The 144,179-nt window shown below is 38.2% G+C and overlaps 2 pseudogenes; both read right to left on the bottom strand.

Moving 5' to 3' along the window:
* Window positions 1-56,238: 56,238 nt before the first annotated feature.
* LOC149154956 (uncharacterized) lies at window positions 56,239-61,610 on the bottom strand (annotated as a pseudogene).
* Window positions 61,611-62,057: 447 nt separating this feature from the next.
* On the bottom strand, window positions 62,058-133,526 carry LOC149154955 (N-(5'-phosphoribosyl)anthranilate isomerase 3, chloroplastic-like; annotated as a pseudogene).
* Between the last annotated feature and the right edge of the window lie 10,653 nt (window positions 133,527-144,179).

The raw sequence follows: 144,179 nt of genomic DNA, 5'->3' as shown, positions 1-144,179 counted from the left end.
TTCTTGGAGATTTAGACCTCCCTCTAGATTTAGATCTCCCACTCGAGGAATTATTTTTGTTTCTATTCTAGGACCTTCCTCATACAGAAAAGGAATCACCATTCTGGCCCTCCATATTTTTTCATCTCATCTCCTCCGACAGCAAGAATGAGACTATTTCATAAAACTACAAGGCAGCTGTTAGCCTCCTGTTGCAACAGGTTTCATATTTCATGATTGACAGTGGAAGTGCCAAAAATGTTCATCTTTTTCATGCTGCAAAAGTTCCATTTTTGAATATTTCTCAGTCAAAGGAAAGCCAAACAGTCTAAGCTTGGTTTCCCTAGGTTTAAATTTCTTGCTTTAGAATATAGAGAATCTATTTGTCCAAACAGTTTAAACTTGGCAGCGTACTAGCTAGGTAGAGAACGAAGGAGCCCAACAGCTTAATCTGGGCCCTTGGAAGAAATAAGGATAGTTTTAGATAGGAAAGCAGTTGAAAAGAAAAAAGGCAATTAGGGTTTGCAAGTCTAAGTGCACCCTTCCTGAAGTAACAAAAAATGCTAGGTATATTAGGCTGGGTAGGTAGCCCAGGGTTGCAGAAGCAAGATCATCTTCAGTTGGGCATTGTCAAAGAAGGCTCACCTCATCAGTGGCAGAGGTATCAAAGCAGTGTTTTTCTGGCAGAATGTTGAAAAGCAGGTCTAACTTCCCCTCACCTCCCTCTCAAAGTTCCTTACTAACATCCCCCTAAAGGACCTTGGGATCTGCCCAACAAGTCCTAGTCTTACTTCATTTTTGTATAACATTAAGTCAAGGTTTTGGCTTTCTTCATGAAAAGAAGCCACACTTCTTGTGTAAAAATCATGTTTTCATCTTCCACATAATCTCTATGTCTATCTTCACTTCATAGACTTACCATTGTTCCCCTTTCATTTCCACCCCAAAAGCCATATTAACTCCTAATTATACTATATAGTTCCCTAACTAGCCCCCCCCATTCCCATTCACTATTAAAAATCATATAAAATTCCCAAAAATAATAATATTCCCACCCCTTGGCAATATAGCCATATGTTGTTAGTCTGAGAAATGGTAGTCTATCTGGGACTACTGTTAACTCTTCGGCGTTCTAAACCCGGGATTGCTTTAACCTCTGGTTAAAACAATAACCATGGTCTTCCCCTTTTGCGTACACATTTAAACCTTCAGGCGCTCATTATTAACGTTTGGCGTTTAAACGTTTATTTAAAACATTGCCCGCACGCATTAAACCCATATAACCCAAAGTCTAAGCCCACAACGTTGTATAAAGATTTAATATTCGGGGGGGCCACGTACGTTAACCCCCCGTCTAATCGTTGTCCCGTCCACCGTCGGATCGGGCCCTCCCCATCCGACGGCTCTCGACAATTTTGGAGGTGCCCCGCTGCTCGGCCGTTAGCTTCTGATGGCGAGGCGGTTTCTCCGTTGTAAAAATGACACCTGTCCGCTTTCTATTGCATCGGAAGGGCTCTGACGGATACCGCTCCCATACAAAAAGCGGTCTGATGAAACCGCTTTCCGCCTTTTTTACACGCGCCGCATCTTCCCCTATGACATCATCTCCTTGCCTCCATTGCTGTGCCACATTGCCGCCACCTCAACCCCTTTGTGACCGCGCCCTGCCACCGTGTCATCACCACGTCATCAGCCCAGTCGACTGCCACGTCACCCTTTGTACCTAGCCCGTCGATGACATCATGTTGATTTCATAGTAAAAAAGCGCCAAAAATGCCAAATTTTCATAAAAACGCGCAAGTCGACCGTTTTATGTCATTTTCACTGCTCAGTTGTGGGAGCTCTCTGCATGCCATTTTTACGTTGTTTTCACCCGAGTGCAAAATTCAGTTAAACGAGGCGCTGCCACCTGCAAATTTGTCGCCATTACACCTGCTCATCCGCTGCCGGCGCCTTAAATCCAGGTATTTACCCAAAGAAATGCCCGTAACCCTGTTTTTTATACTTTCTCTACAAAAATTGCCATTACAGCTAAAAACTCACTTGAAACCCATTGGCATTCACCACACTTTCCTATTTGCTCTACTGTATAACCTGTTTTACGACCAAATCCTAGAAACTCGGTTGTCCACTGATAAAGTTCCATTTAACTCAAAATCCAGCTCCAATTTGTCCGCAGAACCACTGAAGACAGTCTGCTAAAGCCCTCTGTTTGTCTCCCTTTCAGTGTACTGTTGCACAACCTTGCACAGTCTTCGTTTCATGAAGTTTTGCTCATCAAAAGCATCTTTGCAGAAAGCCTAAAACTCTGAATTCTTGGCCCAGAGTAGCATTATCAGAATTCCTTTTTTTTTTTTGCTGAAGCACTGGCCTAATCCAACTGTAGTCATTGTCGAAACATGGAGACCCCAGTTGCCTTGAATATTACACCATTGAATGCTCCACATAGGGACTTGGATTGGCTGCCCCTAGCTGACAGGGATTATCAAATGAAGGAAACGGTTGAAATAATCAACAAATATCACATAGAAATCGTTTGTGAGCTAAAGAGGGAACACAGAAGCGGTACTGATGACATGGGTATCTGGGAGTCCAATTTGCCCATCTATTATCTTCCACAAGTGAATGTATTCCCAGACCTCATCCATCAGTGTTGTGAACACTATGAACCCACTCAAAGAGCAGTTTTGGCTCCATCTGGGACTGTTTTGTTTCACATCACTCCTCAATCCATAAATGAGATGCTAAGCTTTGAGCCAACTAGGCTTCTGGTACCCCTTTCTATGAATCTTCTGCTTAACCAGAGTACCAAACTACACAGCTCAGAGGTCACAAGGATTGGCCAATTGTTCATGCTCCCAGATTACTAGCCCCGGCAACCTCCTCCTTATCTACATGTCTGGTTCAATGAAACAGGGAGACTGCTAGTAGACATGATATCCTGCATCTTAGGATTCAATACCAGTGAGTTTGTTGATGAGGTAATCTTGGTAATGCTATCCATGTTTACTCCAGGGCAGCCCCCTGCTGTCCAGTATGATTATGCTACCTTCATAGCTGACAAGATTCATGAGCAATTCATGAACCTGGAGAGAGAAAGAGTGTTCAAGTATACCTCCTATATATATCATTTGCTGTTGTACTATCAGCCTGATAGTTTCCCAGTCTTCCTTAGGAAATTGGATGCTAAAGGGAAACAAAGGTCTGTAATATTTTGGTCATCAGTCTGCCACCATATTCATTACTCTCCATACACCTACTGTGAGTTTATAGACCTATTTATATACCCAGCTTCCTCCTTACTGGTGAGCACTCCTCTCCCTAGACTCACTGATGAAATGCAAAAGATCCTGCAACTTTCCAAGGCCTACAGTATTGGAGACTGGTATTTTTATCAACACCACACAGTAATCAGGATTTATGGGTGTGAGTTGGCCCCTTACAGACTACCCAAATATGTCCCCATGAGACTCTTTGCCTTGGAATACTTTCGACAATTTGGTAATGCAGATATGATTCATTTCTATGGCAAAAGCAAAAAGGCACAACTGAAAATCAGACATCAATTGGGCCCATTTATTTTTAATAAAAGAGAAGAAGCCTGGAAGGAGGCGGACAAGATGTTGAAAGAATTTTTGTTATTGAAAACAAGCTTTTATTGGGCACCATATGACCCCAATCACTTTATAAGCCTTAGAAGAGTCAAGTATAGACTTGCATCATATGAACACTGTGATATCCCCCAAATTGAACAATTTGCCAACCAGCAAGAATGGGTAAAGGGCACACTAGTTGAAGAACTGTCTGAGGAAGAAATAGCAGAAAAAGCAATGAAAAACCTTGAAAAAGCAGTTGACTTGGAATCTTTTGGACAGGTGTTCTTTACAGCTCCTCGGCACCTTGGAGAAGACACCTCATCTGCCACGGCCCCCCAACAACCAGCCCAAGAAACTGTCCCACCAGTAGTGATAGCCAAAGGTAAAGAGGTGCAGCATTCAGAAGAGCAAGTTCACACTTTGGGACAACAGGAGACAATGGCAGATCAACCGGCTTCTACTGATGAACAAAATCAAGGGCAAGACTCTTCTACACAAACAAAGGTAACATAAATTCCTGTGTTGCAGACACCTCTCAATGAGGAGAGATCAAAGAAAAGGGACAGACAGCAAGAAAAACCTCCAGGCACATCCACAGAGCAGCAAGGAGAGAAGAGACAAAGGTTAAATCCTTTTTCAGAAGAAGAAATGCTAGAGACAACCACAGAACAACAGGCTCCTCCTAGCATGGAGACATCGGCCAGCTCATTTCAGCAGGAGCATGAGAGACAGCGTGGCATGGAAGTATGATCCACAATACAACATGGCCGACAGCCCTCTGACATCAAAAAATCATTTACTAACATCAAGGCTAGGAATGAGCCAGTGAGAATCCAACTGTATAATCAGTTAATAAGGATGGCTCCCACCAATCAGCAAAGACTAATGGCTGCCTATGACATCCAAGAAGGGAAAATGACCCTTGGTCACTTCAAGCCTACAACTCAGCAACCCCAATCAACTGCTGATTACATTAGAACCAATCTGGAGGTGTTTGCCAAGGATATACATCCGATGGACCAGATTGAATTGCACAAGCAGACAGGGGAAATGCTATATTCCACTCTAGCAGATAAGACCTTGTTAGACCACAAATTGCAAAATTCTTTGCATAACACTGCTGCCCAACTTGAGTTGGAAAAGGCTTCTTCACAGGCCAAGGACAATAAAATCAAGTCCTTGGAAGAGATTATCATAGAGATGGGACATCATCCCTCAAATCCCAAGTGCATGCAAGCTCTATTAAAAAAGAGGGATGAAGACATAGCTGCTCGTAGGAAACATATCAAGCTGTCATCTACGTTGCATCCTCAGACTTCGAAGGTAGCTCAACAGAAGGAAGAAAAGGATGTAGTGGCTTTACTCATGACCTTGCATAAAAGGTTGGTATAAACAGAGACTGCCTTGGAGACAGCATTACAGGGAAGACAGGGAGAGTTGGCCTCTCAGCAATTCAAAACAGCTCAAATTCTTACAGCCATTCCTCCCACGGCCAGCACAACAGTCCCCCCTATTACTCCATCAGCAGAAGCAGGTACCACAAGTTCAACACCAACTACAACAACTACCTCAACACCTATAGATAAAGATACCAGCTTAAAAATGGACAATATGATGAAGGAAATAGAAGCTCTGGAATTGCAAATGACAGAGTTGAGACAAATCAAGGAAAAGCTGGCTACAATTGAGACAAAATATGACAAATCAAAGCAGGAGGTAGCTGAGAAGACAAGAGAGGTCAAGGCTTTAGAAAAAAGAATAAAGGAGCTAGAGAAAGAGCTCACTTTTGATAGAACTCTAGCTGATATAAAGAAAATTCTATGGGCCAAAATCGGCCAATCCATTACAGATCAATGGCAATCCATTGAAACCATTCACGAGCAAATGGAGTTGATAAATTTGGCTCAGTTTGAAAACCAAAAGGCCAGAGCATCTTTGAGAAATATGCCTAAGGAAGCAAATAGAATGATCCAATTCTTGAATACTTGCACCAAGGGGCAGCTGGCAACATTAGGAATCAATAACAGGACTGAAACTATATTGTTAATTAAAAAGGTGTTAACCCTTAGGAACTTTGTGCAGGCATTGGACAGAAAATGCCAAGAAATGCAAGCAGAGGTGGATGAGTTCAAGACAAAGATCATGGCATTACATAGCAGAGGACTGCCAAGTTTGTTAACTAGTGCCGGAAGACTGCTGTCACATGACCTTTATGCCAACAGAGTCAATAATTTTGCTGCCAATCAAATCACAGCCTCCTCCAGCACTTCAGAAGGAACAGGGCCTCCATCAGGACAGAGTTTTTGATAAACTAGAAAATCTATTCTACATTTCACACGAGATAAATCACCTGTTCGAATTCCAACCCACCTTCCATAGGTACACAGAAGCCGAGGAAACATTGATAAAGATATAAAGGAATCAGTTGCCTACGGAGGAGTGGTGGAGATGGATAAAAGAGTTATTGCTCAGATGATTTTGTTTATCAATTATTTTTTATCAAGTTACAGTTCAGCATATGCAAATGGCACGATGCACCTGTCAAAGATAAATCAGCACAAGGCAAAATGGAAATGATAAATACAGCTCATCAAATGCTAAGAAAATGAGCATGTAGGTTGAAGACACAGACAGCAGCAGGTAGCACACCAACATCAAGGCGACACACGCTAAATAAATGCACATCAGGCAGCCCACTCACTCAGCCCACAAAGTCAAAAGTTTTCTGACAAAAATAGACAGCCAGCAAGCCAATATTAACTGCAGCTTTAAATGTTTCATTTACTCCCTGGCAGGAGGGTGATGTAATTTATTACTTGAAGACTCATCACCTAGATATTTTGTAACTTCTTTTTGTATATATACGACCTCCTGCATTGTTAAAGGGGTTGGTCGGTTAATGTATCCAAGAGAGACTCGCACTGTATCTCTGATATTTTTCTATAATCAAAGACTGCATACAAGCTTGGAGAATGGACTGTTGATGTGTTATTAATGTTTCTGAAGAGTTAAATGAGGAATTCTTGTGCTGCAATATGATACAATAAGTGTTCCCTATCTCTGTTATTTCATTTTCATACATGCTTAAGTCACATAACAAAGGATTGGTATAGAATTTGCTTTGTTGCACTCTATGCCCAGTTTCTATGGCTTCTTAATGTTTTTCTTCTTGATCTAGACATAAATATGAATTCTGTTATGGCTCATGTTTGATCTATTTCACAGATGAATGACTATCATCTAGGAATTCTTAGCTGCTCCTAGATAGAGTTTATTCATCTTCTTTCTGCTAACCTGTTTGAGAGATTCTTTGCTGCCTCTCATTCCTTAGCCCTTTTTCATCCTTTAAAGCTCAAAAGTTGTTTCATAAGCAGCTACCTTGCTCCTCATCTTTCTTGTGACCAAGAAAACACACCAACAGTCTTACCCCATGACTCCATGCCCAATGGTTTGAAACATACCACAATATGCCTTGCCTCTCTACTTGAAGCATCATCCTTCCCACCAAAAAACAAACATAACACAAACAAAAACCCATGAGCTCAATAGCTAGCCTAAAATCATCATCAACAAAGCTAAATCAGAAAGAGAGAGCCCTCTCTGACTGCAGGTGGGCTAGAACCTGTAGTCCAAAGTTGGTTTGTGGTTACCTCGGCCCTATCCTTTCTAGAGCTTAAGGACAACCTGAGTGATAACAACAGTTACATTTCTACCTATTGCAACAACTAGACTATCCCATGAATCTGGTAGAGAACACAACAAATTGATGCACTTATATTCATCTGAAATTTTAATATCAACAGATAATAACTAACTTACCACATTATTAAATGCGTTCAGATGCTCTGTCACCGAGTCTCCATATTTCATCTTCATGTTATACAGCTTTTTCCATAGGAACAGTTTATTCACCAGAGACTTAGATTGGTACAAAGTCCCTAACTTGTCCCATAAAGCCTTCATCGAAGCTTCCCCTGATACATTCAACAATATTGAATCTGAGACACACAATCGTATTGTGCTCTTTTCGTTCTGATCCAACTTTGCCCAGTCTTCAGTTGACATTGTTCTTGGTTTAGTGCTTGGATCTACTGTGATCCACTGATATTTATCCACCAGAAGATCCTCCATCTTGAGTTTCCACAACTCCAAACTATGACCATTAAATTTCTCGATCTTTATCTTTCCATTGCTCGCCATCTTCTTTCACCACTAGAATCGATCCCGCAGATCTCCCACTAAAGAGGGTCTACCACAGGCCTGAGAAAAAACCCCTCAGTAGAAAAGGCGTCCCCTTGAAGCCAAAACAACTCTGATACCAAATGTTGATTTTAACCTCATAAAACATAAAACAGATATACACAGAGATTTCCCCTAGATCTCAAAACTGGGACTACCAGATTGATTTTTCATTATGTTCCCTTCAATATTACAATACATATATATTCATGCCGAAGCATCCATAAATTCCAATCCATTAACCCTGGATTAGAACATAACTGTAGTCATGATATTTGATCTTTAATGACATGATTGAAAAATGTTTAAATTTGAACCCTACACATTTTTTTTATACAAAAAGGTGATGTTGCATCTTTTCTTTTGCATTTTAGTATGAACTTTAGTATTTTTCATAATCTCGATATTCATTTTTAATTACCATCATTAAAAAATATTGAAATTTTAACCTTGAAATGAAAAAAGTGTGATGTTGCATTACCAGTTTTCAAAACCAACATGAAAATCATGATTTGATGCAATGTCCAAAAAACGTGAATTTTACTAAGTTCTTGTAAAGTTGGTAACATGGTTATTGTTGCACCATTACATCTCCATACACATGAAAAAATACAACGTTTTCAATGAATGGATACCTTGTCCAAAGCTTAATTTGTTTTTTTGGTTTTAAGTTCCAATCTCCCTATCACTATTACATCCTTGCATCTCGGTATATTGGAAAATGGAGTGGCATTATAATGATGTGGGAATCTTGTTGAACACAATAGTTTGGGGTTTTTGTTAAATACTTGTATCCACATGAAAAATGGTTTTGAATTCCAATTCCCCATTGTTGTTGCTTCATTACATCTCCTTATAAAAAAAAGACGAATGAGATTATAATGACATGGGTATCTTGTCGAACACCCTAGTTTTATATTATTTTGGTTAAATATCCATTCTCTATGTAAAAACCTCTAAGTTCCAATCTACATCTCCATATACATAAAATAAGGATAAGATCCTGATTACATTTGTACATTTTCGAGAACCATCATTTAGAGATTTAATTAAAGATATATATCCATATATAAAATATTTTGAGTTCCAATCTCATTTAAAGGAAAAGGTTGTCACATTTTGAGTTCAAGTCCCTTCAATTTTATGAGGGAAAATATTATATGTAAAGGTTCTTTGTATCAAGAAAAATGAACACGTGGTTCCCTATAGAGAACTCAAATTTAATGTATAAAGGTTTTAACCCTGTACATAAATTACCTGCAAACGAATTCTTAAAAAACATAAAATATACAATGGCGAGAAACACAAAAAAATACACAGATTTTACCGTGGATCCCAAAACTAAGACTACCAAATTTATCTTTGATGATGTTCCTTTCAATGTTACAATACATATATGTACATGTCGAAGCATTCATAAACCCTAATCCATTAACCCTGGATTAGAATATAATCGGAGTTCCCTTGACTAGACCTACAAAATACCATGGGCAAAAAACCATCATGCCCAAAACCATGTGCGAAACCCATGCAAAAAACCATAGGTAGGTTTACCCACCTAATATAGGGTCCCCAAAAGAAATTCATGGGGTGCTACCCCTGACCCTGTACAAGAGGTGTTATAGAAATTTTTGGGCACTGCAACCCCAAGCATAAATGTCCATAAACCAAGGGCTCCTAAGTCCCTAAAGGTGTTGTTCCAACCCCTAAAAGAACAAGGTCAACTGATTATAGCATCTCCCAGAAGTTCTCCATGAAAAACTACTCAGAACTAGTCAAAACTGGACCATTTCACCTGCTCCATAGGCAAAGTGCGTTGCATCCCACCTAAATACACACAGTAGGTATGTTGCATTTCAAAAAGCCCTTCTATGGGGTGCGATGGGTGAGAAGGGACAAATGGCAGGGTCAATCCGCAAGGTGGAGAAGCATGGAATCTTCTAGAAACTTCACCTGTGACACTTGCCTCTCTGAATTCGACCAGGGATGAGTAAGAGATCATCAATCTCCAAGTGGAATCAAGAACTATCAGAGGGAAGACACTAATCAAATCTCAAGCTGACTCACCTCCCTTGCAAACATCTATATATGGATCCCTCATCCCAGAGATCCAGAGGCTGGAATTTTGCATCTAGTAAGGAGTTGTTGTTGGTTTCTTGAGACAACATCATAGTGTTGGGTGATTTAAGCTTTTCATGAGGTGAAGAAGGGCTTACTTGCTGAGAGGATGATGCTGGGTCAGAACAATCAGTTGTAATTCTCTTGGCTCTTTCTTGATTATCAATAAAGCTATTCAAGTTTTCCTCCATACACTTGTGTGATTGATATTTTATGCATTTGTGTGGTTAATATACATCTGATCCTATATTGCTTATGATAATAGATCCATGTTCTCGTATAGTGTTATGATGCTTTGATTCTACAGGCATTCTGTGAAGCTGGGTATGAAAACAAGTAGCAAAGGACTATCAGAAGAGAGAGGAATCGAGCAAGGAACCAAGCGCAAGACAGAGGTTGGTCTCCTTTATTCTTCTCTCATCTATCTTTCATAAAGGAAAATGAAAGTAGTTTTAGTTTGTTTGTTTCTAAGGTAGCTACCAGCCTTAGTGGGATTAGCAGTTCTGCATAGACACTATTCCCGGTAACAAAATGGCGACTCCGTTGGGAGCGAGTAGATTGTTTGTTCATCTACATTTGTTTACTTTATAAACTTACAAACGGAGCCTGAAGTCAAGCCAGCTAGCCTTCGAATTGCATTTGCTATGCAAGTGCAAAGTAGATCAACGCTGCTTCAGTCAATCTCCGGTTTTTGTTTATGAATTAAAAAATTGATTTACAAGATTTCTAATTGCCCTCGTGGTGGCTCTAGTAACCTCGTTAGATCTACCCCTGTGATTGATTTACTGATTACCACTTGCTTGGCCTAAATCCCTGAACTAAACTGCAAACTATGACCTGGAATCCAATCAAAGTCTTGTCCCTGGTCCGGCGCATTGTCTATTCTGTGAACTTCAAATGCAGTGCACTTCCCGAGTGTAGTAGGTGCGTTGCATTTCAGTTTCACTGTGTTACAGGTGTGTTGATCAGACAAGGCCTTGTTCCTAAAATTTTGGTTTCTGTGTTCACTATTTTCAGCTCTATCCAGGAGTTTTGCTGCCTATAGTCAATACACCTCTGTTTGAAACCCCTTTCCTTGCTGTTATTCCACCTCCATTGTGCAAAGAACTGTAAATGTTTTTATGTATTTTTTGAGTCATTTTCAGTTCTCCTTTACAAAGAAGTAGCGTAATTGTACTGTCGTTTCTTGATTTGAAAGTGTCGCAAGTGTCGTTTTCAGCCATAGAAGAGAATTTGATTATTCTTGATAGTCGGTTACACAGTTACTATTGTATTTGATCTGAATTAGTAGTTTTTCTAGTGTCGAAAGCGAGTTTTCAATTCCAAATCGCAAAGTGTTGTCATTGTCCTCATTTTGTTTTGAAAAGAAACTTGTTAGTAATTGTCACTTTGAAAAATAATTCAGAATTGGGCATTATCTTTCTTTTTATCATTTACACATTAAGAAGGCTGAAAACAAATACATGCACGTGCATTTGCATTTAGACTGTTTGTTGGTTTGATTTAGGACAGTGCATATAGTGTGTGCTCTTTTCTCTTTGTTGAAAGAACGCCATCTCTCTTTCCTTAGTAGCTAGGATTTTCATTTTCAAAAAGAAGACTAAACGACTGTTTATCATCTTAGATTGCATTTTAGGAATTGTACATCTACATCACACGGTGAACCTGAAAGGAAAATTTATTAAGCAAGATCAACTATAAAATAAATTTAATGAATCTAAAAACGCTTTGGAACCTAACACACAACATCTAGAAGTCTAGGCTAGAGACGTATTCCGGCGTCGTAAAGCTTGGTAATTGTTGTTTTCAATGTTGGTTGGGTGATTCCTCCACTTTGAGACAATAAGTGCCAGTACAGACTTGTGCTGCCACGTACCGTCGAGTATATTTTGGGAGACCACAATAGGCTTTATCCTTTATCCATAGGAAGCCGTGTCTGCCACCCTATCGATCGCAATGCACTGAACACAGCATTCAGGAAGATTGATTGCCATACTGTAAAAAGTATTCTACAATTTTGCGATTGGTTTGGTAATCCCTCTATCTAGATTTCCAGAGCAGTCCCTTTCGTTCCTTTTCAGACTCCTTAATGGAAAAGGTCCATCTGAGCACTTGTCACTTCAGGCTCATTAAAAATCGAAGGCGACTAGAGTCATCTTTTATTTTTTCTCGACTCTTAAAAATTGAAAAAGCAAGTTGTGTCAAAGCATCTAAAAGTTATTTTAAACAGAATAATTATCACCTTTCCTACGTTGGTCTTAGGTTGAGGAAAATGGAGTCCACCAACCAAGGAGTTCCCCTTGGAGGAAATCCTAGTCCCTTCTCCTCTCGGAGAGATGTTGGTGCACCCCATATGGCCACATTTTCGCTTCTAGGATTGACAATTGGCTTGCCCGTATGGCTCTTCTCAACCTCCGTCGTTCAGAACACCACGATTCCTGAACAATTGAGTCAGCAACTAAACGATACCAGAGTTACCCCTCGACCCTCTACTTCGTCCAATTCTTCCTCTCCTCCTTCCTCTTCACTTGATGAAGCTGGTAAAGCCAAAAATCAAGTACCTGAGAAGAAGAAGGAAAAGAAGAAGAAAGAGAAGAAGAAGAAGGAGCCAAAGGCGAAAAGGGGCAACCAAGCGTCGTCTAGCGAAAATCCACACACTGCAGCAACCAGGCCTCAATCGCCATGTGTCATTTGCAAAGGAGACCACTATCATCGAGATTGTCCTTGCATCCCTAAGATCTTAAGGGACTGGTCTCCTCGTTTGCACAACCCGGTGTCGTCAAACTCTAACGATCATGTTGAAAGTACACCGTCAACTAGTGAAAGCGAAGCCCCTGGACAAAAAGGAAAATGTAAATTTCCTTGTAAACTGTGTGAAGGCGATCATGCCGTCCACTGTTGTCCCTTCTTAGATGAGGCTAAAAGAGTTTTGGACGACTGTTCGGTTTCACCGTTACGGCTCCTTCCTGGATATAAGAAACTCTTGCCGTGTCCGTCACTAGTTGAAAATCCGGCGGACATGCCCTTGTGGTCGGCTGAAGCATTTATCATTGAAGATAAACCATCTGAATCCATACCCGACAAAATTCAAAAGGTCGAGGTGGCAGTTGACCCGGTCATGCCTTCAGAGGATCAATCTTCAGATGATACAGTCACCGAAGAGAACAAGAATGACACCGTTCAAATTCTCTTCGTAAACACAGACTTTGATGAACATGGGGGAAGTCTACCCATTCCTTTATCGCAGGAAGGAAGTTCTTCAGAGTCATATCCGGCCGTCTATTCGGTCCCACCTCCAAGCAACCTAGTTGTTTCCTTTGACTGGAATCTACTAGGCAGACCCCATTTAACGCCTAGTATACCATTCTGAATCATCGCTCAAGTATACAGAATGGTTATGGTCAGTACCATCATAGATGAGGGATCTTCTGTGAGTATCCTTTCCTCAACTGCTTGGAAAGCGCTTGGTTTGCCATCACTTTCGCCTGAAATGAGAAATCTAACAGGCTTTGACAGAGGAACCAGTTAACCGTTAGGGATCCTTCCCGATGTGCCCATAACATTGAGAGGGAAAACTGTTCACATGAACGTAATGGTAGTCTAAGGACCCCTGGATTATAATCTACTCCTTGGACGAGACTATATTTATTGCATGGGAGCCATTGTCTCCTCACTCTTTAGAATAATGTGTTTTCCGCACGAAGGAAGAGTGGTCAAGCTCGTAGACCAACTTTAGTTCCCCGGTTCACCCATAGCAAATAGTCATACACCATCCCTAAATGGTCTTTTTACGCAAGGAATGTCTCATCAATCCCCAGTCCGTCCTCCTGATGAGCGCGAGTGATTCGGAGGGCATGACTGAAACCCAGGGGGCATGCACCCTGGCCTGTTTCGACAGGAAAACTTTAGGTATAGGGTAGGTTTCTGCGAAGGATATCTGACTAGTCTAACACTCCCGTCTGTTTAGGAAAAGGGGATTATACTAGAATAAGATTCCCTCGTAAAAGTTATGTGAGTGGAGGCATCTGTGCCACTCACCTTTGTCTATTTTGGTAGACATCGCTGAAGAAATGTTTTGTTTGTGACACAAATAGAACAATCTTTGGTAACCTGAAAAAGGTAGGCCTTTTGTTGGTCAGGTAAATCCCCTCTGAGGACAGAGGTGATCCCACTAGCCTATAACAGAACTAGCCACAAACAAACCACGCTGCTACGCAAGTTCCTAGTTATGCATCAAAGGTGAATCAAGAAGACTAACCTGGAGTCCAACGCTATGATTGAAGCAGAGTTGATATCCTCGCTCCCTTGCTCCAACAGATCACAAACGAACACCTGCACATGTAAAGGAAGAGACAGATACCAACATAAAAACTACCAAGGCACAACTATATTTCAGTCAGAAAGGAAATAAATCAACACATCACCATGATAGATAATGAGATTGGAACTATAATAGCAGTCGCTTATCAATTAATAAACAGGAAAAGTTACAACCATTGTTCTGACGTTGACCCTTCTCCTGGCTGGGCGAGTAACTATATGTGTCTTGCCATGCATCTCCTCTCCGGCAGCATAACCTCTCTAGCACTCACTAGCACTCCTCCAAGAACTCAAGAACTCAACATCTAACACTCCATGACCAATAATCATCACTACTATCACTCAATCACTAAATCACTAGCACTAACACTCTCCAACACTAGCCAACACTTGCCAACACTAGCCAACACTTATCTTGTCCAATGCATAATGACAAGCTTATATAGATGAAGAAGGGAGGAGGATACGATGAACCGGGACACCTTTTGCGGATTAGCATTATCCTCAAAAGCCATAAAGATGGATAAAGCTCGACAAAAGACTGATTTTTTATCCTCAGAAAAGCTCCATGTAATGAAGGAAAAAACAGTCGGACGTGCGTTAAGGAAAAAAGCACGACTAAATTTGGTTGGCGCGACTGTTGCTCTAAGACAGAGCGCCAATGGTCGCGCCCTCTTTTGAGGATCCCCATGATTGGCGCGGGTAAGATACTGTGGACTTGCGCCAATGGAAAAAGAGCACTTTTCAGGGATAATCTGCAGAAGGTGTCTTCAGGGAACATGGAGTACTTACTCAGGGGAACATAATGCAAGTGTTTTTAGCCTTTGTCACTTCTTATAACTCCCGAGATGGGTCCTCCAAGGTACGACAAGAGGAGTAACAGGGATGGTGACAAATTACTGTGTAACAGATGCCCCCTAAAGCATGAAGTCCGAGAGGTGGAGAGGGGTGAAATGCTTTACAAGAACACACAAGAACACATAAGAGCACATATAGTTACTGCCGCCGAGGAGCTGTATTAAGAGACATGACTGATAGTTCAATTACATGATGTACTTGGTATGGTCGCAGCCATCCATAAGAGAGTACATAAATAATCTGGATCCATAGTATGGACGCAGCCATCTGGTTAGGATCAATGAATTGACTCAGGTATGGTCGCAGCCATCCAGTGAATGAGTCAAGTATCAAGAATCACGCCTGGATTACAACAGACACAATCCAGGGTCTTGCGCTCCATCTCGCCCCGAACAAGAGTACAAGTTCAAGCATGTGAATATATGAGCTGAAGTCGAACATGCATGAACATCGTCTGATTACCAGTCAATAATGGAAACTGTTAACAGACGCGAGAGGTACCACCAATAATGACAATGGCCCTCAAGGTACTATAGGTACAATCTACGCCGTGTGAATCAATGATCTGAAGTCGAACACCCGTAGAATCATTCAATCGGAGGCCAATGATGAAAACCTCACGTCGAACACGAAGAACCTGCCATTGAGGCATGCAGGCTCCAAGGCACCGGAAAGGAGTCTCTAGATCAACTTCCTGGATAATGAGTTGAAGTCGACAGGAAGTGACCTTGATCGAAGGTGGGCCATAATGTTTCCCACATCATCGACACGAGACAGAGAGATAATGTTGTGAATCAAGATTGTGCGAACTATCAGAGGGAGGTTGTTTCTTTGCAGAGGTCAACTTCTCTTGAACATACCGGTGGCACATTAACGGAATTGGCAGTATTTGACATCAATGTATCAAAGGTCATGATGACGAGGCAATGAGTGGATGAGAGGTCAAATAGGGTACCCAAGTCCATGGAAGGAAGTGAAAGATATGAGATGAAATATCCCCACCCCGGACATGAAAACAAAAAGTGCCATGTTCAAGAGCGACATACTGCCGTTATGGTAATAATTATGGTTCAAAAATTTTCTTTTCCCCCCCACCATTTCTGGCGAGTACCCCAGTTATTTTTAACAAGCTTGATGGGGATAGCATATGCTTGTGTTGTGACAAAATCCGATGTCATTAAGTTTTAACGAGTCTGACAAAGGAAGAACTCGGCGTCTTTTCATGTTTAGAGAGTTTGAAAAGACAGCAGAAAAGGAAACTCCAGGGATGACCTTTTTCGTAAAGTTGTGTCTCTCGGGCCCGAAAAAGTATAAAATAATACCCGAAAGAACCGCCCGATCATTACGATCGAGGAGTACTTTTCATAATTAGTGATTTCGACCCGAAAAAGTAAAAAAATGGTCAAAACCACGTCGTTTCGTAACCATTAACGAGTTTGAAACAACAAAAACCCGGTAATCTTTTTTATGTTTTAATGGTCGACAAAAAGAACTTAAAACGACCGCCCCTTATTACCATTTAACGAGTCGAGAGGAGTGACTCGGCAATCTTTTCCTCTTTAAATGGTCAGAAAAGAGCTGAAAGCGGACCTTCATTTTTATTTTCTTTAACGAGTCAAAAAGGAAAAATACTCGGCAATCTTTTCATATTTTACGAGTCAGAAAAGAGCGTAAAGGCGACTCGTCCTGAAGGAACGAGTGGTATAAGGGATAGCAACTGGTTCCGGTAATGGTGGAACTTACTCGAAACATGTAAAGGTTAAGAGGCTGGCTAATAAAACCACTCATCGCTGCGGTTCCTCAGGAAAGGAAAAACAACCAAGTGAAAGCATATGATCGGCTAAAAAGATGGTGGCGATGGAATGAAACAACCAAGGCTCATCTAGCAGAATTTAGCGGATAAAAGGCAATCACAGGATGTAAATGGGTTCATTTTTACACAAGCTTGAACCATGGAGAACTTTGCTTGTAAATTTTTTTTTTTGTTGCATGCCCCCAGCATAATCATACAAATCGAGGTACATGCCCCCCAAGCTTCATGGCATTCACGAAGTGGATGGTATGAAGGTTCACTCTCGAGATCTGTGAAAGACTCGACTTGTATTTTACGAGATCTTAATCAAAAGACTCGATTTGGAAAGGGAGTTGTTTCATTTTTTTAATGAGGTTGACACAGTAAAAGAACTATCCTCATAACCCTTGTTTCAGTTTTTAACGAGCTTGACACAAGACAAGGAACTATGCTCCAACAGACCTAGTTTCATTTTTTAAGGAGCTTGACATAGGAAAACGAACTATGCTCCGGTAGACCTAGTTTCATTTTTTAAGGAGCTTGACATAGGAAAATGAACTATGCTCCAACAGACCTAGTTTCATTTTTTAAGGAGCTTGACATAGGACAATGAACTATGCTCCAACAGACCTAGTTTCATTTTTTAAGGAGCTTGACATAGGACAATGAACTATGCTCCACCCGACCTTCATCATAATGAACAGGAAGTAGGGGCTTCCAAGAGTGCCTCTCCCGGTGGGAGGTCAACATCTCGGAAGTCAGAACCCAATGCCCCCGGGACACTATGCACGACGGCGGCATCGCTGGATACAGGCATGAGATAGGTGGCCACGTAGTTGACCTGCGGTGGGGCAGATGCAACTGGTGGATGACAACCAGGAGGGGATGACGACTGCGTAGGAGGGACCCGTGGACGAATGAACGATAATTGATCGATAGTCACAATTGTTCCATCGTGTGGAAAGCAAACCACATGGAAAAGTGAAGAGACAAGGGCCCCCATGGCATAAACATAGTCACGGCCAAGGAGAAGATTGAAGTCTAAAGCACCTTGGGTAACCCATACGTCTAGATAGACGGTCTTGCCTCCCAAAGTAATAGGGAACTTTGGAAGGAGCCCTAATGGTTGGCTAGTTCTTCCGTTAAAAGCAGTCAGATTCGATGCTACGGGCACAAGCTGTGGGGAACCCAAAGCTTGCCAAATAGTGGTAGACAAAAGACTAACATATGTGCCCTCATCCAAGACAGTGCCAGGTATTGCCTTGTCATAGGCGTGTACCGTGACCCAAAAAGGCACATGAGATGGGAGGCGGAAGGTAGTCAAACGTCTCCAGTCGAAGGAAGTGACTGAACTACTTGGTGGGGGAATCATATGATTGCCCCCCTGCTCGGGAGAGAGTGCAGTAGGACTCTCAGATGTAGGGGTATTTCCAGATGTAGGAGAATCTGAGGAGACGAGAAGAACACGAGAATGATGCTCTTCTGAAATAGAGTGGTCGATAGGTGGTGAACTCGAGTCGACACTCTTTCTGACCAATGGTTGGTCTAGAACAGGCTTGGCAGAGCCAGATTCAGGAAGAGGAGGCTGGACAAGAGAGGAATCTTGGTTGATTTATTTGTCAGCAGGGGAACGTTCTGCAATTGCAGAAAGACGTTGATAACCAGTAGGAAGTTGGGTTGAGGGAGCTGTAAGACTTTCCAATACAATAGAGGCTCTATCCATGAATGGACAAAGGTGAAGGGGATGATTGCCTTCACAAAGTTTACAAGGGATTCGAATCTTCTCTTTTCCCTTACCATTTCCATGTCATAAGGTAACATCACCATGATCTATAGAGGAAAATGCAGGGCGGTCCGGATCATGAGACCATACTTCTAAAACCCTGGGAATGCCAGGACAATCACGGAGAAGGTGGTCTTCCTTGCACAACTTACAAGGAAATTTGACCTTCCACGGAGGAGCACAAGGTGGCTCGACTTGGGTTATACCTTTAACCTCTGGTTTAGGAGTTTTGTTCTTCTTTGTCTTCTTCTTCTTTTTCTTCTTAGCCACCTGGTTACTTGAATCCAAAGTTTCGCCAGGCGAGGTAGAAGACGAGGACGCAGCAATAGGCGAAGAAGGGGAAGGGTCCACCTTGGAATCAGCATGACGTTGTTCGGGTGGAGGAGATGGTGGTGGAGCAGAACTGAACGGAGGAGCACTAGAGGGTATCTCAGGCTCCTTCCCGGTAGATGGCGGGTAATCTTTTGTTCGAGTACTGATATTGATGGGTATCGTTCCAGCCATAAACACTTGAGAACCAAAGGAAGAGGGAGGCTGAGATGGGTCAGCCACCATTTGAGTTTTTTGAGTTTGCTGTGAGGGAAAGGGTTCTTTAAACACCGCAAGAGTCCTGGGAGTGCCTTTCAACAAACGACTAACTTCGGACCGCCTGGGGCAGTCCTTTGTATAGTGATCCTCATCACAGATAAGACAAGGATACTTGGGTTTGCGTTTGGCACCATCCTCGGGCGGAGGGTTAGGGGTTTCCTGCTTGGGTTGATCTGGCTTATTCTTCGGTTTCCCTTTCTTCTTTGCTTTCGAGGCTTTGTTTGCCGTGGTGGTTTGGATGGAATTGACCTCGGATTTAACATTCAAAATGGGTATTACCTGGGAGGTGGGTTCATTCGGAGCAGAAGTTATCACACTCGAGACCACCGAGTTTGAAAACAACCATACGGGCAAATCGATGGTTAACCCAGGCAAAGACAAAGTTGCTATATACTGAGCATCGAAATTTCGAAAAGAAGGAAATGGAATAGGGTTTCCATCCGGGGGAACACCTTGGTTGGTGGACTCAGGGAAGGATGCCATTGAACGAGAAAGAACCCTACTCAAGCTAACGCAAGCAAAATTTAACCGGGTTATATGTGATCGTGGTCAAATAAATTTTAAGACACTGAACTTAACCTTTTCATTTTTTAAGAGTCGAGAAAAGGATAAAAGATGACTCTAGTCTCCTTCGAATATTTAATGAGCACGAAGTGACAAGACGCTCACAGGCACCTTTTCGTTTAGGGAGTCCGAAAAGGATCAAAAGTGACTGCTCTGGAATTCTAGGTAGAGGGTATGCCAAACTTTTTGCAAAACCACAGAATACTTTTTAGGGTACGGGTGGTCGATCTTTGTGAATGCTGTGTTCACTGCATTGCGAATCGTAGAGCGGCTGACATAGCTTCCTATGGATAAAGGCTTTATTCCTATAGGGGTCTCCCAATATATACTCGACGGTACGTGGGAGCACAGTCCATATTGGCACCTATCGTTTCACCGTGGAGGAATCACCCAACCACTTGACGATAAACTACCAGGTTTAAAGACGCCGGAACACGTCTCTAACCTAGACCTCTAGAGTGTTTGCGTTATGTTCCAATGCATTGTTATGTTCATTGAGTTCATTTTAAGGTTTATCTTTGATTATGTTTCATTTTTTTGGTCCTACCGTATGTGATATCTCAAAAACTTTTTACATGCAAACTATATGCCAAAATTAAATCATTTGATTCGATGAATTCTATCTACAGGAGGGATGAGATCTTTTCACAAACGAAACGATCACTTCAACAAACAACAAAGACCCTAATGCAGCTAATAACAAGAAACGAAATTTTGTCTTTTTCTTTTTAATAGCAACAAATAACAATAAATGCTAACTACTATGATGCAAGAGATTTTTTATTTTTCTTTCCTTTAAGATGGCATGATGCATGTAAACAAATTCTAAGAGATATGCACAATCCAAGTTCAGTTAATGAAATAGAACCAATTCTGAAACACTAAAATGAACCATGCAAGCAAGGAAAAACACAAAGACTAGTGAACTTCAAAGAGGCTAGAAGTGAAGTATTCAGAGTATAGAAGATCAAGCTTTAACAAAGCAGTGGATAGGTGCAGAACACAACCAACAAGTTGACTGGATAATCAAGAGATCGAAACTTCCCACAGAAGGCTAGTCATGCAAAGCCCCTAGATATCCTAGGGCTGAGACGAAAATCAATAGAAATGAGCAAACAGCTGAGGGATACAGGCTAAGACCAGTCAAGCAGAGGTTCAACATAGTTCCAGAGGCTGAAAGAGATATATAAAGAGAATGAATGAGCTTTCCACCCACACACAGGCAAAATTTACAGAGCTGACGCGACTGTCAGCCTGAAACTTGCGCTACCACAGGATTGGCCCGAGCTGCTTTTGAGAAACATGCTCCAACTGGCGCGACTGTCAAAGAAATAACTGCGCCAATTAAGCTTGCCAACTAGAAAAATAAATGATACGACCTCAGGTCGGGTTGACAGTGCTCAGATGGGTCAAACAGTAAAGAATAATCTCAAAACTGACTCAGGAAGCTCATTCACTCAAGCAAGCAGAAGAAAATTAACATGCAAGACAGAAATCAAATAGTTCCTCCCCAGCGGAGTCGCCAATTTGTTGGTCAGGTAAATCCCCTCTGCGGACAGAGGCGATCCCACTAGCCTATAACAGAACTAGCCACAAACAAACCACGCTGCTACGCAAGTTCCTAGTTATGCATCAAAGGTGAATAAAGAAGACTAACCTGGAGTCCAACGCTATGATTGAAGCAGAGTTGATATCCTCACTCCCTTGCTCCAACAGATCACAAACGAACACCTGCACATGCAAAGGAAGAGACAGATACCAACATAAAAACTACCAAGGCACAACTATATTTCAGTCAGAAAGGAAATAAATCAACACATCACCATGATAGATAATGAGATTGGAACTATAATAGCAGTCGCTTATCAATTAATAAACAGGAAAAGTTACAACCATTGTTCTGACGTTGACCCTTCTCCTGGCTGGGCGAGTAACTATATGTGTCTTGCCATGCATCTCCTCTCCGGCAGCATAACCTCTCTAGCACTCACTAGCACTCCTCCAAGAACTCAAGAACTCAACATCTAACACTCCATGACCAATAATCATCACTACTATCACTCAATCACTAAATCACTAGCACTAACACTCTCCAACACTAGCCAACACTTGCCAACACTAGCCAACACTTAGCTTGTCCAATGCATAATGACAAGCTTATATAGATGAAGAAGGGAGGAGGATACGATGAACCGGGACACCTTTTGCGAATTAGCATTATCCTCAAAAGCCATAAAGATGGATAAAGCTCGACAAAAGACTGATTTTTTATCCTCAGAAAAGCTCCATGTAATGAAGGAAAAAACAGTCGGACGTGCGTTAAGGCAAAAAGCACGACTAAATTTGGTTGGCGCGACTGTTGCTCTAAGACAGAGTGCCAATGGTCGCGCCCTCTTTTGAGGATCCCCATGATTGGCGCGGGTAAGATACTGTGGACTTGCGCCAATGGAAAAAGAGCACTTTTCAGGGATAATCTGCAGAAGGTGTCTTCAGGGAACATGGAGTACTTACTCAGGGGAACATAATGCAAGTGTTTTTAGCCTTTGTCACTTCTTATAACTCCCGAGATGGGTCCTCCAAGGTACGACAAGAGGAGTAACAGTGATGGTGACAAATTACTATGTAACACCTTTCCCGATAAAACAAATGTTTTGTCTGCAAATTGAGGGGTAACCTGAAAAGGTAGGCCTTTCTCGATAAAAAAAATGTTTTGTCTGCAAATTGAGGGGTAACCTTGAAACTCTATTTCACTATACCTAGGGGCATGCGAACCTTTTGGCATGCAAGCGAAGAGCGACCATTTATTTTTTTAAATTTGTAGGTCCTCTAACCCTCTAAACTCGTAGGATTGGTCGTTTCCTAACTTGCATAAAGAAAGGATGTGGGGCAAAGCTTTGAAATAATGTCGTTTTTATATATGAGACATCCTTATTATGCGACTGGATTGATCGAGCAGTTTTAACGCGGACTTCATGCTCGTTAAAAAATAAACATAAGCAATGAGCAAGTGTTTCCCCCAGCGTTTAAGCTCATTTTAAAATAAAAAATGAACCAATTTCCGGTAAATAACCATCGTGAATGTAGTACTTCAGCCTTTGAAGCCTTGGTCGTGTTCTCATCATCACCTCCACTCTGTATTGGTCGATCATTCACCTCCACTTGATTGTTTACCCCTTTTGAGGAACAACTGCGAAGAGTGATCCTGTTGGCCATCCTTGTAACACTGCTGTGATTGGAAAATTCCAAACCTTACCTGGAATCAGCTGCTACCCGAATTTATCACTCGTTCCTCAAAGACGAGTCTCCTTTAAGCTCTTTTCAACCGACTCGTAAAAAATGAAAAGATTGCCGAGCCATTGGCCTCTCCAGCTCGTTAAAGTGACCGGAAGTGCTATCCCTCCTTTAGATTTTAATCTTTTTGGACCTGAGGGATTATTACACAAAAATATCGAGCACTTGTTTTGTTCAGCTCGTTAAAAGTACCGAAAATTCATTCCTTCTGTATTATTTTATACTTTTTCGGACTTAAGGGATTAGATGACGAAAAAGGATTTTTGGAGTTTCCTTTACGTTCCTTTTCAGAATCTCTAAAATTGAAAAGGACGGAGTTATCTTTGTCGTTAAACTCGTTAAAACCTAATAGCAACAAACTTGTCCATAACAGACAAGAACGAGTTTCACTATCACTAGGCTCGTTAAAACATAGTGATGGGTTTGCCCAAAGGGAAAATTATAGAACAAGCATATGTTATCCTCCTCAAGCTTGAAAAAAATAAAGAGGTATTGGTCAGCAATGACTTGGGAAAAATTGGGAAGAAAACTTGAAGAAACTTTGTTGGTAGCAAGTCGCTCTTGAACATGACACTTTCACTCCGCATCCTAGTCGAGTTGGGTTGTTCCATTCACTGGTCATATCATCATGGTTCCATCACACCATTCACATTTGGGGTTAATGCTACCAATCCATCATGTCAGTGTCGCCGATATGTTCAAGAGAAGTCGCTCAGAGAATTCACCTATGCCTCATCCACTACAATACATTTTCGCTCCATCCTTTCATGACCACCACCCTGAATCATATATCACCAGATTGTTTTCACCTCCATTAAAATCATTTGCTCTGTTCCATGTCATTGATGTGGGATTCACTAAGGCCCTCCTATGACAGATCGCTTCTTGTCGACATCAGCTCATTATCCAAGAAGTCGATCTAGGAACAACCCTTTCAGTACTTTGAAGCTTGCATGCCTCAATGGCAAGTTTCTCACTTCCGGCGACAGGTTTACATCAATGGCCTTCGACCGAAAGATTTTACGTGGTGTTTGACGCCAAGTCCCTTATTCACACCACGTGAATTGTACTATAGTACCTTAAGTATCATTATCATTATCGGTGATTCCTCTCGTGCCTGTTAACAACTTACATCATTGGTTGGTAATCAGGCGATGTCTTTCCATGTTTGACTCCAGAACATCTCTCACATGGATCGACTTGTACTTTGAGTGAAGATCGAACGAGATTGAAGACCCCGGATCTAGTTTCATCCATCCGGGCTGCGATATATATTCAGGAAAATAAAGACATCAAATGTACATCATTTCTGCACAAATAATCATCCAATCTAAGGGATGATGGCTCTACCAGAATCATCAGTCTACACTCAGACGATTGTCTGTCTCATGTACATGAAAAATGAATTTATAAAGCTGAGCATGGGAATGCCCGCCTGAGCTAGATCATGAAAATATTATGAAGATAATGTATTGTATTGTATCTTATTACAGGTCTCCTTCCAGCTCGAAAGAACTTCAGATCCTCATGATAAAGCATTTCACCCGACATCAAAAGATTAACGACCTCATGCTTTAATGGGCAACTGTTATAGACATTTTTGGGCACTGCAACCCCAAGCATAAATGTCCATAAACCAAGGGCTCCTAATTCCCTAAAGGTGTTGTTCCAACCCCTAAAAGAACAAGGTCAACTGATTACAGCATCTCCTAGAAGTTCTCCATGAAAAACTACTCATAACTGGTCAAAACTGGACCATTTCACCTGCTTCATAGGCAAAGTGCGTTGCATCCCACCTGAATACACACAGTAGGTGCATTTCATTTCAAAAATCCCTTCTATGGGGTGCGATGGGCGAGAAGGGACAAATGGCAGGGTCAATCCGCAAGGTGGAGAAGCATGGAATCTTCTAGAAACTTCTCCTGTGACACTTGCCTCTTTGAATTCGACCAGGGATGAGTAAGAGATCATAAATCTCCAAGTGGAATCAAGAACTATCAGAGGGAAGACACTAATCAAATCTCAAGTTGACTCACCTCCCTTGTAGACATCTATATGTGGATCCCTCATCCCAGAGATCCAGAGGCTGGAATTTTGCATCTAGTAAGGAGGTGCTGTTGGTTTCTTGAGACAACATCATAGTGTTGGGTTGTTGGGTCCCTATAATACTAGTAATTACCCCATTACTATTGTAGTTATACCCCTTATTTATATTTTTGTGCTCCTATTACCCCCATATTGTTATTTCTGTGCCCCATAGAATCCATCTATTGTTATTTTTGTGGCTTTATATTATTATTGTTAGGTCGGCAGGATTATATTGTGACTCCTTAGACTCCTATAAATAGAAAGGAGGTTTTGTCATTTGTATCATCCAAGAATTGTTCATTATGTAATGTAAAGGAGGTTTCCCCTTCAAAGAGGCTGAATTCTAAGGCGTGGATCTCTCTTTTCTATCTTTTTGTGAGCTGGTTTCATAACATTTGGTATCAGAGCTTTGGATTCTAGGGTTTCGCTGCTCCAAACAGGTCATCGTGGCATTTTCGCTATAATTTTTTTTTTGTGACGTTTCAGAAGTTGAAAAAAAAACCCATTTGAGAAGCATTGGCGCTGAACCTTGGTTCCAAATTTCAGAGCTTTTCGCGTGATATTTTCGGAGATATGATCTGAGGAAGTTGGCCTTTTTGCAGACTCCTGAATTACATTCAAAACAGGTGACCTGGGGAAAATCGTCATAACTCTCTCTCTGAGGATCGGATTGAAATTTCGTAAAAAGGTACAGAAAGAGGACGAACTGTAGTTTCTTGTATGTGTGTTTCAGATTCAAAGGTTGAAACAGTGACTCGTGGCACGTCGTACAAGTTCGCTCTACTGAACCAGTCTAAAAGCAAGTCACTGTGGGAGATTTCACATAACTCTTCCTTGGAGAATCCAATTTGGCTCAGACTTGTGGCATTGGAAAGAGGACACAGAAGGCTACTACAGGTAGAAATTTCAAAACTGGATGATCCGAAATTACAGAGATACATCAGATTCAATATCAGGCTTCTATAAAGTGAAAAAAGGTGTGTAGTTTTTTTTTTTTAAATTTTTATGTAAGCTTGGTTTAACGGAATTCAAAGGGCATAGTAAAGCATTATTATCGGTAACTGATGCCCCGAGGAAAGAAAATGCAAACACCTAGTAAGGAACCTGAAAGCTCTAGCATGACTCATGAAGAAGAAGAAGAAATGCTACATGATATATCAAAATTACAAGAACAAGTGCAACAAATGTCACGCTCACAAAAGCTAACAGAAGCTAAGATAAGTGGCGTGGAATCTAAGATAAAGGGCATGGAAGCTAAGATGGATGATTCGAAGATAGATTTGAAGAGAGACATGGCAGATTTGAAGACAGATTTGAAGACAAACATGGCAGATTTGAAGACAGATTTGACAAATTTTCTACAAGAAATACTTACTAATGGTGAAAAGGTTGTAAAGGAAACTCATGATGTGAACAAAAGAAATGTTAATCATGATTCCATAGACGCTAATGTTGGATCGAAGACCCACCATATTCCAAAAATCGATATGAGGAAGTTTGATGGCAAGGATCCCGCCACATGGATATTACAGATGGAGCAATTCTTCGATCTCAATAATGTGCAAAACACACAAAAGGTACGTATGGCAACTGTATATTTGGAACCAAATCAGTTTGTATGGTATCAATGGCTTTTCTCTCGTAAAAAATTTATCACTTGGGCAATTTTTACGGAAGAATTGATAGCACATTATGAAGATACAAAAAGCAACACTTTTTTTAGCCAATTGATAAGTCTCAAACAAAAGGGTTCAGTAATGGAGCACATTGAGGAGTTCCAAAAATTGAACATAAGGGTAAAAGATATTCCAGAGGAGCATAGGATTGATGTGTTCATAGGGTCTTTAAAGGATAATATCCAACATGATGTTCGCCTTTGGGAACCTGATTCATTAGAGAAGGCATTCAGGTTAGCAAGAAAAATGGAAAGCAAAATTATGGCAACTAGGAAGCATACCATTCACAACTATAAAGACGGAAGTGTTGTTGCCCATAGTCTTCCACAACCTACAAGGTTGACACCACAACAATTGGAAGAAAAAAGAGCAAAAGGGCTTTGTTACAATTGTGATAGCAAATACACAAAAGGTCATAAGTGTGCTGAGAAGAAATTATTCTACATAGATTGTGAAGAGGAAGAAGAAAAGGAGCAAGAAAGGTCAAAAGAAGAGGATATACTCCAGGAACAAAGCCTAGATGAAGAACAAATAAATCCGACCATATCTTGTAATGCATTGGCGGGAATTACCACTCCTCAAACCATCAAGATAGAAGGACAAATCAAGAAGAAAAAGGTAATAGTGTTGATTGATTCAGGAAGCACCCACAATTTTATTCATTGTAGGGTAGCAAAAGAATTGAATTGCTTCCTATATCCAGCACCAGAGTGTCAAGTGATGATTGCAAATGGAGGAACAATAAATTGCTCTGGAAAGTGCCATAATATCAAGCTATCCATGGGAGAATATGTATTGACTAGCCCAATGCTTTCCATTCCAATGGGAGGTGCTGATGTTGTACTAGGAGTCCAATGGCTACAATCCTTGGGTACAATAGCTTTTAATTTTCAAGAACTTTTCATGAAATTTTCTATGGAAGGAAAGGAAGTTGAATTAAGGGGTATTGCAGGGAAACCAGGAAAGATAATCAGCTCTAATGGCATGACAAAGCTTCTAAAAAAGGAGCAAAGAGGTGTAATTGCACAATTATGTTCGCTAGATGTTTCCACATTGGAATCATCTATTTCTCCAGATCTCCAAAAAGTCCTGGACAATCATTCCAAGGTATTTGAGACTCCCAAAGGTCTCCCACCTATGCGTGATCATGATCATGCTATTCATCTGATTCCAGGAAGTGTTCCTCCAAACATCAGGCCGTACAGATATCCCTATGTCCAAAAAAGTGAAATTGAACGTATGGTTGCAGAAATGCTAGAGGCTGGTATAATTCAACCGAGTCAAAGTTCTTTCTCAGCTCCAGTAGTATTGGTGCACAAGAAGGATGGATCATGGCGCATGTGTCCAGATTATAGGGAGCTCAACAAGCTCACTATTAAAGATAAGTTCCCCATTCCTGTCATTGATGAATTACTGGATGAATTGCATGGATCAATTTACTTCACCAAGTTGGATCTTCGTTCGGGATATCATCAAATCAGAATGAAGATTGAAGACATTCCGAAAATGGCATTTAGAACTCATGAGGGTCATTATGAATTTTTGGTCATGCCTTTTGGCCTTACCAATGCACCTTCAACATTTCAAGGTTTGATGAATTCAATTTTCAAACCATTCCTTAGAAAATTTGTGTTAGTATTTTTTGATGATATACTAATCTACAACAAGTCTTGGAAGGATCATGTTGAACATGTTGACAGGGTGCTACAACTATTGGAGGAGAAACAATTATATGCAAAAAGATCCAAATGTTTCTTTGGAGTCCAGGAGGTGGAATATTTGGGTCATATTGTATCTCATGAAGGAGTTAAGGTAGACCCTAGCAAAATTAAAGCCATTAAGGAATGGAAAATCCCCACATCCATAAAGCATCTGCGAGGATTTCTTGGGTTGACAGGGTATTATCGCAAGTTTGTTAAGAATTATGGGAGAATAGCAGCACCTCTAACAACATTATTGAAGAAAGATTCATTTTCATGGACTCCGGAAGCAACAAAGGCCTTTGAACATCTTAAAGAGGCAATGTGCCAAGCACCGGTCTTAGCTACACCGGACTTCACAAAAACCTTTATTGTGGAATGTGATGCTTCAGGAAATGGAATTGGTGCTGTTCTAATGCAAGATGAAAGACCCATTGCTTTTGAAAGTCGTCCAATCAAGGGAAAGTTTTTAAGCAAAGCTATTTATGAGAAGGAAATGTTGGCAATACTCCATGCACTTAAGAAATGGCGACCCTACCTAATGGGAAGACACTTCAAGGTAAAAACGGATCATGATAGCCTTAAATACTTTTTAGAACAAAGATTATCCTCTGAAGAGCAACAAAAGTGGGTCACAAAGATGTTGGGTTATGACTTTGAAATCATCTACAAAAAAGGGAAGCAAAATGTGGTGGCAGATGCACTCTCAAGAAAGGATGAGGATGTGGAAGCATTGTTGTGTGCCATTTCTATTATCCAACCAGATTGGATAAACGAAGCAAGGGAGGAATGGAAGAATGACGAAGAAGTGTGGGCACTTATTCGAAAGCTACAACAAGATTCCAGTACTTCTGATACATTTAGCTGGCAAAATGATTCGTTATGGTACAAAGATCGCTTATACCTCTGTAAGAATTCCCAGCTAAAACAAAAGATTCTTATGGAATTGCACACTTCTCCCTTAGGAGGGCACTCAGGATTTTTAAAAACTTACCACAGGGTTAAGAAGGAATTTTTTTGGGATGGCCTTAAATCAGATATTCAAAAGTTTGTGGCGGAATGTTTGGTTTGCCAACAAAATAAAGTTGAAACAATTAAGACACCAGGTCTATTACAACCTTTATCCATTCCAAGCCAACGTTGGGAGGAGGTTTCAATGGATTTTATCACAGGTTTACCCAAGTCTGAGGGAAAGAGTGTCATCATGGTGGTAGTTGACAGACTTACCAAGTATGCACACTTTTGTGCATTATCACATCCATTTAAAGCCAGTACAGTTTCTACTGCATTTATGGAAACAGTTCAAAAGCTACATGGAAACCCAAAGATTATTGTAAGTGACAGAGATCCCATTTTCACTGGAAATTTTTGGACAGAATTATTTTCTTGTCTTGGTACTCAGTTAGCTCATAGCTCATCTTATCATCCTCAATCTGATGGGAAAACTGAGATAGTAAACAAATGTTTGGAAGGATATCTTCGTTGCTTTGTATCTGATAAACAGACACAATGGGTCAAATGGTTGCCTCTGGCTGAATGGTGGTATAACACTTCCTTCCATACAGCAACAAAAATGACCCCATTTATGGCACTTTATGGGTATCAACCACCATCCATCACATCATATTTAAGAGAAAATTCTAAGGTTCAGGCAGTGGAACATCACATCGAACATCAACAACAAGTCCTCCAACTCTTAAAGGATAACCTCGTGTTGGCACAAAATAGAATGAAACAACAGGCAGATCAACATCGCAGTGAAAGAAGTTTTGATGTAGGTGATTGGGTATTCCTACGGCTACAACCATATAAGCAAATGTCCCTAAAGCAAGCTAAGAAGGATAATAAATTATCACCAAAGTATTATGGTCCGTACAAGGTGTTGCAAAAGATTGGTACTATGGCATACAAATTGGAGCTTCCTGCAGCTTCTCGATTGCACCCAGTTTTCCATGTTTCATGTTTAAAGAAGGTTATAGGTGACAAGCTCCCAGTTCAAACAATATTGCCAGAACTTGACGAGGAAGGAAAAATTATATTGGAACCGGAAGCAGTCACAGAAACAAGAACTCGACAGCTACGAAATCGATCAATTTCAGAGTATCTTATCAAGTGGAAGAACTTATCCGCTGAAGATTCCACATGGGAGGATGAGAATTTTATGCAGAAGTATCCAGAACTACTCAAGCGTTGAGGACAACACTTTTTTGAAGGAGAGGGGCATGTTGGGTCCCTATAATACTAGTGATTACCCCATTACTATTGTAGTTATACCCCTTATTTATATTGTTGTGCCCCTATTACCCCCATATTGTTATTTCTGTGCCCCATAGAATCCCTCTATTGTTATTTTTGTGGCTTTATATTATTATTGTTAGGTCGGCTGAATTATATTGTGACTCCTTAGACTCCTATATATAGAAAGGAGGTTTTTTCATTTGTATCATCCAAGAATTGTTCATTTATGTAATGTAAAGGAGGTTGCCCCCTCGAAGAGGCTGAATTCTAAGGCGTGGATCTCTCTTTTCTATCTTTTTGTGAGCTGGTTTCATAACATGGGTGATCTAAGCTTTTCATGAGGTGAAGAAGGGCTTACTTGCTGAGAGGATGATGGTGGGTCAGAACAATCGGTTGTAATTCTCTTGGCTCTTTCTTGATTATCAATAAAGCTATTCAAGTTTTCCTCCATACACTTGTGTGATTGATATTTTATGCATTTGTGTGGTTAATATACATCTGATCCTATATTGCTTATGATAATAAATCCATGTTCTCGTATAGTGGTATGCTGCTTTGATTCTATAGGTATTTTGTGAAGCTAGGTACGAAAACAAGTAGCAAAGGACTATCAGAAGAGAGAGGAATCGAGCAAGGAACCAAGCGCAAGACAGAGGTTGGTCTCCTTTATTCTTCTCTCATATATCTTTCATAAAGGAAAACGAAAGTAGTTTTAGTTTGTTTGTTTCTAAGGTAGCTACCAGCCTTAGTGGGATTAGCAGTTCTGAGTAAACACTATTCCCGTAACAAGGGGGCGTGTGACTAGTCATGGAAAGAATATAACACACACCCAACATTCTCCCACTTGTTTTCTTTTTCCACACAGGGGGTCACAAGAAAGTTTAGTCATTGGTTCAACCCTGCAATGCCCATTGTTTCTCTACACCAAGAAAACTTCTTAGTGCTTACAGACTTCGTCAATGCATCTGCATCATTCTTCAAAGTGCCCACCTTTACCAGCAACACCTTTTTATCCTTAACCATATCCCTCACAAATTTGATATTGAACATCAATGTTCTTTTTCTTTGAATGATAAGCAGGGTTCTTTGCCAAGAAAAATGCACTTTGGCTGTCACAGTCTATCATTATAGCTTTTTGTACTAACCCCATACTTGAACACAATCCCTACAACCAAAATTCTTCCTTTCTTGCATGAGTGGTTGCCATGTATTCTTCCTCTATAGTTGAAAGTGCCACTACAGACTATCTCTTGCTCATCCAATAGGTTGCACCTCCAAATAGGTTAAACACATACCCACTTGTAGATCTTCTCTAATTCAAATCTCTTGCCTAGTCTGTATTAAGAAATCCATAGATGTCCAAATCTCTGTCCAATCCTCGTGTTCCATGGTATCACAAACCATAATCACTAGTGCCACACAAATACCTGAAAATGCGCTTCATTGTTATCCAATGTTCCTTCCCTTGTTTTGACATAAACCTGCTCAGTAGTCCCACTACATGTGCAATGTATGGTCTAGTATAGACCATTGCATAAATCAGGCTACCAACTGCACTTACATATGGAATACGAGACATGTCCTATTCCTCTTCTTGTGTCTTGGGACACTGTTCAACAGATAACTTTTCACTTATAGGAATAGGAACCTTCACCGGTTTACTATCCTGCATATTAAACCTTTGAAATATTGTCTCGAAATACTTCCTCTAGTTTAACCAGAGCTTCCTCTTTACCCGTTCTCATTTAATTTCCATGCCAAAAATATAGTTTGCAGCACCAAGATCAGTCATATCGAATTTGGGGTACATTTGGATCTTCAAATCGTGGTTAATTTCTTTGTCATTTCCAATCAGCAACATATCATCTACATACAAGACCAAATAAATAACAAAGACACCAATTAATTTAAAATACACAAATTGGTCCACTTTGCTTCTGGTGAAGCCAAGTCCCTGTATATATGTATCAAATTTCTGATACCACATCCTTGGTGATTTTTTTAACCCATACATAGACATTTTTAACCTGCATACCAGTTATTTCTTACCCTTCCCCGCAAAGCCTTCAGGTTTCTTCATGTAGATCTCTTCTTCCAAATCCACATGAAGAAATGTGGTCTTTGCATCCATTTGTTCTACCTTAAAATCAAAAGTAGCAATAATAGATAAAAGTAATCTAATAGAATCTACCTTGGCAACAGGGGAAACAATATCACGAAAGTCAATTCCTGGCACTTGGGAATAACCTTTTTCTACCAACCGAGCTTTATATTTATCCACCTTTCCTTCAGCATTCATCTTCTTCTTAAACATCCATTTGCTTCCAATGGGTTTCTTTCAAGCCAGCAACTCCACTAGATCCCAAGCCTCATTTTTATCCAAAGATGTCATCTCATCAACCATGGCCTCTTTTAAGAGTTTCCATCCTCTGAATCTATTTCCTTCTTGACAGTTTTTGGATCATCATCAATAATAGATAAAGAAAAGTTTGAACAGAAAGCAGATGGACTATACCTTTATCATTTGCTTCTTTCTCGAATTGATCTTCTCACAGCTGGAGTTTGTGGCTCTTCATATTCTGATTCATGTTTTGTTGTAAAGTCTAATTCTTCATCCTTTATCTCAAACTCTATCTTCTCAGTTTCCTTTGGTAGGACTTCATGTTTAATAACATCTTTCCTCTCTCTAAACACCACATATCGGTTTTACACAACCTTCCTTGTTTCTGGATTCCAAATATTATAACCTTTTAAACGATCCTTATACCCGATAAAGATGCACCTTTCAGATTTACTATACAACTTTGTTCTTTTTTCCTTTGGAACATGTACATATGCATCACATCTAAATACCCTCAGATGTGAAAGAGAGGTTTTCTTACCAGTCCATACATCATGTGGAGTCATATCCTCCAATGCTGATGAAGGTGATCTGTTGACCAGGTAACATGAAGTATCCACTTCCTCTGTCCAGAATTCTTTTCCTAACCCGACACCACTGAGCATGCTTATTGCCTTTTCCATAAACGTCTTGTTTATTCTTTCTGCAACTCCATTTTGATGCGATGTGTATGGAGTAGTCTTATGTTGTGCTATACCACACTTATTACAGAACTCTTGAAATTCCTTCTTACATAACTTTCCACCATTATCTTTCCTCAATGCCTTTATCTTCTTCTCAGTCTGTTTTCCATCAGAGCCTTAAATTATTTAAACCTGTCAAAGGCTTCAAATTTCTTCATGAGGAAATATATCCATGTATTCCTTGAGAAGTCATCTATAAATGATACATAGTACACAAAATTACCCAGTGATGGAACCGACACAGGTATAAACACATCACTATGCACAAGATCTAATATCCATTTCACCCTCTTAGCACCAGAGGGGAAGCTCACCCAATTATGCTTCCCATATAAAAAATGTTTAAAAAAATTTAAATCTGGAGATAAATTAGACATACCTTCTACCATACCATTACCATGAAGTATTTGAAGGCCCTTCTCTCCAATATGTCCAAGCCTTTGATTCCATAGCATGGTCTTTTCTCCAAAGACCACTAGATATTTTTCTCCACTTTCAAGAATCACAAAACTGTTGCACCCATCAATAACAATACTACCTAGAAGCTTATAAATAGTTCCAATCCGAACTCCTCGTATAAATACCAGTGCTCCCCGAACCATCTTGTCAGTATCTTTTTTGAACACAATTTTTACACATGCATCATCCATCTTGCTTACAAAAATTAGATTTCTGTACAATGCAGGAATATTCAGAACACACGGAAGTGTTATAATCCTTCTACCTTGCAAATTCATCTTGACTTTCCACTTTTGACGATTCTAGCCTTCTACTCATCCCTTGAAAAGACACCACCAACAACATATTTCTCATACTCGCAGAACCACTCCCTATGGGGAGTGAAGTGAAAGGATGCACTTGAGCCAATCAACCATGCCTCATGATCTACATGTGTACTTAAAGAAGAAGCCAAGTACACATCCCCACCTTCATCTGAGGTGGTTTTTGCCTCTACAGAAGGAGCATCATCAGATCCATTTCCTTTCTCAAGAGCTTTAGATCTACAATCCTTTTTAAAGTGCCCTTCCTTTCTGCATTTCCAACATACCTTTACAAGTTTTCTTAGAGATTTAGATCTCCCACTTGAGGACTTATTTTATTTTCAGTTCTGGGATCGTCCTCAAACAGACAAGGCATCTCCATTCTAACTCTCCATATTTTTATGTCTCATCTCCTCTAACAACAAGGATGAGATTATCTCATCAAACCTCAAGGTAGTTGTATTGCTACCTATTACAACAACCAAACTATCCTACGAATCTAGTACAGACAACAGAAAACTGATGCAATTATCTTCATCTGAAATTTTAATATCAACAGATAACAATTAGCTTACCACATTATTAAAGGCGTCCATATGCTTTGTCACCGAGTCTCCATCCTTCGTCCTCGGGTTATACAACTTTTTCCGTAGGAACATTTTGTTCACCAGAGACTTACATTGGTAAAATGTCCCTAACTTTTCCCACAAAGCCTTTGTTGTAGCTTCCCCTGATACATTCAACAATACTAAATCTGAGATACAAAACCATATTGTGCTCTTTGCTTTCCGGTCCAACTTCGCCCAATATTCTACTGACATTATTTTTGGTTTAGTACCTGGATCTCTCATGGTCCACTGATCTTTATCTACCAGCAAATCCTCCATCTTGAGCTTCTAAAAATTATGACTATTAAATTTCTTGATCTCTATCTTTCTGCTGCTCGCCTTCTTCTTTCATCGCAAGAATTGATCCCGAAAATCTTCCACTGAACAGGGTCTACCACAAGCCCGAGCAAAACCCCTCAGCAACAAAGGCATCCCCTTGAAGATGAAACAACTCTGATACCAAGCAAAGGTTTTAACCTTGTACATAAATTACCTGCAAACGAATTCTTAAAAAAAATAAAATATACAACGGAAAGAAACACAAAATAAATACACCAAGACTTTCCCCTAGATCCCAAAACCAGGACTACCATATTGATTTTTCATTATGTTCCTTTCAATGATACAATACATATATATACATGCCAAATCATTCATAAACCCCAATCCATTAACTTTGTATTAGAACATAACTATATTTCCCTTGACCAGATCTGAAAAATACCATGGGCAGAAAACCATCATGCCCAAAACCTTGTGCAAAACCCATGCACAAAACCATAGGTAGGTCCTCCCACCTAATATAGGATCCAAAAAAAAAATCCCAAGGCATTTCCCTATGGGGGGGGGCGTCAGAATAGTCATGGAAAGAATATGACACACACCCAACAATGTAGGTAAAGGGTGTATATCTATCTATCTATCTATCTATATATATATATATATTGTAGGAATTTACAGGGTAATTTCCTTAGATAGAACACCAAAGGACACCGCTCACAAATAGATCACATATTCTTGATGTGGCTAAAACCCTCAAAGAGGGAAATAGTCCATGACCTGAGCCAACGCGGCCACTTCAGGCAATTTATAGATGTAGAAGAAAGAAAATTTACATATTCTTCTCTCATGAATGGTCACCTTACAAATTACCCTCCATGATCTTTAAATAGAGATCATAGACCAATCGGGTATTAAGCCACGAATCAAGTGTCAGTAATACCGAGGAGAGAATGAACCGTTGGATCACTTCATGTCTAGAACGTATTGTGACCATCGGATTGTAAGTTACAAAAGTACATAGTAAAGAAACACACTTTACCTAACTCTACACTAGACCAAGTTATACTTAACTATTTACTATGTGTCGGAATATCCTAACATCCCCCCTTATGAAAAACTTGGGATAGGATTGAAGGATGTACAACTATGACACAATAGGAGAAGGAAGGAGGCATTAGAGCCTGTCCCCCCCTTAGTGACAACTTCTTGAACTCCAACCATAAATCAAATTTTAGTAAACTTTGCCTTTGTGAGAGCCTTTGTGAAGATGTTTGCAACTTAATCATCGGTTGAATGATATTGCACTTCAAGAACATGGTCATGAATGAGATTTTTGATGAAGTGCATGTGTAGTTCAATGTGTTTGTTTTGTTGATGTTGGGCTGGATCTTTACATAGTTGAATGACACTTTGATTATCACACTAAAGTGTAGTCGGATGCTGTTGCTGAAAGCCAAACTCTGACAGGATCTGACGAAGCCATAGGGCTTCCCTACTAGCTTCTACGACGAAACGATACTCTGCTTCTACTAAAGAAAGAGAAATGGCACTTTGTTTCTCGCAAGCCTGTGTAATAGGTCTATAACCAAGAGTGAAGACATAACCTATAGTAGACTTTTGATCATCAGGGTCACCAGCCCAATTAGAATCAGGGAAACCGACCAATAGAGGAGATGCTTCTGCATTGTAATGAATCCCAAATTCAATTGTACCTCAAACATAACAAAGTATTCTTTTAGCTGCTTTCCAGTGACTTTCATGTGGGTTTTTCATAAACCGAGCAATAATGCCAACAACAAAGGAAAGGTCAGCATAAGCATGGGTCAGATACAAAATTTTTCCTACAAGCTGATGGTATAAGGTAGCATCAACTTTAGGGGAAGTACAAGTGACTAAAAGTTTGGCTTCAAACTGAAAGGGAGAAGGGGTTGGCTTACAATCTTCCATGTGAAAGTGGCGTAGAAGATCACAGGCATACTTGGACTGGGAAAGGGAAATAACTTCCTTGGATTGCAAGACTTGAAGACCGAGAAAATAATGCAAGTGTCTTAAGTCTATCATTTCAAACTGCTTTTTAAGGCTAGACTTCACATGGTTTATAAGGTTGGGATCACTACCAATAAGGATAAGATCATCAACATAAAGAACAAGAATGATAAGAGACTTACCCACTTTCTTGGTGTAGACAATATTGTCAGAATGATACCTAGAAAAGCCAGCATCTAAAAGAAAGCTATCCATTTTGGCATACCAAGGCCGAGGGACTTGCTTGAGACCATAAAGGGATTTCTTAAGCTGACATACAAAGCTGGAGTCTGTTTGTATAAAGCTAGATTTTTGTTCCATATAGATTTATTCATGCAAGTCCCCATGCAAGAAGGCAGATTTAACATCCATCTGATGGACTTCCCATTCAAAAGAGGCAGCAAGGGAAAGAACAAGGTGGATAGAGTTCATTTTGGAAACAGGGGAGAAGGTTTCAGTATAGTCAATGCCTTCAACTTGTAAAAAACCCTTAGCAACAAGACAAGCTTTATGTTTATCAACGTTTCCATCGAGTCCAAACTTGGTTCTGTAAACCCATTTATATCTAACAAGTTTTCATCCCTTTGGAAGAGGAACAAGATCCCATGTATCATTTTCCAATAATGAATGATATTCTTCATTCATAGTTGCGTCCCAGTCTGGATGGCATGAAGCTTCTGCAAAGGTGTCAGGATCATAATTCACTAAATCTTGAGCCAGTAAATAAGAGGCTCTATCAAACTGAGAACATGTACATCGTTGATTTGTAGCATCACCTGCAAGAGAACCTACTGCATCCTGAGTAGCACGAACCCATTTTGGAAGCTGAGGAGCTAAAGGAGGATCTTGAGAATGTGGGGGAGGATTGTCATCCTTGCTATCATCATTTGAAGAAGAAATATTTTCAGAAGTAGAAGTGATAGAGAGAGGTGGCACATCTGCCGAACTAGGCTTGTAGGCTGATATATTTTCAAAAACTTTACATCTCTTCTAATGATAACATTTTTGGATTTAGGTGGAAGAAGACTATATCCTTTGACATCTTCAGAATATCCAACAAAAATACATTTTTCACTCGTAGATTCTAAGGTTTTATGTTTATCATTGGGAATATGGGCCCATGTTTCACTTCCAAAAACAAAAAAATGACTTACATCTGGTTTAATTGAGCTCCATGCTTCTTCTGGAGTTATATTATTTAAAACCTTAGTAGGAGTGCGATTTACTATGTAATTTGCACAGTTAATTGTTTCTGCCCAAAAATTAAGACTAAGTCCTTTAGATTGAAGCATACAATTAGCCATTCCTTTTAAGGTGTGATTCTTCCTTTCAAGTACACCAATTTTTTGTGGAGTATATGGAACAATATATTGGATTTGAATTCCATGCTCAACGAAAAATTTGATGGATTTGTTGTTAACATATTCTCCGCCATTATCAAATCCTAGCTTAAGAATTTGATGTCGAAATTGTTTTTCAACAAAGGCCAAGAACATGTTAGAGACTTCACTCTTGATTTTTCAAAAGTATACCTAAGTGTGTCTGGAGAAATCATCAATGAAAGTTAAGAAATACTTGTAGCCAGAGGATGAAACAACTGGAAGTGGACCACATAAATCACCGTGCACAAGATGTAAAGGGGTTGAGGTGTGCCAAGAGGCACATTTTTCAAAACTATCCCAATGATGTTTTCCGAGTACACATCTGGAACAAACACCATCCCTACAAGATAGCATAGGAAGACTTGCCACCATATTTTCCTTACATAGGTTTGAAGGGAGCGTAATTTAAGCGACAAAATCACTCATGCCAAAATTTGCTCATTTCATCATTATGAGTAACAAATACCGAGGGAAGAGTTAATGACCCAAAGTTGTTAAAATTATACAAAATTGTAGAATCATCAGCAATGCCAGTAGCTAAAATATGTTTAGGGTCTCTTAGGTCCTTAATTACAACATCATGAGGTGAAAATTCAATGGTTTTACCTTCACCTGAATGAGTTATCTGACATATAGATATAAGGTTGCAAGATAACGTAGGAACACATAATACATCATTAGATTGACCATTGTCTAGATGAATAGTTCTAGTCCCTACAACACTAAGAGATCTATCATCACCAACATATATATTTTGGTGTTACAATCATTTAAAGAAGAAAACATGGCTTTGTTTTTGGCCATGTGATAAGAAGCTCCAAAATCAATGAGCCACTCATGAGAATGAGAAGAAGATACATTTAGTGCATAACCAAACTGAGATGCTTGACAACCACATGTAGAAAGTGTTATTCCTAAAGATGAAGTTGAAGTTGAAGAGTGCTCCAAATGGATGTTATTCATCTTCATTGTTGCTTCCAAGGCTTCCATCTTCTTAAAGAATTTGGATTCTAAGCGACCATCTCCATTACAAAAGTTGCAATGTCTATCAGTCTTCTTCCCTTTGTTTTTATTTGCCTTATCATTTTGTTGAATTTATTTTTCATTTTGAGACTAAAAGTGCTTAGGACCCTTGGTTGATTTAGGCCTATTCCTTTTAGGATGTTGCTTCTTAGGATTCTTTGAACTTGGTTGTTGTTGGGCAGCTAAGGTTTTCTTAGAAGAGTTTCCAAGATTAAGAAGACCAAGATGTAATAGTTTTTCTTGTTCTATTATTAAAGAATCACAAAAGGCATCAAAAGAGGGGGACTTGTAGTCTTGTTCTTGAGAAATAAAGACTTCTCTAGTAGAATCGAAGGTGGAAACAAACATAGAGTAGGTTGGTCCCAACTTAGTAAGAATGGAATAGATAAGGCTACCATCTTCTTTCTTAACCTTAACACCTTCCAAGAGAAGTATAATGGTCTTGAACTTAGACAAAATATTCAATGGAAGAAAAATTATTGGGGTTCAACGTAAGCAACTCATTTTCAAGTTGATAGGCTCTAATTTCATTTTCAATTCCAAAAATTTATCGAGTTGTTTCATTGCTTGATCAGGGGTATCAAGTTCTATGATATGGAATCTAAGGTTTGGAGAAATAGACATCCCTATCAACCCACGTGCTTGATCTTTACTATTTTCCCATTTGGCTTGCTTCTCTTCATCTTTAGGTTTAGACTCTTGGTTTGAGGCTATTTTATAAAGACCTTTACTCTAAGTAAATCCTCCATGTAGGACACCCATTGGAAGTAGTTGATGTTGTCAAGAATAACTTGGCTTGGGCTTTCCATTTTAACAGAAAATAAAGTTGTAGATACTAAAACTAAGTGTAAAATGGAAATATCTCGAAAAATTAGGCCGATAAAAAAAAAAAAAACGGCTCTGAAAACGGCTTCTGCATGAAGAAGTTATGGTTTTTTGAAGAAAAGTTTTTGAAAATGCCGACGAAATACGTTAATGTTCGAAAGTGAATGGTAATGTTATATTTAAAAAAAAAAGCCCTTTCCAAACTTAATCTAATTAGCTCACTTTAAAAAAATATTTTATGTGACCCAATTTTATAAATAAGTGAAAGTCACTTTTACAATGTTACTTTATGAGCTACCCACTAAATTGTGACTTAAATAAAAGATAAAATGACTTTAGAATTATAAGTGACTCACTTTTTATAATGGGTGAGAATACTTTTACATAAAGTAACTTTAAAACATAAGATACATGTGCTTTTTGAAAAAGTAACTCAACAAAAAGAAAGACTTTAACCCACAACCTCTATTCTCATAAAGTAACTTTGGACCAAGTGAGCTAGGTTAAAACGTTAGTAATTTTTGGAAAAGAACAAGGTTTTTTTTTTTTAATCACTGAAGCTTTGGAGTGTGTGCTTACTTGAAAAGTTCAATTTTTTCTACAAAACAAAAAACCACACAACCCAACATAGACATGAAAAAAAAAAAACCTTATGGCTTAAAGTTAGCTTTCGCCGGAAACTAAGTATTTTCCTCAATGTTTCTGATTTTCCGAGATCACACTAACACGCGACAGTAAAGAGCATACGCATGAGAAAAATCCTTCCTTTCTATTTTTTATTTGCCCAGATCGCACAGAGTCGCGGGGCAAAGAGCATACACATAAATGAAAGGTATAGATCCGGTAATAAAAAATAGAGAGATAAATAAAATGAAATAAATAGAGAGATAAATAACTAAAACGGCAAATAAATATTGTATACCTCTAGATATTAAAAATGACGTAGCTAAGGCTACCGAAAACCTTTTCTCATGAAACGAAAGGGGTTCCTTACTGGAACAAATGCTCCTAACGCAATAGAGTAGTCCTCTCGGCCTGAAATTAGTCAGAAATAGTAGATCTAGAAAACGACAGTCGGATGCAATTGTATCATCTTCGGATTTGGATCACCAATGGATGCGGCCCTCAAATAGATTTGATACCATGTAGGAATTTACAGGGTAATTTCCTTAGATAGAACACCAAAGGACACTGCTCACAAACAGATCACGGTTCAGTACACTAGTATTCTTGACGAGGTTAAAACCCTCAAAGAGGGAAACAGTCCACGGCCCAAGGCAACGTGGCCACTTCAGGAAATCTATTAATGTAAAAGAAAGAAAATTTAGATAAGCTTCACTCATGAACGGTCACCTTAAAAATGACCCTCTATGCTCTTTAAATAGAGATCATGGACCAATCGGGTGTTAAGCCACGGATAAAGTGTTGGTAATACCGAGGAGAGAATGAACTGTCAGATCACTTAATGTCTAGAACATATTGTGACTGTCGAATTGTAAGCTACAAAAGTACATAGTAAAGAAACACACTTTACCTAACTCTACACTAGACCAAGTTATACTTAACTATTTCCTATGTGTTGAAATATCCTAATATATATATATATATATATATATATATATATATATAAAGAGGGGTTTAATAATATGGGATCTAGTTTTTTTTTTAGAAAAAGTATTCCTTATACTAGAAAAAGAAATAAGGTTCTAATGATGTGGGTGTCTTGTCAAAGGTTACTTTTAATCATGGTAATAATTATCCATATATAACAAAAAGGAATGAGGTTCTAATCGTGTGGGAAACCTCCTTTTATAATACATCCAACACACAAGACAAGGTACCTATACAAATGAAACTCTTTTACTATAAATAGGAGATAAAATGAGCATGATGTAACCTACCACAAAGACAACATAACCATAACTAATATACTAATAATGAATGAAGGTTAGAGCCTTAACATAGATATTGAGAACTCTAATTTGAGAAGACATACATTATGGTTTGCTTATTTATGTAAAACTCATGTAGTCTAGTTAAGGACATAAATCTCTCAAAGGATGCATGTTTGCATTCCTCAAATCATCTCCAACGTATGTGCACATGGGTCATCTATACATGCAAGGAAGGCACACAAGAATTAGGAATTAGGATTTTTAATTGAGGCATTGTTGTGCATGTGTCCAAATTTATTGTACTTTCTCTTCTTCCTAGTCTATTAAGGAGAAGTAGGGGTATATCATAACGCATTTAGTTTAACAAAACACAAAAAATTACTTTGTTATTTTTTTAGTAGAAAAAATCAATTCTAATTAATAAGAAAGCAATAGAAATCTTCAACAATCTATATAATTGTTGGAAATATTGAAAGGGGGTGAAATCAACATTTCATAAATTTCAACAATTAAAGATCACAGAGCATTAACCAATAACGTCACATCAAGAAATACACAAGAATTATATGAAAATTTTATTTATATTACAAGGGAAGCACCAAATTTTGGTTTACCATCTATAACTAGAAGGGCTATAACCCCAAGATATTTACCAAACACTACTAGAAGTAACTACAACCCCTGGTTTACCAACTTCCACTAGAAGGAGGTGACAACCTCCTAAAGGAAACTAGAACTTCCTTACTTAGCACCACCCTGCAACCCTTAATAATAAAATATATAGTAATAAACTTGGGCTCTCGTACTAGGGATAATGGCCCACTTAAAACAATGTTCAATCATCTTCAAAAAATCACTATCTTCAACTATTGCTTGCATTCATTCACAATTTTTCTATCAATAAAACTCACTCGCTTAATTTGATTCCTCAGGCACAAACCAGTGTGCCATTGGTATGCCCTATGACCAACTTCTACTAGTCTCAAACTTATTCTAGAACTACTAAAGATTATGCCCCTTAGTTCTGCCTTTAGTCATGAATATCAAACAAACTTCAACCTTTTCACATTTAGTCAACAATCTCTATCAAACTTGTCACTGCTATCTTTGTTACACCTCAAGCCTACATCTTTTTCATGTCCAATTTGCCATATGTCTCTAACTTATAAATATATTCAAGAATACACAATCCAAAATAATTTTATTTCATACCTCAAAATATTAGTACTACAGTGCCTCCTTAATCATTGTTATATCCTGAAACTTTGTTCTTAGCCTTGTCTTCAAAAGTGCCCTTAAGTTTCCCTTTGATTCTACTCAAAGAACATTGTGATTTGTCCTCCCTTAAAATTCCTTCCAACGTATCTTGAACAGTGTCATAACAGGTTCAAACCTGGTTGATCAACTTCAATATTTGGCTTAGAACAACTTCAAGAATGTCCTCAAATAATGTCGAGATCATTCTCAAAAAGAGGCCTCAAATAAACCGAAAATTTCCTTAGGTGGAGCCTCTAGTTCTACATCAAAAATTTTAGATTTGATGCCTCAGATTGGCTCGAACTCAAACTCAAAAGTTTTCCTCTAGGATGCCTCAGGATTCCAAGTTCAAATTGGCCTCATGAGGGCCCTAAATTTGGCCTAAGGGGCCTCTATCATGAAACCTCCACATAGCTTTGGTTCCTCTATCTCGTAGACTCCATTAAGCTCAGGTCTAGCCTCATGCTACCTCGTATTTATCCAGAAGCTAATTCTGATATTTCCTCAAAAAGAAAATAAAGACTGTGACCAAAACTCAGAAACATACCTTAGGTTCGAACCTACTTATTTGCCTCAAGCTTAGTCTTGTTGCGCCAAAATTTCACCATAGAAGAATGAGTCAAAACGCCTTCATTTTCGGCCTCCTTATTTATATATTTAATAATCTCACATCTTACATTATTCCTCATATGTTTTTCATAGAAGCTCTAAATTGATGCCCCACAATGCTCATGACTTGAGGTTATATATATATATGCATTTGGTTTGAGGTAATATTAGGGCTGACTTGATCCATGAAAAGACACAACCTTTTGTTGGAGCCGACTTGAAAATTGTGATATTAGGTCAACCTTGAAGAGGAGACTTCTAACCTTTTAAAAACTAGTTTTCGTGTCTTTCAAATTACATGATTCAAGGCTGACATTGAAAATACTTTTAGGCTTGTTTAATTTACAATGTTATACCTTATTTTAGGGAAGTAATGAAGCGTTAAGTTCATAAAATTTTGGGGCAAAGGTGATAGTGCTAAAACCATCCTTGGGGCATCAAACTTCAAATATCAATATCTCTCCAACCAAGAGGATCCATTGGGCATACCACTTATCAAACAAAATGGTGTGACAAAGGTTGACAATCTAGAAGGTCCTTGCATGCAAAATACCAAACAAATGTTGGCCCATTCACCCTTTGATATCAATGACAATTTCTTCCAACAATCTCCCCCTTTGTCATTGATGTCAACACTCATGCTCCCCTATGATCATGATCCCCTTTCTCCATGCTTCACTTCCTTTGTCTCCATGTTTCACTTCCTTTTCTCTCCCCCTTTGACATAAATGACAAAGGGTGTCATTCTTTTACGGGGTTTCTCCCCCTAACAATATTTCTTCTTCGACATATTTTCCTCTCCAAACCTTAGCGGGCTTTTTTTCTTTTCTAATCTACTTAGGCATCTATTTCATGTCACTTCTGCAGTCTCGAGTAATATGCCCAAGGTTATGGCATTTAAAGCATTTTGTGTTGTACCTCAATGATGTATCAAATATTGTGAACCTTTTACTGGAAAATACATTAGATTTTTTGACTTATCTATTTATGAACATGCTTCTAGGGTTTTGATGATATCCTTTTTAATTAACCTTGTTATGAGCTTTGAAATCGCTACCCTTATGCCCAAAATTTGTACATGAATAAAAATAACCAAGAAATATACTTGAGTACCTTGATGAGTTGGATTTCCATAATGATATTTTGAAATTGTTTTTCCTTGGAGGAGTTCCAGTCTTCTGTTGCTCTTCTCGATAAGGTATCTTCTTGAGAACATTGGAAAATTCATGTTTCTTATGGTTCTCACTTGGCCTTTTGATGACAAAGCCTCTGCTTTTAAGTTTTTCTTCAAATTTTTCCTTTGGGGACTTGGTGCTTTCATTTTCTTTGCATGAAGGTTCACCTAGACTTGATTTATTGTAGTTGACAATGTTATTTATCCCTTGCAATATGTTTAACCTTTTATTGATCTTGTTGACTTCAACCCTTAATGATACAACTTCTTCTTCATGCTTCTCACAATATTCTTCCTTCTTCTTTAACTTCCATTTGGTGACTTCTTTAATTCTTCTTGATTCTTCAAGAAGGGTCTTCAATGATATAATTTATTCTTTAATCCTTATTCGTTGTTGATCAATTTTTTCTTGTAGCTTGTTCAAGTCTTCAAATTTTTCTTTAAGACGCCTTATCAAAATTTCTTCTATTTTATCTGCTTCTTATGTGTTAGTTTATAAGTGTTGAATTTATTATAAAGAAAATATAAGCTCTCATTTAAAATCAACTATGGCTTATTTGTATGGATCCATCATACTTGATGAGATTTCAACAAACAGGAGTTAAAGACGAGATAAGGAGATGGGGTCAACCTGAACTGCTTGATCTATGGTATCTTTAGAATGTTTTAGAATCATAAAAATAGAGGGGACTTCCTTTTCCTTTTCCATGGAGCGTTTGGAGGCTAGGATTTTTTCCTTTCCCATCTTGTTCCCAATATTCGCCTTCCAGTTGTTAGACTGTGATGAAGGAACTTGCTATGATAACAATTGTTGGAAATATTGTTGAGGGGTAGGGGGTGAAAAAATATTTCATAAATTTCAACAATTAAATATCACAGAAAATTAACCAATAACATCACATTAATAAATACACAAAAATCATATGAACAATTATTTATATTACAAGAGAAGCTACAACTTCTAGTTTACCAGCTACAGCTGGAAGGGCTACAACCCCAATATATTACTAGCCATTATTGGAAGGAGCTACAACCCTTGGTTTACCAACATCCATTGGAAGGAGGTGACAACCTCTTAAAGGAAGCTACAACTTTCTTGCCTAGAACCACACTACTAGCATTAACAATAAAATATAGATCAATAAGCATGGGCTCCCGTACTAGGGAAAATATCCCACTTACAACAATGCTCAATCATTTTTAACAAATCACTATCTACAAAGGATGATTTCATTCATTCACAATTTTTTTGTCACTACAACTCTTATTCTTAACTTGCTTCCTCGGGCACAAACCAATGTGCCACTGGTCTTCCCTATAACTAGTTTCTACTAGTCTCAAACTTATTATCGAACTACTCAAGCTTATGCCCCTTAGGTCTACCTTTAGTCACGAATATCAAACAAGCTTTATGCTTTTCATAATCAGTCAACAATATTTGTCAAAATTTTTGTTGTTGTCTTTGTTACACTTCATGTATGCTTCCGAAAATTTATATTTTATGCATCGTATTGGTTTGAACTCAAACTAAAAAAATTTCCTCCAAGATGCCTCAATATTATAGGTTCGAATTGGCCTTAGGAGGGCCCAAAATTAATCCTAATAGGCCTCTATCATGTGGCCTCCACAAATCTCAAGTTCCTTTGTCCTGCAGATTCCATAGAGCCTAGGTATAGCCTCATACTATGTCATATATATCCAAAAACCATTTCGAGTCTTGTCTTAGAAATCAAAAGAAGAATGTGACCAAAAATCAGAAAGATATCTTAGATTTCGACCTACTTCCTTGCCTCAAACTTAGTCTTTTTGCACCAAAAATTCACCACATAAGAATGAGTCATAATACCTTTGATTTTCAACCTCCTTTAGATATTCAATTAGCTCATGATCTGCATTGTTCCTCAGATGTCTATTAACGGATGCCTGAATTGATGCTCCACAATCCTTACAACTTGAGGTTATATATATGAATTTGGTGTGAGATAATATTATGGAAGATCTAATCCATGAAAAGGCACAACCTTTTGTTGGAGCTGACTTGAGAAAATTGTTATTAGGATGACCTTGAAGAGGCGACTTTTAGCCTTTTAAATTTTATTTTGTTTTCTTTCAAAATACATGATTCAAGGTTGACTTTGATAATGTTTTAGGCTTGTTTAATTTACAATGCTAGACATTTTTCTATGGCATCAATGAAGTGCTAAGTTCATAAAATTTTGGGGCAAAGGTGCTAATGCTAAACCCATCCTTGGGGCATCAAACTTCAAATATCAATATCTCTCCAACCAAGAGGACTCACAGGGTGTGCCACCTATCAAACAAAATGGCGTGACAAAGGATACCAATCTAGAAGGTCCTTACATCCAAATTCACTATTTTTTTACACAGAAATCAACAAATAAATGTTGACCCATTCACCCTTTGACATCAATGACAATTTCCTCCAACAATAATAAGTTCAGTTATACATTTTCTACATTGTGTTTATAGATTCTAGAATTAATTACAATTTTAGATTTAAGTGGCTTTATTTCTCAACTATCTAGTTTAGGAGAACACAGATTATTTTAGAATTTGTTTACCATGGTTTCGGAAATCTCATTGGGATCCATACATGTGCTCTAGTTTGTGTTTTATATTAGCCACATAATAATAGGATGTCACCCGCAATGGTAATATTTTTCCAACAAGAGATCTTACCATAATAAAAAAGAATTTTTGGTATCAAAACCATTTTTAAGTATAGCCTCCCTACCATTTTCATTGATGGAATTCAGACACTATCCATAAATGTATTACATCAAGCAGTTGGCGTGTTTAAGTTTCATCAAAAAATCGATGTGCAATTTTTGTTACCATGGTATTTCTGGAAGCTAGGAAAAAATATTGGACTTTTCTTTAAAACATCACCTTACAACCTAAATACCTTGGCACTTTGCATACTTTTTGAAAAAATAGTCATCCTTAATGCACCCTTTAACTCCAACATGGCTAATGAAATACTACTAAGCAATTCCCACTACCCCATCAATATTAAAGGTGATGTGCAAAAACCCTCAAGTAAAAAAGGAAACCACTTTTCTATCACTTCAACTCTACTGGTGATAGTCACCCATCCTTAATAGAAGGCATGTTTCATGACTATGTAACTCATGTTGAGAAGAACTAAACAAAGAACAAGGATAGTCAACATGTGCAATCCTTTGAGGGTTATGCTCAAACTTAGACTAGACCAATTTCGTTCCACACCTTGGCTAACCGACACCTTCAATGGTACTTGTTTATTTTCCTATTGGGGCAGTGCAACATGAACACTCATTGCAATAAATAAAGGAGAATCAATAACTTCCATATCTACTTCATTAATTTTCTTTCCCTGCATGTAACAAGACAAACAAAAAGGATATAGCGATGGGTTGTTGGTCTTGCTCATTAGCATCCTCTTCAAAATCACTACATTGAAGAAATTATTAGTTTTCCTCACCAAAAAATAGTGTAACCTGACATATAGCTTGAGGTAAACATCCTTTCTCTTCGTACTTGCAACTAATTCAATACCCATTGTTTCTACTACTACTAATGTTGAAGCCCTCAACGCTCCTAGTCCTAATGGCATATTACAATGGCTCGTCATGTATGTTATATGCAATATATATTAGTATGAAATATGTTGATATATATTTAAGCATATAGATATTCCATGGAATGGAAAAGTTTAGTTTCATTCACTTGAATAAACAAGCAAAGATTGAGTCAATGTCACTTTTGTATTCATGTCATTCCATATAGAGTAACAAAATCACTAAGGTTAACGTATACTAAGGAAAAACATTATGAAATGTTGAAATAGTTAGAACAAGCCATTTTATTTAAGTTAGATTTCGTCCAACACTGAGAAATTGCCTTGTGAAATTTCCTTCAGAAGGAAAAATAACCACTCATCTATTTGATCATTGAGAAATCCATTTTCACCTATGTAAAAATGTGTTTAGTTAATAAAATCCCATGTGAAATGGTAAAGATTTAGTAATAATGATGATGATGAATTGATTTAAAGGTCACTGCTTATCCAAACACCAAATTAATGTATGAGATCCCTTGTTTATGGAACAAGTGTAGGTTTTAACCTTGTACACTTGATTGTTGTGAACATTCTTAATAAAATTGAAAATATGCAATGGAAAACACACACATAAACATAGAGATTTTAACTTGGACACCCAAAAATAGGAAAACCAAAAAAAAAATTCAATACATATTCATATGTATAGTGTTACAATACAACATATATATCATGTGGCATCTATGAACCACCAATCCATTAACCCTAGATTAGAATACAATCATAGTTATTTAATCTAAACTACAAAACCATGGGAAAAACCACCATGTGAAACAAAACCACTTTTAACAAAATTGTGTATCAAAAACCACCAAAAACATACAAAAAATCACTACCCAAAATATTTTTCAGGTGCATCCCACACAAGGGGGCTTCTACCTTGCTACACATTATGCATTGTACAACATGTGGGGATATTCATGCAAATAATATAACACATATCCGTCATTCCCCCACTTTTTTTATTTTCACACGGGGTGTCACCAGAGTACATGATAATCAATCTAAAGCAATAACAACCAATGTTCCTCTATACCAAGAGGAACTCTCATTGCTCACATATTTTTTAATGAACTTGCAACATTCTTCAAAGTGTCCACTTTTTCCAACAACACCTTCTTGTCTTCAATTATATCTCTCATAAAGTGATATTGAACATAAATATGCTTTGTCTTTGAATGATAGGATAGGTTCTTTGCTATGAATATGACACTTTGACTATCACAATCTATCCTTACAACTTTCTATAACAACCCAATATGTGAACACAATATTTGTAACCATATTGTTTCCTTGCTTGCATAAGTGGTTTCCATGATTCATCTTTTGTAGTTGAGAGTGTCACTACATATTGTCTTTTGATCATCCAAATGGTTTAAACATGTATCCATTTGTAGATATTTTGTGATCCAAATCTCCAGCCTGTTCTGCATCAATAAAGCCATGTATGTCCAACAATATATCCAATCATGGTATTCCTTGGTAACACAATCCATAGCTGATAGTGCCACAAAAATCTATGAAAACCCTCTTTACTGTTGTCCAATGCTTCTTCCATGGTTTTGACATATACTTGCTCAATACTCCCACTACATCTGCAATTTTTGGTCTAGTATATAGCATTGCATACATCGAGCTTCCGAACGCACTAGCATATGGAACACGAGACATGTCATATTCCTCTTCATGTGTCTTGGGACATTGATCTACAAAAAAGTTTACACCTACAAGAAAATGAACCTTTACCAGTTTACGTTCCTTCATATTAAACTTTTGCAATATTTTCTTTGCATACTTCCTCTAAATTAACTAGAGTTTCCTATTTTCCCCATATCTTTTAATTTCCATGCCTGAGATAAAATTTGCAGCACTAAGATCCTTCATGTGAGTTTTAGAAAAAAATTGAGTTCTCACTTCGTGCATGATTTCCCTATCATATCCAATATACACAATGATCTTGTTTTCTCCTTGTGAATCCAAGTCCCAGTGTAAGTCTCGAATTTTGGATACTACATCCTTGGTAATTTCTTTAACCCATATAGGGACATTTTCAACATGCATACTATTTTTTTGTTCCTTTCACAACAAAGCCTTCACGTTGCTTCATGTGGATTTCTTCTTCTAAGTCCCCATGTAAAAAAAAATTCTTCACTTCCATATGTTCTACTTCAATATCAAAATCAACTAAAATAGATAAAAGAAATATAATAGAGGTTAACTTGGAAACAGAAGAAAAAATATCACCAAATTCAATTCCCTCTACCTAGGAATAACCCTTTGATACTAGTCGGGCTTTGTATTTCTCCACTTTGCCTTATGGATTCAATTTCTTCTTAAACATCCATTTGTTTCCATTGGCATTTTTTTCAACTGGAAACTCCACTAGATCCCAAACCTCATTCTTATCCAAGGTTTTCATTTCTTCAATTGTGATTTTTTTGCAGGCTTTTCCATCCTCTGAATCCACTGCCTTTGTAACAGTTATAGGATCATCATTAGTTATAAATAAATTGAAATTTAAATAGAAATCAAGTGGATTATATCATTTTGGCTATTTTATTTCCTAAATTTATCTCCTCGGTGTTGAAGTATGTGGCTCTTCTTCTTCTTCTTCTTCTTCATGTTCTTCTATAGAGTTTGATTGATCATCCTTCAATTCATACTTCATGTTTTTCAGTTATGTCTCCCTTTATAGGACTTCATTTTTTAAAACATCGTTGACTTCTCTAAATATCACATCTTAACTATACACAACCTTCATGTTTTCTAGGCTCCAAATCTTATAAAAAATTAAATCATATTTATATCCAATAAAGATACAATTTTAAACTTTTTATCCAACTTAGTCTTATTCTCCTTTGCAACATGTACATAAGAATCATAACCAAATACCCTAAGATGTTTAAGAGAATGTTTCTTTTCAGTCCATACCTCATGTGGAGTCTTGTCATCCAACGTTGATGATAGTGATCTATTTATCAGATAACACACAATGTCCACTATATCTACCCAAAGTTCATGTTCTAACTCAGCACCATTGAGCATGCTTCTTACTTTCTCCATTAGTGCCTAGTTCATCCTTTCTGAAACTATAGGTTGTTGAGGTGTGTATGGAGTATTCTTGTACCTTGGTATACCAAACTTCTTACAGAATTTTCAAATTCATTCCCACGGAATTCTCCACCATTTGTCCTCAACATCTTAATTTTCTTCTTTGTCTGATTTTCCATAAAAGCCTTAAACTCTTTGAACTTGTCAAAGAATTCAAATTTCTTCCTAAGGAAATAAATCCCATATATTCCTCAAGAATTCATCTATAAATGATACATATTACATAGATTTACCAAGTTATGGAACCGACAAAGGTCCAAACACATCTTTGTGCACCAACTGTAATATTCCCTTTGACCTTGTTGAACTAGAGGAGAACCTTAATGGTTATGCTTCCCACAAAAACAAAATTCACAGAAATAAAATTTAGAGATCAATTATACATACCTTCTACCATACCATTATTTTGTAGTACTCAAAGGCCCTTATCTCCAATATGTCCCAATATTTGATGCCACAACATAGCCTTTTCTCCAGAAGTTGCATAAATATTTCCTTCTTCTACTCCACTCTCATGAACAATGGAACTATTGCATTCATTATTAACAGTGCTTCCCAATAGATCATACATATTTCTAATCCAAACTCTCCTCAAAAATACCATTTCTCCTCGAACCATCCTTTAGTTATCCTTTTCAAACAATGTTTTTACACCTGAATTGGTCATCTTGCTTACAAATATCAAACTTATGACTAATCTTGGGATGTGTGGATTACTAGGGAGTGTTCTAATCCTTCCACCCACGAGCTTCAACTTGACTTTTCCTTGTCTTATGATTCTGGTTGTCGATTCATCTCTTATAAAAACATCACCACCATCGAATCTTTCATACTTTCAAAACCACTCCCTGTGAGGATTCTTATGAAAGGACATGCCCGAGTTAACCAACCATGCCTCATGATCTACATGTGTACTATAACAAGCTAAGTACACCTGCCCTCCTTCACCTAAGGAGGTTTTTGCTTCTAAAAAAGGAGCATCTCCAAATCGCTTCCCTTTCTCAACAATTTTTTATTTACAATCTTTCTTCTAATTCCCTTCTTTTTCACATATCCAACATACCTTTACAAAATTTCTTGGAATATAGATCTTCCTCTATATTTATATCTCCCACTTGAGGATTTATTTTTATTTCTATTATGAGAGTGTCCTCTTACATATAAGGCGTATTTATTCTAGATTTCCATGTTTTTCTATCCCATCTCCTCTGCTAAAAAGATGATTCTATTTCATCGAACTTTAAAGTGGTTGCATTACTACCTATGGCAACAATTAGACTATCCCACGAGTTTGGTAGAGAACATAACAAACTAATGCACTTATTCCATATAAAATATTAATATCAACAGACAATAGCTAACTCACCATAATATTGAATGCATTTAGATGCCCTGTCACCAATTCTCCATCTTTCATCCTGTTAGAGCTCAAATCTGCCTTAGGCTGAAGGAAGGCAGGATTCAAGATAACACCATACCATGCTCATCCTCGTAGCTAGCCCTACGAGGACAGGAGAGGGCTCTCTCCGGGTCAATCTCAGTAAAAATAAACAATAAGGTCTGAGATGACTCAAAATGTATACTGATTTTAGGCTAGTAAATAAATATGAAAGAGGTACTTTAATAAATGACTGAGTTTTCAAGGTTGTATGGGATAAAGAACAACATGAGCTGAGAAATTAAGTCAAAGACACAGATTGTTTCATGAGGCAAGATAGGCAGGAAGTTAAGCAATCAAACTGAAATGATATGGATTGGAAAGACTATTGAGAAGGCTGAAAAGGGCATACGTGATGAATCCTTTTCAGATGGAAGAAGACACATAGAACATGAACACTTTCCCAAGGTAAAGCAGTAAACTGGATTCTACCTTTCTTACTTAAAAGCATTCAACTGGAAATGATTATGAATGAACTGTAAAACATCACAAAATACATATGAAACAGTAAGAAGACACTTATGCCAAATTCACACCACATGAATCTCATAAATCAGAGCTGCATCCTTTCATTAATCCTCTGCCAAAACTGTACAGTGAAAGCGCTGGTTTTTTTCTCTACACTACTCGCAGAAATTCCAACCCCTTACAAATGATTTTTCATACAATAAATAAAACTATCTGTGGGAAAACAGATCAACACAAAATAAGGGATTATTTAATCATTATTAACAAACAAAAGATGAAGAGCCAGCCATCTGTTCTGAAAAGGGGCAGCGTTACATGTGAAATCTGTTGATAACCAATGAAGAGGCGGAAACTGTAGTTGTATATCCCTTCTGAATTGTAATTGAAGTCAGAAATAGACCATCTATTCCTATTTCTTTGCCATAGTAGATGTCTTTGTGGTGTTCAGTCTTTGACTTTTCACCTTGCCTTTTGCTGCACCTGATTACGCAAACTTAAAATTTTACTTAGATTACAGATCTGCACATCCACTCAACATTAATCAATACAGCTAGTCTTCTAGTTCACTTGTGATAATTACATCCAATTCCATTGTTGACTACTGTTGTGATATTTATATCGATTGCTATAAACAACTGTGTTTTTTTAATGTACTCAAAGAGACAGGATACATGCACAAGAACAGTTGTAAAGGGCAAGATTTAACCCATGACCATTCATTAACAAGCATCGAAGACTTGTTGTAACTGCAGTCTCTGCATCTCACCATTCAACACGCAACATGTAGATTATACAATTCTTAAGGTCTTGAGATAACCCTTCAAGTATCATAGCTTGCAAGTGAGAGAACCGTATCCTACGCAACTAGGCAGCCAAACTTTTTAAGGCAATCTCATACACGTTTTCTGACAACCCATTGGATGATAGAATACACTCTAGTTGAGCCGTTGCAAGAGTTTGTCTACCCTCATCAAATCACTTCCACCTTGAGAAAGCTGAAATGTTGCGGGATGCAACATGTGGATTAATTTTATCTATCTTCAATACCATATCTCCAACGAATTCATAACCAGAACCATCTTTTGCATGGAAGTTAACCAAACTGCTGCAGAACCCTCCAATGACAGAATAAACCTTGTTAGGATTCTGAATGTCAAAAGCAGGGTGCTCCAACAAGCTTTGTACATTCTTAACATTGCCCGGGATATCAGAGACAGCTTGCAATGCAAGCCACTTATTGATCACCAAGGCATCCTCTTTCCACTTTTGATAGAAATCAGACAAAAATTCATCTCGTACATCTCCGGCATTTTGGGCAATAGCACCCAAAGCTGCAAATTGTTCAGTCATATTTGTAGCGGATTTGTACTCATGTAATACAAGCTCTGTCATTTCTGGCTCATTCAATGAGGCAAGGTAAGCAAGGGCCGTATTTTTCAAAGCACGTCTTGCCATACTCTCGTGATTAGGATCATATTCCTCTGAGCTTCGGTTAGTTTCAACCTTTCAATTGTGTGTTTAGACATAACATGTATAGGTTGAGTAGCTTCAAAACGATCAAACAGCTCTGAAGAAAATGCCGACAGATAGCCTGTCCCTAGTTTACGTTGGCATTAACAATAGCATGCATTTTCAACTGGAGTTTCCTTATTGTGAGTGCTTGCCCACATAAATGCTGATGCACTCATGTAATGCCTTGGCGCAGCGAAAAAGGAGTCAGTTTGAAGTTTTTGGATTCCAGTGATAAAATTTTTGCTTGTCGGCTCAGTGCGCTGCGCAGCAAGCCCAGTGCGCTGTGCCATCTGCTCAATGCATCGCGCACACTCTAAACACATAGTTTGGCTTCAAAATTCACAAGTTCCACTTTGTAAGCTTTCAATCAAAAGCCAATCGACTAAATCTGAGCATTTCCCATTCGGGGGTTTTGTCAATAGTTCTCCATCCTTGTCTGCATGCAAAACATAAATAATGTGGCGATGTTGTATCAGATTTGAAATGGCACCACGTGCACGTTCTCCATGAAGCTGTACAAAAACAATGTTAGTTGCATTACATGCTTGTTCAATCTCATTGGCATCTTCTTCCACAAAAACTCCCACAAGCTCCGCTCCATGCTCCCTTGCAACCCTTCAAATTTCTTTTGCAACATTTAGTGACACTGATCTCTTTGACTTGGGCCATAGAATCATCCCTATGAACTTGGCATCTGCTTCAACGGTAAGAATTGCATCATGGACAGTGGTAATCCCACACATCTTTACCAGAGGAACAGATTCATCATAATCTACATTTGATTCTAGTGAAGAAAACATGCCTACTGAAGAATCTCTACCAGCATGTAAATGCATACATATTGTCTTATCATTGACCCTGGACATCTTCTTTGATGCTTTTGACTTCTTCCAGCCAAAACCTAGCAGCAGGGCACCAATACTTATTGTAGCAATTGATCCATCTTTTATGAGAAATGTAGCTTTGACACTTCACTGTTTGCTTTGATTTTTGGGCTAATGATGTCCTTTCTGTCTGTTCTTTTGCAGGGAATGGATGGCTGGAACTTTGGCAAAGGATCAGGACTATTCCTGAAGACTTTAACAATTGAAAAACTTTGTTAATTACATGACAATTTATTACAAAATGAAATGAAGAATTTTCTTCAAAACAGAGTTTTGAAGAAAAGTCATAGTCCAGCAAGATGATGATGAAAACATTTGAAATGAAAACTTATTTGAAGACATCTTCATGACCTGTGGGCATTATTTGACATTCTGAAGACCAAACCCTAGACCTAGAAACTGAAAGACTGCTTTTTTGACCAAAACACCATCTATGATTGTAAATGACTGAAATCAACTTTAATGATCCTTGAGAAATTGTGACCAGCCCAGCAGGTACAACCATGAGAGAAACAGGTGAAGAGACCCTTCCGTCAACCAATGGCATGCCCCTAACGGAATGCAACTAAATGAATCGAGTGAGATGCCTAAAAATGAAATGCAAAAAGAGTTTTGATCTCTGATGGAGGACTGACAAGACTGACTCTAACATTGGCTCCAATGGGGATGGTAGCTCCAGTTCCTTGAAGGTGCCAAGAACTGCAGATCTTTGGGTGAGAAGACAGTGCCTTCATCCATTGGGAAATGGAGTCCAAATCAACACCAGACTGTTAACTACTTTGCTGACTAAAAATTTGACTCAAACTAACTTGATGCAAACTGGAATGACTGAAAAAACTTGACTCGAACAAACTAACTCAAAATACTAAGACCTGAACTTAAAACTTAAAGCTTGGTGGTAGTACATGACCACCTGCGTTTCTTACAAGACAATATACCATCAAACTATATCAAAATGCCAATGTAACCAATCAAGCAGATGCCTTCTTGATTGATTCTCCTGATCAGATCTTCTGGTCAACAATAGATACTTGTAACTGGGCATCCAAAAACATAATTGACCATGATCTCCTTCATCACTGAACACTGCAATAATCACCTTCACTGCTGACTGCAACAGATTTGCCAGAGGATCTTGAAAAGCATGAAGTCTGTCCTCCTGCTGAAAGAGCAAGGTGTCTTTCTCCTTTGATTATGATCTTTCCTCATCATGTACTTTAGTAAAAGTATGTTCCTGGTTCTCAAAAAATTCTGAACAAGTAGATGAGCAGATTTCCTTTTCAAAGAACATTTCAAAACATGAGACATATGAAGAAGAATCTGAAAGGGAATTCAAAATGGTCTGATCTTCTGCAGTCTTAATATATTGTGGGTCATCTTCATATGCTATGACAGCCAAATTCTCATTACATTCATCAATCATAAGAAAAGAAACTTCAAAAGATTCTTGAAACCCAACACTATCATTTATATCATCTACCATAAATTCATCCAGAGAAACTTTTTCACTTACTTGAGCAAAATTATCATCTTGTTGTTCATGAACTGACTGGATTACCTCTTTATGAAGGCTTTGTTCTGATGACATGAGAATGTTTGGATTCATAACTCTATCTTCTTTATTCCAGAAGTTTTCAGCAGCAGGGTTCTCCTTCATGGTATTCAGTACAAGGTATTCTTGGTCATCACAATCTGAATCTAGATCTGAAATGGCTGACCTAACTTTATCACATTCTGAAATGGAAACTTGACTTTCCTGTGTGCTGTTTTCTCCTATGGACAGATCTTCTTGACCATGTGCACACTGCATATCTGCGTTAACTTGAGTTGGAACATGACCGTTCAAGAGTTGATCTATCTCGTCTTCAGACAGAGGAGATAATACTTTTTGTTTTCTTCTGCTCAAACAGTGATTGTCTTCATTAATTTCAAGTGAAGGAGTGTACAAATTTTCCTCATACTACTGATCCATTTCATGTAATTCCTGTTGACTGTCAAGATGAAAAATTCCCTCATCTCCCACCGTACTAAGATCTTGATCTTGCTGCAAATTTTCCTGATCATCTTGATAAGTATCACTCTCTTTATGCTACTGAAATGGATTTTCATACAAGGCCTCCATGATCTCATCATCCATGAAATTATCGTCTTCATAATATTTCTCAAGGCTTTCAATAAAAGTAGAAGCATGTTTGCAACAATTCTGAACCAAATTTAATGATGGATAAGATTCTTTATACCTTTCAAAGAACATGGCATGAAAATCCTTTAAACAGTAAATACAAGCAGGCGGAAAATTTTCATACCAAGTTTAGGCTTCACCTTCCAGAGTGGCCAGGAATATCTTCATCAAGCAATCCTCAGGAAAATCAACCTTCAACTTGCGAATATGCATGTGAAATCTAACCAGATGTAAAGCAGCATCCTTCCTACCATCATCTTTAAACGTAGGCAAATTCCTTGACCAATCTACCTTCGGAATTTTATTCGGAAAACCTGGAATGTGATCTCGGCTCATGGGAGCGTATCTTCTTGCAACCCATTCCATCTTGAAAATCTCAAAGCTACTGATCTTTCTACAGTGGAGTCACCATGAAGCATTTATTTCTGGATTTTTCAGTGAATGGAGTTGTCAGGTGAATGATTTTAGCCTTGCGATGTCTGATCTTTGTCCACCATCAACCATCAGATCTGATCTTGATACATGTACTGGGGCAATTAACAAGTTAGATGTCACGTTTACAAGCTAGACCGGAGATTGACTGAAGCCGCGTTTATCTACTTCCGCTAATGCAAAGCAAAAGCGTTTCAAAGGCTACCTGGCATAACTTCAGGCTCCGTCTGTAGCTTATAAAAAAATTGACATCAACAAGCAAACCATTTTCTTCCCCACTGTAGTCACCACTATGTTAGAGCCCAAATCTGCCTTGGGCTAAAGGAAGGCAGGATTCAAGATAACACCATACCATGCTCAGCCTCGTAGCTAGCCCTATGAGGACAGGAGAGGGCTCTCTCCAGGTCAATCTCAGTAAAAATAAACAATAAGGTCTGAGATGACTCAAAATGTATACTAGTTTTAGGCTAGTAAATAAATATGAAAGAGGTAGTTTAATAAATGATTGAGTTTTCAGGGCTGTATGGGATAAAGAAGAGCATGAGCTGAGAAATTAAGTGAAAGACACAAATTGTTTCATGAGGCAAGATAGGCAGGAAGTTAAGCAATAAAACTGAAATAATATGGAGTGGAAAGACTGTTGAGAAGGCTAAAAATGGCATACGTGATGAATCCTTTTCAGACGAAAGAAGACACACAGAACATGAACACTTCCCAAAGGCAGAGCAGTAAACTGGATTCTACCTTTCTTACTTAAAAGAATTCAACTGGAAATGATTATGAATGAACTATAAAACATCACAAAATACATATGAGATAGTAAGAAGACACTTATGCCAAATTCACACCACATGAATCTCATAAATCAGAGCTGCATCCTTTCATTAATCCTCTGCCAAAACTGTACAATGAAAGCGCTGGTTTTTTGCTCTACACTACTCCCAGAAATTCCAACCCCTTACAAATGATTTTTCATACAATAAATAAAACTATATGTGGGAAAACAGATCGACACAAAATGAGGGATTATTTAATCATTATTAACAAACAAAAGATGAAGAGCCAGCCATCTGTTCTGAAAAGGGGCAGCGTTACATATGAAATCTGTTGATAACCAATGAAGAGGCGGAAACTGTAGTTGTATATCCCTTCTGAATCGTAACTGAAGTCAGAAATAGACCATCTGTTCCTATTTCTTTGCCACGGTAGATGTCTTTGTGGCATTCGGTCTTTGACTTTTCACCTTCCCTTTTGCCGCACCTGATTATGCAAACTTAAAATTTTACTTAGATTACAGATCTGCACATCCACTCAACATTAATCAATACAGCTAGTCTTCTAGTTCACTTGCAATAATTACATCCAATTCCATTGTTGACTACTGTTGTGATATTTATATCAATTGCTATAAACAACTGTGTTTTTTTAATGTACTCAAAGAGAAAGGATACATGCACAAGAACAGTTGTAAAGGGTGAGATTTAACCCATGACCATTCATTAACAAGCATCGAAGACTTGTTGTAACCGCAGTCTCCGCATCTCACCATTCAACATGCAACATGTAGATTATACAATTCTTAAGATCTTGAGATAACCCTTCAAGTATCATAGCTTGCAAGTGAGAGAACCGTATCCTACGCAACTAGGCAACCAAACTTTTTAAGGAAATCTCATAGAATACGCTCTAGTTGAGCCGTTGCAAGAGTTTGTCTGCCCTCATCAAATCGCTTCCACCTTGAGAAAGCTGAAATGTTGCGGGATGCAACCTGTGGATTAATTTTATCTATCTTCAATACCATATCTCCAACGAATTCATAACCAGAACCATCTTTTGCATGGAAGTTAACCAAACTGTTGCGGAACCCCACAATGACAGAATAAACCTTGTTAGGATTCTGAATGTCAAAAGCAGGGTGTTCCAACAAGCTTTGTACATTCTTAACATTGTCCGGGATATCAGAGACAACTTGCAATGCAAGCCACTTATTGATCACCAAGGCATCCTCTTTCCACTTTTGATAGAAATCAGACAAAACTTCATCTCGTACATCTCCGACATTTTGGGAAATAGCACCAAAAGCTGCAAATTGTTCAGTCATATTTGTAGCGGATTTGTACTCATGTAATACAAGCTCTGTCATTTCTGGCTCGTTCAATGAGGAAAGGAAAGCAAGGGCCATATTTTTCAAAGCACGTCTTGCCATACTCTCGTGATTAGGATCATATTCCTTTGAGCTTCTGTTAGTTTCAACCTTTCAATTTTATGTTTAGACATAACATGTACAGGTTGAGTAGCTTCAAAATGATCAAACAGCTTTGAAGAAAATGTCGACAGATAGCCTATCCCTAGTTTACGTTGGCATTAACAACAACGTGCATTTTCAACTGGAGTTTCCTTATTGTGAGTGCTCGCCCACATAAGTGCTGATGCACTCATGTAATGCCTTGGCGCGAGGCAAAAGGAGTTGGTTTGAAGTTTTTTGATTCCAGTGATAAATGTTTTTCTTGTCGGCTCAGTGCATCGTGCCTTCCCAGTGCGCTGTGCCCATGTAAAATTACACTGCGTAGAGGCGCCCAATGCGCCACGTTCCTCCAGTGCGCCATGCCATCTGCTCGATGCGCCGCGCACACTCTAAACACACAGTTTGGCTTCAAAATTCACAAGTTCCACTTTTTAAGCTTTCAATCAAAATCCAATCGACTAAATCTGAGCATTTGTCGTTCGGGGTTTTTGTCAATAGTTCTCCATCCTTTTCTGCATGCAAAACATAAATAATGTGGCGATGTTGTATTAGATTTGAAATGGAACCACGTACACATTCTCCATGATGCAGTACAAAAGCAATGTTACTTGCATTACATGCTTGTTCAATCTCATTGGCATATTCTTCCACAAAAACTCCCACAGGCTCCGCTTCATGGTCCCTTGTAGCCCTTCAAATTTCTTTTGCAACATTTAGTGACACTGATCTCTTTGACTTGGTCCATAGAATCATCCCTATGAACTTGGCATCTACTTCAATGGCAAGAATTGCATCATGAATAGTGGTAATCCCACACATCTTTACCAGAGGAATAGATTCATCAGAATCTACAGCTGAGTCTAGTGAAGAACACATGCTTACTGAAGAATCTCTACCAGCATGTAAATGCATACATATTGTCTTATCATTGACCCTGGACATCTTCTTTGATGCTTTTGACTTCTTCCAGCCAAAACCTAGTAGCAGGGCACCAATACTTATTGTAGCAATTGATCCATCTTTTATGAGAAATGTAGCTTTGACATTTCACTGTTTGCTTTGATTTTTGGGCTGATGATGTCCTTTCTGTCTGTTCTTTTGCAGGGAATGGATGGCTGGAACTTCGGTAGAGGATCAGGATGGTTCCTGAAGACTTTCACAATTGAAAAACTTTGCTAATTACATGACAATTTATTACAAAATGAAATGACGAATTTTCTTCAAAACAGAGTTTTGAAGAAAAGTCATAGTCCAGCAAGATGATGACGAAAACATTTGAAATGAAAACTTATTTGAAGACATCCTCATGACCTGTGGGCATTATTTGACATTCTGAAGACCAAACCCTAGACCTAGAAACTAAAAGACTGCTTTTTTTACCAAAACACCAACTATGACTATAAATGACTGAAATCAACTTTGATGATCTTTGCGAAATTGTGACCAGCCCAGAAGGTACAACCATGAGAGAAATAGGTGAAGAGACCCTTCCGTTAGTCAATGGCATGCCCCTAACAGAATGCAACTAAATGAATTGAGTGAGACACCTAAAAATGAAATTCAAAAAGAGTTTTGATCTCTGACGGAGGACTGACAAGACCGACTCTAACACATCCCAGGGTTATACAACTTTTTTCATGGAAAAAAAATTATTCACTAGGGACTTAGACTAATACAAAGCCCATAACTTGTACCACAAAGCCTTTGCTATTGCTTCTTCTAAAAAATTCATTAATCTTGAATTTGAGAGACAAAATCATATTGTGTTTTTTCCTTTTGATCCAGCTTGGTTCAGTTTTATGTTGACATCCCCATCATTGCATAACTTAGATCCACATTGATCCACTAATCTATGTCCACCAACAAGTCTTGCATTTTGAGGTTCCACAACTCACAACTTTTCCCATTGAATTTTTTGATCTCTATCTTTGAAATGCTCGCCATTTATTTTCACCACAAGAATCACTTCCGTAGATATCCCACTATAATAGGGTCTACCACAAGTATGATACAAATCCCTTAGCCACAAAGGCATCCCCTTGAAGCCAAAACTACTATGATACCAAATGTAGATTTTAACCCTGTACAATTAATTGTTGCAAACATATTCTTAATAAAATGGAAAAGATGCAATGGAAAACACACACATAAACATGGATATTTTATCCCAGTAAACCAAAACTAGGAAAGCCAACAATATTTTTCAATATATATTTATTTTTACATTGTTACAATACAACATATATATCTCACAGCATCCATGAACTATTAATTTGTTTCTCGTGGATTAAAATATAACCATCGTTCCTTAATTGAAATTACAAAACCATCATGCACCACAAAACCTCTTTTAGCAAAACCTTGTTCTGAAAATCGCCAATAATAGATGCAAAAAACCGACCAAAATTATTTTTACGAATGAGCTACCTCGAACACCCAAACAGGGGGGGCTATCAGTAAGTTTTACTTTACCTAATCATTGGTTTTCAATCTGAAGTAATTTTCTCATTTTCCTCGTGGTATTTAAAGTAAAGGATTCAATGTGTTTTCTTTCATAAGTTTAGGTTTGACTACGTTTGGGAATGGGCATTAAACCCTTTTCTTTCATATGTTTTGTTTTGACTGCATTTTTGAATGGGAATTAAACCCTAACTAGAAAGAAACTGAGAAACTTATTTGAGATTGAAAATTGGTGATTGGGTCAAGTAAAACATACATGGTATCAGAGCAATACTGAAGGGGGGAACCATAAAGAAGAAAAAAGGCACAAACATTTGCAAAAGAGCTATCAATTCAGCAAGTCGTGGCTACATGCTTGAGATTTGAGGATAGATTGGAAGGGGAGGGAAATTTTATCCCATAGAAAGAGAGGATAATGTTGATTTTGGAGGAATATGAGTTGTGGGACATATTTGAGAGGGTTGTCACAATTCCTATGGATCCAACACTATTGGACGAATATAATTAAAGAAATTTTAAAGCCAAAAAGATTATCCTTGATGCCATTAAAGACCATGTGATTCCTCATGTTACAGGTAAGAAGAATGCATTTAATATGTGTGAATCTTTGTGAAATTTATACCATAGTTCAAACCAAAATATAAAAATGGTGTTAAAAGATAAATTAAGGAACACCAAAATGACTAAAATTGATACAATTACATCATACCTTACCACAGTGTCACAGGTGCATGATGAGTTCAGTGTTGTTAGCGAGAAGATGGAGGAATAATAGTTGGTTACAACAATATTGAATGGTTTTCTAAAATAATGGGATAACTTTGTACGAGGGATTGTTGTCAAAGAGAACATGTCCAATTAGAGGCTTTGGGATGATTTCGTACAGGAGGAACTAAGGCTTGGTTCAGCCTATACTAGTCAGTAGCATGGAGATGATGAAGAAAATGATGCTATTTCGGAAAAGGGCAAGAAAAATTCCAAGAAAGGTCCTAAAAGTGAGGCCAAGTCAAAGGGTGAACAAAAAATGACATGAGAAAATTCAAGTGCTTTCCATGTCATAACTTTGGGCACTATGAGGGTTAGTGTCCTAACAAGAAGAAAAAGAAATAGGTTGCAACTTAAACTAAATTGGATGAGTTTTCCACTCATTTTGAGAGAGATTTTTCCTTACTAACTTCCACGAGTGTAGCATCTACTAGTGTTTGGTATATAGATAGTGGACCTTCCAACCATATAAAAAGTTTGCATGATCATTTTACAGATATTGTAGAAGGTGGTGTGGATATTGAGGTAGTTCTTGGAGATGATACCAAGGTCAAGGAAATTGGGTGTCAGATAGTTTATTTTTAGAGGGAGTTTCGGCGGCCCATAACAATGAGGGATTTATTGTACGTTACGAGGTTGAGGAAGAACTTGATATCAATTTCTACCATTAAGGAAAGGGGGTACCAGGTATTTTTATGAGATGTAAAGGTACTCATTCATCATAATAGATCCAGTGTCACTATAATGAAAGTGATTTCGATTAGACAGGGGAGACTATACATGTCCATGTTTTAGTTGGCACATGCCTTGGCACTCAGTAGCAGTGTGAGTGATTCATGTGAGTTATGGCATAGGAGGATGGATCGTTTGCATACTGGGGAATTTAGCATTCTAAGGGATATTGTGACAAGTCTTCCAGAGCTCGATATAGAGCATCAATATGTGTGCAAAGGGGTGCACTTAGAAAGTACACCAAGGCCATTTTTCCAGGAAATTAGAGCAAAGCAATAGGGATTATAGATTTGGTACAGTCTTATGTATGTGTTCCAATGTCATCAACCTCTTTGAGTGGGTATGGGTATTACGTTAATTTTATAGATGGCATGTCCAGGAGGACCTGTATTTACTTCATGAAGACAGAGTCAAGTCTTCAATCAGTTCCAAGGGTTCAAAGCTCTTGTGGAGAACTAGACAAGGAGGAAAATTCAAGTGTTGAGTCCAGACAATGGGGTGAGTATATCTCCAATGAATTCAAGAGTTTTGGCATGTAGAAGGGAATTAATGATATTTTACACTTATGTACAACCTATTGTTGAAAGTTAGGCAACATCGGGAAGAATTTCCCGTAAGGGAAACCTTAGGTCCCCAAAAGAAAATAATTGAGCCCCAAAGGAAAAATTATAAATTGGTCAATAGAAATTACTAATGGCACAAAATTATTTGGGAGAAAAAAATTGAAAGCATATATATTTAAATAATTATTTTAATTTATTTCCTTTAAGTTTCCCTCCTAGAATTCAAAGTCAAAGGATGCATGTTAGCTCCCCTTAAGAGTTATGTTTCTTCATGAACAATTACAACAATAAATTTACATGGGCCAAAGTTCATATCATCACTCTATAGTTTGAAAGGCTCCGTGTATCTATGGAAGGGTATCACTATTATCTATGGTGATCTTAATATGCTCTGTGGAAATATTGCATCTCTGTAATGGTGTTCTCACTATTCTTTGTAGAAGAAGTCTTGCATCTCTTCAATGATGGTCTCACTATTCAGTAACACATATCTATAAAGATGGTATGATCTCACATGGCCTATGATATTATGATATCACTTATATATGTTTCAGACTACAGTGATGTCATCTTGATATTTATCTCTCTCGCATCTATCACAGTGTTGTCTTTGTTCGTATCACTATGATGTATGGGCATCATTTCATTATGCAGTAATAGTGAGAACATAATTAATAGAATTTTATTCACATATTTTAATATGGGTTCACTATTACACAATTCCATCGACAGGGTTTCTGATATTACATAGTGGTATGAAACAGGGCTTTGCTATTTCACAGTGGATCACTGTTGTACAGTGGTATGGACAGGGTCCCCCTATACACTGTAAGGCATAAATTTGAGAGACATCATCATAAGAGTTATCATCATGTAAATTTGTCATAATTCTCTATGTCATGGTTGGGATCAAATCTTCAGTAAGGTATCATTTTAGAAGTATTACTACATTGGTTATACAATAGTACATTATGGTATTTCTATATGGGTATTTCCACAATGATATATCGTGGTAGTTCTACAATGGTATATGCATGGTATCCCTACATCAATATCATTATTATGGTAGCTCAATTGTGACTATACATTATCCTCTACAGTCTCAGTATATTCTTCTCCATGGAATTTTGCAATAATTCATATAGCAGTGTCTTTGACAACAAGTCAGTCTTGGACAATGAACAAAATTCACGAGACATGATCTCTACTGTGAGCTTTGAATTTGACAGTAACCATATATGAAACCTTGTTCTTTCAGGATGATGTATCATGATGACAATATTTCTCAATTGTGTCAGTGCCCTTATTCTCATCAAATGCTTCTTGAGATAGCAATATGGTAGCAACTCTCTAGAAGTCAGTTCACAATCGAAGTTGTGAACTAACTTGAGAAGGGTCCTAGGTGGCCTGATGTGTTTTGATGCCTCTTATTATAGATGTAATTTGTATCTCAATTGAACAAATGATGAAATCTAATAGAAGAAGAAGAATTAAATTCTTGATTTTCTCCCTTGTGGGGTGTTTACCTGGTCTCCAACCAATCCTGGTGTCTCTATTTGTGCATTTTTTTATTTTGATGTTCCTTTTGATGTTCCTTTTATTGTTCCACTACATTATTGAAGATATTTCTCTTTCTACATAATTGATAATGATGTGATGATGTTATGGTGTGAATGAATACAAATGATGAAAATAATAAAAATGAAATTATCAATAGCGAAGAACAATATAGCCCTAAGAAAAATTTAACACATGTAGTAGAATGGGGTTGTTTAGAGAAATAATAAGGATATTGTTGGGGCAATAGGAGCCATGTGGTTGAATGGAAAGTACCCCTAGGGTCCTTTGGGCTAAGACTCTACCAGACTGAAAATTGCTTATTCAAAGAAACACACACACACAGCCATCATTTTTACTTTTAAGCAAATTCTAATGTTTAGGGCACGTACCTAAGGTCCTACGTTCGAGAAGACCTTAAGGGTCCAAACCCTTCTTGGAGTTCCCTTCTTCTTTCTTCGACCTGCAAGACAAACAAATCAAAGAACACAACAGTACATGTATAGATACTTATGTATAAATCATCTTTATGCCATAAAGTTAGTTATAAAAAATCTTTAAGTAACCACTTGCATAAGAATTCAAGACAAGAATCTCATAAGCATAAAGAAAGATTGTTTCGGGAACAAAGACATGTTTCTTTATAAATAAAGGCAAATAAAGTACATATATCGGAAAGATATCACCTGAACACCTTCAGCAGGCTCCAAGCAAAGCTTCCTCCCAGATTCGTTCCAGCCTCAAGCCTCCGACAAGAGCTCCTTCCAAGTCCTACTCAAATGATGATATCAAGGATGGATGATCACCAAGACACATGGAAACAAGGGTTTCCTATGCAAGATGGGGGAAGTGCAGAAAACACCAAGGACTTCAGACCTGGTCTAAGGGAAAAATCTCAGCATAATGATCTTGCTCTCTTCTCTCTCCCCTTGGCCTTCCCTTTGATGTCTTTTTATACCCTCTCCAAAGTAGTTTTTTAGTTAGGAGTTAGTTGGGAACAATTGGGCCACGGGCAATAATAGGTGATCCAGCAGGTAAAACCCGCGATCTCCGCCTGAAAAAGAGGAATTTATTATTTTTTAAGTGTTTTAATAGATACACGCAGGTTGGGTATAACAGACCCGCGTGTACACGCGTTTAACTCAGGGCAATATCGCGTATAGGGAATAAAACACTGTTTTTTAAATTTTTGGACCAGGTCTGGAAGGAGGGGTTGCCCTAGGCCATGAGTGCAGCATCACAAACCATAAGAGTGAGATTTGGAGCTATAACAGATGCCCCCTAATGTATGAGGTCAGAAGGGGAACATGATGGCCGAAATATATTAAGTAAGTACAAGGAAAGGAACTCTGCCGAAAAACCGAGGAGGACTTCACCAGAATTCAGCCTGCCAAGCCATCGAAAGGAGATCAGAAAGAAAAACTGTCTGAGGCGGGCATACCCATGCTCAGGAAAAGTAAAGCATGTCCGCATATCAAGTATAAGCGGATCCACTAAGTATACAAGTATAACTGACTGGAAAATACATAATGGATCATCTGATCATAATGAGTAAGTACATGTCTGAATATCACATATAAGACTGTCAATGATGCTGAAAGATGCAACGGATCACTGAAATCAAAGACTGATCCCATAAGGTACCAACTGAACATGATGGAATAGGATGGTACTACACTGCAAACTCAGGTGCCAGCATATAGGATGTCGCCGTGACTGACTGCAACATATAAGGTGGAGTGGTATCAACTAGCAGCAACAGGAGCAACTGTCAAGTGAACCAATGAATGCTGATACAACCTGAGGTCTTCACCGACCGCCGTGGTACATTTCTACACCATGGGAATAAATGATCTGAAGTCGACCATGTGAGAAATCGTTTGATTACCGGTCATTGATGTATACCGTTAACAAACGTGAGACTACTCACCGATAATGATAATGAGCGTCAAGGTACCCAGTACAATCTAACAAGTGTGAATAGATGAGCTGAAGTCGAACACCTGTAAGAATCTATCAATCAGGAGACAATGATGGTTTCCCACTGTCGATAGCGAGGAATCTGCCACTAATGACTGCAAACCCCAAGGTACTGCCAAATGGACTCTAGATCTTTTCCCCAGAGCAATGAGTCGGAGTCGATAGGGAAAGATCCGCTAGAAGGAAGGCATTAAGGCATCCTCCATCAATCTAGCGCGAGTGTAACCCGTAGGCCAATAATGTGGAAGGAATCAGACGAAAAAGATGTAGTAACCCAACAGAAGTACGTTTCCGGCGTACACAAGATGTGGCTAGCGCATGGCAGAAACCCTTTGAACCAACCAATAATGAAAGCCGACACAGAGGCGAGGTATCCACCAATAGGGTCAAATGGAAACCAAGGTACTACACGAATCCCAATGTGTGATAATGTATGCTGATGTCGAACACAAGGGAAACCACTCAGTCAAAGACCCATGATACTGATCGATGCTGAGCACAAGGTAACCTATCAATAATGAAAATAGGGCCAGGGTGCGGCTCTAGGCCTGTCCTCAGAGCAATGTGTCGTCGTCGATAAGGACAAGACCCACCAGCAAGAAGTCAATGGGGACCTTCTCAAACCGGCACGAGTAAAGGACCAATATAGCTGATGTGATGATAGACATGACACTGACAACCAGGGATGGCCGACTGAAAAATGAGTCAAGAGACACTGCAGAAAGGCCGACTCAGGCTAACTTCCCTTGAACAAAAGCACGACTCAATGTGACTATGTGGCATCATATGATGAATCTGTATAAGTTTGTCATGCAGGAGGCACGAACGAACCCTCCATATGATTGGAAGAGATAACCAATCGGGGGAGAACTGACTCGATAACAAGGTTATGGCATACCTAAGTCAAACTAAATCCCACCCATGCGGAGGAGACTTTGTTTTGAGTGCTTTGTTCAAGGGCGACACGACTGACTCTAGCTGCCAACAATAAATGGAAATAATGTCCCTGTTCCCGCTCTTTTTTGGAATATTTAATTTTTTTGTCTTTTTCTGATAAGCTGGAAAAAGAATAAAAGAATGCTATAGTATAGTGGAAAGAACGAGTGTCGGTGAAACAGATGATCTAGTTCCTGGGAAAGGAACGTTCCTATGCTCAATGCAGGGAGGTGAAAAACTGGTCAGTGACACTCAGAGGTAAGTTCCTTCCACGGATCTGGGTATGTCAAGCTGCAGAAGTCAAGGGCATGCAAGGTTGATTTTGCAGACGTCATGGTCAAAAGTTGGCTTAAACATGAGTCCAAATGAAGCCGGCTATAGGCCACAAGGTGCAAATGGTCAACATGCAATGCAGAAGTACAACTCAACACACATAGGAGCCTCTAGGGTATAAGGCCAGAACGAAGCGAAGAAGCACAGAGGAATGAGTCTTCAACGCATAAGTCATGGTGGGACTACAGAGGACTCCCGAGCCTACTAAAAACGAAGCAGCATGGGCAACAAATGTCAGTGAGGTGCTAACTAGGATGCCCATGTAAAAGGATGGCTCTACCATCATGTCATGATTTAAAGAATCGGCGAGTGAAAATGGCTTACGAACCATAACATGATGGGGTCGACCCTACGGTAGATGTATCGGTCAGATGGAGGCTAGTATGCATAATGCAACGGAAAAATGGTGTCCCTAACCTATATGCCAGTGAGAACACGATACCTGCCATGACGGGTCAGCAGTCATGGAACCGTCTCGAACCATCAAAAATGTCCAAAATATCCTGAAAAACAACTCAATCTCGACATTCCAAGCTCCCAAGTTAAAAGTGACATGAAACCAAACAAAATAAAATTTTGAAAAAATTTTGCATTTTCAAAACTTATAAAAAGAAATTTTGGACTTACCATTTTCACCGTTTGACTTGGAGAGCAAAAATTGTGGAGCAAAAGGAGCAAACTTCCCCGTGACTTATTCAACCGTTCAAACTTGCCGAAAACTTCCAGGTAAGCACTAAACTTGTCTTGCAATTGATTGTGATAGTTTTTAGGAAGTTCAATTAATGTTTCACCGTTAGACTTTTGCAAAAAATTTCTCTGCGGCGTACACGCGGGTTGGATGTATATAAATCGCGTATACGACGGCCCTACACGCGACTGTGTATAGGGTAAACCGCGTGTGCGCAGCAAAAAAATTTTATACATAAAACTAACGGATGAAAATGATTTTTTCTTCCAGGATGACTCTCACATGGCGTGAAAGAGAGCACTCAGCCATAGATAATGAAGTTATGGACAATGATGAGGCATTAGCTGCCCTACGGGGATGCGGATTGCTAAAATTCTTCAAGTTGCCAAATATGAAAGCAAACGTGCGTCTGCTTGAGAGACTCATTGATTATTGGGATGTCGAGGAAGAAGCATTCATGATTGATCAGATGCCACTCAGGATAGAAGTGGAAGATATATATTTCATCACTGGCCTTTCCCGAAGGGGAGAGGTAGTGCACTCCCGGGGCAGGACACGGAATAGCCTCAGTGTGGACGACTATGTACAGATTTACTGCCCGGGTCATCGGAAGGTCGGGAGCCAGATCTCTATCCCACACGTGGAGAGTTTGTCCCTACAGATAATCTTGTTCACCATAGCTCGAGTGAACGGATCATCCTCACTACATCAGGCATCACGGGTCCACATGAGCGTAGCAGTGGACTGTCTCACCACGATGTTTGACTGGTGTACTCCTCTACTTGCCAACATGAAGGAATAGCTTGCTTCTATCAGGAGGGGACAGACCAAGAAATTTGGGTACGGAACCATTTTATGCACTTTCTTCTTTGAGAGGGTTCCCGCACTCCGCCCCAGGGTAGCAGTTCCCATCAGCAGTCCACGTGATCCACGTATGGGCCGGTGGGCTGACTTGATGAAACGTCTGGGGGGTGGGGAAGTGCCTAGGAATGCATTCGACGATGACTTTTTTGCTTGGTGGGAGCAACAGATCATCGCCATAGATGACTACCCCTATGCTGGCCTGGATTTCCGAGGAGATCCTGATCTAGTGTTACCACCAGATGCAGCATGGGGCGAGATTGGTAAGATTTTTGATTTTTATGATTTTATGATTTTTTTTGGATTTTTCAAATATAATGATAAATTTTGAAAAATATTTTTTGATGAGATTCAAATGACTAATATGATGATCATGTTCCAGACATTGGGCCTGTGCGACCAGATGGATTCCCACGGCATGGACGGCGTGGCCGAGGAGCCGAAGAGGCGGCTGCGGATATGGAAAGGACCCTCAACAACGTCCAGCGACACTTGACTAGACTGAGCTGCCAAGTACCAATGGTCAAGGTGGAGGACCTTCCTCCAGATATGCAGCGTCATGTGGTTGGGATGCCACGTGAGTGGGTTCGCGTCTTTCGGCGCGTGGCCAATGCTATAGTTACTTATTTAGCTGCTCATCCAGAGCCGAGGCGTTAGATATGCCTGACATGATTATGGGCATTTGAGTCCCAATTTTGTATATTTTTGGACACACATATGTACACTCGAGATGCTTTGCGATATATATATATATATACAGTTTGACTTTTTGATGCATGATTTTATGATGATGAATGATTGATATGCCAGTCTAATGCTTAATTAGCGATAGAATCAGCTAACCAATTTTGAGATCTTGGAATGTGCAAATAATTAATGTAAATAAATGATCTTTGCAACAACCTCACTCTTAAATATTGGCGATATAATAATGGATCTCTAAACCGATAAATGTTATTTAACTGAGACACTATCAATTGAGAATCAAGATATACTACCAACGAGTCGATCCCATAAGAGATTGCTTCGGATAATAAATTGATAACAGCTGTATACTCGGCCATATTGTTTGAAGCAGGACCGATACACACGCCTCTCGATGTCATCAACTGACCAGTTGGGTAATAAAGTACCCAAGCTGCGGAAGCAAGATTCCGAGTGTGCCGACTAGCACCATCGGCGAATCCAAAATAAACCAAATCATCCATCAGCACCTGTCAAGGCAGACCAAAAAGTGCTGATATCAGAAAACGCTCGATAATATATGTACAAATACACATAAAATACAAAGAAGCCATTTCCTGGTAAAACTAAGCAAAATACTTCTTTAAATAGAGCCCATTTCAGGGCTCCGCCAGCTTGTTTCCTTCGAAATCAATTAACTCATACGATCCTTTTTCTAAGACTCGTTTGATAATGAAAGGACCGTACCACATGGGCTTGAATTTGCCTGCCCCCAAGGCGTCCTTATCTTGGTCATAGACCAAGACAAGGTCACCTTCAGAAAAGACACGAGGACGGACAGACTTATCATACTGAGTTTTGACCCTTTTCTTATGGGCCTCATTCATCGTGGCAGCATCTCGACGCTGCTCATCGAGATGTTCCAGGTGAACTAGGCGCTCCTCGAGACTCGAAGTCTCAGGAAGAAGCTCGATAGCCAATTTCAGAGATGGAATTTCACATTCGACCGGAAAGATAGATTCCATCCCGTAAACTAACTGAAAAGGAGTAAAACCAGTAGCCGTTTTGACGGAGGTTCGGTATGCCCAAAGAGCCGGGTACAACATAATGTGCCAATTGGACCGATTCTTATCGATTGTCCGTTGGAGTATCGTCTTAAGAGTTTTATTGACCGCCTCGACCTGTCCATTGGCCTGAGGATAGTAAGGGGACGAATGCTCCTGACGGAAACCTAATTTAAAAGCCAATTCAGACATTAGCTGATTTTGGAAATGACTGCCATGGTCAGTGACAATCTCTCTTGGGATACCGAATCTTGAGATAACTTGATTGAAAAGAAACAAAGCTGTCGTGTCACTGTCGTTCTTATAAGTAGGCATGGCCTCCGCCCACTTCGTGAAGTAGTCTACGGCCACGATAATGTACTTGTGATTCACCGCTGAAGGCGGATTACAAGTCGTAAAATCAATACCCCACTTAGTGAAGGGACCGACGGTGACAACGGGAAAAAGGGGAGCTGGATGCGCGCGCATCTTGCGAGTAAAAATTTGACATGGGTGACAGCGTTTTACCGCTTCCACACAGTCCTTAAAGAGTGAAGGCCAAAAGTAGCCGGCACGTAAGATGCGCTGGGATGTAGCAAGCCCGGATAGATGACCACCACAAGCTCCACTGTGGCAATCATTAAGAACAGACTCTGCTTCCTCTAAGGTTAAACAACGTCGAAGAATTGAATCAACCCCTCGACGGTATAATGTGTCACCAATGATAACATAGTTTTTAGCCAGGTGATGTAACTTGCGACGTTCATCCTTGGAGAAAGTAGAGGGAAACTTCGAAGTCTGGAGATAAACAATGATATCTCCATACCAAGGGTCTTGTGAAGAGATGAGGAATATATGCTCGTCGGGTAAACTTTCCTCATAAACAATATCCTCTCCACAAGGAAGCTCAGAAATTAGCTCCGCGAAAACCATAGATTTCTTAGACTTGGCGGACAAGAACTCGAGATCGAATTCTTGTAAAATAACTATCCATCTATTATATTTGCCCCCAATCACTCGCCTACTGAGGACAAATTGGAATGGATTGACCGCCGCTAGGACAAAAGTTTTGCATAGCAAAATATAATGACGGAGCCTCTGGATAGCATGGACAGCTGCCAAGGCTAACTTCTCAACCGGAGAATAGCGAAGTTCAGGGCCTATTAAGCCTCGGCTCAAATAATAAATCACGTGCTCGACAAGAGCATCGTCTTCCTGAACTAGAACCATACCAATGGTAGATTCTGCTGCGGCGAGATATAAAAGGAAGTCTCTACCATAATCCGGTGGACTCAAAAGCGGGGCAGAGACTAATGCCTTTTTCAAAGCATCAAACGACCGCTGCGCAAAGTCGTCCCATACAAATGGAACTCCTTTTCGTAACAAACGCATGAACCCTTTAGTGATCTTGGCGTAGTTTGCTATAAACCATCTCAAGAAATTGGCCTTCCCTTGAAGACTTTGAAGTTGACGGATTGAGGACGGGGGAGGCAACTGAACTATTGCCTCAACCTTGAAGGGATCAACCCGAATCCCTTCATTGGACACTATAAACCCTAACAATCGACCGGATGTAACCGCGAAAATGAACTTATTGGGATTCAACCGGATTTTATAGAAACGACATCACTCAAAGACCAATCGAAGATGACTAGGGTGATCTGTTCTCTTTTGAGAACGAGCAGCGAGATCATCTAAGTATGCTTCGATGACATGTTTGATGTCATGGAAAGCATAGGACATGTCCCGCTGAAACGTGGCTCCAGCGTTTTTAAGACCAAAGGGCATCTTTCGATATGCAAAGGTACCCCAGGGACATATGAAGGCAGTCTTATGCTGATCCTCAGGACGAATAGAGATTTGATTATAACCTGAGAAACCATCCATAAAGGAGAAAATCTCATTACCCGCACACTCGTCGATAATCTGATCAATGAATGGCGTGGGGTAATTGTCTTTTGGACAAGCCTTGTTTAAGTCCCTAAAATCGATGCATACACAGATTGTTCCTTGCTTTTTGTCCACAGGGACTGGATTTGAAACCCAATCCGTAAGAGGAACAGGGTATATAAAACTCGCCCTTAGCAGCTTCTCAACCTCAGCTTTGATAGCCGCTGCTTTCCTAGGGTTAACCGGCCGAAGCCTTTGACGAATTGGTTTTGCGTTTTCGTACGTCTTGATCTCATGTTGGACGATAGAAGGATCAATGCCGGGAATTTCCTCATAAGACCAAGCAAATACATCCCGATATTCCTTGAATAGGTCGGTATAAATTTGAATTTCTTCAGGGGAACACTCAATTCCGATGAAGATATTCTCGACGATGTTAGGATTCTTAGAGATGTTTATAGGTATCGTTTTTGAGATTACCGACATATTACCTTCGGCACGTACGTGTGTTGGAGCCAAAGGGTTCGACACCATACAAACATCACTATCAACGAGCTCGGAGAATTTAGATTCCACTTCCTGCAATGGAGGAAGAAAATATGAACGATGGTGTAAGTCTTCCCAAGGTCGATCTATACCCATCATTACTTCGAGGATTGCTTCTTCAGAAGGTAGAACCGAATCTAAGCAGTCCAAGGCAGAGTTAGAATCAAAGCTCCAAGCGGGGGCCACATGACCATCTAATTCCTCTTCGGAAAAAGGAGTAGAATGGTTATCTGCAGAGTCTACGATAGACTGATATCTAAGCTCAGCTGCAGATATAGGAAACGCCATTCCATTCACTTGTCCTTCAACTAATGTGGTGGTAGGTGAAGGCAAGGTCCAAGGGTCGGAAAAATAATGAGTTCGGAAGAATTCTTCTTGAGAATACTCCTTGGATGATGAAATAGCATTGATTCTTGCAAAAGGAGAGGGAAGATCAAACGTACCCATCAATGAGGAATACATCCCTACTCCTAAATTCTCAGTCGGCGGGCGAGGGTTATCCACCAAAGGAACAGTAGAGTCGGAGGTTGCTTGAGGATCGATTGGAGCATAGTCCAATGGATCAACCTTAACGATTTTCCCCTCATGAGGAAAGCAAATGACACGAAACAGAGTCGATACAACAGCGTCCATCTCGTACACCCAGTTCCTTCCTAATAGGAGATTATAATCTAGGTTAGCATCTACGACTTCCACTTCGATATTAACGACCTTTCCTCCAACACATATAGGAAAGGCCGGGATAATCCCATGCGGCTTGTGAGAATGGCCATCAAATGCAGTTAAGACGGTTGGTGAAGGAACGGCCGAAGGTGAACCAATAGCCTTCCAACATGACATGGACATGACACATGTGGAAGCTCCTTCATCTATAACGGTGCGAAAAATATTGATTTTCCGGTATGTTGACTTTACCTGGAAAGCCATATGATGAGGGAGTCTCTTTTTGACATTTGACATGTCGAAAGAGAGCACTAATGAGTTACCTGGATCAACTGCTCCAATGGCGGAGAGTAAAGCACTTCTCTGAGACGGACACGATTTGAGAACTTCCAAAGCGGACATAGCACACGGGCTTTGAGCCAAATCCTCCACAATGGAGTAATTTTGGGCGGCCCTAGCGTTAGGGTTAATCGTCGCGCGTTTGGCGGAACCTTTCGGTATCCTAGGTATAGTCTCAACAAGAGGTCGCTCAATATGAAGGTCATTACTTCCGGGAGCCGTTTTATCCTTAGATGTTTCGGCTTCACCATAATCGCGTGACCGAGTAGTCACGTTAACGTTTGAACCCATCATAAAAACATTTGATGCTTTTTCCCCTTCCTGGTTGCCCCCTGAGGAGGTCCCAGGATTTGAATTTGCGCCAGCAAGAAGTTGCTGCCCTTGGGGAAATGGGTTAGTTAACACAACTTGTGAACTAGAAGTCCCTTGCTGTCCTAACAAGCGTTGAGCGTCTTCAATTCTAGGGCAAAGATGAGTTAGATGGTCCCCATTGCATAACTTGCAAGGGAACTTAACTTTCTTTCTCGACTCACCTTTACCACCACCAGCGTTGTTGCCGGATTTATTTGCATCGGGCTTCCCTTCCGAATTCTTCTTCTTACCACGTCCTTTCTTTTTCCCATTGGAATTTTGATTTCCTTTGGGGTTATCGGATTGGACGGCGTTAATGGAAGAATTTTGGGAAGATTGAGGATTAGACATTGTGACTTGGTTGTTAGGAGCAGTTTGTAATGACAACTGCTGCAATTGATTCAACAAGTTCACTGTAGTTGAGTCTACTGACCCCACAATACCATCCGCGTGCGGACCTGGCTTCGGCTTAGCTAGATCAACCTTAGATCCAGGAGCATTTGGCAAGTACTTTTGGAGGATCCCAGACTGAGAGTAAATCAGTTCTAACTGCTGGGCTCTGAAAATGGCTTGCTCCTCAGAATAGACCCCAGACATGGAGACATCCTTGGAGATCTCGGGTTGCAAAGACTTCAAAAACCACTCTAGATGGTACTCCGGAGGGATTTTTGCTTTGATGAGCCTCTTTCTCTGTCTCCATTCCTGAATGTGATCAGAAATGTGGGTTGCCTTATCCTGACGAAAGGTAGCCAGAAGTTCAGTTCCGGCATCATAGCGGACAGGCAACTGGAAGTGATTCAAGAAGATATTAGCTAAGTCTGCGAACGATGTAAAGCTGCCCCCTGGCAACTCTATATACCATTTAGCCGCATTACCAGTCAAGGTGCGCTGAAAGAGTCTCAACCTAACCGAATCTTCGATGAGGGAGTTGGATGAGCACCACAAATGGAATGTGGTTACATGATCGCCCGGATCTTCACCACTCTTCCCTTCGAATTTTGGAATGTCCGAAGGGAGTTTGGTTGGGACCGGAGGCCAGGCCAGATTGTATCTGATAGGGTCGTTTGTTAGCTTAGTGAATCAAAGGTCCTTCCGAAGATAGTCTGGGATGATGAGGGCCCAGTCCTATCAGCGAAGGTATCAGAGGAAGTTACGCTGACCTCCTAACAACAGCCTGCGCCGGTGCAAGCCCCCAAGCTTCGCAAGGGTGCCCTCCAGTAGTACTGTTGAGAGTGATACAACGTCGACCTCAGGTGCCACGGGATTCCCCTCCGCAGCCACCTATGCAGATCCCTAGGAGAGGCAACTATGGGTACCAACTCGTCGCAGAAGCCAGGAGGAACAGTCGTGAGGTAAGTTCAGACAAGTAGGAGAGGGGGTATCTCTCTTCCCTGTCTTCACAGACCCTCATGCTTAACTCCCAGATCCAGAGCTTTCCTAGTCTTCCTAACGCTATTGGATTTACTCTCATTAATCAGACTCTTATGTTTGACGTTTTATGTGGCCTTGGAGAGTTAACTCTCCACTCGCCTATTCCAAGGCCCTAAAATCCTAAACTTGTTGGTGTAATAACTAAAACAAAAAGTTCTAGTGGATTTTAATTAAGCGCTTGATTTTATTAGGCTGTTCTTTAAGTCAGAGGGTTATGGAGATGAAACTTGTGGTGTTTTTATGGACGCAAAAGAAATTAATAAAACTTAGCTACATGCACATGCACTTTTGTTTTCGATGAAAAGCAATTTCTATGAGGTTCAGAGGTACTTCTAATATAAACAAAAATTTTTTATTTTTCTTTTCAGACTCCACACTCACAAAAACTAACAAAACTAAATATGCCTAAAAAGAGATGCAAATCTTACCCTAATGCAAGAACTATATGTGGATGCAAGATTCAAAGACTACTCTAAAAACAAAGAAGGAAAGTTGCTGCTTTACCAAATTTTGTCTTGCCACTAAAATGCTTAGATAGAAGATGATGTGTTACTAATCATTTCGTCCAAACAATAAAAACAAGTTCTAAGATAAAAAACAAAGCACTTTCACTTCGCAAAAAAGGAAATCAAATGAGAAGCAAGTTTAAGAAAGCGAAACTCAAAAACTTTCAAAAGATTTTCTTTCAATCAAACCAAAAAGTCTTTTTCAAGGGAAAGCTCTCAAAAACTGACACCAATGATTGATAAACAAGCAACCAAACACTTTTGTGAATAGACACCTTTCAAATGATGAAAACTCAACAAAAATAAAATGTGTTCGAAATCGCTTTTTGACAATCAAAAGCAGCAATGAAAGTCCAAAATATCAAAAGACAAGTTTCAAGAAAATGGTAACAAACAAATTTCCCGAAACGAAGGAGCAAATGGTGATAAAAATGATTTCGTTAAGCAAACAAAAAGTGTCATGAAAGCAAAAATGGACACAAAGATTGAACCCAATCTTCCCACTTTGCCGAAACAGAGCAATCAAGATTCTTAAACAGAAATCTTGTGTGTCAAAAATCAATGACGCTTGCAATCAACGAAAATAAGACTAATACTCCTTATGACTAGAGAGAGTTCAAACAAGATGCCCCCTATCAAACAGAGAACTGTTACTGGAGAAATAACTGCTTGACACTGACCCAAACCACCAGACAAACATTCAGCAAAAAGAAAATTTATCAATCTTGAAATTTATGTAATATACGCGCCTGCAATTAAGTGCAGAATGCGTGTATACGCGACTGAAACTAAGGAAACCTGCGTATACGCGGGTTCACTTAGTGCAACTAGCGTATATACGCTTCTGTAATCCAGAAAAAGAGCGTATCTGAAGTCTTTCAAGAAAAATAAAAAAAACACAGACTGAAACTGGAAAAGTTTGGAATTCAAGAAAAGATCAGACAGTCAGAGCCAACAAACAGAGGGGCTGAGCCTTGATTGGCTTGAAGACTACCCAAACTAGGAACAACAAGAGTGTTGTCCCCAGCGGAGTCGCCAATTCTGGTTGAAGGGAAAGTACCCCTAGGGTCCTTTGGGCTAAGACTCTACCAGACTGAAAATTGCTTATTCAAAGAAACACACACACACAGCCATCATTTTTACTTTTAAGCAAATTCTAATGTTTAGGGCACGTACCTAAGGTCCTACGTTCGAGAAGACCTTAAGGGTCCAAACCCTTCTTGGAGTTCCCTTCTTCTTTCTTCGACCTGCAAGACAAACAAATCAAAGAACACAACAGTACATGTATAGATACTTATGTATAAATCATCTTTATGCCATAAAGTTAGTTATAAAAAATCTTTAAGTAACCACTTGCATAAGAATTCAAGACAAGAATCTCATAAGCATAAAGAAAGATTGTTTCGGGAACAAAGACGTGTTTCTTTATAAATAAAGGCAAATAAAGTACATATATCGGAAAGATATCACCTGAACACCTTCAGCAGGCTCCAAGCAAAGCTTCCTCCCGGATTCGTTCCAGCCTCAAGCCTCCGACAAGAGCTCCTTCCAAGTCCTACTCAAATGATGATATCAAGGATGGATGATCACCAAGACACATGGAAACAAGGGTTTCCTATGCAAGATGGGGGAAGTGTAGAAAACACCAAGGACTTCAGACCTGGTCTAAGGGAAAAATCTCAGCATAATGATCTTGCTCTCTTCTCTCTCCCCTTGGCCTTCCCTTTGATGTCTTTTTATACCCTCTCCAAAGTAGTTTTTTAGTTAGGAGTTAGTTGGGAACAGTTGGGCCACGGGCAATAACAGGTGATCCAGCAGGTAAAACCCGCAATCTCCGCCCGAAAAAGAGGAATTTATTATTTTTTAAGTGTTTTAATAGATACACGCGGGTTGGGTATAACAGACCCGCGTGTACACGCGTTTAACTCAGGGCAATATCGCGTATAGGGAATAAAACACTGTTTTTTAAATTTTTGGACCAGGTCTGGAAGGAGGGGTTGCCCTAGGCCATGAGTGCAGCATCACAAACCATAAGAGTGAGATTTGGAGCTATAACACCATGTTACATGATCAGGGTTTACCATTTATCCTTTGGGTTGTGGCATGCAATACGACTATTTATATCCAAAACAAGAGTCATCGTAAGTTACTAGGGAGTAAACTCTTGAGGAGGCTTTTACAAGGAAGAAGCCTATAACACACCCCAAGGTGCAATTAAGAGAATTGTGTCTAGGATTTTATTTATTTTTTATTTATTTATTTTATTTTTTATTTATTTTTTTTTGGAATCTACAAGTTGGCATGCTACACTTTTTTCAATTAGATGGCATGTGGTTCTAACATACTAACAATGCCTTAATATTATTTAGCATACAAGACTAGAAAGTATTGGAATATTCTTAGTTTTAATCAAAAGTTCTGAATTAAAAATAGCTAACATGGTTGAAAATTAGGGAAAAATAAATTGATTGGAATCTATGGCATTAGACATAAAACCTACTATCATTGGTATGGTTGCAGTAACACAATTAAATATCATACCTAAAGTTGTTAAATGGCTAATACTCTCCAACTTTCACTCAACTCTCCTCTTACAATGTGTACAACACATACCAAGCATAAAACTATCTTCAACAAGGCATGTGGATGAAATAACCAAGAAAATGGTCATTCTAAACACGTGACATTACAAAAATTTCAAAATAGTGCTAGTTTCATAACCACAACTTTTTTATAGCTTCTAGAATATGAACAAAACACTAGCTCTTTTTCTCCACAAAAGGATAAAGATACTTGAGTTCTTTCTTGATACAAATGACTCACACAACAACAAAGAAGTATTTCAAGACTATAACAAGTTTAAAGGTCCATTCATTTTGCAAGAAGGTTCTTTCTATAAAGGCATTGTTTAAAAGCATATCCTTGTCATGATCAACCCAATCAAAATTTAAGTGATAGGAAGGAATTTATATCATACTTAATGAAATTTCAATTGAAGATGAAACTAGATTCAAACATACACATTTATTCCATGTACTGAGCCTATGAATCATAATCAGAAATTTGGAAAACCAAAGAGTGTTATCTAGAAAGCTAGTGTCCATTTAGAGCTGCTAGTCCCACTAAGACGGGTAGCTATCTTAGAAACAAACAAACTAAAGTCACTTGTGTTTTCCTTTATGAGAGATAGATGAGAGAGAAGCAGAGAATACCAACCTCAGTCTTTCGCTAGTCTCCTTGCTTGTTTCCTCTCCCCCTTGATAGAGCTTTCACCACTCCTTTCTCACTTGTCTCGCTTCAAAGAACACCTGTAGAGTCAAAGCAGTGAAATACCATCAAAGCATAGAGATCTATAACCATAAACAATGTAGGATCAGATGTACATTAACCATATAAATGCATATACAAATACAAGATTCAGAGATATACAAGCATATGGAGGGAAACTCAAATAGATTTATTGATAGAAGTAGTAGAAGAGAGGATTACAACCAAGCTGTTTGATCCAACATCATGAAAGCCCTCTTCACCTCATACAAAGCAAGATCACCCAACAATTTCTTCAAAGAGAAACCAACAACACTTCCTTGCAAATTACAAAATTCTAGCCTTTTGATCTCTAGGATGAGGGATCCATATATAGATGTTTACATGAGAGTGATTCAGCTTCTGGGATTTTGATTAGTGTCATTTCACTGATAGTTTTGGGTTCCACTTGGAGATGTTAGATCTCTTACTCATCCCTGGGAAAATTCAGAGAGGCAAGTGTCATATGAGCGGTTTCTAAAAGATTCTCTGGGTTTCCACCTAGAAAACTGCTTCTGCCATTTGTCTGCTCTCGCTCATCACACCCTACAGAAGGACTTTCTAGTATGCATTGCACCCCCCGTGTGTAATAGGTGAGATGCATCGCACCCTATGCATGGAGTAGTCTGTATGGTCTAGTTTTGACCAGTTCTGAGTAGTTTTTCATGGAGAACTTCTGGGAGATGATGTAATCAGTTGACCTTGTTCCTTTAGGGTATGAAACAACACTTTTATGGGTTTAGAAGCCCTTGGTTTATGGACATATGTGATTGGGGTTGCAATGCCCAAATATGTCTATAATAGTTGCCCCCTAAAGCATGAGGTCATAAATCTTTTGATGTCGGGTGAAATGCTTTATAATGAGGATCTGAGGTTTTCCGAACTAGAAGGTGACCTGTAATAAGATACAATACAATACATTATCTTCACAATATTTTCATGATATAGTTGAGGCAGGCATTCCCATGCTCAGCTTTACAAATTCATATTCATGTACATAAGACAAAAAATCGTCTGTGTGGTAGACTGATGATTCTGGTAGAGCCATCATCCTTTAGTTTGGATGATTATCTGTGCAGCTGTGATGTACATTTGATGTCTTTATTTTCTTGAACATATCACAACCCAGATGGATGAAACTAGATCCAGGGTCTTCAAACTCATTCAATCTTTGCCCAAAGTACAATTCGATCCATGTGAAAATATGTCTAGATGTCGAACATGGAAAGACATCACTTGTTTACCAGCCAATGATGTAAGATGTTAACAGGCGTAAAAGGAATCACCGATAATGATGATGACCCTCAAGGTACTGCAGTACAATTCATGTGGTGTGAATACATGATTTGATGTTGAACACCATGTAAAATCTTTCAGTCGAAGGCCATTGATGTAAACCTGTCACCGGAAGTGAGAAACTTGCCATTGAGGCATGCAAGCTTCAAAGTACTGAAAGGGTTGTTCCTAAGTCAACTTCTTGGATAATGAGCTGATGTCAACAAGAAGTGACCCGTCATAGGAGGGCCTTAATGAATCCCACATCTATGACACGGAACATAGCAAATAATTTTGTGGAGGTGAAAACGATCTAATGATATAAGGTTCAGGGTGGTGGTCATGAAAAATGGAGAGTGAAGGTATTGCAACGGATGAGGCGTTAGCTAGGTTGGTGAATTCTCTAAGCGAATTCTCTTGAACATACCAGTGACACTGAAATGGATTGGTAGTGTTAACCCCAAGGTGGATGGTACGACAAACCAATGGTGATTTGATTGGTGAACGGAATAACCCAACCCAACTCAATCATGGTGATGGAGTGAAAGTGTCATGTTCAAGAGCGACCTGCTACCAATGAAGCTATTCAAGTTTTCTTCCATTTTTCCCCAGTCATTGCTAACCAGTACCTCTTTATTTTTGTCAAGATTGAGGAGGATAACATATGCTTGTTCTATAATTTTCCCTTCGGGTAAACATGTCGCTATGTTTTAACGAGCCTAGCGACAGTGAAACTCACTCTTGTCTGCATGGAAAAGTTTGTCGCTATTGTTTTAAAGAGTTTAACGACAAAGATAACTCGGTCCTTTTCAATTTTAGAGTGTCTAAAAAGGGATAGAAAGGCAACTCCAGTAGTCCTTTTTTGTAATGTAATCCCTTAAGTCTGAAAAAGTATAAAATAATATGAAAGGGATGACTTTTCGATAGTTTTAACGAGCCGAACAAGACAAGTTCTCGATCTTTTTGTGTAATAATCCCTCGGGTCCAAAAAGAATAAAATCTAGAGGAGGGATGACACTTCCGATCGTTTTAACGAGCTGGAGAGGCCAATTTCTCGACAATCTTTTCATATTTTACGAGTCAGATGAAAAGAGCTTAAAGGAGACTCGTTTTTTGAGGAACGAGTGATGTTTTTGGATAGCAACTGGTTCCAGGTAAGGTTTGGAACTTTTTAATCACGGTAGTGTAAAGAAGGTGGCTAATAGAATCACTCGTCACAGCTGTTCCTCAAAAGGGTAAACAATAAAATGGAGGCGTATGATCAGCTAAAAAAGAGTGGAGGTGATGGTAAGAACACGACCAAGCTTCAAAGCTGATAATTATGCGACCAAAAAGATTATTTACTGAAGGTGGGCTCATTTTTTAATGAGCTTAAACTTTGGGGGAACATTTGCTCATTGCTAGGTTTATTTTTTAACAAGCTTGAACTTTGCGTAAAACTGCTCGTGCCAGTCGTATAATAAGGATGTCTCATTGATAGGTTCATTTTTTAGGGAGCTTGCCCCATTCAAAACTTTGCTCTTGAGCCTTTCGTTATGCAAGCTAGGAACGACCAACCTAAGATTTTAAAGGGTTAAGAGCCTACAAACTAAGAAAATAAATGGTCGCTTTTCACTTGCATGCAAAAAGGTTTGCATGGCCCCAGGTATAAAGTAGAGTTTCCAGGTCACCATATGGAAGTTCTTGCTTTAGCAAGATTTCTCCATCCACGTCGCAGACACAAAACTTCTTTGGTGATGTCCATCGAAATGGACAAAGGTGACTGTTGTCAGTGCCAATCACATAACGTTTGACAGGGGAATCCTTTTCCAGTTTGATCCATTTTCCTAAACGGATAGGATTGTCAAACTAGTCATATTCCTATGCAGAAACCTACCTTATATCTGGGGTTTTCTTGCTGAAGTAGACCAAGGCGGATGCCTCCTGGGTTTCAGTCACAATCATCGAATCACTCGTGATCATCAGGTGGATGGACTGGAGATTGATGAGACATTCCTTGCGTAAAAAGACCAGTTAGGGATGGAATTTGACTAATAGTTGTGCTTGAACCAGGGAATGAAAGTTGGTCTATGAGTTGGACCACTCTACCTTCATGTGGAAAACACATCACTCAGAAGAGTGAGGAAACAATAGATCCCATGCTATAAATGTAGTCACGCCCAAGGAGTAGATTGTAATCTAGAGGTCCTTGGACTACCATCACGTTTAGATGAACGGTTTTCCTTCTCAAAGTTATAGGAAAATTTGGAAGGATCCCTAACGGTCGAATGGTTCCTTTGTTGAAGCCTGTCAGATTTCGGATCTCAGGCAGAAGCGATGGCGAACTAAGCGTTTTCCAAGAAGTTGAGGAAAGGATACTCACAGAAGCCCCTTCATCTATAATAGTGCCAACCATGATCATTTTGTAAGCTTGTACTATGATTCGAAATGGTACATTAGATGGTAGGTGGGGTCTGCCTAGTAGATTCCAATCGAAGGAAACGACTAGATTGCTTGGAGGTGGGACCGAATAAACGGTTGGATAAATCTCTGACGAACTTCCTTCCTACGGTAAAGGAATGGGTAGATTGCCCCCATGTTCATTGGAGTCTGTGTTTACGAAAAGAATTTGAATGGTGTCATTCTCATTCTCTTTGGTGATAGTATCATCTGAAGTTGGACCTTCTGAAGACAAGATTGGGTCGACTGTCGTCTCGACTTGTTGACTTTGGTCCAGTGTGGACTCAGAGGGTTTATCTTCAATGATAAGTACTTTGACCGACAACAACAATGTGTCATTCAAATTTTCAACTAGTGATGGACTCGGCAAGAGTTTCTTGTATCCAAGAGGAAGTCACTGTAGTGATGCAGGATGGTTATCCAAGACTCTTTTAGCTTCATCTAGGAAAGGAAAATGGTGGAGGACATGATCACCTTCACACAATCTATAATGAAATTTAGATTTTCCTTTCTTTCCAATGGCTTCGTTTTCACTAGTTGATGGTGTGCTCTCAACATGATTGTCAGAGGTTGAAGACACCAGATTGTGCAAGCGGGGGGAATGCAGGGACAATCTCGATGATAGTGGTATCCCTTGCAAATGACACATGGAGATTTAGGTTTGGAAGGTGCAGTGTGTGGATTTTCGCCAGACAATGCACAGTTGCCCCCTTTTTTTGTTGGATTCTTTTTCTTCTTCTCCTTCCCTTTCTTCTTCTTCTTCTTAGTTACTTGGTTTTTAGTGTTACTAGCTTCACCAAGTGAAGAGGAAGAAGGAGAGGGAGAAAGAAGTAGAAGATAGGGGAACAAATGTAGTATCATCTGGTTGCTGATTTGATTGTTGAGGAATTGTGGTGTTTTGAATGACAGAGGTTGATAAAAGCCATACCGGCAGGCCAATTGTGAGTCCTGGAAGGGACAATGTGGCCATGTGTGGAGCACCAACATCCCCCCAAGAGGAGAAGGGACTAGGATTCCCCCCAAGGGGAAATCCTTGATTGGTAGACTCCATTTTCTCAACCTAAGACCAACGAGGGAACAGTGATGTTATTCCGATTAAAATAAATTTTATGACGCTTTGACACAATTTGTTTTTTCAATTTTTAAGAGTCGAGAAAAAGCTAAAGATGACTCTAGTCGCCTTCGATTTTTAATGAGCCTGAAGTGACAAGTGCTCAAGTGGACCTTTTCTTTTAGGGAGTCTGAAAATGAATGAAAGTGACTACTCTGGAAATCTAGATAGAGGGATTACCAAACCAATCGCAAAACTGTAGAATACTTTTTACGGTATGACAGTCAATCTTCCCGAATGTTGTGTTCAATGCATTGCGATCGATAGGGCGGTAGACACGGCTTCCTAAGGGTAAAGGATGTAGCCTATTGTGGTCTCCCAATATATACTCGACGTACGTGGGAGCACAAGTCCGTACTAGCACTTTTCGTCTCAAAGAGGAGGAATCACCCAACCTACGATGAAAGCGATAGTTACCAGGCTTTACGACACCGAAATACGTCTCTAGCCTAGACTTCTAAATGTTGTGCGTTAGGTTCCAAAGCGTTTTTATGTTCATTGAAGTTTATTTTACAGTTGATATTTCTTAAGAAGTTTGACTTTAAGGTTCACCACATGATGTAGATATACAATTCCTAAATATGCAATCTAAGATGATAAATAGTCGTTTACTTTCTTTTTACAATGAAAATCCTAGCTACTAAGGAAAGAGAAATGAAATTCTTTCAACATAGAGCAAAGAGCACACACTAGATGCACATTTCCTAAATCAACTTCAGCATGCAGTCTTAATTCAAATGCACATGCATGTATTATTTTTCAATTTCCTTAATGTGAGAATGACAAAAATAAAACTAAGTATAGATCTAAACTATCTTCTTTCAAAGTGAAAATACTAACAATTTTCTTTTCAAAAAACAAAAGTAAGGTCAAGTCGACACTTTGTGATTTTAAATTTAAAACTGGTTTCGACACTTTAAATACTAATGATTCAAATCAAGTACAATGGAAAAAGTGTAATCGACTATCTAAAATAGGAATGCTTTGTGACACTCTTTTTCTTGACTGAAAACGACACTTGCAACACTTTCAAATCAAAGGACGACAGTTCAATTAAGCTACTATTTGCAAAGGAGAACTGTAAATGATGAAAAATACATAAAAAACATTCACAATTCCTTCTGATGGAGGCTGAATAATGCAAAGGAAGATGGTTTCAACGGAGATATACTGATCATAGATAGCAAAACTACTGAATAAAGCTGAAGACAATGAAGAAAAAACCAAAATCTGGAGACAGAAACAGTCTTAGTCAATCATCGCCCCTGTAACATAGGGAAATAGGGATGCATCTCACCTGCAACACACGGGAGGTGCGATGCATCCAGGTTGCCAAGAAGAGACAGTGTGATGGTCCAGGGACAAGACTGTGCTTGGTTTTCACTCACAGTTTGCAGCTAAGTTCAAGGGTTTAGGCTGAGCTAATGATTGTCAGTAAACACAAAGTATAGGGGTTGATCTAATGCGATTACCTGAGCTACCACCAAGGCACTTAGGATGTTTGCAAGCTAGATGTTCAGTTCATAAACCAACCTGGAGATTGACTGAAGCAGCGTTTATCTACTTTGCAGTTGCATAGCAAAAGTAGTTAGAAGGCTAGCTGGCTTGACTTCAAGCTCCGTTTGTGGTTTATAAAGCAAACAACAGTAACAAAACAAAAAAAATATTCGATCCCCAGTGGAGTCGCCATTTTGTTATCAGGAAAACTAGTGTCCATTCAGAGCTACTAGTCCCACTAAGATGGGTAACTATCTTAGAAACAAACAAACTAAAGTCACTTGTGTTTTCCTTTATGAGAGATAGAGGAGAGAGAAGTAGAGAATACCAACCTTAGTCTTTCGCTAGTCTCCTTGCTCGTTTCCTCTCCCCCTTGATAGAGCTTTCGCCACTCCTTTCTCGCTTGTCCCACTTCAAAGAACACCTATAGATTCAAAGCAGCGAAATACTATCAAAGCATAGAGATCTATAACCATAAACAATGTAGGATTAGATGTACATTAACCATATAAATGCATATACAAATACAAGATTTAGAGATACACAAGAATATGGAGGAAAACTCAAATAGCTTTATTGATAGAAGTAGTAGAAGAGAGGATTACAACCAAGCTGTCTGATCCAGCATCATCCTCTTAGCATGAAAGCCCTCTTCACCTCATACAAAGCAAGATCACCCAACAATGTCTTCAAAGAGAAACCAACAGCACTTCCTTGCAAATTACAAAATTACAGTCTTTTGATCTCTAGGATGAGGCATTTATATATAGATGTTTACAGGAAAGTGAGTTGGCTTATGGGATTTTGATTAGTGTCATTTCACTAATAGTTCTAGGTTCCAGTTGGAGATTTTAGATCTCTTACTCATCCCTGGGAAAATTCAGAGAGGCAAGTGTCATATGAGCAGTTTCTAGAAGATTCTCTGGGTTTCCACCTAGAAAACTGCTTCTGCCATTTGTCTACTCTCACTCATCACACCCTACAGAAGGGATTTCCAGTATGCATCGCACCCCCCGTGTGTAATAGGTGAGATGCATCGCACCCTACGCATGGAGCAGTCTGTATGGTCCAGTTTTGACCAGTACTGAGTAGTTTTTCATGGAGAACTTTTGGGAGATGCTGTAATCAGTTGACCTTGTTCCTTTAGGGTATGAAACAACACTTTTAGGGGCTTAGAAGCCCTTGGTTTATGGACATATGTGATTGGGGTTGTAGTTCCCAAATATGTCTATAACAAAGAGCCTATTACTCCATGGGATTAAATTTGGTTCTTGATAGTGATATAAGAGTATGTTCAAATGGAACATTCTTACAACCTTCTGTCAATATAGGTCTAAGCATCAGGAAAGTACTATCTCAGCAAAAGCATTATAACAACTACACATAACATATTCTAGAGTTTAAGATAGAATACTTATCTTATAGAATATTGCATATCAACCAATTGATGTAAGAAGGTTACATTTCCACCTAAACATAAGCTTTGTTTCACTTGGTCTTTCTACAATATGCCAAAAGAAAGGTTTGTGTGTCCATTAGACACACATTTAAACTTTGAATAGTATAAATTGATCCTTAAGTAGATGATATTACTGAATTTTGTTTGACACCACATCTCCAATATAATGTACAAGTGAAGGTAAGACCATTTATAATTAAAATGTCCAATGAAGTCAACATCACCTGGAAGGGTTTTTTTCCAATGGATCTTAGTGAAGAAAATGTCTCAGGAGAACTAAATGATAATCCATCATTAATCAACAACCTTGCAACTTCAAAACAGATGGATTTTATCAACTTGTCCACAATGTGGACAAGTATCATCCATGAATCCCGATCAAGATAATAAGAGAAAGCACTCGGAAAACTACCAGCCACAACATGACCTGCACTATGGAGAATTGTTTAAGGATGACATTATACATATGAAATTCACCTATTTTTCTTCTGCATTTAAGAGGCTCCACTATTTTTTCAACTTATCATAAGATATGTGACCCTAGGTTCCTTGGTTAGGATGGAAATTACCTAAGATTCTATGGTGCTTCCCTCCACTGACTTTCCTCTCCTGACCGAGGAAAAATATTTTCTCTAAGGGATGACTATATAAATCCCACAGCATATGAGTTGGTTAGTTGGAGGAGCATCAACTTCTTTGATACTAACTTGAAAGAAACATGAAGCATGTGGTAAGTATTACCAAACCCTCCAATGATATGTATATATAATGTTGAAATTTCTAAGTCTACCTGTTAGAAATTTAATCTGTATTCTTCCGGTTTATTTCTTCTACTTGTTTATATTTTAACAAGTTATTTAAAACATATAAATAATGAAATAAACACAATACAGTCTCAATATCTACAGATCACCAGTTGAAAGAAAACAAACATGCAAGTGACACCGTTATTTTTTGGATAAATGTCCCCGGAAAAACCCAATGCGGGAAAATTGGTGCAGCTATTCTGGGGGTTTATTATTATGCAGTATTTCCTTGAGTACAATTGGGTGCCAAATTGGTTCATCTGACAGAAAAAAACAATCGTAAGTAATGCCTCTCTATTTGGAAACAGTTATTCAGAAAACCTGTCCCACGAAACCCTCTCCAGCAACTCTGAAGCACTGCGCCAACCTCTTGCTGCTCTGTGTCAGGCTCAGAACCCTCTATGTTAGCCCTCTGAGGAAGTGCACAACCTCTGGGACCCTCTGGATGTTGATTCTTGCTCTCTACCTCTACGCTGGTCTCTCAACACTATCTCTGCCTTTTTATCCAGTACTCAATGCCCCTCGCTGCTGATCACTTATTTGACTTTTCTTAGCAACCCCACTCTAACAAATCAAATGACTAATCACCTAGTGTGTTCTCCAACTAACCCTCGAGCCTCCTCTTATACTTTTCATGTTGGTCCTTCAACGACTGAGATTACATCTCTAATCAACAACTAAGATTAGATTTAGCTTAATCCATGACTTTTGGAACCTTCTAACCTAGTTTTATATTAATACCCATTAATGTTTTATTTTTCCTAAGTTTAGACTTAGGAACTCCATTAAAAATATTAATTATTTTAATATCTCCCAAACCAGGTACAATCTGTCCAAACCATTTCTAGGTCTTGGAGATCTTATGTTCTTTAGCCTCTCCACCAATTTTAATGGCTAGAGCACATCTGATGCTACCCTAAATCAACACTCCCTCTTAGCGAGGATTGTGATTTAGTAATACTCTTCACTGAGCATCACTATGATTATCTAGCACCGGTACCTATGCTGATGCTAGGCCTCCATGCCCAACATCCTCTTCACTGCTACATCTTGTACTGCTACCCATGGCCCTGCCACTCCCACTGCTGCATCAGTACGACAACTCCCTCTACATTTGTGTTGTTGCTGGTCCTTTCTCCCAACACTGAATCTGCAGTGCAACCCCCTCTCATCATGCTGCATCGTGCTACTACTAACCGCTACTACACTGCAACTTAGTTACTTAGAAGTAAGTAACTGGTCCACCCAACTACTGACATTCCTGTCAGGCTAGAAACACTCCCGATACTGAAACTCTCTCTCCTGCTATCAAGTGCTCCTTCTACTGACCTCTGCGTTGTTGCAACAACTCCTTACATCTCGCACCGTTTCACACCTCTCTATGTCATCCTACACTGATGCAACATTCTCTGTGCCTCTCGCACTGTTGCAGCCTGCTAGCCTCCCACTACCCAGGGACTCCTGCACTATAGCACTCTTTTTCGCTTCATCCACATTCATCTCTACTGACATCCACCAATCTTGCTACTCTTTCTTCGGGCTCTCGTACCAAGGTATAATCCAAGAGGTTGGATACCTCAAGGATCCTGCCCCTCATTGCCTGTAGCCCTCCTGACTACAGCTTGATGTCTCCCCACCTCTTTGCTAGAGGTACATGAGAACTCAGGGCACAATCATCATCCTCCTTGACTTCCTTCTCTGCCTTCACTGGTGTTGCCTTAGAGTCAGATGCCTCTCCCTTAATCTTCTTCCTCCGACACTAGTTCGCATACCCCATAGTGGAAGCAATTGACCTTGGAGAGGTCCTTCTTCTTCTTCTTCTCCTACTTTTCCACAGATGCCAGAGCTACATCCTCTTCTCTTCCTTCTTGATCTGGACTCCTTTGCTGCTACTTCCTGCCTTGCTCAACTGCTTGATCTCCTCTTGACGAAGAGCCGCCCACAATTCTTCCCAATCTGGAAGATATGCCCTGCCCAATATGCTCTAGAAAAATGTCTCCCACTCCTTGGAGACTTCATTAAGTGTGGTCCTTACCATCATCTCCTCATACGATGTGGCCCTTATGGAAGTCAGTTGGTCCCGAATCTCCTTCAACCGACCGAGGAATAGATCTATCTACTCCCCCTTCTGCATATTGTATGACTGTAGCTAATTCTCAAGTAACATCTTCCTCTGCACGGAAGTATGCTGGTACAACGTCTTCAAGGTGTCCAAAATCTCCTTTGTCATTTCCTTCTTAGAAATATGTTGGACCACATGATCCTTGACCCCATCAAGGATGATGCATTTTTCCTTGGCCATTGCCTCCCCGTACTTCTCATTAGCTACCAAGTCAACTGGGATAGCCATTGTTCTCAAGGCAAAGCCCTTGATGCGATGTTTGCCTAAAATGGACAAGATCTTGGTCTTCCAGACCACAAATTTGGATGTGTCATCCAGCTTGTCCTAATCTCTCAGTCCATTCATGACCATCTCTCTGCTCTTTTTTTGACTCCTTCGAGTCTCTCTACTTCCCTATGGAAGTTATCCTTTCGACTCCTACTGAGTCTCTATACTTCTCGCCTGGAAGTTATCTGCTGGACTCCCTCTGAGTCCCAATTTGCCTCTTAGAAATCCTTCTACCAATCATCAATTCACCCCTCTTCGATCGTTTGTTCACCTGCAACACTGATCCGAATTCCTTGGCTAGAAATCTGCCTTGGTAGCAACTCCCTCTACCTTAGTTTTTCCCTGTTAAGTATTTTTATAACTGCCCACAGCTTATTATGCCCCAACAACTGAAGGATTGAGCCTCTAGGCTCTACGCAATCTTGGCACTGGCGAAACAACTCCCTCAGCCAACTGCGTCAACCCTCCTGGTCTTTGCGTGGCTCTACGTGAGCCTCTCTCTGCCCTACTCAGCCTCTGCGTTGGCCTCTCTCTGGCCTGGACTGATGACGAAGTCCTTCTGCGTCAACCCTTCTTCTTTCGCTTCTGCAAGGATCAAAGTTTTATCACTCAGGACAACTAATTCTGCTACAAATTCTCTGCTTAGCTGACGCCTTCATCTCTCTTGTGATTTGCAACCATGCTCTGATACCATGTTGAAATTTCTAAGTCTACCCTTTAGAAATTTAATCTATATTCTTCTGGTTTATTTCTTCTACTTGTTTAAATTCAAACAAGTTATTTAAAACATATAAATAATGAAATAAACACAATACAGTCTCAACATCTATAGATCATCAGTTGAAAGAAAACAAACACACAAGTGACACCGTTATTTTTGGAAAAATGTCCGCAGAAAAACCCAATGCGGGAAAACTGGTGAAACTATTCTAAGGGTTTATTATTATGCAGAATTTACTTCAGTACAACTGGATGCCAAACTATCTCACCTAACAGACAAAAACAATCGACAGTAATACCTCTCTATTCAGAAACAGGTATTCAGAAAACCTATCCCATGAAACCCTCTCCAGCAACTCTAAAGCACAGTGTCAGCCTCCTGGTGCTCTGGGTTAGCGTCCAAACCCTCTACATCAGCCCTCTAAGGCACTACGCAACCTCTGGGACCCTCTGCGTCACTCCTGCACCCCTTTGCATGGATGATGCAGGCCCTTTGGCCTCTGCGTTGTCTCTGTTGGGCTCTGTTTGGCCTGCTCTGGTTGTTGCTTCTTGCTCTCTGCCTCTGCATTGGTCTCTCGATACTATCTCTTCCTCTCTATCTAGTACCCACTGCCCCTCGCTTCTGATCACTGGTTCGACTTTGCTTAGCAACCACGCTCTAGCAAATCAAATGACTGATCACTGGGGTGTGTTCTCCAACTGACTCTCAAGCCTCCTCTTATACTTTTCCTGTTGGTCCTTCAATGACCGAGATTACATCTCTAATAAATAGCTAAGATTAGATTTGGCTTGATCCATGACTGTTGGAACCTTCTAACCTAGTTTTATATTAATACCCATTAATATTTTATTTTTCCTAAGTTTAGATTTAGGAACTCCATTAAACATATTAATTATTTTAATATCTCTCAAACCGGGTACAATCTGTCCAAACCATTTCTGGGTCTTGGATATCTCATGTGCTTTAGCCTCTCCACCAATTTTTATGGCTAGACCACATCCGATGCTACCCAAAATAAACATATAATATATAGTTTCTTGGTCTTAGGAGTTACTTAACAAGCACAGATGATAGATTCTATGAATGATTTAATAGGAATTTTTTTGTACAACGTTATTTGGAATTCATATACATAACAACTTTAAGTAATCATTATTTTTTCACAACCTAATTCTCTAGAAAATGAAGAGCCTATCAACTCTATATGCTTCATGAAAAATATCCATAAGATGCATTTTTCCTAATCTTAATATATTAGTTCAACATAATAATACCTTGAATTTATGGGACCTAAAGCAGGGCCTCTACCAACTCCATCGATACCCATTATGCAAGGCTCGTTGTCCCATCAAGGTGAGAATTTGAACACATAAGAAGACCTAGAAAGAAATTAGTCACGTGAGGTTGTTGGGCATTAATATGTCATTATTATTATCACTTTTGAATGCCTATTCCACCCATTTCTACTCTTCTTTATCATATCATTTATCATGGTTTATCATATAATTCCATCTTATAATGATTTATGCTCTTATGGATAAATATTATTTCTTCTCCTTTATTTTTAAATAAATTGATTATTATGCATGTTTTTACCAATGATGGTTTATTAATAAATTTGTTCACCATTTTAGCCTTCAAGATATTTTCTAGATTGAAGATTTGATCTCTAGCTCATCATTAAATGTGCCAACTCAGAAATTCGCTAAAATAAGAAGTGACAATTTTGCATTGGACATTTTGGGCAAATGGAGAAGAATCTGGAAAATCCGAAACATGGGTTTTGTCCAAAACGGACCAAATTAGTTTTGCAATGAGTCGTTTTCCCAAATTCGGTCCGTACTAAGAGAAACGGAAGGTTATCTGAAGACGTTTTTCTTAGATTCGTTGTTGTGGCCGTTTTCCAAATATCTCAACTGCAATGCCAAATTCGACCTGTTCCTGTTGAATGATTGATGAAGAGATATTCCAAATAGGATCTTGTTTATCAATTTGTTGTGAGAAATACAATTTTGTAATGTGAATCATATTGTAATCATCTCTGTTGTAACTGTTCTCTGCTCTTTCTATATTTAAATGAAAACAGAGATCAGAGAAGAATGATGGATTCATGATGGATGATTAGAGAGAGAATTAAATGGGTCAGTAGATTAGAGATAGGATAGGATAGGATAGGAGGAAAGGGGATGGATCTCTATTATTTCAAATTGTAATTCTAATTTACAGACTTGTGGTGCCAAGAGAACGCGATCATATTGTAATGTCACTCAAGTTCAATGATTAATATATAATTTGGAGGTTGTTGTTCATTCGCCTTATCTGAAGTAGCCCAACAGCATTCGTTGGCGACTAAGGGCCCAGCCTCTGGTGGATTAAGTTGCTGTTATGTATTATACATTTATGATTTCTGCAAGTGTGGTTTGTTTAATGATTACCTTCTACAATTGAATCACGTTGCCATTTTCTTCCATCATAACAAGATTATTATACTTTGTAACATAAATTGTTATGTTGTTCATTTTGGTTATAAAGCTTCGTTGTTCACTTCAGATTCTACCGTTTATTACAGATTATTGTTCATTTAGTTTTGTTGTTCATTTCCATTATTTTAGTGTTGTTGTTCATTTACGGTAAATTAGCTTTGTTGTTCAAATAGGTTTTGTTGTTATCTCTTTCATGCAAGGATTTGGTTTCACCTTTTAAATGTTATTGCAGCAAGTGTGTTTGTTCCATTTCTACTAGCATCATTATTGATTGAATTGTTATTTCCAGTTAATTGTTTTGGTGTGGAGTGTAAGATCAACAACTGTAAAGTACATGGACTATCACTGTCTAAGTTCTCAGATTGAGGATCTTGTTTTATTTCATTTGCATCAGTTGACAGAGGAAAGAGTTATTATCACTACATCCTTGACTGATGATTGTTGTAGTTTCTTGAGTCAATGATCTAGTTTCAGAATATTAAGTTTCTTGCCATTGCAATTAGATTTTATTTCAAGCATCTGTTTACTCTTGTATTTGAAGCACTGTATTACAATTTAGAAACATTACTCTTGAATAAATGACCACCTCACACTGAGTACACTCTTGAAATAAAAAATCGTAGCTAGTTGACAATTAATGTGAAGATAATTAGGAGTTAAAAAGACACCTTTTATCGCTCAACATTTTGGCGTCGTTGCTGGGGAGAGTGTAGCCATTTCTAAGGAGTAGTGTGCATCTGATGAGTGCCTGTTAGGAGAGAATTGGGTATTAAAAACGGAAGGTAAGAACCTGCATACAGAGCATGTAAAAGCCCTGCTCCCCCGCCCGCTTTCCAGCAGAATTGTTAAAGAACTTAGGGTAGAAATAAATGTTTGAATTTCTGTGTGAATGACTAAAAAAAATAGAAATTTTGAAAAACAAATCTCATGATTTCACTTAAGTGGTGATGTAAGCACCACCCATTTCACTAACCAATTGACAAGAACATTTGAAGAAGGAGCCTTGAAGAAACACATGAAGAACATCTTCTATTATGGTAAGAAATGGCTCACATTTCTACTTTTGAATTCCCTATCAAAGATCTAGGAGGAGTGACACAAATGCACATAATTCCCCCATCTTCTCTACCAAATTTTCATGGTTTGACAAATGAAGATCCAGATACATTCTTATTTGAGTTCAAAATACTTTGTAGAGGATATGATTATTGTACTGATGATCAAAGGTTGAAAGTGTTTTCTCTTACTCTAAAAAGAGCAGCTTTCTGATGGTTCATGAGCCTAGATGGGAACTGCATCCAAACATGGGAGGACATGAAGAACATATTCTTCAAGAAGTACCAATACTACTGCAAATACAATGAAGATATTTTCGATATGATACAAGGGGAAGATGAAAGATTGGAGTACTATGTAGAGTGATTTCATTACAACCTTCAAAAATCAAAGCATAAGAATTTGAAAAAAGAGATCTTAAAAACACTCCTACTCAAAGGAATCAAAGATGAATTTTTAGAACTCTTAAATCTGATAGGAAAAGTTGATGTTTTTTAGTTATCATATGATGATATTTGTGAATTGTGCATAAGGAATTCAAGAAGAATCTTCAAGGCTGGTAAGAATTCTAGAGATGTTGTTCTTTCTTTTCCAAATCTGCTACAAGAACAAGAGACATAAGAGCTTAAATCAATGTTTTATTTGAAAATTTTAAAGTTGATTTTATTAGCTCTCTAAATTCAAATTTGGATGTTTTGCAAGTTTAGAAAAGTCAAGAAATTGAAGAATTTTTTTTTCCTCATTACCAAAAGGAGCATCCCATAGATATTTGTTCTTCCTTATCTAAGATGGAAGTATCATTTCAAAGTGATGAGGAAGCTGCAAAAAGGTCAAAACCATGGAAATCATGGCCTATAGGTATGGTTCAAAACACTTCTTCTCTATTCTCTTACTTGCAAAATCCATTATGGAATACTAATGTGTTAGGGCAGCCATGTCAATCTCAATATAACCACCACCAATCTTGTCTACAAGTTTGGCATGGTTCACCTTATGATTACATGACTACTCTCCCTCATCTTGTAACACAAACAAATCATCCATATTCTTCACCAACTCTTCCACAACTTTTCCATGCGCCATTTGAAAAAACTTACAATGAGATTCAGAATGTTTCAAATTCAAAAATTGTAGAAGTTATGGAAGAAAATGAGGTTTCTTTTATTTTGCATCAACAAGTCATTTCAAAAACTCAAGAAAATGATATGAAGGATATGGGAAATTAAGAAAGTAAAGGATATATTGAAGATTGGTTTCACTCCATCATTTGTTTGCAGTGTCACTCCATATTTCAACAATTTTTGATACCATCTTTTCAAGGGAAGTTGACTTCTCATACCCTAATATTCATTAACATGCATTTTTCAAATTTGGGTATGTGCATACTTGAAGCCTTATTTTGAAAATGGTTCCACTGGAAGTACTCTTATATGTAATCATATTCATTTTTCAAATCAAAGTAGGTTAGTGTAAAAAAATAAAATAAATAAAAACATAAATAAATACATTTTGTTTTTATGTAAAAATAGTTATTTTTGTTGCAACACGCTGGGAAATCAACATAGGTGATAAATGTTTTAATTCATTTGTGTATGTAGATGAATTATAATGGAAATAACAGTTCTAAAATAACTCATATTCATTTTTATCACTGATTTGAAAAAATGCTTGAATATAATATTTTTTGGCTTATGGGCTTGATGAAATTTCTGAAAACACAGCCGGGATAGTCATTTTTTGAGGGACCAAAAGGGAATATTTTTAAAACCTGTTCTTATCTTAAGTATCCCTTGATGTATACTTTCCAAACCAATTTGAATCACTCAATTTGGATTTGAAACGAAAAGGTTAGGACCAAAATATTGACAAGGTGTCTAGTGGGCATCTCAGAAAAAAGTTGGGACAGTCAGCTTTTGGAAGCCTAAATGACTATATTTTTAAAACATGTTACTATCCTAAGTAGCCCTTTCTATCTAATTTCCAACCCAATTTGAATCACTCAATTTGGATTTGAAACGAAAAAGTTAGAACCAAAACATTGACAAGGTGTCTAGCAGGTAGCTCAAGAACAGAGTTGGGACAGTCCGTTTTTTAAGGCCTAAATGACATGACTTTAAAAAAAAATATTTCTATGGTAGATTACCCTATGAATTTAGATTACAAGGAAATTTCAATCACTCATTTTTGATATCGTATGAGGAATTTATGATCAAAATACTGATTGTCTATCGTAAATCAACACTCTTAAAACTCTGTCTTTCCGGCTGTTCCTTAAAGTATTTGACCTATCAATTCTTTTTGTTTTTAAAACCTGTTTCTATTGGATATTAATAAATGAATCTAATTTCATTTCTAATTTGAATCATTCGAATTTGACTTCAAATGAACAATATATGCTTAAAATATCCATTGTTGTTCTTAGTGGGGTAATCGAAAATGACTCTGTTATGTAGGTTGCTCTAAGTAAAATTGACATCATATCATTGAATATTTAAAACCTATTTCTATTGGAGATATACCTTTGAATTAGCTTTCATCTGGTTTTGGAATCACTCAATTTGGACAAAAAACAAAGAAGTTGTGATTAAAACACTGCAAGTTAGCATGATTGGCCACTGCTCTCCCACAAGTGACAAATAAATTTTACTTTGTTATTTTCTCCGTGGATTTGTTATATAGAGTAACTACTTTTTTTTTTTTTTGCATAATTATTGGATTAGGGGAGCCCGATCACCTCTCTTTCTCCATAATTTAATGTTTTATTATAGGTAGACACTCGTTTTTTACAGGTCCTAAGAGAAAAAGAAGGTTAATTTATGGATGAGCGATCCTTGAAAGAAATTTTAATGAAACAAGGGAATTTCATCCAATTCATTACCCAACGGATTCATAACAGAAGAAATGAAGAATTGATTTCCATTTGAAGATTCATGTCATGTCACTGCTACCAAAACATTTTTCAAAGAGATCATTTTTTTACATAACATCATAACTGTTGTAACTTAATTTATTTATTTACATACTGTTTTTAAATAAAATGTTTTTTTTTTCTAATTTCTCTTATATTTTGTGTTTCGTGTGTTGCTTCCTTCAAATTGTAACCCATCCTCAACATCAATGTAGTGAACAACTAATTCGTTTTTTGCGTGCCTGCATTTTATGATTGTGCATTTTTGTTGTTCCTTTCAAAGGAACAACACTTTCACATTTCTGTTGTTCCTTTCAAAGGAACAACATTTTTGCATTTCTGTTGTTCCTTTCAAAGGAACATCACTTCCACATTTTTGTTGTTCCTTTCAAAGGAACAACACTTCCACATTTTTGTTATTCCTTTCAAAGGAACAGCACTTCCGCATTTTTGTTGTTCCTTTGAAAGGAACAACACTTTCAAATTTCTGCTGTTCTTTTCAAAGGAACAGCACTTTCGCATTTCTGTTGTTCCTTTCAAAGGAACAACACTTTTTGGTCAAACTGGTCAGAAATACAACGCCGCTTTCCACCTGCTTTTGGAGGCCTTCCCCTTAGCCAAATTGAGTGCACAATAGCTCGTTGAAAATCTTGTCGAGTCTACTTTCCAGAACATTTTGAATTTTGTAATTTGGAGTTCATTTTCTCTATCAAAAGTCCAATCTCCAAGACTTGTCAAAATGAGCAGAATGAGGCTACCGAAATGCATTGTAATGTTGTAGTCAACTTTTAAAGGACTTCCTCAACTCCAAATTGAGCTCATGATAGCTCATAGGAAAGATATTTGTGTCTACTTATTAGTTGACTCATCAATCAAGTCATTTTGGCATCTCATATAGGAGAAAATTTTACTTTACCAAGGTCACTCCAAAGGTGCACTAACCCTCCTGAGGCAAATGATGTTTTCAACATTTCTCCCAAACAATGAAACCTATGTAAAAAATAAAAGAGGTTTTTCTTCGTAAGTCAAATATGGACAAAAAACTCTCTCACTTTTCTCAAATTCATCTTTTCTTGCCCAGAAACACAGTTTGAAGAAAAATCGTCCCTTATGTGTGGTGAATGGCTTGTTCCTTGGAATGACTTCTCAACAAATGATGGAGACCTAATGTTTGATGATATGAAATGGCCTCATACCCTATGATATCAATCATACCTCCTCTGCTCAGATATATCTAAACAACACTTTTTGGCGTGCATTACCTTTGTTGTTCTCTACAAGGAACAACACCTTTTTGAGTGTTTTTGTTGTTCCTTCAAAGGAATAACGCTTTGGGAGTATTTTCGAGAACAACCGTTCCTTCCTCTTGTGGAATTATTCCTAGTTCATCTCAACCACATTTTATTGATTCCCTTTCATGGCATGAAGTACACTACTTTTATGAGGATAAGAATTATGGATTCTATTGAAGTGAGTTAATATCATTCACATTATGATCTTTAACAGGATAGCTCCTTGATGATAGATTATTTTCAAAAGGGACACAATTATTTATATACTACTTTACTACATCATTTTCTGTTGTACATGATACTGATTGATCATCTTAATACCATGTTGGTTCCACCCTTCTTGGTTATAATCTTCTTCGTCTGTACTAAATGAGATTATGGGCATATTTTTATTTTATTTATTTATTTATTTTTATTGACATGTTCAACTTCTTCCACCATCCCTGCTCTTAAGGAGTACTGAGCCTCCCTCTTTCTATCATAAAAATGTGTAATAACAACAAAATTTTGTTCGCAGATGGAGAATAGGGGGTCTCATTACAAGCCAGCCTACCATGTTCATAAGGCTATAACAAAGTGACATTCCCATTATGGCCACCACACCAGGGTTATGATCCATTGGATAACCAAATTATCCTTGGAATAGGAGATCTCATCACGAGCTGGACTGGTCACTTTTGCTACATCCTAGTGAATGGTAGTGTGGTTATCTGGTTACCACGCCAATGCACTAATCTCTTCTGTAGAACGGCACTGGAACTCTCTAGTTATAAATTGAGGATCCTAGCTCATATGGGTTAAAAAGAAACCCTACCAAGGCTATGGACGCCTACTGGCAGCAGAGGCTCTACTTATGGTATTGAAGTTATATCTTAAAGTCAATTATTACTATAATACCCTTTTATTATTCTTTCTTTTTATCAGAGAAGTTATTTCCTTAATTTTTTCCCTGTTTTGAACCTTTACGCATGAGAAATTTTTTTCAAATCAATTGCATCATTTTCAGCTAAAATACCGTTAGCAAAGCATCTTTTTGGCATATTGCTGTCCTTTTTCTTTTTCACATAATGTATCATCAATCCAAAGCATCCTATCTCTTACTCATAACTATCTTTATACACTCTGCTCTCATTATAACCATAACTCTTGTCGTCCTATCATTGATATGTGTACTATGTTTCATTCACTGCTGTATTGTTCATTCCCTTTCCTTGCCATCAACATAACACCTTTCATAGGCTTTATGGTCATGGAATCCATTTTCCAATTGGAGGGGGGAATGTATGCATTATGGGATAGCATGTGATATAATCACTGCACTTTGCCATAGCTTGTTGATTTGACAAAATATTAGTATTGCATGTATCCAAAAAAATTTCTGATTGAAATTTTTGCATGTATCGTATCTGTTTCTATTCAAAACTAACACTGTGGATTCAAGAACATTGTGTGCAAAATAGTGATTTGTTTACAGGAGAACAACAAGTATGGGGGGGAACTCTATTCGCAACATGACCACACTATTGCAACTAACAGAAGAGGCTCGAGCAACTCGCGAATGTGAACAATTGTTCAGACATGATGTGCTTGCCTGGATTCCACCTTTTGCATCACTTTCAACACCAACTCTGCCTACATCAGCTTCAACAAATGTCAGTCCATACATGTCATTCTACATTTTTTTTGGAGGTAAAACTTGAGGTAAAATAGCATAATTTTCTGATTTATTACGAATTTAGGAGAATTTCATGAAAATCCATTGAGCATTATTTATCATCATTCATTCCACATCTTTACCACTTCCCATTTTTCAGAGACATATCATCTTTCAGTTTGGGGGAGTGTTGCTTTCATTCCTTTCTTTCTTATGACCATGTCTTTATCATCCATTGATCTTCTTATTCATTCTCAACACCCCCTTATTCCATGTTGTTTTACACCAAGCATAGAATTCAACAGATGGTAGCGACCACCTCAATTTGTTTTCTAGCATTGCATGAGGGCATGTTAATTCTTCAATTTGGGGGAGGCATTTCTACGCATGATGGATGTTTTCTACTTTCTTTCTCATTTAAGGCATACAATTTCATTTTTATACAATGCAGAAATTGATTTCCATATATTTTTAAAACTATGAACTCAATTCTTGTGATTTCTGGATAACACAGACATATCATTAAAATACACAAACCCAGATAATTTCATGTTAAATTAGTTCATAAAATTTTGGAAATCATGCACTATCACCTACAGCCATTTTGTTTATATCTCATAATCCATGCATCAAAACAATCTGATTTTTGGATCATAGAAGCATTAATATATTATAAATCTACTTGCAAAATCTGGTTTGTTTTTTAGAAAATGGTTAATGAAGTTTGTTGTTACTTATATCATACTTTGCTGCAACTTCATATACATATAGTTGAACGTCAATGAAAAAATTGTTATGCTTTCATCAAGATTGTTAAAATTAAATATTCATTAATTGAGGAAGAATTCATTTGTTCTATCTATTTCATGAGTTGGGATGAACAATTCTTTATTGCTTGGTTAACATAGAGTCTTTGGGTTGCATGAGGATATGCAATATATTTAGTTTTTTGTTGCATGAGGACATGCAATATATTCAGTTTGGGGGTATGTTGGGCCATTAATATGTCATTATTATTATCACTTTTGAACTTGTATTCCACCCATTTCTACTCTTCTTTATCATATCATTTATCATGGTTTATCATATAATTCCATCTTATAGTGATTTATGCTCTTATGGATAAATATTATTTCTTCTCCTTTATTTTTAAATAAATTGATTATTATGCATGTTTTTGCCAATGATAGTTTATTAATAAATTTGTTCACCATTTTAGCCTCTAAGATATTTTCCAGATTGAAGATTTGATCTCCAGCTCATCATTAAATGTGCCAACTCAGAGATTCACTAGAATAAGAAGTGACAATTTTTCATTGGACATTTGGGCAAATGGAGAATAATTTGGAAAATCCCAAACATGGGTTTTGCCTAGAACAAACCAAATTAGTTTTTTAATGAGTCATTTTTCCAAATTCGGTCCATACTAAGAGAAATGGAAGGTTCTTTGAAGACGTTTTTCTCAGATTCGTTGTTGTAGCCGTTTTCCAAAATATCTCAGTTGCAATGCCAAATTCGACCTGTTCCTATTGAATGATTGATGAAGAGATATTCCAGATAGGATCTTGTTTATCAATTTGTTGTGAGCAATCCAATTTTGTAATGAGAATCATATTATAATCATCTCTGTTGTAATTTCTCTCTGCTCTCTCTATATTTAAATGAAAATAGAGATCATAGAAGAATGATGGATTCATGATGGATGATTAGAGAGAGAATTAAATGGGTCAGTAAATTACAGATAGGATAGGATAGGATAGGAGGAAAGGGGATGGATCTCTATTATTTCAAATTGTAATTTTGATTTACAGACTTGTGGTGCCAAGAGAACACGATCATATTGTAATGCAACTCAAGTTCAATGATTAATATATAATTTGGAGGTTGTTGTTCATTCTCCTTATCTGAAGTAGCCCAGCAGCATTCGCTGGCGGCTAAGGGCCCAGCCTCTAGTGGATTAAGCTACTGCTCTGTATTATATATTTATGATTTCTGCAAGTGCGGTTTGTTTAATGATTACCTTCTGCAATTAAATCACGTTGTTGTTTTCTTCCATCATAACAAGATTATTATACTTTGCAACTTAAATTGTTATGTCATTCATTTTGGTTATAAAGCTTTGTTGTTCACTTCAGATTCTGTCGTTCATTACAGATTGTTGTTCATTTAGTTTTGTTGTTCATTTCCATTAATTTAGCTTTGTTGTTCATTTCCATTAATTTAGTGTTGTTGTTCATTTCCGATAAATTAGCTTTGCTTTTCAAATAGGCTTTTTTGTTATCTCTTTCATGCAAGGATTTGGTTTTTCCTTTTAAATGTTATTGTAGCAAGTGTGTTTGTTCAATTTCTACTAGCAACATTATTGATTGAATTGTCATTTCCAGTTAATTGTTTTGTTGTGGAGTGTAAGATCAACAACTGTAAAGGACATGGACTATCACTGTCTAAGTTCTCAGATCGAGGATCTTGTTTTATTTCATTTGCATCAGTTGACAGAAAAAGAATTTATTACTACTGCATCCTTGACTGATGATTGTTGTAGTTTCTTGAGTGAATGATCTAGTTTTAGAATATTAAGTTTCTTGCCATTGCAATTAGATTTTATTTCAATCATCCATTTACTCTTGTATTTGAAGCACTATACTGCAATTTAGAAACATTACTTTTGAATAAATGACCGCCTCAGACTCAGTACACTCTTGAAATAAAAAATCGTACCTAGTTGACAATTAATGTGAAGATAATTAGGAGTTAAAAAGACACCTTTTATCGCTCAACAGAAGCCAAATGAGAAACCCATTTCATCAGCAATTCGGATGCTATCCTAACATGAGAAATGAGATTTAATGTTCATAGCAATAACCTTAGATACTTATCTCAATATGAAATGGGCAACTATGTCGGGGACTGCAACTCTCCACCTAATCATAGATTAGGTTGCATGCTAGTCTTTCTTGCAGCCAAATCACCTTTGAGCTAGATTCCAGAGCATGAGTGAGGGACCGGATTATCAATTTCTTGGATAGAACTGGGTCTCTAGAGGGCCAAATCTCTCCACCCTCCATATAAATTTGTAGTGCCTAGTGACAGTTATCCCCATCAGCTCAATCTTGAACCTCCAAGCTCCACCTGATTTTACATAAAAGAAAAGTTTCATAAGGCTTCACTACAACATTAAAGCTTGTAAGATGAACCATGACTTCAGGAACGATCTTTGAATTATTAATGAATAGTGTCACCAAATATGCTTCTCCAATTAAATATGCATATGCATTAGAGAATGCAGCATGTCATTTCCTCTCAAGTTTAATAACCATGTAACTTCATCAAGCCGGGAGATAACAATTGCATTGGCCTGGCGAGCATAGTGCCCTCAAGACTTCTAGCATTCATATTCAGTGTTGTAAACCTTAGTTGTTATTATTTCCAAGGTCCCAATAACCTCTTTGCCTCATGGGCGCATACTTCCCAACTTGAGAGACATTCCCCCACCATTATCAGTACACGACCTCCAACTTTAAAGATAAATTTGAGTCCCCATCTATAAAATTTCTCTGTAGCCCCCACTTTCCATTTGAAGGGTCCAAATTACCCTCTGAGATTCTCACGATGCATATTTTCTCCCTCTTTTTTTCCAACCTCATCGGGCTCTCTTCATCCCATGAGATCATGCCAGTGTTCCACTATCTCTCTAATTTTTTCGTTGGTTTTTCTTTGTCATCCTTAGTTTGCTTGTGTCTACCTAATATAATATTGCAGGACAATCATCATGGTGTTACTTAATCCTTTGTACCTAATATGTTTGCAACCTACCCTTTATGCATACATGTCATCCTCCCAAGCCTTCACCAAAGAATTCAACAACCCAAGAAGTCTTCCCCCTCCACCTCAATTCTAGAATATGTGTCCCCACCTCAACTGATTAATTTATTTAATTTACAATAAAATGAAAAAGGGTAATTCGCATTTTCACAAACCTCTCCCCTTTGGGTGAATGGTTTCCTCAATGTTCAATGACCATATACAATATAAAAGTGAAGTCTTGAATGATTGAACATGGCTGAATGGGAGCTCTATCTGTACAAATCATTTCAGCTTTTACGACCTCTCTTACATGCACAATGGCTTACCTAGCCACTCAGTAAATGTCACTTTACAAATTTAGCCATCTACCCATGGCCCTTCTTTTCCAGTCTTTAGGTGCTTGATGCATTCAATCCAACTTGGATTTGGTTCCTTTCTCTAGAGTGCTACTTTCCTCCAATGTCTAGCACTACTATCATTTCTCTCATTTTCCCTTCAACGAACAATTTTTGCTCATTGTTTCCAGGCACACCCTCAATGTGCTTCTGATTCCAACTAGCTATGCTAATGGCCAAAAATAACTTTATTTTCCAGCCTTCCCTTCTCTACTTCCCAGACCCTCGGGAAATCTGGTCACCCCCCCCCCCCCCCCCCCGGCCCTTCCGTGCTTTCTCACATTGAAGGGGTCTCAAAAACATGGCATATCCCTACCTCAAAACTATCATACTGTTCATAGCATGATTTATAGAAATAAATTGGCACCATTGGTGCTAGTGTCCCACAATAGCCTTGTTTCTGAAATCTCTAGCTTTTGCACACTATTGTCGTTCCATCTTGTAGATAGTTTTTTTCATGCGAACTAAGTAGTCTCATGTCTACTCCTACATCATTGGCATACAAATTCCATGAGACTCATCATAAAGATAAATGTAATGAATGAAATTTATACCTTATTATAAATGTATCCTTACAATGAACTTGGAATTTTCCATAATTCCTACAATAAAACTAGGTTAGTTCATAAACCAAACCATCATAAGCTAAAACATATCATCAGGTTAGCTCAAGATCTAGGTTGTCGAAATACTAAATCATGCTCATAATTTTAAAATTCAAGAAATCAATAAAGTACTAGTACTTATCTTGATTTGAAGGATCTCTTTTCTCATGCACACACGTGGTCGATTACCTATCCTAGCAAGCACCCAGGCGATAACATGTCCTTCATGACCAAAGTGTCGATCCAAAGTGGTTGCTCTAAGGCTCTAGGTACCCTTTAGAATATTTTTCAAGGTACTAGATCAATAGTCATGCTACTTCGGAGCTCCAAGTACCCTCTAAGCTAACTACCCAACTACCCACCCCACAATCATATTGGATCATGTTCAGTTGCTCTAGGGCTCTAGGTACCCTTGAAGTTAATTACCTAGTTACCCAACCCATAATCATGCCAAATCAGTTGCTAAAGAAATAAGGGAATCTAGTGGCTCACCTCCACCCTGAATCATAAAGGGAATCCATATTTTTATACCTCCACCCAATGTTGATCATATATATAAGCCCACTCGCGACTATGGGCATTACCAGACTAGGTAGTCACTACCAAGCCAGTTAGCCATTACCAAACCCAGTAGTCTTCTGTCGACAAAAGTGTTGGAGACTATTCTTCCTCCACCCAGAAACCATACATATCACATCGGCACAGACAAGTAATATACACATACATATATTTGTGGCACCGCACCTCGTACACATAACATTATGTCATGTACACATAGCACAAACACACATATGAAATGGTACAATGTATACACATTTACACATATATGACACATGCACATATACACAACTAATATAGGCATCCTGAGGCTTATACCTCCACCCTCAAATCAATAAGGAATCAAGAAATTTGTTTAAGTTCCACCTAATACATACCAAGAGTCCAAAGCACTTGCTCCACCTACATGTTTTTTTCATCGTTGTATTGTGTGAATCCACATATGCATTAAATGGATATAGTCCATCATTCTTCCACAAGAATGACTCATGAAAAAATCTGTCAGTTAAAATGGAATCCTCGTATATAAATATCTATCATCATAATCATGTATACAATATATAAGCACATATGCAACTAAAATTAGGGTTAAGATAACTCCCTTTTACCATTTTCTTGTCCATCACCTTTATGGACTCAACCATCCTACTCAGTTGTCATATCGCATCCTAATTACCCTTTTTTTGGGTATGCATGTTTCCATGTTTCTATTAGCTTGCCTCATGGTGTTCCATGTTACCCTTTTTCCTCAACATGTTCTTATCCATGAAAGCCATACATTACCTCTTCCTTAGGAATCTAATTCTTCCTTTCCACCCAACCATCTTTCTTGAAGGCCCCCAAGTATATAATTCAAGGGATAGTTATACAATCAATAGGAAATGCAAGAGGAAAAATCAAAGAAAACATCGCAAAAGAAAAAATAAAAACTATAATCATAGTCATCAAGAAAAACCACACACAAAAATGGCATGGCCATGTTTGTCCATAAATAAAATCATAAAATAAAGTTCAAAATCATAGCACATCAATCATCAAGTAAAAGAGTCCCAAAACTTGACTCAGTGTCCCGAGTCTGGCATTCTTTGCCATCAAAACGTGCATACAAAATCAACTTCCTTTCCCTATCTCTCTCATTGGGTCTTCCCATGTGCAAGTAAACTCAACATGTTCCCTGTAGCTATTCATGCATCGATGGGATTATCTATATATATATATATATATATATATATATATATATATATATATATATATATATATATATATCACAAACCATCTACTTAAGTTTTCTTTCAAATTCAAGAACACATATGCACATTGGTCATAACTATTATCCTGCATTTGCAAATGTTAGATCCATGCTAATAGGGTAATCATAATCAACCTCCTTGTTGAGATCGCCATTTAAAACTAGTTGTTTAAACACTTAGCAAGATTTGGCCTTCTTACTATAGCACCTTCAACCTCATAGAATTAGTTAGCATGCATCACATTTTTAAAATTTCACATTCATAAAGGGAGAATGCGTCACAAAATCTGCAGGAAATCTAAAGTTAGAAAATAATCGCTACAACCCACACCTACCAACAAGCATTCACCAATTCTTGAATCTTTGCATATAGTCTCAATTTAGCACATAATCCTTGTGGAAATTAACCTCAGGCTTAAAGGTTTATCCAACTAATCTCAAGTTAAATTGTTGGGGAGGGGTTTTTTTGATATATCTAAGAAATATCACATGATAGTGGACACCAAAAATAGAATGGCTCCAACAATAAAAACACATATTATTCCAAGATAAACCAGAAAGTTTACTAGTAGCCCAACAAAACAGGATGCATTGACCATTGTATGAATATAAGTTGGGTTCGCCATTGCTTTATTGTAAATATGTTAAATGTGCTTTACTATGGAGTTCTTATGGGATCCACTGCATTAACACTGGTATGGTTGCTCCCCCTTACATAACTAGGGGTGGTAACTTGCATTCATGACTAAATCATCAAATCTACATTTAGTCTCTCTTTTCTTTGTCAGCGGTGCTCTCACTAATAGGTACACCAAGTGTGGGAGAATAAAAGATGCATCTCATGTATTCAATACAATCCCTAAACATGACATCATTTCATGGACTATTACAAGATATGCACAATATGAGCATGGTGAAGAAGCCTTGAAATTGTTCTCCCAAATGTAATTCAGGATGTTGAAACCAAAACAATTCGTAATTGTCATTGTTCTCAACATTTGGTAGCCTAGCAGCTATGGAACAAGGAAAGTAGTTTCATGCTCAGATAACAAAATTTGGTTTTGACACACCATGTGTTTATGGAAAGTGCCCACCTTGACATTTATGCAAAAGTGGAAACATAGATACCAATTACCTAAACAAGACACAGTTTCATGGATGATTACATGTTATGGACAGCATGGACATGGTGTGGAGGCTTTGCAACTACCTTTTTTTCTAAATGCAAAGGATATCCATGGAAGAGGATTAAAATTTAATTTTCATTGTTCAGTGGTCCTAAGCCATGTGCCAGCATAGAAGCTTTGTAATAGGACAATGTAGGTCATTCCCACATTCATAAAAATCAGCTTCACTCAGATGTCTTTGTTGAAAGTACTCTAGTTGATATTGATTCCAAATGTGGAAGCATAATGGATTCACACAATATTTTTGATAGAATGATTGAACAAAGCTTAGTCTCATGGACTACAGTGATTGTGGGATATGTCTAGCATGGAGAAGTAGAGGAGGTTATCCAATGTCCTAACTTATTTTTAAGTAGACCTGACTAACTTTGTTGGCAATCTTAAATTTGAATGCCATGATCTTCAACCAAACAGTTATGAGAGTAATGTAGTCAGCATTATAGAGGATGTGCCTTTACATAGATGAAGCAGAGGATGAACCACAAAAACATACACCCATATTGAAATATATCTCAATGTAAATTCTACATAAGAATACAATGCCATTACAATGAACATCAATATAATTGTCCAAGGAGGGGAAATATCAATGATGATTAAAAAATAATACTTGAAAGACTAATGACCAAAAGAAAGGAAAATATCAGATCGTGTTCACAATCATTTCCTTGAACAACCTAAGGTAATTAAGCTCAAAGGTTCAAATGCACAATGTGTTGAATTCATCCCAATATAACAAGGTAAACCATATAGCTTAAAAGGAGACACAATCCCAAGAGAACTACATGAGCATCTAAGTAGATATCAATTGTTGTGTCCCCAACTACCTCCCTATAGTAGTGAGGCACAAAACTTTCACACTATGACCTATGTTAGGGATTAATCAACTCTAGCTCAGTTATAAACTTAGACATTAACACACATCCCTCCCTAGATGTACTGACGTTCAAGACTCATGTTAAAATCTAAAAATAATTGGTAGTCATATCCATACTACAATGCAAGAAACTCGAGTGGAAGAATTATATCATATAGGCATAAAAATTTGCAACTCTTTGAAAATCAATAAAAAAAGGAACATACATAACAATTTACCACCTAGTCATCGAAACGGCAAACAATGCCCCAAAAACAAGGCTATGAAACAAAAAGGATAAGGCCATCATTCATATGTACAAACTCATAAGGTTAATCTCAAGGTCTTTTTTTTAACACATAATAACAAGAAACCACTCACCTATGCACTAGGTATGAGATAACACAATCACTCAAAGTATCCACAATGATAATGTTGTAGCAATTATTTGGGCATTTGTTAGCCTACTCACTAGTATAGGTATGCCTTGTCATCCTTCTTATTAGACAACAACCCATATCCTACTAGCTTATGTGCTAGGAAAAGTAACCATTAAACCACTAATACAACCCATCACTACTATCCTTCCACAAAAGAAGGAAAATCATGACACATAATAAGCTTAGCATGTCTCAAGCCTACCTACTCAGCCAGGATTCATATACACATATGGCTTCATAGATACACAAAATGAGCAGCAACAAGATGCACCCTATCTAAGCATTGTCAATATTCTTTCATTCATTTTAGTGATAGAACCCATTAGGTACAATTATTGAACCTGAGAGCTCTGATACCACTTGTAACACACCCCAAGGTGTAATTAAGAGAATTATGTCTAGATTTGTTTTTATTGGGATCTACAAGCTAGCATGCTACACTTTTTTATTTTGAATGGCATTTGGTTCTAACATAATAAAAATGCCTTAATATTCATTAGGATATAAGGCTGAAAAGTATTTGAATCTTCTTAGTTTGAATCAAAAGTTATGAAATTAAAAATAGCAGTCATGGTTGAAAATTAGGGAAAAATAAATTGATTGGAAGGTATTGCATTAGACATTGAACCTACTACCATTGGTGTGGTTGTAGTAATGCAACCATTATGTGATGTAAATGTCATTCATAAAGTTGTCAAATGGCTAATACTCTCCATCTTTCACTCAACTCTCCTCTTCCAATGTGTACAACACATACCAGGCATCAAAATATCTTCAACACTGAATGTGAATGAAATAACCAAGATAATGGTCATTTTGAACATGTGAAATTACAGAAATTTCAAAACAACGCTAGTTTCATAACCAAGGAATTTTTATAACTGCTAGAATACGACCAAAACTCTATTTCTTCACAAGAGGATAAATATGCTTGAGCTCTTTCTTAATAAAAATGACTCGCACATCAACAAAGAAGTCTTTCAAAAAGATTCTTCCTATAAAGGCTTTGTTTATCAACATATCCCTGTCATAATCAATCCAATTAACATTTAAGTGATAGGAAGGAATCTATATCATCACTAATGACTTGTCAATTGTAGATGAAACTAGATTCAAAGATACACATTTAATATTCCATATACTGAGCCTATGAATCATAATCAAAAATTTAAAAAACTAAAGAGAATATTACTCCATGGGATTACATTTGGTTCTTGATAGTGGTATAATAAAATGTTCAAATTGAACATTCTTACAACCTTCATTCAATATAGGTCTAAGAATATGGAAAGTACTATCTCAACGAGATCATTATAATAACTGCACACAACATATTCTAACGTTCAATAAAGAATACTTATCTTGTTGAATATTTCATACCAACTAATTGATGGAGGAAGGGTACGTTTCCACCTAAACATAGGATTTTTTGCACTTGGTCTTTATACAATATGCCAAAATAAAGGTCTGCAGGTCCATTAGACATTGATTTTAACTTTGAATATCATAAATTGATCCTTTTGTAGATGTTACGATTGAATGTTGTTTGACACCACATCTCCAATATAATGTACAAGTGAAGGCAATCCCATTTATAATTAAAAGGCCCAATGAATTCAACATCAATAAGGGATGCTTTCCAATGGATCTTACTGAAGAAAATATCTTAGGAGAACTAACTAAAAATCCATCATTGATTAACAACCTTGCAACTTAAAAACAGATGGAGTGTCTCAACTTGTCCATGACATGGACAAGTATCATCCATGAATCTCGGTCAAGATAGGGTTCCTTAAGGGGAAGCACTCAGAAAACTACTAGCCACACAAATACCTACACTATGAAGTTGTGTCTGACGATGACATTATACAGAGGAAATTCACCTATTTTGCTTCTACGTTTAAGAGGCTACATTCTCTATTCAACTCATCATAAAATATATGTGACCCTTGGTTCCTTGGTTGGGATGGAAATTGCCTAAGATTCTATGGTGTTTCCCTCCACTGACTTTCCTCTTGTGACTGAGGAAAATTATTTTCTCTAGGGGATGACTATATAAATCCCATGGCATATGAGTCAGTTAGTTGGAGGAGCTTCAAATTATTTGATATTGATTCCAAAGAAGCATCGAGCATATGGCAGGTCTTACCAAACCCTTCATTGACATGTATGTATAATATATAGCTACTTGGTCTTAGGAGTGATCATACATGCATAGATGATAGATTCTATGAATGATTCCATTAGGAATTTTTCTGTACAACGTTATTTGGAAGTCATAGACATAACAACTTTAAGTGATCACTAGTTTTTCACAATCTAATTTTCTACAAAAAGAAGATCCTATCAACTCTATATGCTTCATGAAAATAATCCATAAGACACATTTTTTTATCTTAATTTATTAGTTCAACCTAATAATACCCTGAATTTATTGAAGTTTCATATCTATTGCACAGTACCAAAAATTGCATCTACATTTTCCTCTATGTAATTTTGAAGTGGTAGTACAAAAATAATGCACACCGTTGAGTCTCCTAGATCCATGTAAGGTACATGCTCTGTAAGAAATAGCATGATGTCAATGCTAAAAGGAGGGCATAGTTAAAGGCAATGTTATCCTCAAACCAACATATTCAGTGGATCTGACACAAAATCCATCTAAAACACAAATAACTTTTTTTGCAAATAAATCCTTATTAAAACATGTTAATTAAAGTTGTCCAAATAAACTCAGAAGACACTATAAAAGCATATTTTTTTCAGTTAAACGTCCTAATATTCAAATTGTTTAAATTTGTGGGTGCGTCAATCAAGGCATTACTCCATTGAAAGTTTGAATGGCCAAAATATTATTCCTCCTTTACTATGCGTACAATTTGTTCCAAAGATGAACCCATTAGTTAAAAAGTAGAAACAAGCAAATAAGTTCCTAATAAGCATTTCCCTATGCACCACATGGGATATCACTTTTTCTTACCCCAGAAAAAGAATCCATTACTAGGTAATGCAAGATACTAGTGATTTATTTCCTAGATAAATCATCTAGAGAAGCTTCACCTCCTTTGATGTATGTGTGTAATGATTTTAGTATCCTATATGAATTTCCTCCAAAAGGTCTACTAGAGGAGCTTTGATGGGAAACACAGTAACCATTTTGGCCTATGCAATTTCATTCCACATCAAACTTATCAAAGATTATGAAATGCATTTAATTCATTTTGTATATTCCTATGCTTTATCACACAAGATTCTAATGCGTGTTTCTCTAGTCCATTATTGTTATCAACATTTTTAAGGGAATAATGTTTTATGTAAATCTTAACAACAACCTTGAATATTGAAATATTCTCACCTATTTCCAACTCCATTGGAAACATACTATAAACAACTATCTAATCAAAGGAAACAACTTCATAAACCAAAGTCAAAGCATGTTCTTGGAATATCTTTGGAGCCATAATCAAAAGTAAGGTGTCCATTAAGACAACAACCACAAGGAGGCTTATTCACATGTCTTGTGTATTTATAGTATAAAGATCAAAGAGCCTACAGGTGAAAGTGTCTAAAAGTTTGCCTTGAGACAATAAAATAATACATTGAACAATTATTGCCTTTAATGAACAGTTAAGACGCTACCCACATATTCATGGTTTTTTTAGTTCTAGAAATAGGACTATGGATTTTGTCTCCTCATTCAAAGATATTTTCCTAGATTTGGATGGAGGATAGATTCATCTACAAAAACCTGCAAACTTAATGTAGCAAAGGTTTTCTTATAAGAAGTTGAATAGTATAATAATCTTTACACCATGGGACCTAAACCAGGGCCTCTACCATCTCCATCGATACCCATTATGCAGGGCTCATTGGCCCATCAAGGTCAGAATTCAAACACATAAGAAAACCCAAAAAGAAACCAGTCATGTGAAAACAAATGAAGAACCCCTTTCATCAACAATTTAGATGTAATACAAATGAGATTCAATGTTCATAGCAATGGCACTAGATATTTCTGATGTAATACTAACATAAGCAATGAGATTCAATGTTCATAACAACCAAACTAGATAATTATCTCAATATGAACTGGGCAACTAATTCAGGGATTGCAACTCTCTGCCCAACCATAGATTAGGTTGCATGGTGGTCTTTCTTACATCCTAATCAGCCCCGAGCCAAATTACAAAGCATGAGTGAGGGAAATTCTTATGAATTTATTGGCTAGAACTGGGTCTCGAGAGGGCTAACCCCCTCCACCCTCCCGCTAAATTTGTAATGCCTAGTGACAATTATTCCTAGTAGCTCAAGATTGAACCTCCAAGCACCACCTAGTTATATGTAAAAGAAGAGTATTGTAAAGCTTCACTACAACATTAGAGCTTGTAAGGTGAACCATGACTTTGGGAACAATCTTCGAGTTATCAATGAATAGTGTCGCCAAATTGAGTTATGCAATTAAATATGCATATGCACTAGAGAATGCATCACGGCATTTCCTCTCAAGTTTAATAATCATGAAACTTTGTCAAGCATGCAAATAGTAATTGAAATCTCGTTTGAATAACATTTTTGTTGAGCATGGAGATAGTTAGCTCGACAAAATTACTTCTGGAATAACATTTTTGTCAGAACTTCTAGAATTCATAGTTAGTTTTGTAAACCTCAATTGTTGTTGTTCCCAAGTTACCAAGAACCGCTTTGCCTCGTGGGCATGTACTTCCCAACTTGAGAGATATCCCCCCTCCATTTTTAGTACACAACCTCCAACATGAAATATAAAGTTGAGTCCCCATCTCTCGAATTTCTCTCTAACCCCCTCTTTCCATATGAAGGTTCCAAATTCCCCCCTGAGCTTCCCGCGATGAAATTTTTCACCCTCTTTGTTTTCAACCTTGCAAGGATATTTTCAGCCCATGAGATCAAGTTAATTGTCCATTGTCCCTTTGATTTTTTTGTAGGTTTTGATTTTTCATCCTTATTCTGCTTGTGTCCCCCTGCCAAAATTTTGCAGGCCAGTCATCATGGTGCAAATTAATCCTCTATCCCTAATATTTTTTCAACTTGTCCTTTATCCATGCAGGTCAAGCTCCCTAGATTCCACCAAATAAGTCAACATCCCAAGCAGTCTTCCCCCTCCACCTTAACTCTGGAATCTATGTCCCCAACTCAGCCCATTAATTTATTTAATTTATAATAAAATGAAAAAGGGAATTAGATTTGTCAAAAAGCCTAAAGTTGGGCATTTGAGGATTTTTGGGTGCTTGACTTACTCACATGTCCCTTCAGAGAAGAGTAAAAATCTAGAGCACACAATAGAAAAGGTAATTATTATTGGGTACAGTGAGACTTCAAAGGCTTACTACATATACATTCTTTCTTTGAAGAAAACAATGGTTAGGTAGGATGTGAAATTGGAGGAGGATCAAGACTTTAGGAGGCCATATGAGTCAAAAAAGGGGGAGAAACATGCTCCTAAGTCTCAAGTGGATACAACACAAGTTACAGGGTCCTAGTGTATGGGTTCATAGGTTTCAGGAGTTACAAGTTCCAAAGTGATAAGTTCATAGACCTTAGTGCATAGTATTTGAGTACATGATCTTCAAATGAGAGGGATCAATAGGAGGATTTTGCTCCATACAAGCTTACTTCATAGAAGAGGAATCCAAGATGGCTTCAACAGACTTTGAAGGAAGCCCAAGAATCTGTGGGGATTCCTAAGAGGGTTGTTAGGGACAGTAAGGCACCAAAGAGGTTTTACAGGCATATGGCTTTGTTGAGTAGCATATCAATGAGTTTGAGCCTTCTACTTTCGAGGAGGCTACAGACTAGCAAGTCTAGAGAGATGACATGGTGGAAGAGTATAATCCCATCATGAAGAATGATGTGTGGGAGGTTGCACCGAGACCTAAGGGGAAGTCAGTGATCACTTCTTAGTGGATCTACAAAATAATGTATGTTGCAGATGGCAACATTGAGAAGTACAAAAGCATGGTTTGTGGCAAAAATATTCTCATAGATAGACAAAGATGACTATGAGGAGAACTTCACACCAATTGTGAGATACAATTTGATTAGGGTAGTGATTTGCATTGCAATAGAGATGTGTTGGAGGATAAACTATATGGATGTAAAGCCAACTTTTCTTAATGGAATTATATAGGAGGAGGTGTATATCAAGTAGAGACAAGGCTTTGAAGTGCATGGGAGAGAGTCACATGTGTGCAGGATTAAAAAGGAATTATATGGACTGAAGCAAGCTCCTGAAGCTTGGTATTTGAGGATTGATACCTACTTGCAGGAGATGGGTTTTGAGAAGAGTGAGGCAAATCCCAACCTATATTACATAGTAGTTGGTAGAGATCCTCTTATTCTCATACTATATGTGGATGACTTGTTCATTACGGATGCAAAAAGACTCATATCTAGTTGCAAGCAAAATCTTTCTTTAGAGTTTTAGATTAGATACATAGGTTTGATGTTTTACTTTCTTGGATTAGAAGTTTGGCAAGTACTAGGACACATTTTTCTAGATTAGATAAGTATGTAGTTGACATCCTGAAGAGATTTTAGATGGAGGATTTCATGCCAATGTCGATACCTATGATCACCAACTAGAAGAAGCTAATTTCTTCTGAGGGTGAATTGGTGGATCCCACATTGTAGTGTCAACTAATAGGTTCATTGTTGTATTTGATCAACACTATGCCAGATCTATGTTTTGATGCCAAAACTCTCAGTTAGTATATGGTTGAACCTAGGAGATTGCATTTGGTTGTGGAAAAATATGTGCTCAGGTACTTACAAGGTATGATGGATTACGGACTAGACTATGTGAGAGGGAATCGAGTCAGTTTGACTAGTTTAACAAATTATGATTGGGTACGCAGTGTAGTGGACATAAAAATCAATTTTGGGTGTTGTTTTAGTTTGGGATTGGCAGTTGTGTCATGGCTTAGTAGGAAACAAAATTCAATGGCACTGCGTTTTGTAGATGCATAATATATGGCAACTAGTAAAGCAAGTTGTGAGGCCATATGGCTTCACAACTTATTAGTTGATTTATTTGATTAGTAGTTGAAGCATGTGGTAATTTACTGTGATAAAGAGATTTTCATAAAACTCTTAAAGAATATAGTATTTCATGAAAGTCCAAAACACATTGATATCATATACCACTTCGTCTGGGACTATGTTGAGAGAGGAGTTGTTTAGTTGTTATACGTATATAAAATGAGCAGGTAGAAGACATTCTCACGATGTATTTGCCAAAATACATGTTTTTATTTTTCAGAGACAAATTGGGAGTGGTGAAGAACACTTTCCTCACTAAGAGGGAGTGTTGAAAAAGTTAGCTTGGACAAGTGTCTTCCACACTAGCTTGGTGTTTAGAATGTGGAAGAGTGTCCAAAATGGTCCCTATGACATTAAATTTATGTGATATAAAGTTAAAGAGACTTTTTTATGCATCATTAATTAAAAAAGTGACTCAAGTTTCCCTAAGTTTTGTCAAGGAGAAATTATAATGCAAGTGTTGATCTTAATTGCTAGGACTAAATCTAAGCCATTTTATATTAGGGTTGATTACAATCATTTTAATGAGACATAAAAAGGAGATCCAAAGTGTTATCAATTGGGTTGGTGGGGGTTGGGTTGTGTCAACCTTGCAACCTGGTGTAAATATTTCAAACCAAATTTTAACTAGAAGTTAGCCCTTCCAATCTGAGAGGGTTCTCTCAATATTATTTAAGAATGCAGATGGCTAACTCTGGTTTTCTATTTGATTTTTTGGGTGAAAGAGTGTGAGGGCAGCCACCATTGGGCATGGAGTCAGTCAAAGAAAAAAAACAATGAACAATGGTGTTTTATGAAAACTGAGGCATCTTTGGTTTACTAAGGTGGATAAGGGCATTCACAGTAATCACAGAAAATTGAAGGAAGTTGGAGTTGTTTGACAGATTTCCAAGTAATCACTAAACTATGAAAACTAATAACAAAGGAGCATGATAGAATAGGACTAAAACCGGAATGAATCTCGCATTAAAACAGAAGATGTTACAACTGATATTTCTATTAACTGAAAACAATACAATAGTGGTTCTCACATCCTCGATCCCCCTTTGCAGAGTCGAAAATATACTTATTAATAGAGAAATATCTCTTTACATAATTTGCCACCTAGGCTAGATTCCATCAATATCTATGAGATCTAATCCTATCTGATTAATAAAACTTTGAGCCTTCATAGGAATTTATGTTACAATAGAGTTCAAATATAAATGGGATTCATATGAACAAAAGTTATCTAACAGTTACAATTTTTTAGGAAAATCAAACTATTGTCGCGTGGAACTATATTTGTGGAAACTCCAACATCTGGCTCTTTGAAATATTGTTGTGTTGTTTTTGGTAAAAACATGTTGAGAGTGCCTCGTTGTCCTCCGTGGTTTGCTTCCCTCTGTGTCTCACATTACGTTTAATGACCATGATGCTGAAGAAATGCCAAAAAATACCCTCGTTGTTTCATGGAGCAAAAGCGAAATAGATATTTTAATATTCATGATCTGGGTTGTTGATCCGAGATGATTTAACCTGGGTTGTTAATCCAGGCCTTTTTACATCGCAATTGCAACACAAGAGAATGTACTTTTTAACCATGTTTCATAGTATTCACCGATGGTCTAGACACGTATATTTATAGAATGCATTGCATATAATATTGCATCCAGGAGGGTTCTCATACGTCACAATTGCAAGTCGAAGAGGACTTCAGCAGAACATAAACTTATGACTGTGCGACCTTCGATTGTGATATCACAATCGACTAGGAGAAGGACTTATCGAAATCGGCGAAAATTATCGAAATCAACAGGGGAGGAGATATCACAATTGGCAGGCAGAGTGGTAATGAGAATTGGATATGATAATCGGTGGAGAACTATGTGATATGCAATATCAGCAGAGAACTAAGCGATATGAGATATCAACGGAGAACTATGTGATATCACAATAATCAAGGCAGAGGATAATGGGACTAACGATATCGAAATCAGCAGGGAGTTTGCGATATGCGATATCGCAATCAACGGGGAAAGATTTTATCACGATCAGCTGGAAATGTGATATCACAATCGATGGAAAAAGGGATATGATGGATATGTATGCAAAGGAAAAACGGAAAGGCCGACAACGATATGATTTTTGGGTCCATCCTCTGAAAAAAGGACTATAGCATGTTTTATTAGTGTTTTCAAATATTACAAAGGAAAATGGGAAAAACACGGCTAGAGTTGGAAATGGGTCTGCAGATGAAATGGGATGAGTGAGAGAAATAGCTTTTAGAGAATATGGGAATTTATCCAAAACAATTAGACTAGACTTGTTCATCCTCCTTAAATCTTCAAATATAAATCACAACAACCACTTTCAGAAAAACAATAGATAGATGCAAAGATCAGTGGTGGAAAACCTTATCTAAAATAACTAATCAAACTAAAATTTATTTTTAGGAGTTATCATGGATAACACAAAGTAAAAGACACGTTATCATTCATTTTCTCATTTTGAAGAGAGAGAGAGGAGAAGAAGCACAAAAGGAAAAGGAGGAGGAGCAACACAATAGGGAGCAACATGAGTTCCAAGATACTTGGCACACAAACCTAGGGGAAAATTCCATTACCTTGCATATATTTTGAGGTTGTTAACTACACAGAAATCAAGGTTGAATGAATACACAAATTTTGAGGTTATTGATTACACATAAATCGAGGCATAGTGCACATAAATCAAGGTTGATTGACTACAAAAATTTTGAGGTTGTTTAATGTAGAGAAATTGAGGCACCTTGTACAAAAATTGAGGTTGATTGACAACATAGATTTCGAGGGGGAGTCTGGCAGAGGAAATGAGATAAGTATTGCATTTATTGGCTAGAAAATTTTGCTATAAACTCATTTCTATGTGATACTTGATAAAATTTCTCTCTCTACTAGTTTTCCCTTCAGGGTTTTTCCAGGGACATTGCCAATTTTTTTTTATCATTTATGAGATTGATTTTCTAATTTCCTCTTAGTATTTAAAGTAAAGGATTCAATGTGTTTTATTTCATAAGTTCAGTTTTGAATTCATTTGTGAATGAGCATTAAACCCTAACTACCAAGAAACTAAGAAACTTATTTGAGATTGAAAATTATTGATTGGGTCAAGTAAAACTTACAGTATTGCCCCCCACTGTGCATCATGCATTGTGCAGCATGTGGGGATAGTCATGCAAAGAATATAACACATACTCAACAACAAGGACCCTTGTTGTTCAACTATTTTTTAGAGAAATATAGGGGTAGCTTAATTAGATGATTTATCTAACCTTGATAATTACTTGTGATGTGTTTTTACTTAACTTTATTATCTTCTTCTTTTACTTGATTATTATTTTGTTTTCTATCATCAAATAGCAAACAAATAACAAATAACAATGAGACAAGAGGACACAAGACATGGGTTATAATGAAGGGCCAAAACCTACCCTATTAAGAGGAAAACCCACAAGAACTCTTCTCTTCTTATAGAAATTAAAATGATGAATTCCAAGACCTATGGCCCTTGAAAAATACCCGTCCAAGACCAAGTCAACCTTCCTTCTTGAGAAGCATTCCTTAAACAGATTCCAACAACTTTTCTAACAACTATGACCCTAGCAACTTCCTAAATTTTGGACTTGCAATTTTCGGCTACTGCAGAAACCATAGATCTTGCATGTGTGGGAAAAGATGGTGATTTATTCCTTCTTTCTCCTTCGCTTGAATTGATTATTCCTAATTGGGAACTTGGCTTGCAAAGTAGATCTCTTGGTGCCTTAACTTGACTTTTTTCTGCAATTCAGTCTTGCTATAGTGATTTTTCCCTAATATTCACATGTGCGAGATGAGAGCCCAAAAGCAACGCTCAAATACTTTTTTCCTTTCCTTCTTTTTGTCTACCTCTTCTTCACTCCTTTCTATCTCTTTTCCTTCCTTGATCGAACTTGTTGTGAGTTGGATTGGATGATGTTCAAGAGAGGTCGACGTCTCTTATATATAAGCTTCTCTTTTAGGTCAAATAACTCTACATGAAGTTGACTCGTCATCTTATGAAGGTCGACTTGTTTTTTTTTTTGAGAAGGTCTTGGAGGGCCTTTATGAAACTTTTGATTATACAAAAAAATTCTTTGACTTGATATAATAAGCCCAAAAGGGTCTTCCACACATGACAATGACTTAATTGACTTGTTGAATCAATGACAATCCCTAGAAGCACTCAATGGTTGCTTAACCTACAAATAAAATAACCTTGAGCATGAAACTCATGATACAAAATAATAATAATAAAATTTCCTTTTATCTTTTCATCAAATACATAAAATCGTGATTACATTAGTCATTACGAAGACCGAACCTAGGTACAAAATTCAACACTCCCTCTTAACTAGGGAGGTATTCATAATTCATACAAGGTACTTGACATTCTCATAGTGAATAATTCTCATAACAAGAGTCGGATTGGTAAGCGATCTCATAATCTATCATATCAACTTATATCAATGCATCTCATTATATCAACTAGCATTGTCACATAGAAAAGCATTGACTAACAGATCTATCTCTCCACAATATCAAATCACAATGTTGGTGAGACAATGACTAATATAAACCTTTCATCATTGTCTCTCAAGGCACATACCCCATCTAGATGCTCACAAACAATATGTCCTTTTAGGACCATTCCTGTCTTGGAATAACACACCCTCAAGGATTTTCCTCTTCAACTAATCTTTCCTATTGGATTCCCTACAACATCCTCAAAGAGTATCAGAATCAGTCTCAGATGCTTACCCAATCCTCTATTCTTTATTCATAACTTGAAGACAATAATGATGTGTTTATCTCTCCCTCTCAACTAGGGAGGATAGGAACTTTCCCCAGCTCCTTCTTAACTAGGGACTTGTTATCAATAGTAGCTATCTACTCTTTGGTGGACATCATGGTATTTTCAGCTGCTTGTAGTGCTCCTCTTTCTGCATCATGTCATGAACTTAATCTTCATTATTATGAATCCTTCTTCATCATAACTTCTTTGTAGGGCTTCGACCATCTTTCTCCATCACTTCCTTTCAATGAAACATAGGGTTGAATCAATAGTCATGTCATCCTTCTCTTCATCAGAAAGTGATCTTCTTGTCCACATATGGATTTCCTTCATATAGATACCTCTTCCAAGTCACGTTTATTTCAGGATATTCCATCCAATCTCATGAGTAGAAACTGGTATTCCTGTCCACATATGGCTTTCCTTCATATAAATACCTCTTCCAAGTCATGTTTCTTTCAAGATATTTTGTATCCAATCTCATGAGTACAAGTTGTGGTTGACTTTCTACAACCCTTTTTTGGTAGCCCTATAACAACCTGACCAAATGCTTTCAAAAGTCAAAATGAATAATAAATCAAAGTTACCTCTATATGATGGCCTTTCATCATGACATCAGCTTCTTGCAACATCAACATCCTGCATATGTATGAATCCATCTCAAAGACACGTATTACCAATATTTTCCTTTTCCATCATACATATTAGGGTCTTCATACCTTCTTTGTGGAGATTTCATAGCTAATCCTCATAGATATAAGATATTGATCACTTAGCTTATATTATAGATGAATCTTCCCATGAACTCTTCTTTCATCTATTTCACATATTTCTTTCCTCAAGATCTTCTTTACATGGTTCTTTCAACTTAGGAACCATGATTTCCAACCACCTCATATTCCATATGAGGTCATATTGTGTTGATTTCATCTTATCAATATGTTGAAGAGTTCAAGGCACATTGTCTACATGCCTTCATGCATCATTCTTATGGAAGAGCTTCTTCTTATTTGATAATTATTATGATATAGGCCATTCAACCATGTTATCTGCTACTATATGATTACATGACTTTCTTTAACAAATATATACATACCTTTTCCTTCTTTTGGTGATCTAGACTTCCTTCTATGGGCTTCCTTTTCTTGCTTGAAGATGAAATTACTTCAACCAACTCAACATGTTGAACATATTCATCATCATACCTTACCAGTGAATCCCACACAAGGTGGAATGTGGACTATCTGTGAGGCACTTACTTCTTCTAAGTAGAAGTGAAGCTTCTTGTAAATATTCTAGTGGAGGATATTGATGATCCCCATTCTGCAAATGCTCCTTTCTAATAATGATGATGTATGATGACCTATTTTATCTTTTATCTTGCTAGATTAATTTTTCCAACCATATAAACTACTATTTCAGTTGTCTTTTCATGCTTTCAATGAAGATTCCATGAGCTACTTCCTTTATATCATAATGATTGGTTTATATACACTTCAACTTTGGATATATCATGCTTCTATGATGATGTCATCTCTATCTTAGCTATAATGCATCCTATCATACTTGTGATGATTTCCATTATGACTACTATATTCTTATAGATAAAGTGAAGGAGGTTATTTCAGTGATAATAAATGTCTTTCACTTCCTCCTTGTTTGACTTCTTCTTTTCAAGTTATTCTACTTCTTCAGTGATATGGGCTTCATTTCTATCTTTTCTTTTCTTGTTTTCCTTCTTGAGTTTAGGAAAATTCCTCTTAAAGTTCCCATATTCATTACACTCATAACATTGGATCTTTGACATGTCAAGCTTCTTCTTTTTCCGAGGATCAAACTTTCCAAATTTCTCTTTATTTCTAGCCATAGTTGCATATGCTTGAGTTTATTCACTTGATCCAACATCGCTCTTTTCCTTCAAACTAGTTTATTCAATCTTACATAACGACCAAAGTTCACTAAATGGAGTGGCTTCCTTCTTTCCATAGATACTTGATACAAAGTTTCCCCATTCATCAAGTAGTGCATTGAGCACAATGGTGGTCATTTCTTTATCAGACATTATTTATCCTAATTCTTTTAGTTGATCTCTTATTTGAGATACTTGCATAAGGTATGATGCTAACCCTTCTTCCTTAGATACCTTAATATTGTATAATTCAGTTCTCAATGATATAACTTCTCCTGTAGTGCTTACATAAAACAATTATAAAAACTTTTCATAGATATCCTTTGTTTTATCCAAATTTTTTACATAAGGGATGAGGGGATCCTTGATTGATTCTATGAGGATTCTTTGAGCCCTTACTCCCCCTTTTATATACTTTCAAATTGCTTTATATTTCTCTTGAGATTGTTTGGATATTGAACCCTTAATATATTCAATAACTTCATTTTATATGAGGATCAAGTGTATCCTCTTCTTCCATGCAAGGAAATTTGACAACCCAACCAATTTGTTGCTTTCCTTGTGGAATGAAGTCACGTTGATAGTAGACTCAAACATAAAGATAAAGATGCTCCTAGATGATGATATCTTCAAATTGATTCCTTCTTGATGATGTTTATTATTGAAGATGCCTTCTTGATGATGATTTTTTTCTTGAAGATATCTTCCTTCTTCAACGATGAAAGTGCTTCTTTTTCAAGTGAGAGAGATAGTCCTGATTCATTTGATGATGATGGAAATGCTTATTTTTTCTTCCTTGGATGATGATTGTAGAATTGTGTAATCTTTCCAAGAATGCTTCAAGTGTAGAATCCTTCTTTGAATGAGCTAGGGTATTTGAGGTCTTATTCTTCCACAAAGTGTTGATCCTTATACATGATATGGTCCTTGCAATAAGATGGGTAGTCCTATTTGATGTTCCTTAATTCCTTACTTCAATATTATGTGTGGATTAGTCATGCTTGATGATATCCTTGTGCTTGGCCTTTATGTATCCTTCTTCAATTGAATGATATTCAAGTTGCTTCCTCTTGTCTTGTCAACTTTGCTATGATACCATGTTGAGAAATATAGGGGTGGCTTAATTAGATGATTTCTCTAACCTCGATAACTTCTTGTGATGTATTTTTACTTAACTTGATTATCATATTTGTTTACTTGATTATTATTTTGTTTTGTATCATCAAACAAATACCAAACAATGAATAAAAATGAGACAATAGGACATAAGATATAGGTTACAATCCAAGGCCAAAACCTCTCATTTAAGAGGAAAACATGCAAGAAATCTTCTCTTCTTATAGAACTTCAAATGATGAATTCTAAGACCTATGAACTTTGAAAAAGACCCTTCCAAGACTGAGTCGACCTTCCTTCTTGATAATTTTTCCTTACACAAATTCCAAAAAAATTCTAACAAATTCAACCCCAACAACAACCTCAACCCCGACAACTTCTCCAGTAACTTCCCAATTTTGGACCTACAATTTCTTGACTACAACTTTTGGTTACTGTAGAAACCATAGCTCTTGCATGTGTGGGAAAAGATGGTGATTTCTTCCTTATTTCTCCTCTGCTTGAATTGGTTCTTCCTTCTTATGAAATCAACTTGCAAAGTAGACCTCTTGGTTCCCTAACTCAACTTTTTTTTGCAATTCAGTCTTGTTGTAGTAATGTTTCCCAATTTTCACGTGTGAGGATATGATAGCCCAAAAACAACACTCAAAGAATTCGTTCATTTCCTTCTTCTAGTCCTCCTCTTCTTTGCTCCTTTTGGTCTTTTTTTCTGTCTTGATCAAACTTGTTGTGAGTTGGATTGGATAATGTTCAAGTGAGGTGGATGTCTCTTATATACGAGCTTCTCTTCTTGGTCGAATACCTCTACATGAAGCCGACTTGTCATCTTATGAAGTCCGACTTGTTGCTACGTGTTTGACAAGGTCTTGGGGGGCCTTTATGACACTTTTGACTCTCCAAAAAAATCCTTTTACTTGATACAATAAGCCCAAAAGGGTTTTCCATGCATGAAAGTGACTCAATTGACTTGTTAACTCAATAGCAAGCCCTAGAAGCACTCAATGGGTGCTTAACCTATAAATAAAATAACCTTGAGCATGACACCCATGCTACAAAATAATAATAATAATGATTTTTCCTTTTATCTTTTCATCAAATACATAAAATCATGATTACAATAGTCATTACGAAGACCTAACCTAGTTACACATTTCAACAGTTATTTGACTGCATAGTCTATGGAAGCATACATACACTTCCCCCCTCCATGTTTGAATTTATGACCTTCAAGTGGAAGTGCATGTTCTTAACCGTTGAACCCACTCAACTATACCCAATCAATCCAAGCCAAAGGAAATAGCTAAACCTCTTGACCACCCATAAGCTAGAGCTTTAGTCTATCCTCCCAAAAGTTAGGTACACTAACTCAATGAACCTCTAATATCACAATCGATCAAGCTAAGTGAATGAATATAAAGGCTATAAAAGCACACAAAATGATAACTATCTAACTACTCCAAAAACATTGACTATCTAATAAAAATTCATTTTAATGTGTTATTCAACCTTTATGGGCCACCAAGGACATACACCATAATAATGGTCAATAGCTTACTAACTTCCCTAAACCTATAATCAATTTGTGTTTATTTTTATTTTTCATTACTCTTATATACTTTTGTGGATAAAATTAATTAATCATTATTAATTTCTTACAAGCACTCAACCATCATTCTAGGCCCTAAGATAAACAAACACCCAACTAAATAGGGTTAGGGACTAGATTATGCCACTCTACCCTATATATGATCTCAATAAAAATAATGAGTGTCTCAAATATATGATATGTATCCAACTTTCCCTTGACACCACAAGATAGGAAATATCCAATAACAAAGAAAAAGAAACAATAACTAATAAAAAAAATATCATTGGGCCATGGGCTACCACAAGTCTTTGTAGAGTATTTAAAACTTAAAAAGGTATAGTTTTGCAATGAACCACAATGAGGGAGAGAATTGTAGTGAAAAAACATGTTATGCTTGGTTGAAAAATAAAATGCACAAACAATGATCAAGAGTTGTAGTTTGATAATAAAAGAATGAAAAATTGTACATAACTTATATAATATCTTAAAAGTAAAAAATCATAATTTAGCAATGGTCCACCAAGAGGGAAAGTGCTCCAATATAACGAAAATATGTCATCCTTCATTAGAAAACAAAAAGAAAAACCCACAATTGTGATTTATTATTTAAAATGAAAAAAGAGGAAATTACATGAGAACTCTACCTTCTAAGATTGGGCTTGATTGTTCTATCCCTACTAAAAAAGTGGCCAATTTGTGATGGTTTCCTACTCTCCAAGGTAAATAGAAACAAGACAAAGCCAAGGATGTATGTGGAGAACTAACACATTTGTAAAAGAAGGATAGTATTAATGTGAAAGGAAATGTTATGAAACCAGCTCACAAAAAGTTAGAAAAGATAGGGGGGAACCTCCTTTACATTACACAAATGAATGATTATTTGATGATTCAAATGACAAAACCTCCTTTCTATATATAGGAGTCTAAGGAGTCACAATATAACCCAGCTGACCTAACAATAATAATATAAAGGCACAAAAATAACAATAGAGGGATTCTAAGGGGCACAGTAATAACAATATGGGGACAATAGGGGCACAACAATATTAATAAGGGATATAACTACAATAGTAATGGGGTAATCACTAGTATTATAGGGACCTAACATGACCCTCTCCTTCAAAAAGGTGTTTTCCTCAACGCTTGAGTAGTTCTGGATGCTTCTGTATAAAATTCTCATCCTCCCATGTGGAATCTTCAGCGGATAAGTTCTTCCACTTGATGAGATACTCTAAAATTGATCGATTTCATAGTTGTTGAGTTCTTGTTTTTGTGACTGCTTCCGATTCCAATATAATTTTTCCTTCCTCGTCAAGTTTTGGCAATATTGTTTGAAATGGGAGCTTGTCACCTATAACCTTCTTTAAACATGAAACATGGAAAAGTGGGTGCACTTGAGAAGCTGCAGGAAGCTCCAATTTGTATGCCATAGTACCAATCTTTTGCAACACCTTGTACGGACCGTAATACTTTGGTGATAATTTATTATCCTTCTTAGCTTGCTTGAGGGACATTTGTTTATATGGTTGTAGCCGTAGGAATACCCAATTACCTACATCAAAACTTCTTTCACTGCGATGTTGATTTGCCTGTTGTTTGATTCTATTATGCGCCAACACGAGGTTATCCTTTAAGAGTTAGAGGACTTGTTGTTGATGCTCGATGTGATGTTCCACTGCTTGAACCTTAGAATTTTCTCTTAAATATGATGTGATGGATGGTGGCTGATATCCATAAAGTGCCATAAATGGGGTCATTTTTGTTGTTGTATGGAAGGAAGTGTTATACCACCATTCAGCCAGAGGCAACCATTTTACCCATTGTGTTTGTTTATCAAATGCAAAGCAACGAAGATATCCTTCCAAACATTTGTTTACTATCTCAGTTTGCCCATGATATTGAGGATGATAAGATGAACTATGAGCTAACTTGTTAGCCTCCTATACCAATAGGTTTCATTTTTCATGATTGACAGTGGAAGTGCCAAAAATGTTCATCTTTGGTGACACAAAGGTTCTATTTTTGTGAAGGAGACAAAGAGTTAAAAAATGAAAAGAGGGTATGCCTTAAAAGAATAATCAAAAGGCAAGAAAAATGAATTGGTCAGAAAAAATAAAGTGAAATGAACCCCAAAGAAAGACCAGGAAAGTGGCCAACCAAAATGCCACTGCTATCTTGATAGATGGCCCAACAGTGCAAGCTGGGCCATGTTATGTTTTAAATTGCCTGTTTTAGACTAGAGAAAGAGAAATCTGTCCAAACAGTTTAAGCTTGGAAGATTGGTAGTTAGGTAGAGAACAAAGGTGCCCAACTGCTTAATCTGGGCCCTTGGAAGTGATAAGGGTAGTTTTAGATAGAAAATTATTTGAAAAGAAAAAGAAAAGATCAATTGAGGGTTTGCAAGTCTAAGTGCACCTTCCCTGAAGTAACAAAAAATGCTAGGAACTAAGATGGGTAGGTAGTCAGGGGTTGCCAAAGCCTGATTTCTTTCATGAGTGAGCTTGACAAAGAAAATTGATATCAGCAAGAACATAACTGTTACTCAGCATTTTGATAACAAAATATGGAAGCATGTCTAACTTCCCCTCTTTCCCAGGAAATCTTTTTCTAACATCCCTCTAATAAACCTTGGAAATCACTCAACAAGTCCTAGCATCACTTTACCTTCTGTGAAATACTAAGCCAAGGTGTTAGTTTCTACCACACAAAAAAGCCACATTTTCTGTGTAAAATCATTGCTTACTCTCATCTGTTCCTAATCTAAGTTTACTCCTCAAAAACTTAGCTCCCTGTTCCCCCCTCACATCTCCAATTCATATTGACTTCTAACCTTACTATTTAACTCCCTAAGTGTTCCCCTCCCCCCTACTATTATCATATTTTATACAAAAACCCAAAAATATGTACATACCCCTTCCCCTTTGGGCATTATAGCCATATGGTTCAAAGTTCAGGAAGCCTGAGGAAATATAAGGCTTTCATGTGTATTTCTCCAGGCTATGTCCGGGAATTAAATTAACACCTGGTTAGTTTAATAACCCTAACCCGCTATAACCCCCTTAATGATAAAATCCCTCGTTTCTTTATCACTGGTGAAAATTTTCCCAATAAACCACATTTTCCATTTAACCAAAGTTTGTTTCTGCACACGGTATCAACAGAGTTAATTTTTTAAATAGTCGGGTCCCGCCGCTATCGCGTTAGCGACTCGTCCTCCCGTCCGCCATCGGATCTGGGCCCTCCCATCCGACGGTCATCGGGCATTTCGGAGCCCCTCTACTGTCCATCTGTTAGCGCCCGAAATCTGTCAGAGGATGACGTAGGGCCAAGGACGCGTGCCCATATATTAGTGGATCGGGCGGCTTCTGACCATTACCGGGCCCGTACCAAAAGCGGTCCGATAATACCGCTTACCACCGTCGACTTCCCGCCCTTACGTCATCGCCTACATCATCAAACACGCCAACTACCGTTTCATCGTTATCCGACATGGCCGCCGCGTCATCCCTCCACGTCAGCCCTGTCATACATCGCCACGTCATCCCTGTCGTACCCGGGCCCAACCAGTGATGTCATGCTGACGTCATTTGTAAAAAAGGCGCCAAATCCCACTTTTCACATATTTTCACGCAAAATCGTCATTTTTTCGCATTTCTATTGGACGAGTGCTGTGCTTCCCTGCATGCTGTTTTACGACGTTTCTCCGCCAACTCCAAAATTCAATTCCTGAGCTACCGCCGCTGCAAATTCACCAATTCTCGACACCCTCGGCCTCACCATCACCAGGTATTTACCGTTTTCTCTGCATAACCTGGTCTTCCTAGTTTTCTGTAGTAAAAAAACTCTAAACAACTGGTCTAATTACCTGCATACCGAGCCCCTGTAATTACCAAATCAACCCGAAGTTCATCTGAAGAGGGTTCCTGGTCTGAATTTACTCAATTCCCACAGCTCCCTGCGCATTTGCAACTTAAAAACCACTGGCAGACAAAGTCCACTGAAAAGGCAGTGCTTACCCCATCACTGGTTACTTTCACCCTCTCAACAAGCTATTGTTCTCTGTTAACCCAATTCACCTCCTTTTTTCACCTCTGCAAGTCATCCCATCGACAATAATCTGTTGTTCCCTGCCAGTTTTGCTAAACTGAAAGCATAAATTCAACTTCAAGTGAGAAATAAGCAATGGAGACCCCTGTGGCATTGAATATTACTCCTCTGAATGCCCCACAGAAGAACCTGGAATGGTTGGCCCTTGCTGACTGGGATTATCAAATCAAAGAAACAGTTGAGATAAGTACCAAATATCACATACACACTGTTTGTGAGCTGAAGAAGAAATACATGAGTGGTGCTGATGACATAGGTATCTGGGAGTCTAACTTGCCCATTTATTACCTCCCCAAAATCAATGTGTTCCCAGACCTCATCCATTAGTGTTATGAACACTATGAACCCTCTCAAAGAGCAGTTTTGGGTTCATCTGGGAATGTTTTATTTCACATCACTCCTCAATCCATAAATCAGATGCTGAACTTTAAGCCAAATAAACCTCTAGTGCCCCTTTATATGAATTTTCTGCTCAAAAAAGCTGCCAAGCTGCCCAGCTCAGAGGTCACAAAGATTGGCCAGTTGTTCATGAAGCCAGAATATCAGCCCCGGCAACCTCCTCCTTATCTACATGTCTGGTTCAATGAAACAGGGAGACTGCTAGTGGATATGATATCCTGCATTCTAGGATTCAATACCAGTGAGTTTGTGGATGAAACAACCTTGGTAATGTTATCCATGTTCACTCCAGGGCAGCTTCTTGCTGCCCAGTATGATTATGCCACATTTATTGCTGACAAAATTCATGAGCAATTCATGAATTTGGAGAGGGAAAGGGTATTCAAGTACACCTCCTATATATATCATTTGATATTATATTATCAGCCTGACAGTTTCCCTATTTTCTTGAAAAATCTGGATGCAAAAGGAAACAGGAGGTCAGTGGTATTTTGGACACCAGTCTATCACCATATCTCTTGCTCCCCATATAACTATTGTGAGTTCATTGATCTGTTCATCTATTCGGCCTTGTCTCTGCTGCAAAGTTCTCCTCTTCCTAGACTCATCGATGAAATGCAGAAGATCCTCTAACTTTCAAAGAATTATAGCATTGGAGATTGGTACTTCTACCAAGACACACAGTAATTAGAATATATGGCTGTGAGCTAGCCCCTTACAGACTGCCAAAGTATGTTCCCATGAGACTTTTTGCATTAGAGTATTTCTGGCAATTTGGGAATGCAGACATGATTCATTTTCATAGCAGAAATAAAAAAGCACAGCAGAAAATCAAACACCAACTGGGTCCATTTATCTTCAATAAAAGGGAAGAAGCTTGAGGAGAAGCAGATAAAATCCTAAAAAGCCTCCAGTTGAAAACAAGCTTCTATTGGGCACCTTATGACCCTAATCATTTCATAAGCCTCAGGAGAATCAAGTATAGGCTTGCTGTCTATGATCACTTTAGCATTCCACAAATTGAAAAATATGCTAACCAACTAGAGTGGAAAGAAGGCACATTAGTGGAGGACTATTCTGAAGAGGAATTAGCAGAAAAAGCAATTAAAAATCTAGAAAAAGCGGTTGACTTGGAATATTTTGGACAGGTTTGGTCTCCAGCCCCTCAGCATCTTGGAGAAAGTGCCTCATCCTCCATTGTTCCACAACAGTCTTCCAAAGTAATTGATCAAACAACAAATCTAACCAAAGGCAAAGAATTACAACAAGAGGAGTCACTTCCCAATTTGGAGCAGCAAGCAGAGCAGCAAGCAGAACAACAGGAAGAAATGGCTAAAATGCCTGCCTCCACAGAGCAGCAAACCCAAGAGCAGATCCCTCCAAGGCAGGAGATGACAGTTGAAAATACAATCTTACAGACACCTGCAAACGAGGAAAGAACAAGGAAAAGAGATAGACAAGAACAGACTCCTCCTACCACTTCCACAGATCAACAAGGTGAGAAAAGGAAAAGGCTGAATCCCTTTTCTGAGGAGGAGATGCCTAAAAGACCCACTGATACTATGCTCCCTCCTAGCATTGAAACATTAGCCAGCTCCTTACAACAAGAGCAATAATTGCAACAAGGGACAGAAGTAAGTTCATCAAGGCAACGCACCAAGGCAGATTCTAGCATAAAGAAATAATTTACAGACATAAAAGCAAGAAATGAGCCGGTTAGATTCCAACTTTATAACCAGCTGCTCAAAATGGCACCAACTAATCAAGAAAGGCTTATGTCGGCCTATGATATCCAAGAAGGAAAAATGACTCTTAGTCATTTTAGGCCCACCATGCAGCAACCTCAATCAGCTGCAGACTACATCAGAACTAACTTAGAGGTCTTTGCCAAAGACATCCACCCCATGGACCAGATCGAGCTACACAAGCAAACAGGGGAGATGCTCTATTCTACATTGGTTGATAAAACTCTATTAGCACACCGTTTACAGAATTCTCTACACAACACTACTGCCCAGCTAGAACTAGAGAAGGCTTCATCTCAAGCCAAGGACAACAGAATCAAGTCCTTGGAAGAGATTATTATAGAGCTAGGACATGACCCAAATGATCCTAAGGGTGTGCAGGCATTGATGAAGAAAAAAGATGAAGATATAGAAGCATTGAGAAAACAGATTAAAATACCACATACCCATCACCCTCAGACTGAAGGTGTTGCAGAACAAAAGAAAGATCAAGATGTGGTGGCTCTACTCTTCACCCTGCATAAGAGATTGGTGGAAACAGAGGGCGGCTTGGAAATGGCATTAAAGACAAAACAGGGAGAATTGCCAACTCAGCCAGCGCAAACATCTACAGCCATTGAAGATGTGCCTCCTGTAACCATTTCAGCAGGTCCTCCTACTGGACAAACATCAGAGGCATGCCCTTCAGGCTCAGCACCAGCTCCAGAAGCGACAACACCAACAACAACATCAGAACAGGTACCCAGCCTTGATATGCAAAATATGAGGAAATAACTAGAGGCTCCTGAAGCATAGATGGCAGAACTAAAGGTAGCAAAAGAGAAATTGGCTACACTGGAAGAAAAATATGACAAGTCAAAGCAGAATATAGCTGAAAGAACAAGAGAGGTAAGGGCTCTTGAAAAAAGGATAAAGGAGTTAGAAAAAGAGCTCACTCTGGACAAGACTATAAGTGATGTTAAGAAAATCCTATGGGCTAACATTGGTCAATCCATCACAGAGCAATGGCAGTCCATTGAAACTATCCATGAACAAATGGATCTCCTAAACAGGGCAAAAGCAGAAGGCCAATGAGCCCGGGCATCCTTGGGAAGTATGCCTGAAATAGCCAACAGAATGATCCAAGTGCTTAACGACCACACTGGCCTTCAGCTAGCAGGAATGGGTATCAGAGATAGGATTGATACCATATTACTAATCAAGAGGGTGCTTACTTTGAGGAACTACGTGCAGACATTGGACAGAAGATGTCAAGAAATGCAGACAGAGGTAAATGAATTCATTGAAAAAATCACTGCATTACATAACAAAGGTCTCCCCAGCTTGGTAACTAGTGCAGGAAGGTTGTTATCACATGAAAATTATGCCAAGAGGGTCAAAAACTATGCAACAAATCAAATAACAACATCTGCTAGCAGTCCAGAGGAAGCAGGGCCCCCATCTGGGCAGACTCTCTATGAGAAATTGGAGAATTTGTTTTTCATTGAGCATGAGATCAAGCACATTTTTGAAACACCTCCAAATTACTACAAATATACTGAAGCCGATGAGACTCTGATTAAAATACAGAGACACCAACTACCTACTAAAGATTGGTGGAGAGGCATGACAGAGAAATTTCTCTGAGAAATCAAATCTGGAAGAGCAGCTGAGTGGCAAAAATGATGACTAGGCACCAATAGATGATTACAAGTAACGCAGCCACAATAGCAGCATCGTGGCAAGACAGCAAGAAAGCAAAAACTTCCGAAATAAATGCAAAATCAGTCGGCAGTTCCAGTTGGTTCCAAAGTCAAGGATCTCTAACAAAGATAAACAACTGTCTATTAATCCTTTAATAGCAATAACTTTTTGTAGCTACTATTGGTAGAGAGTTGGTGAGAAAGTTATGAGTTCATGACTCATGCTTCAGATATTTTATGAAACATTTTTGTATATATACCCCCACGCATAACTTACTTGGGGTTGTTGATTTTTCTTCAGAAGAGCTGCACTGTAATTACAGACTTTGAATACAAGAAGCTGATGAAATTCCTGGAATATTGTTTTGTTTGACGTGTTATGATGAGATTGTTTGCTACTGCAGGATTCCTGCGTTATTTCGTGATACAATAAGTTTTCTAAAACCGTGTCTTTACATTTTCTTCGCTTACAAATCTGCATATGTTGTATGTTTAATAGTCTTAACATCAGAGAAAAGGAATAGTTCAGGATTTGTTTATTCAAACACCCTAAGCTCAATCTCTGCGGTTAATTGTGTTTTCTTCAGAATTAGTTATGAATGTGAAATTCTTAATTGCTCACATTTACACTAAATCTTTCATAGTAAATACTGTTCAGGAATTCTAAGTTGCTCCTGAGTAATATTTCATTTCCCCACCATACCAGCATAGTGAAAGAACCTTAATTGCCTTTCACTGACTGACTGTAATCCATATTTTCAAATACAAAGGTTGTTTCATGAATGCCCATCTGGCTCTGCAGTATCATCATTCTCACCAAGCACCTCAAGCAACACATCATCATTGACTCCAATGCCCAATGGACTAAAACCCTCTGAACATTACATTGCAGCTGTTAGAAGATATCATCCAACCAAAACTTTAAAACAAAATTCAGTACATCATAGCTAGCCTAAAACTCCCCAAAACAAAGCTAAATCAGAAAGAGAGAGCCCTCTCTGATTACAGGTGGGCTAGAACCTATAATCCAAAGATTGGTTAATGGTTACCTCGGCCGTATTCCCTTAGGAGTCAAAGGGAACAACCTGAGTGATAACATAATTGGCGACTCCACTGGGGACAGAACAAATTTTTCAACAGCTGTCTGCTGAAGATAGCTGTTCCAGAATTTGAGCAGTTCCTTGATACTTCTGAAAATATTCTCCAAAATACCAAAAAACAAATTTGGAAGTTGGCTCCTAAAAAGAGAACCAGGCATACCAGGTAAAATCCTGACCCAAATCCTCCACCTTTTTTCAATAATCCTAATTTGATTCCCAAGGTTCCTAGGAACCAGAAGAATTTGTTGATTCTAGCCCTGAGGCAGTTCAGCAAAGTTATATCCCAACCCCTGCTAAACCATCAGTTCATCCTCTCATAACCCACTCTTCCCCCTCTTCCTCATCTACTTCCCAAAACATATTATTCACACCTCCATCCAATACACAAACCGTTGGTGTTGTCCCTGTTGTTCCAGTTGTCCCCCTTCTACCTGTTGTCCCATTGATCCCTGTAAATATGGCAAATCGTTATGCCCCCCTTCAGCTACCTGGTAATCCTGGGGCTATGCCTCAGGACTACCAAAGTAAGATTACCTATTTTGATGGAACCAGTACATATACTGCCTTACAACATACCAAGAAAATGCAAGATTACTTTGAAAATTATGAAATAGATGATGATGATGTGAGAATGAAAATTTTTGTCCAAAGCTTAACAGGTGAAGTGAGGACTTGGTTCAGAGCACTTGCTGCAAATTCCATACCCAATTCGGCTGCTCTTTATCAATCCTTCCTGAACAGATGGGAAAAGAAAAAGGACCCTCTACATATTTTATCTGAGTATGACACTATAAGGAGAGGCCCACAGGAGACTGTCCTAGATTATTGTGCCAGATTTAACAATGTTTATGATGCTATTCCTCAGAATCTTAGGCCTCCTCCTGATTTAGCTCTAATCAAATTCCCAGATGGGTTTGATGCTGATATGGCATATCAACTGAGGGAGAGAGCCCCTGCAACCCTAGCAGACATGCAAAACATAGCTGTGAGTGTAGAGGCAAATCTGATTGCCAAAAGAAACCGGGCAAGAGCTGAAAGAAGGACCACTTTTAAGGAAGAACCCTCAGCATTTGAGCAAAAGCTAGATGCAATCATCAAAGGCATGGACAGACTTGGGGACAGGGTAGAAACAATAGAAAGGAAATCATCATGGGAAGGTCAACCCAGTACTGCTAGAAACCAAAATTTTAGAAAAAATCAGAATCCAAACGTTGGAAAGGCTGATCCCGACCAACACATTAGACCCCCTTTTCAAGAAAATTTCGCTAAGGCCTCAACATCTAGTGAACCTACCGAGGACCCTCACATCAACCTAATGGGTCTAGACAGTGAGCACAAGAATATCAAGAGGCCTATGATTGTAATCAATTTCAAACTAAATCAGGAGAGTCTTTTGACTTTAGGGAAGGCTATGATGCAGCGGTATATGAGGTACATAAACAGTACAAACTAAGGAGTAGAACCATAGATGTATCTGAACCCTCAAAACCAAAGGACAATAAGCAGCCAAAAAAGAACAAGGATAATTCGGTCCTTCCACAATCTGCTGCTGACTCAAACCTCCATACCACCGAAGTCACTATGGAGGATATCTCAGAACAACAGCCCTCTGAAAATCACCCAGCCATGTCTCACCCTTGGAAGGCTAGTTCAAACACTTCCCCAGAGAGCAAATTTGGTACCAATTTCACTCAACATCAAACCAATCATGAAGAAAGGATTACTGAAGACCCAGCTGAAAAGGAAAAATCTGTTGCACCTAATGCCAAGACCCAAATGGAAAAGCCCTTCAATTTGGAAACAGAAATTAGTAAGCTAAAGATAGCTGTCCCTCTCTCTGAATTGGCCAAGCATCAAGTGTATAGACAGCAGATTAACAGGTCACTAAAAGTATCAGACAATAAAGATGTTGTGAATGTTCTTGATGACCAACCTGAGTTACTATTTGGTCCTGAGGTGAACGGAAAGACAACAAATGGAGGGGTTCCACCCTTCTATGTCAGTTTAAACATCCATGACAAGGTGTTACACAATGCAATGTTTGATTTCGGGGCCTCACACAATTTAATGCCCAAGTCTGTAATGGAAAAACTAGACCTAGACATTACAAGACCTTATAAAGATCTATTCTCATTTGATTCAAGTCAAGTTAGGTGTCTAGGCCTAATTAAGGATTTGTGTGTCTCCCTGGTCCAATACCCAACCAAAACAATTTTGATGGATGTAGTGGTAGCTGACATACCTCCTAAGTATGGTATACTCTTGTCCAGATCTTGGGGGGCCAAACTTCAAGGATCTTTGCAACTAGACATGTCCTACGCCACCATTTCAGTCTTTGGACAGCCAAAGAGATTATACTGCGAGACACTAATGAAATATGTGGTGAGTAGCCAAGAGAAACCCCAAAACTTCCCAATCTATTCAGTACACTCTGACATGGATTCATTTATTCTCTATAATGCTGACATGAGCAGCAAGGCTTATTCTAAGCTACTAGTGGCAGCACAGACAGAGGGGTTGAATGAATAGATTACCTCTCTAGACCAAAAGACTTTTGATACAGCTGATATAACAAAGGAGTATGATGTATCAAGTGAATTGCAAGAAACCAATCTGCCCATGATCCAACCTTCTAAAAATCTCAATTCAAATCCTGATCATGACACCTTATGGTACTTAGAATTTGATGGCTCTGTAAACAAGTTAGGAGCTGGAGCAGGGGTCTGGATCCATAATATGCAGAACGAACGAGCTAAAGGTCATGCATATAGGTTAAACTTTCGATGCAAAAACAATATGGCTGAGTATGAGGCCCTTTTGTTAGGTCTCAAAATCATAAAAAATCTAGGTGCAACCAAAATTTCAGTCTTAGGAGATTCAGATTTGATTATACAACAAATGAAAGGAAACTTTATCACAAATGATCTAAGGTTAAGAGCTTATAAAGGAGTAGCCATCCAAGTACTTGATACCTTCTCAGAATCTCAGTTAACTAAAATTCCCAAAGAACTCAACTTACATGCTCATAGCTTGGCAACTTTTGCCAGCACTTGCAAGCTACCTTTAAAACCCAATCACACTTTCACTGCTGAAATCAAACATAGACTTGTAGTCCCAGATAACATCAAGAAATGGAAAGTCTTTGAGAGTGACACACAAATAAACAACTTCCTCACTCTAAAAGAAGAATTTTCAAGCATCAACATTGATACTAGCACTGTGGATGACCAACCGCATGCTCACACAACCAAGCAAAATATATCAGCTCAAAGAGAAAATTTGGTTTTGAATCCTACCACCTTTAACAACGAAAATATACAAGAATTAAGGCAAATAGATGTAGATGAAATAGCTGAAACAGAAGCTGAGGTAATTGAGTTAAAGGATAATTTCTTGCCCACAGGTTTAACCCCTTTGGAGGATCTGTTTGATTCAAATGATATCTCAAGAAAACCAAAAATGCAACCACTGAATGCAGAAATTGAAGATTGTAACATTGGAACTACAGAAAATCCAAAAATGATAAAATTGTCTAAGGCATTACCAGTTGATCAAAGGTCAAAATACATTGAATTGTTTAGAGAGTTCCAAGATATTTTTTCCTGGAGTTATGAGGACCTAAAGGCATATGACACTTCAGTCATTCAGCACACCATTCCTTTAAAGGAAAACCAAAAACCTTTCAAACAAAAGCTTAGGAGAGTGAACCCAGTGCTCCTTCCCCTCATTGAAAAAGAAGTAAAACGTATGTATGAAGCAGGAATCATTGCTCCAATCAGGTTTTCAGAATGGATTTCAAACCTAGTGCCTACTAGGAAAAAGACGGGAGAGATCAAACTCTGTGTTGACCTAAGGAATTTGAACAAAGTCTCTCTCAAAGACCATTACCCCTTACCAAAAATGGATCATATCTTGCAAAGGATAGTGGGAGCCTCCAGGATTTCATTATTAGATGGATTCTCTGGATTTAATCAGATATTGGTACACCCTGATGATCAAGACAAAATTGCCTTCATAACACCTTGGGGAACTTTTAAGTATGTCAAAATGCATTTTGGGCTTAAGAATGCAAGGGCCACATTCCAAAGAGCAATGGATATAGCCTTTGCCAAGGAAATCCATGATTTTCTAGTGGTCTACCTGGATGATCTTACTGCCTTTTCAAAGTCGGACCAGGAACATTTAGTACACTTGAGACAGGTTCTCTTAATTTGTAGAAAATATGGCATATCTCTGAATCCCAAAAAATCACTGTTTGGCCTAGAGGAAGGTAAACTCCTAGGGCACATAATCTTAAGAGATGGTATTAAGATTGATCTGGACAGAGTTCAATCTATCCTTCAGGTTCCCCATCCAAGAAATATCAAAGAATTGCAAGGTTTTTTAGGAAAGATTAATTTCTTGAGAAGGTTCATTCCTAATCTGGCCGAGTTAATAAGACTGTTGAAGAAAGATTCTAAGGTCAAATGGACCATGGAAGCTAAACAGGCCTTTGAGGATATCAAAAGAGCATTGACAAACACACCAATCCTAACAAGTCCTAGGTTTGATAGAGACTTCATCGTTTTCTCCTTTGCATCTGAGCATACAATTGCTGCAGTCCTATTACAAAAAGATGACCAGGGTTGTGAAAAACCCATTGCTTACTTTAGCAGATCCCTTAGAGATGCTCCTTTGAAATATTAGATTATGGAAAAGCAAGCCTATGCACTGGTCAAAGCCATCAAAGACTTTAGAATCTATATTCTATATTCACATATAATTGCCTATGTCCCTAATGCAGTGGTTAAGGACATCTTAACTCAAGAGGGAATTGAAGGCAGGAGGGGCAAATGGATTGCCAATATCTTAGAATATGACATTGAAATCAAGCCTACCAAACTGATAAAGGGACAAGGTCTAGCCAAGCTAATGACTGAAACCAATTTTCAAGCCCTTGACATTAATGAACTGGACAACGAAGAGGAGATGGCGACTCCATATATCAACCTAGCCTTTCTGCAATCTCCCTGGTATGCTGATATATGTTTTGTATTGTTAAACCTGCAAGCTCCTCCAGGGTTGTCCAGAACTAAGAAAAGGTTCTTGAAAATGAAAGCATCAAAGTTTTGTGTAATAGATAATGTTTTGTTTTGGAGAAATCATGAAGGAATCTTACTCAA

Source organism: Pinus tabuliformis, chromosome 9, assembly GCF_031772625.1.
Source record: "Pinus tabuliformis cultivar Carrire ecotype Pingquan chromosome 9, CPIR1, whole genome shotgun sequence".
NCBI lineage: Eukaryota > Viridiplantae > Streptophyta > Pinopsida > Pinales > Pinaceae > Pinus > Pinus tabuliformis.
This window is presented reverse-complemented; position numbering and strand designations above follow the sequence as displayed.